The sequence below is a fragment of the Lytechinus variegatus genome, chromosome 10, assembly GCF_018143015.1.
Source record: "Lytechinus variegatus isolate NC3 chromosome 10, Lvar_3.0, whole genome shotgun sequence".
NCBI lineage: Eukaryota > Metazoa > Echinodermata > Echinoidea > Temnopleuroida > Toxopneustidae > Lytechinus > Lytechinus variegatus.
Genome location: NC_054749.1, coordinates 6,623,100 through 6,744,643, shown reverse-complemented (window position 1 = coordinate 6,744,643; position 121,544 = coordinate 6,623,100). Strand labels below are relative to the sequence as shown.

Below are 121,544 nucleotides of genomic sequence, written 5' to 3'. Positions count from 1 at the left end.
CGCGGCCCCTGGATTCCAGCATTCCAGTTCATTCCAAATCTAGTATGTGCAGGGTTTCAAGCCTATCCACAAAATGGTTTCAAATTCAATTGTTGAATATACATTATTATTATTATACATAATTACTCTGATCATACTGCTCATTATTTTCCCTTCAGACTGGGGAATAAATCAACCGGATAGTGGACCAGCTGAGAACTGCTTAATGACGGAATCTCATCTATTCAGGCTGCACGATGCACCGTGCCTTTTGAACACGTCCACGGTTTGTCAATTAGTACTTGATCCATAGTACAGTACCAGTCAATAAAGAGTAGTGGAAAGTGGGGGATAAGATGGACCCCTATAACTTCCGAGCCGCGCCATTCTTACCTCAGAGTCCTGAGGAAGTTGTTCTTTGAAGTATATGTTGTGGCCGATATTGAGCAAAATTCATTATTATCTGGGGAAAAAATCCAATATTGTTTTGTCTCACTACTTGTAGGCGGGGCCGTTTTACCCAAGGCTGATTGTAAGACGGGTCATATAATACGACATACTCGCGTGTTAAGACTTCGCAAGATGTACGTGATCAGTTAAGTCCTCCTAATCCGTCATGATCGAATTAAACAATTAGTCTAGATTAGTTTTCAGCCCCACTTTTTTCCAAAACGTTTACAAAAATGTAATGATTTGTTGTGATTTTTTGCATTGTCAGTCCCCTCCCAATTTTAAAACCGTTCTGCGGCCCCAGAGATTAAATTATTGGCTTTCGGTCTCTTCAATCAGACGGCTATAAAGATTGGTAAAATTAACGAATATGTTGACGAATATGTGTCAGGCGATTAAACATGATCATCATCAACCAAAATTCTGGTAGATTTTAACCGATAAATTGGTTGATTTTGACCATTTTTGTAGGTCGGACACAGTATTCATGAACATATTTGATACATTTCTCAGTTTATTTCAAGAGTGTAAAAGCTCGCAGAAATTGGTTTGCACAAGAATGCTGATTTTCCTGATCTTTCATGCTGTTTGTACATTCAAAATTACTTTGCCTTAATTCCATCAAGCTGCAATTAACAACTGAGGACATAAGATGAAGGAAATGAGTGTAAATAAAAATTATTTTGAAACATCTCCAACGTTTTCTTTATTAAGCTGCAAACCTATTCCCTAGATGAAAAAAAAATCATTATTTGGGCAGTCACCCCCTGCCCTCCCCTATTTTGCATCGACCTTGATAACTGGTCAGGCCATCTTATTCCACTTCTGCATGTATGTTCCACTGAAATTTCGTGGAGAGGGCAAAATGTTTGACATAATTCTACACAATATCCTTCGTGCAAAGTTTCCGGTACAAATGGAAAATAATAAAACTGGGTGGAATCAGACTTAACCGGAGAAAAATTGTTCTTGCTGTGGAGCGTTGTGGCCCAGTGGATTAGTCGTCGGACTTTGAAACAGAGGGTCGTGGGTTCGAATCCCAGCCATGGCGTAATTTCCTTCGGCAAGAAATTTGTCCATATTGTGCTGCACTCGGCCCAGGTGAGGTAAATGGGTACCTGGTAGGAATTTATTCCTTGAAACGCCACCGCGCTGTAAAAGGCTGCGGGGCTAAAGCCAGGGTAATAATATCCAATGAAGCGCAGAGGGACGCATTTGGCAGTGATATGCGCTATATAAGCATGTTGGTATTATTATTATTATTATTAATGCTGATTGTTTCTATCGTGATTTTTTTAATATAAAATCAGGCGTATCGCAAGGATCTATATTGGGAGCGTGATATTTAGTCTTTTAATCAATATCATGTGCAACGTAAATTTACATCTCATTTTCTAACTGCATCTTTAAGCTGGTGATGCAGCCATTTTGATCATAAAAAACAAAGCATGAAGTAAAGAATGATGGTTACAGGCGTATTCTAAGTGGTTGATTAAATTTAACAGATGCGCATGGGCCCGTCAGAAACTCGGAATTACGTCGTTTCGTAATACGGATGAACACAAACCGGTGGCGTAATGAGTTAAACATTCCGAGGGGGCCAGCAATGGCGCATGTAACAATTTTGTTCTTCTTTTCATAAACAGGTGAACTCCGCTGGCAATCTCGCCTATATACAGTGCGCGATTCAATATATAATTCTGTATTTCAATAATTCTATATTTCAACAGTGCTGACTTTAAAAGCTATCATTCACAGAAACATCCGTTCATATCATAATAAAATACTATGTATATCGACCCTAAATGGCCATTGACCTTGATCATGTGACCTAAGACTCGTAGAAGACGATGAGTGATACTTGACTACCCTACTCCTGTGTCCATATGCTTTCCAAAAAATGATGAAAATTACAAACCTTAACCTAGGTTAATTTCATTGTTGAAGACGCCGCCACGGCCGCCGGTAAAGCCTATAATATACAGTGCGTCCCAGAATAAACGAAACCGAGATTTAGCGATCATTTATCATAACTTAATCATAAATAGAATATACAAATGACCTACCAATTTAAAGCTTAGAATCTCCTCTTTCATCTAATATTACTTAGGTTATTTCTTATTCACGCATGAGTGAGCAAAAACAATTTGAAGAAAGGATACCAAAAACTCATTTGGCGGGGGGTATCTGGGTTTCAAAAAGAAAACCACATTTCTGAAAAGTTCAATATCTGCTCTTTAATTTGGTACCTCAATTACAGAATTTGGTCAAGAAATAAAAAAGTTCTGGTCATTTGAAATAAGGCTTGTATTTCCATAATTTTATGAGATAAACGTGTTTTCACCGGTTTCCCACAGAAGCTTTCGCATGGTGAACAAAAGATTTAATGCATGGCTGATCGTCAACAAAACGGAGTGTCGAGTGAGTTAGAAAGCCAGCCTGGAGAACCTCTTCATTTTATGAAATTATTGAAATTAAAGCCTTATTTCAAATGACCAGAACTTTGTTATTTCTTGACCATTTTCTGTAATTTAGGTACCAAATTAAAGAGCAGATATTGAACTTTTCAGAAATGTGGTTTTCTTTTTGAAACCCAGATACCCCCCGCCAAATGAGTTTTTGGTATCCTTTCTTCAAATTGTTTTTGCTCACTCATGCGTGAATAAGAAATAATCTAAGTAATATCAGATGAAAGAGGGGATTCTAAGCTTTAAATTGGTAGGTCATTTGTCTATTTTATTTATGATTAAGTTATGATAAATGATCGCTAAATCTCGGTTTCGTTTTTTCTGGGACGCACTGTATAATCTCTCTCTGCTATGCAGGCGAGGCCAATTTTTGTTTTATTTGTGTGATCGATTTTAACACCATGTAAAAAAAATAATATTATCTTTTATCCCTTCCCTTTACTTTACTTTCTCCTTCTTTTCTTGGTCGGGGGGGGGGGGTCATGCGTGTCCACTGAGTCTCCATTTTTGTGCAGGATCTAAACAATAACGTCGCATCCTTCAAAATGACATTCTTCCTTAGTATAGACATTATTTCGTCGCGTAGTAAATTATCATAAAAGCGTAATACAGAATTACTGCCCAAATATTTAACGTCTCTAGATAATTGGTTGCATAAAAATTAAGGTTGTGTAGTAATTCAGATTAGAACATAATAATTACGCCGTGAAGTTATTCGAAGTAAGACACGTCGTGATTATTTAGGTCGTGTGGCAATTCTAATTAAGACACGACGTAATCATTTAGGTCGTGTGTCATTTCGCATTATAGGAAACGATTTAATTCCATGTATTTCCTAATTCTTCTTCGTCGTCTTGTTTTTTACACGTCAATCATACGACCTTTTTTTCAAAGATCAGGACACCGTCATACGGCTTTGGCACAGGGATTGGGTAATAAAAAGATCCATCATTTCCGTACTCCATTCATCACAATAGCATTAAGACGTTTTCTTTTTTAGGTTTTATTTTTCTTCTCGTTCTTGCATTTATACTTATTCCTACAAATCTGCCTTTTAACTTATTCTTTGAGGAATCCACACTCAACAAGCCCTGCTTTTTAGTGGGTCCCTTATTTCCTCAACAAATAAGTAGTGAAGATGAATAAAAGAAGTTATATGCAAAATGCTTTATCATGAATATTCTACAGTTAGTATTATCGTGATTATCTTGTTCATTTTAAATATCATTATTAGTATGATTATTCTATTGTTTAGTGTCTATTGTAAATATTTATTTAGCTAGGTCATTCTATATATATTTGTATATTTATTTATATCTTTGTAATGATTTCTTTTACTGTTAAATTGACTTGAGTTGAAATGACAATAAACCAAATATTTCTTTCCACTCCCTTATCAATATCATCGATCAGCTTCAAACATCACAACACTCTTCAGTTTGTGATTGAAGGTCGCCATCTACTGACTACTTCACAAGAGTGCACAGCAAAAACTGTGGTGTTAATCGGTGTACATAGAGGACCACATCAATTATTTTACACCGGTGTTAAATTGGTGGTGTTAGTTTTACACCTCTAGGTGTTATTACAACACCTATGGTTGTTACATTTACACTCTTTGGTGTTATGTTCAATCTCTAAGGTTTTATTTTAACACCCCAGGGTGTGGTCCTCTATTAACACCAATTGGTGTCAGTTTTAACACCACAGTTTTTTCAGTGTGCCAATGAAGAGCATCATGATCGTCATCATTTATGTAATTTTGATTTCCAGTTTTGTAATCAAATATGTTTTAAGCACAAGTTCAAATTAAATTCATTTCCAACTACTAACAAACTGACAGAAACCTGTGTAATGTCATTCATGTTTCACGTCCAAATATTCGTTTCATATTACCATCCTCTTTTCTATTAATGGTCGAAAAGATTTAAAGGAGTGTGAAGTGCACTGCAAAAACGCCAGTGTTAAATTTAACACCAGCCTGGTATCTATATCGGAAAACACAAGAGAGATGTTGAAAAAAAACGATTAGGTGTTAGGCTAACACCAGAAAGGTGTTTAAGCAACACCGATTAGTGTTAAAACAATATCGGTTTGATTCTAAACTGGTGTTTGTTTCAACACTTCTCTGGTGTTTTTCCGATGTAGATACAGGCTGGTGTTAAATTAACACCGGCGTTTTTGCAGTGTGCGAAACAGAGAATCATATAATGAGGGATTGAGAGAGGGAGAGAGAGAGAGGGGGGGGGGAAGAATGGGGAGAGGAGATGAGACAAAGAAATGAAGAGAACTAGAGGAAAAAGGAGAGATCATTAAACATGTTAAAGAAAATTGCTTTTTTTCATCTTTTAATTTAATTCCCTTACTAATCATGATTTTGTATTATTAGGACTATTTCGGAATGATTTGTTCTTTCTCCCATGTTTTTCTTTCTTTCCTTTACCCTCTTCCCTTCCGGTTTCCATTTTTATGTGTGTGTTTTTTCTTACACTGTAAAAAATGAAGTGCTAATTTAGCACTTACTGTGCTTGTATAGTGACTGCGCTACGAGTGTTGATTATTTAGTTCAAATTTAAACTATAAAATCAGCACTCGTAGTGCAGTGACTATACAAGCACTTTAAGTGCTAAATTAGCACTTAATTTTGTTTACAGTTTAACAATTCTCCCCCCAAGCCTGTTACGCCACTGCCAATTTCCTGATGATCAGGTTGGAAAATGAGAAAAAGTGTTCTATCAAATGTATTAATTTCTTTGCACCAACAGATTCAGATGCTTATAACACAACAGATATTGACAAGTATAAAGACAATGTACGGCGGGATAGAGGATGATGGTGATGATTAACAACATCTATTTGCGCCATATTTCTGTTAAAAACATTCATACCTTATAGACGCAGGCTCATCCAATTAAGTTAATTATCACACATCTGCTAAAATAAGTGAGTTTTGAGAGACGATTTGAAGAGATTATAAAATGAATTACATATGATTATGAAATGAAATGTGCATTTTCTAAATGGTTAAGAGAGAAATATATACATAAGAAGAGAGAGAGAAAGGGGAGGGCCCCGGCGGGGAATGTACCCTTTGACTTTGTAAAAGGAAAATGAAACTTTTGGAACAAGATAGCTTGTGTGAAAGCCAAAAAAAAATCAAAGTAAAAGATCAAAGAAATTTTGAGAAAAATTGAATTAATAAAAAGAAAGCAAAGATGTGTGATATCACTTATCACATGTGAACAACTTTCCATTACTTTCACATAAATTTCACTTCAACTGCCTCTTTATCACATCTATCAGTAGATCATGTAATCTTTCTATAGGAGGGCATGCAATACAGATTTCAAAGAACAAATTATGGATAAAGAGTTTGTATCAACATTAGGGAGGATCTCCGTACTAGCATTAGTGATCGCAATATTCAAACGTTCATATCTTTCTCATTATTTGTGTATGAGTTTTGTCAAACTTTATTTGATCTTATTCTCTGATTTTTCTCTTTCCACACAAGCCTACTTGTTCCAAAGCTTTCATTCCTCCCCTTCAAGTAAGTGAACACGTCAGTACAGACGTTAAGCCCCCCCCCATCACACTTATTCGGAATCAGCAGGAATCAAGCTTAGCTAGAACGAAAAGAAAAATATTTATAAAATAAAATCTAGAAATTTTTGGGAGGAACTTATGAATTCACCAAACTGGAGTTGAAATTAAGTAAATTGATCAGGGGATGATCATACACTAGTCAAAATGAACCACAGTGGAGTCGGATTGATAATTTGTGCTACATTATTGGACATTTGGCTAGGCGCATTCTAAATATTCTGACTGCATTCGAAATATTTCTGTAATTTCTTTTGGACGTCCCGAAGGTTTTGGTCATGTTCAAAATATTCGAGGGGTATAGTATTTTCGAACGGTGTTCGAGGTAGATTTAAATGACCAACTGTTGGTCGAACAGTAGGGGAAGGCGGGGTAAGTTGAGCCACCACCCCAGGCCAATAATGAATGAGTCAGACATTGTGGTGGTGTCATGTATTGATGACCCATTACATAACCCTTTACCCGACCATATTGTTTTCAACATTGAAACAAGAAGTACTTTTTTATATGGAAAATACAAATTTCTGCAAAAAAAGTAAAAAGGGTATAAAATAAAGGAGTGGTTTTTTTACCCGCACACGTCTTTAAATATAATAAAGAAATGAGAACAATATTGTTAGTCTAGGTATGGATCTGCATTCTTGTCATAGTCTTTTGATTGATGGATGCATAAGAAATGTGTGGATGTGAAAATATCGTCTTAAGCCATTGATATGTAGGCACAAAGATATAAATTCATATGACATTTTTTTTCACTTTCTAGGGATGTTAGTATTTATAGAGAATTAGCAAGTGAAAAGACTTGAAATAAAAAAAATGACATGCTGCTTCTTCCCGCATACATTTTGTATATAGTTTTAGTGGCTCAACTTACCCCAGAAGGTGGCACAACTTACCCCACATATGGGGCAAGTTGAGCAATTTGACATCGTTTTTTTTTCACAATGAATTTCAGTGTGGGGGTAGAAAGTTATATTTAGGTGAAAAATATTTCCCAAGAATCAGATTTAAAGGCAAGGTACTTATTTCTAAAATATTATTAGTCATATCAGTTCTAACATGCAAAAATGCAAAAAAGTGTCACAACTTATACCCCGCCTTCCCCTAGTCTTTTCATTCCGGCAAATTCTGCTTGATTCGGAATAGGTGTGATTGGGGGGGGGGGGGGTTACAGCGTTCAATTCATGCCTCACAATGAACATGATAACACAGTTTGTTAATGAAGCTTAACAGTTTTGTACTCTTTTTCTGTATAAGCCTTTGTGTACGCCTATACACAAAGATGACAGTACTGGTAAGAAGATACACCCCCATGAACTTGTCTAAGTGTGCAGAGGTTAAGTAGATAATCTTGCTCAAATGATCGCATTGCTGGCTCTCTTAGTGAATTTCTTCTTAGATGTAATTTGCAAGTTCATGTAGTCCCTACATTATAAATCGGTGAGTAATTACTATATGATATAGTTCTACAATCAGACTAAGGGGGTGTTGCAAGAAAATATTTGCAATCAACTGCAAATATTCTGTTCCAATATTACAACTAGTAGATCAACGTTAGCTGTACACTGTAACAAAAAATTAAGTGCTAATTTAGCACTTACAGTGCTTGTATAGTGACTGCACTGCGAGTGCTGATTTCCTAGTTCAAATTTAAACTAGAAAATCAGCATTCGTAGTGCAGTCACTATACAAGCACTGTAAGTTCTAAATTAGAACATCATTTTTTACAGTGCATAAGACACATATGACTGGTTTGTTTGAATATATTGATGTATGCATTTGTGAAAATAATATAAAAAAAATAACAACAAAAACCGAACAAACAATAGTTGAGCAATGAACATGGGAAAGTGTTCAATGAAATTAGCAATGAATTTCGGATTCTGTACTAATACTGCCCCCCGAACGACAATAATTCTTTATAATCATACAGAATCAAAACTTATCGGGAAATAGACACTTTTAATAGACTTATGCCATCTTAACCATGCGAGCAGCTCCCCTATATAGGCCTATTATGTAATTGTTATATTCTTTTTAATAGATTGTGATTAATATTTTTTTCATTTTAGAATATGGTTCAATAAATTGTATACAGTTAATATTACAAGAATACTAATATTTCTAGATGTACTCACCCACACCAACGATCCAAAATAGAAACTTGTGTTCAGAATGTAAAAAGGGCTCGGTGATAGTTTCGGAGCAATTTCCAATGATTTCCAGAAATCATAACTGAGCGAAGGAGACGGTGAGGGCGTACGACGCGTCGCGAGTAGACCTCTGGTTATCACTGCCAAAGTAAAGTCCAAAGGTAGTGCACAGTCCCAACAATGAAATCAAAATTGTCGCGTTGACTTGTCCGTGAAAAAATAAGATTTTTATGAAACACAGTAAAAGCGAATAGATTAATCTACAGGTGTGTCAACAGTTGATAATCCAAGGGATAAAACATCCAAAGTATAATTGTCTCCAAATATAAAAATCCAAGTTCCATGAGTAGTTATTACACCACTAAGGTACCACGAGGTTGAGCGACTTTCTCCTAAGCCTAAGGTGATTCTACGGAAAATCTTCCCGACCAAACCACGCCTTGAAATAAAATGATTGGTTAAACGAAAGCGTGTTGATCATAAAACAAAAGCTGCCATTCGTCAGTATAGTGTGCAAACAAAAGCCTGATCATGCTGATTGGTTGTTCAGTAAATCGATAAGGCGTGAAAGGTTTGGAATGCGCGTAAATGCAAAGTACCACAAACAGATGTCTATATGCTTGAAGATATGCGAAAGATGGATGTACTTTACAAAAATGAAGTTCTGCATGATATATCTGGAGTAGCTACATCGGGTATGATGTATCAGGTGATTATCCGCCGCACAAATACATCTCATAGCTTGCGGAGTCAGTGGAGCAGTCGCTCGTCTGTGACGTCATAAACGAAATTCATCACTTCGTGAAGCCTTATTATTTCTTTGACGGATTTACATGACACCTTCATTTTTTCTTCTAGTTTAAATCATGGGGAAGAACTTCCCCGTTTACTAAATGTAAGTGTCTTCTTATTGCATAAGTATTTTACACTATAAAAACTGTGGTGTGAAAACTGACACCAATTGGTCTTAATAGAGGACCACACCCTGAGGTGTTAAAATTACACCCTAGAGATTGAACATAACACCAAAGAGTGTAAATGTAACAACCAAAGGTGTTGAAGTAACACCTATAGGTGTAAAACTAACACCACCAATTTAACACCGGTGTAAAATTACTGATGTGGTCCTCTATGTACACCGGTTAGCACCACAGTTTTTGCTGTGTAGTCATTTTATTCCTAGTTGCATTTGACAAGAATAATGTCATTATAGTCAGTTGTTGAAATCTAACCTGCTCCCAGTCGCTTTATTTATTTTGCTTGTTCTGTATGCCTTCCAACATTCACGTTTAGAAACTCCTGCGACATTTACTCCAGTCTCAATATCTCAGAGCGCTCAGGCTAGGGTTGGAATTAGGATTGTAAAAGACTTCAGAATGATGAAAAGAACCAAATTTTCAAACCAACCTTCACAATACAGCGCGTCCCAAAAAAAATGTCCCTCTGATATGCGGCTTAATAACTTCCAAAAATAAAAATTATTCTCAATGAAATGTATGGATATAGGAAGCCCATCTCATGTCCTAACTTCTATAAAAATTTCATTGGTCTTGCTTCAGTGGTTTTGAATACACAGCCTATTATGTAACAGTGGTGCTTTTCAACCCATTCCAAGTTTATATGCATGTAACACTGCTTTGTGTTCTGCACTTTCTTGCATATCAACCACCTTTGACCATTCTGACCAAGGAGATTTCACCTCTATCTCCTTGTTCTGACCAAGGAATTCCCTGATCTGACCAGGGAAATCTCCATGATCTAACCAGGCTCATCAAATCACAACCTTGAGCATGTTCAGAAGGGCAAAAACAGTATTGACAGTTCATTTCATGTTTGATAAACGGGAGATGCACAATGATTGAGACAACGGGTCATGTCTGTTTCATGCATAATTCCAACAATACTGCATTTTTGTTTTCATTACTTTTTTTATAGTTAATTTGCTACTGAGGTCAAGTTCAATAATGCAGTGTAACTTTTTAAAAGAAAAAAGTCAAAATTTTCTTTGGTATAGTTCCTTTTTGCAAAGGGTGATTAACTTGTTGATTCCCCCTTTTTCAGCTTATTGTACTCATCCATCATTCACATTTTCTTTCAAGTTGGTGCACTGATTCCCCTTATCAATCATCAAACAAACTTAATTTTTACGTTTCTTGTCCCTCTGAACATGCTCAAGTTTATGATTTGATGAGCCTAGATATGATTAGGGAATTATCCCTGCTCAGATCCTGGATGTAAGATAGACAATGGAGAAATGCATCAATGCTGCAAACTTGGAATGAGCTAAAATGCACCACTGTTACGTAACAGAGTGTGTATTCAAAACCGCTGAAGCGTGACCAATGAAATTTTCATAAAAGTTAGAACATGAAATGAGCTTTCTACTCATGAACATTTATTTGAGAATCCTACCACATTTTAGAATTAATTCAGTCCTATGTCAGAGGCACATTTTTTTGGGGACGCGCTGTATTTTTGTAAAACAAAAAATGATCAAAGGAATATACTTCAGGACCAATCGACAACACAGTAGTCTATTACGACTCACCTGTCACGTGACTGCCTTCCTAGGGGTACCTTCCCAACTCCCTTGACCCCCCCCCCCCCGGCCTGTTACAGAGAGATAAGCGTTCTTAAACGTCAAGTGCAAGTCCTTATAATATTCGTGTTTCATTGATTGAAAATTAAGAGGCAATTTTTTTTGGGGGGGAGTTCCGTTTGATCGCCACTCTTTCTGAAACGGACCCCTGACTTCCTCAAAATACTTTGCGAGTACGGGCACCATCTTAATTCACGACTGTAACGCTTTACAGTCGCACCAACGAAGAGGACCCTCTGTATGGGCTCCGTTTCACAAATAATTGTTTTACACCAACAAATGCACAATTTCTATATCAAATATATTACGAGCCAATGCGATTGAAAGAATTTTAGTAGTTTTTCACTATTATTGCAAATAACAAGTTTTATGAATAGGGCCACTGAAGTCGGTATAGTCGATGTGTCTTGAATTATGATTTCATTTGTAGCCACTATTGTACAGATGGGGTGCTTAGGGGCAAAGGACTCCCAAAATTCATCATGACCAAGAAAAAAAAATAAGAGAAAGGGAAAGAATAGGAAAGAAAGAATGGTCAAATATAATTTCCTTTTCTGAATATTATATCAAATTCTATCACAAAACTTAATTTTGTAATAAAAAGTGAATTTTTTTCTTTGCTCTCTTCGCTCGCTCTAAACTTTAAGAAATAAATTAAAAACAAATTTACATTATATCTGGCCTCTCAAACGTTTTGACTCTTTACTCCAATGTTTATTAAACGAGAATACTGTTTCTGGTTTCCAAAGTGGTTAAGATGGTGTTGATTTATCTTACGCTAAATAACAGACGAAGCTTCCTTCATCAATCGATTTTTTTTTATTCCAAATGCATTACCAAGATCTCCGACTATCCATTAAGTCACCCAGTGTTTGCTTTATATCGCAGATTATTCTGCATCCCGCATTAACTTCTTACTCAATACAAGTTTCGATCCTGGGTTATAGGAAGTGGATGAACTTAATCCTTATCATATTTGTTTTTACGATCAATAAATTCAACATGTACATTTAATTATATGCAGGAGGCGTGACTGTTCATACTAATTGTGCAAGAGTTCTAGATTCGGATTGACAAAGGGAACATGTATTATATCAAATCACGCTTGAAATAAAATAAAATTTTATTTGCGAGTGAATAATCAGTATCGCTGCATTTTTTTTTTTTTTGGTGGAGTCCAACAAGTGGCTCTGTAACTCGTATTGCTGATGCTGGATGAGCACAATAGCTTCTTTATCTTTTCTGTCGATATATATTTCCCAACAATGACTATCAAATATCATTTTAGTTGTGGTTTCACAGTAAGTTTTAATTGAAAACGGCTTCCCGGATCCTGAAAACTGATACCCTGTTAAGAGCAAAGACTCTACACAATGACCGTACGCAATTTTTTTTCCTGTGGGGGCAATTTTGAGAAAAAAAATCAACAGTGAGGGAGCAAACTGACTAAGCTCGTCGTGGGAACACTTTCGTATTTTCTAAAGTGAATGATTTTGTGAATACTTTTGGTGAATTTTGTAAGCTTTCAAAGTTTCTTGGGGGTAACTGCCCCTATGCTGCGTATGGCCATCATCGAATTGTTCATTCAAAGTCAAGAGACATGATACATGAGACATCGCAACTGACCAGGAAATAGACACTGTACACGGAAATATCATGCAGAAGTCATCAAACTTATACCCCAGTCAGATCGGTGAAAGCAATCCCAAACCGACAAAAGATACTGCCGCGTGATTACCAGTGCCAGACTATCGATCGATTTGGAGTAACTTCGTTGGTGGAACTGACATCTTAGTTAGATTTGCACTCTTAACCATGTTAACCATAAACAAACTTATGAGTGAACGCGGCAACTTGTTGCGGTAAGACAATGATTACAATAATTTATGCAAACCGACCCTCTTCTCCCCGAAAATTAGAATTGCACCCTAATATATGACCATGACGTACTTCACTGAGTTTCCAATAAGTTCTGGTGAACAGGATTTTACTTCTGGGGAAGACGAACTAACCGTCATTCATAAAAGAGACTTCTCCTTGACAGGACGTGCATGGAAGGAGAATCGCGGGCAGGAGAGAGAGAGAGAGAGAGAGGCAGGGGATCATATGCAATGATAGCATTGTGTTTTTCATTCAAAGCCTGACGAATTATAATACACAATTTCCTCATTGAAAATTCGCCATCACGTTAAGAGAGATATCTCTCATATTTGAATTTTAGTTTCGAATCTTCGATGGTAGTACAAAGCCACCTAGGTGGCACTACGGAGTCAGTTTCATCACGAGTATATCAATGATTTTTACGACGCCATCTGACATGGCATCCAACGCGACGTCGTTGGGCGGGCTCGAAGATGTCGAGAATGCTTCGATCCTGACATCGATGTCCGTCTCACCGACGCTGTACGATCGTAATCGTGGTCTGACGGTCGACCATTCCCCGTCATCGGCTGTGGCCATCATCGAAGGCATCACGATGGTTATCATCTTTGTTGGGGCGCTTTTTGCCAATCTCATGGCAATCGTCACCATTCTGACTGATAAGGTGAGTTTTTTGTTAAAGAAATATTTTTACTTTAAAACATATCAATACTTACAAATATAATTTTATTAAAGGAGAATGAAACCCTGTGAGTAAGCTATCTTGTGTGAAAAGAGAAAAAAATCAAAGAAGCAAATCGATAAAAGATTGAAGAAATAACCAAATAATAAGAAAATAATGAGCATTTGAATGTTGAGATCAGTGGCGTAATGAGCCAAAATCTCGGGGGGGGGGGGCTCGATATAGCATTTCGCGTAAAATTATTAAGAAGTTAAAAATATCAACATTTTTATAACAAAAACCCAAGTTTGTGATAGATTTTGACATAATATTCGGAAAATATCATATTTCAACCGTTTCCCTTTTTTGTACGCCCATGGTTGAGATCACCATTGGTGTTGACATCCCCTTATTAGCAATGCGACCAAGATGAGTGATGTCACACTTGTACAACTCATCTAGTTACTTTTATCTAGTATTTACTTAAATTGTCACCAGTTTCTTAGAATGAGTAAAATGTGTTCAAAGGGGAGAGGAGAAGTCTTGGCTGTGTTGTCAATAAGAGAACCTCCATGGCATTGGTAATTTCGACTTTCAAAAGCTAATTATTTTCGTATATTTGTCCAATTGTCCTCAGACTTCCACTGATCTTATTCTTTTCAAACAAGCCAACTCGTTCCAAGGGTTTCATTCTCCTATAGTATTTATTATTTTTGAAGAATTTGATATTCTTGATATAGAACATCCACTGCTTGATGGAGAGCTAGCACAAGACACACATGTGTTACAAATTTCTAACAAAATTGACAATTGGAAAAAAAATGGAAATTTCGTTGCATAAATATACTTTTCTCATTTTCATATTTACCACACTGGATTAAAAAAGAAAATATCAAACTAGTTGAACTCCGTGATACACTTAAACTGTAGGTTGTTTGACGGAGTGGTATGGTGTCAGGTTTAACACCCAAACTTTTACTATACTTGACTTGCAGGTTTTAAGAAAGAACTTTCACAATCTGCTTATTCTGAACCTTACCGTGGTTGACCTGGGCGTGACGATCACGAGCATGACCTTCTCTATCTGGTCCATCTATGACAACGGTTATCTTCTCGTGCACAGTGATATCCTATGCTCGGTAAGAAGAAGAAGCTTTTATTGTTTTGTAGCAAGTCGCCAAATGCAAATGGTAATTCTTTCATTTTTAAGTTTTAACTGACAAATATGGCTTAGCTGCAATTTTGTTGTGTTTTTATTGGGCATTGAAATACTAATAGGCCTTACTATGGGATCTAATGGACATGGAGGCAGAAGGACCATACCGTAAGGGACACTGTCCAACAGTGTGGAACACAATGTGAAATCCCCTTCACACTGTTAAATATTGAGCATTTCAACTGTGTGAATCACATATTCACATAGTCGACCATGTGAACACGCTGTGAACAGTCACACTGTCGAGGTGTCCACAGTGTGAAAATATCTTTACACTGTTGAATTTGAATATTTAAACAGTGTGAGCGATATTTTTACATAGTTCACAGTGTGAAAATATATTCACATCTTCTAATTTGAGCATTTTTACAGTGTGAATACTATTTTCACATAGTCCACTTTGTGAACACACTGTGATCGCTCTGTGTGACACATTGTTCTTTGAGGAACCGAATCATTTGTTAAAATGGGTCAATGGATGATAAGTACTTCGTAGCTCCAAAGGGCAGCTTGTTGTTTCGTAAAAACGAAATTTATTTCATTTTCTGCCTATCGAACATTCCGAACAATGAATTGAATTTTACCTACGGAACAACGACCGTTATGAATAATGATGCAAATCTAATGAACAAACCTTACTTCATTTTTGGACTATTCGACCTTCAAAATAACAAACCTTGGTTTATCGTCAGATTTACAAACTTTCGCAAGAACTAGAACAAACGCTATTTTCTCTTCAGATTAACAGACCTTCGAAAAATATCGCTAATTTTCAGATTAAAGAACCAATTTCATATAATTTTCGGGATAACGAACATCTTTGTATATCCGATTTTCGTGTTGCGGAATAATGATATTAACGAGAATACATTCCGCATTAAGGAAAGGGGAAACACCGACAGATTTTTTTCCTTCAATCCACGATGACATTTTACGTGGAAGTTATTGTGATTATGATATTAGCTTACATTTATGTTCAGATATGTATTCGTGTTCCGTATGTGCCAAATTCCTTTCAACCATAATCAGGTCTATCAAATTACAGCAGAAAGGATATTCGCCATTTTTTAAAATGTTTATGCTCGAGTTGCTATGAAAACATTCATGGAATTAAGCCATTAGTCATTACGGAAAGTACCTTGAAACAAGGACTTGCATTGAATTACGGGATACATGAGTTACCAAAAGACCGTAATTATGTACTCTACATGTAACATGATATACATGTAGTATAGGTACGGGTATCTTATCAAAATTATCATGACAAAGATAACGTCAAGAAATCATAATGGTTATGATGATGACAATAATGATAAAATAGCGTTATAGATGAAGACGATAATTAAACACTCTTTCAAACACATTTTTTAAAAAATTAAATATTCAATCATGACCAACCAACAACAACAACAAACGCCTTCATTGGAATCTATATTACTTGGTGTATTTTATGGTGGCGATGCGCGCACGATGTCACAAATTTAAAACTTTTGTCACTCTGTTATTTGATTGATTTCCCCAGACTTTAATGTGACTCTCCTTTCATATTTCATCCTAATAACATGTAATTCGTCGGCTTTTGTTCATCCTATAAAATTGAGGCCCTTCGCAGGGGCAGGGCACTAGACCAGGCTACAACTTCCGGTCTGCAAATCTTTATGTGAAGAACGTTTTGGGGGTGGGAGCATAACTTTTCTCATTGCTCTGCATCCCATTCACCTATTATAAACGTTTTTGCTTGTTTCCATGGAAGCAGCAACACATTGCAGACAACAACAATAGTTATAAAAGGAGGGAGAGAGATAGAAAAGAAAGAGGTAGAGAGGAGGGGGAACGGGAGAGAAAGACAAACAGAAAAGGGGTTTTACGGCGTAAACAAATAAAATTGACTAGTATTAACTTAACATCCACTAATGAATATTCCAAGTAGTATTAAATCAGCACGAAGTCTCAGGTACTGTCAGTATAATCCCAATAATAATATTTAAACAAATCAATGAATGAAAGAATTTTACTCCAAAACTACACAAAGCGCTGCTTTCCCCTTCCTCCGGTTGCCATGACAATATGTTTGATTTTTTTCTTGTTATTTTTACGTGCATGGCTCGTTTGAGAGTGGATTCTTGATTACCAATGCGGGTGGTACGGGGAGGGGGGTCCACAGAATAGTCATATAGATGTAGAAATATTGATCATCTTTATATATAAACGCACCATAGCTCAACGTGTTTGTTGGTGTGAGCATTGGTAGATGGTAAAATCAGACCTGTAATTATTATAGAAACTGAGGGGGGGGGTACATTCAGTTCTTTATATACAAGAGAACGAACTGAGACGGGAACCACCATTACATAACAGTGTATAGTATATACTACGGTGTAGATTTGGCATGAATTCAAACGGTATATGATATTCTGCCGTAGATTTGACATGGCTTCAGCAAAAAATTAATGGAATCTGATAAAAAAAAATTGTGGTGTCGAGCATGATATCAGAAAAAAAATCTTTGATTCATGGGAGAGGAAGTCTCCATACACACCAATTCCATTCAGTATACTTATGGATAGAAGAGCGTACACTGCAAAAACTCGGGTGTTGATTTAACACCAGTTTGGAATCAAACCGATGCTGTTTTAATACTAATTGATGTTGTATAAACACCTATCTGGTGTTAGACCAAAATCAAACTGGTGTTGTTTAACACTTCTCTGGTGTGGACATATATAGATTCCGGAATGGTGTCAAATCAACACCGGTGTTTTTGCAGTGTACCAGACACGAAAAGAAAAAGATAAGATAAGGTAACGAAAGATAAGATGTGGTATGATGAGATGAGATTAGATAGATAGAATATAGTAAGGTACTCTCTCAATGCGTAAGAGCTAATCTGGTACCTAATCACACTCCCCTCAGAGCGAGACAATGGAACAGTCGTTTTGGAGTGGGATTTACATCTTTTGAGAGTGCAGTTAACTCGTTCTGGAGCGAATAGTGTATATATTTAGCCAATTTTCACTCCAGAAGGAGTTATAATTCACAAATTCATGTTTTGTATGTATCGTGTCACCTCGACGTGTTTATATCATACTACATTTATCATCTAAATGACAACTTCATTTTTTTTTCAAATTGAGTTCAGTTCAATTCAGTTTCCTCCGCGGAATATGCATTATTAATTTTAGGAAGAATTGGGACCGTAAAGAGTGCGTATATTCTTCCAAATACGATATAATGATAATATAACATATCATATCCACCTCCCCTTTCTAAATGACTCTCGTGGTCTCAACGTGAATGGAGTACGTGCAATGCAAAAAAAAGAACAAGATTATAAACCACATGTTACATTGTCCTAGTTAAATAGACAATTAGCGCTTCCGTTACTAACCCAATGGTCATTAAGCTGTCAAAATTTACTTTCGTCATCATCGTTTAAGTAAAAAAAAAACTATGAAAGAAATATATCCATCTATTGTGGTAGCCTGATGCCTATACGAAAGTTTAGAATTGCAAACAACGCTTTCGGATGCCTGGATATTCACTAATGACAAATCAGATCCTTGATAATTGAATGATTTGTTTCAGCCGTAACTATGCTTCATATCTAAGCTTCATATAAATTTGTTTATATATTATAAACAAACATTTGTTCATTTTTAAATAATTCATTACTAGTACTCATTTATGTATTCATTTTTCATCATGGTAGCTTATTATACCTTTGGGCCATGAAAATAAATCACAAATATATAAAAACAAAATAAAAAATGAAAATACTGAAGAAGGGAAAGGGGGGGTGGAGGAATATATGCCTCATCGAGAAGTTTTTTTTATGGCTGCTATGATTCAAGCATTTCTGTTTTTATAGTTGGCCTCTGTACTTTGTAAAACTTAACTATATACTATACTTTGTATTTACAATATTTTACGTATGTTTAAACTTTGTTATATCCAATCTAAAATTGGTAGATTTTAATGTATTTCATTACGCCATATTATGTTCATGTGTTGTATATTCACATGTATTTTGATTACACAGTAAATGCAGAAACTCCAGCAAAAAAAGGTTGAGTAATGTATATACACACTATGTAAGTAATCATTTATAGTTATATGAAAAGACAAGTTTCAAGAAATTTTAATTGAACATTGATTGAGAAATAATCCAAATAAAATATTGAATACCTGTTTACATCTACAAATACATGGAACAGGGGCCGCGGTTTGGGAAAAAATTTGGGGGCTAAATTCCCCAGTCCCCCCCCCCTGGTTCTGCGGCCCCTGTGTAAAGGCAAGCGCCGAGTGATTTTAGATACACATCGAGGGTACAGTAAAACATTTATTACGTAGAAAAGATATTTGAAAAAAGATTAACCCTTGGAATTGAGAAGAGCTTCCCGAAAGTATGATAAAAAAGACCTTTCAATGGATAGAGGTAAATTAGTTCTTTAAGTACCAGTTCGAATTTAACTGTTGATATCTATTTTCTAAATATAAGATAATACGTTATAATGGTATGCCAATGAATCGCACCAGCGTATCATATTGCATAATGGTAGTATTATATTATTGTGTGTATATATATATATATATATATATAGGCCTATTATCAAGTTTGTTTTAAAAAAATTATGATTTTGAGCGAGAATGGAGTTGATGAGATATATTATTATTATTATTATTATTTGTTTGGCGTCACCTTTCCCTGTGAGGCGAAAAGCGAACTGAATCACTAAGACCCGCAGGTCTCTCCTCCTGATATAACTGATTGGGGGGAATGCAGGTGGACCACTACACCGGGGTTTCCCCCTACTCTTATACGAATAGTGCAATGGGTTCTTAACGTGCAAAGGTGGTGGCTCTTCTCTACACGGGGCCTGCATTTAACGTCCTATCCGAGGGACGGAGTGTTTTCCATTGTAACATAGCCTGCATCTATGAAACATGGGAGAGACGTTTACACACAACGCACTGGCTTCAGTCATCCGCCCATGCAGGGTGGACTCGAACCCACGACCTTTATACATAAGGATATATAGATATATATCATTCCGGAAATACCTAAAACTATGTAAAGCAGTCGAAAGTTACACAATAATATTCCAGGTTTAAAAGAAATACAGAATGGATGTCTTTAAATGATAAAATCACATTGACTCTCAAGACTACACTCCCCCCCATCCTTTGTGACGAGACGTCTCGAAAAAGGCCTTCTTCGACAACCAAATCACATCTAAAACATCAGACTGAAATTTATCTCAAAATTAAATTGAAACAAACCGGAAGTGTCGCGTATGGTGTATACAAGTTGCTCATAAATCAAACAAGGTTCGAAATATTTCTGGCAATTTCCCTTTTCCTCGGTAACAAAATAAAAGGGGAAATCAGAGCCGGTATACCACGTAGAAATGACCATGGGATGTAGGCCTATACATCCTTATTCTGAATACCAATGATTATTGAAGGATGTAGCCAGGATATTATTTTCAACTACGGATATTGTTTAAGGTCAGCCCTGAAATTTTCCGCCGAGGCGTACATAAGGGCACTAACTCTGTGTCATTTTTTCGTTTCGAGTCTACAAAAGTAGTCTGATTCCTTTCATATTCATTTTGTCTGTAAATGCAAGGGTAGGGGAAAATTGAATGATGGTAAGGTAGAGGGGCTGAACTTGAAGGAAATAATGGAAGCGGTGGGGAAAAAACAAAACAAAAGAGAGTGGGAGAAAGAGAGAGAAATAAAGAGAGGGAGGGAGAGGGTAAGAGGGAAGGGAAAAAGTAGGTACAAGAGAGGGAGAGGCTGAAAGAGATGGAAAGTATGAGGGGGAGAGAGATGGAAATGGGGGTGAATTGTTTACTATACAGGGAGGGCTGAAATTTCTTTCAAATTAATATAGCAGCTCCGTGGTTTCGGGACAATTTGAAATGTCCTCGTGAAAAGTATTCATGATCAATATGTCCAGGTTAAAGTTTGTGTGTGTGTGTTTATACCGTGAAATGATAAAAATTGAAGAAATTCAAATGTTTCATTATTTGTCAAAATCTCGTCCCTTTTTTTCCTCCCAATTAGGGCACAATGAAAAATGCTGTAGCAAAAATTGTGCGCCACCTTTGCGTGCAAATCTGCATAGAAAATTTTGCGTTTTGCTACCAGCGAGGCGAGATTCATCGCCCTCAATTTGTCGTATAGTTACAATTTCAGGAGAGAGAGGCAGAGATGGTGAATTGTTTAATGGCTGCTAGACTTAAATTTAATTCAAACTAGTGCAAATTATTAACAGCTCTGTACGCCATGGACAAATTAAAAAAATATATTTTTATTATGTCCTCGTTAAATGTATTCATGATCAATATGGCTCGTTTGAAGTGACGTGATTCGTGCCTCAATATTGTGAAATGATGGAAATTGAAATAAATTTTGTCAGTTTCGTCGATGATATCCCCGTGCAGTCATATTCTCGTCAGTGACTCTTTTAGGCATTTCTTTCAATTTCATATAATGATATAGGTACACATTACTGGCGACTCTCTTTATTAAGCGACCAAATTCAATATGAAAATGAACGAATCGTGCACGTGTATGCAGAAGTAATTGTTACTCCAGACACTATAGTCTCTCTCAGTTCATAATTATATCATATCGGCAAGCACATACTCATACAGCGAACTTTTGAGAGCAGGACCCCCCCCCCCTTATAGTAAAATGTATTTAATGTTCCTATTTATCTATTTTCAATCCAATTGAAAAATAATATCCAAAGACTGAAATGTGCAGAGATATTGATCTTATATTTGGTTGTATACAATTTTGTATTTTTTTTTAATTGAAAAAACCCCATTATAGTAGGAGAAAAAACAACAAACCACGACATTGAATACATTGATATTTACACACATTCAAGGGGCAAAAAGTTATTTTAAAAAAAAGAAGAGAAATCCGACAAAAGATGTCATAGGATTCCGTTTCAAAGAAAGACTGAAAAAATACCTACAGTTTTTGTCAAAAGAGTTATCCTATAGAATACAGTATGAAAATGAAATGCAATCACATTCAAAGAAAATTGGTCAAAGGATATAATTTCTCGAAAGGCATGATTCATTTTCCTGAACATGTAGCCATTTTTCAAATTGATAGTCTTGATGGTTCACAAATAACAATTTTTGCACAATAATTGTGATGATTAGAAATGTGATTACTGGGGGTATCCTTCTCACTGGAAAGAACACATTGTCCCACAGTGTGGAACACAATGTGAAATCACCTTCACACTGTGAAATTTAAGCATTACAACAATGGGAATTACATCTTCACATAGTCTACCGTATGAATACACATTGTAAACAGTCACACTGTCGATCTGTCCAGTGTGAAAGTATCTTTACAATGTTAAATTTGAGCATTTCAACAGTGTGATTCCCCCGGTGATTCCCATATTTACATAGTCGACCGTGTGAACACACTGAACAGTCACACCGTATATCTGTCCACAGTGTGAAAGTATCTTCACACCGTTTAATTTGAGCGTTTCAACGGTGTGGATCACATCTTCACATAGTCGACCATGTGAACACTCTGTGAACAGTCACACTGTCGAGGTTTCTACACAGCAAAAACTGTGGTGTTAACCGGTGTACATAGAGGACCACACCAGTTATTTTACACCGGTGTTAAATTGGTGGTGTTAGTTTTACACCTATAGGTGTTATTACAACACCTTTTGTTGTTCCATTTACACTCTTTGGTGTTATGTTTAATCTCTAGGGTGTAATTTTAACACCTCAGGGTGTGATCCTCTATTAACACCAATTGGTGTAAGTTTTAACACCGCAGTTTTTACAGAGTACTGTGGGAAATTATCTTCACACTGTTTTTTTTTTACCATTTTAACAGAGTGAATAATACCTACATATAGTCCACTATGTGAACACACTATGATCCCACTGTGTGACACTGTGTTCTTTCAAGCGGGGGTATGTCATGTCATTTTCATACCTTTTCTTTTTTTAACTGTTTGAAGAAGGATAATTATCCGGGATTATACCAGTCATGAAAATCAGCGACAAACTCAAAGCATCAGTTTAAATGGTTTGGATGGGGGAAGACCCTCTCTCTCTAATGTATTTATTATTATTATTGTTATCATTGAAATTTTAGATCAATGGTTTTGGCGCCGTTCTCTTCACCTTCGCCAACTTCACTACCATCCTCGCCATCTCTGTGGACCGCTACTTGACCGTGGTCTGGTCAAACAGGTTTCCCCCGACCAAATGCCGCGCCGTTGGTTTCATCGCCTTCTGCTGGTTCCTCCCGATCATCAACGTCCTTCCTCCGGCCTTCGAGTTCCTCTCCGATTTCAAGTTCCACCCAGATACTCACCACTGCTCGCCGAAGTGGGACGATTGTCTCTATTTCATCATCTGGTTCACCTTTATCTTTGGTGTGACGGTGCCCATCATGACGTTTTCGTACATCTCTGTCATATGGACGATCAGACGGCAGGAATTGCAGGTAAATGACGTATAGGTCACACTGACGATACCGACCTCAAGCCAATCGATCATGAAATCAATACGAATACTTTCTCCGACCAGGACTCCGTAACACAAAGGCTTGCCATGAATTGCAAATATGGAAGAACCGCACTGATTGGGCGCTGGCCAGTATTTTAAACCTAATGCGCGTGTAACATTTATATTGATTGGTGAGTTCATTTAGCGATTGATCGCTAATCTTTGTGTTACGGAACCCTGGAGTCGACTGTAAATAGTGTGATGTCCAGTGATGTTGCACCTTGTTAACCCCTCCACACACACCCTCACACACCATCTCACACACACTCGCACATTTTTTTTTTTTTTTTTAAATAATATTTTATTTTCTTCCTCTTTCAAAACAATAAGTTGACAATCACAATTCATATAAATAAAGATTCTTTGCATGTATACAAGCAATTAACAGTCAAACAAATAAATATATCAATATCAATTAAATTACAAATATTTTAAAAATGATTACAAATGAAATCAAACCGCCATATTTCTCTTCTATCATGTCTATAACAATATGAAACTTTTTTTTTGTAAGAGAAAAAAAATTACCTCAATATCATGTTAATATAAAAATTATGTCAAATCAAATAAGAAACTCTACAAGCCTTCAAGAGGAAGATTACATATATATGTTTCACTCACCCACGCACCCCACACTCCCTACTACACTCCCTACTGCACATCCTACTGCACACTCCCTACTACACACTCCCTACTGCACACTCCCTACTACACTCCCTACTGCACATCCTCACACACCCACCCTCGTACACACACTCTCACACACACACATTCGCTCGCACGTTTGTATTTCATAAAAAGCTATACATAATATACCATTCAAGATATGAATAGTGGAAGAAAGAAAGAGTTTTGTAGGGACCAAATGTTGGACACTTGGCACTGTTTAGAAAAAAAATGAGTGGCCGTAGCGAGCGATGAAAAATACTTATTTTGTGTGTAAATATCTATCAACTCGTCATGATTGTTACAGAAATACATAGAGCCAAGAGACATTGCAACATTTGATTTGTTCCAGTTGTCAAAGTGATTAATTGTCATGATTAAACAGAGAATACCTGTTGTGCAGAATTTCACATGATATTTTATTAATGCTAAATTTTATAAAAGTTACTTTTAAGAATCCAGCATCATGACATGTGATCAATTATTGTCCCTTTTAGCTAAGATCTCACGCTGCATTCAAGAAAGGCAAGAGCAGCAACAGCAAACAAACGAGTGATAGCGGCGTGGTCAACGTCTCAATGGACGTGGTCAGCAACGAAGGCTTGTCCTCGGCCGATTGGCCAAAGACTTCGGACGATCTCGGAACTACCGATTATGACGTCACAGAAGATGACGAGGTGACCGGAGGAGTCGGAATGAAAGAACACGTGATCGCTAAGCCCGAGAAAAAGAAGAAGAAGAGACAGCAACTTCTCTACAAATTGGATAAACTCAGTGCGGATAAACGGGTGGCCGTCACAGGTAGGTCCAATAGATTCTTTTCTTTCTTTCTTTAGGGCATTTTCCATTTAGCATTTGAATTACTTTTGAAATTATTTCATTTATGCTATCAAGATAAATTAGTAATTGGTCATGGACATGAATTTAATTAATTGAACACCGTTTCGTGGTCAAAAAATAACATTTTGTGTGTGTATATATATATATATATATATATATGTATATATACATTAAATCTATTTGAAACATAGATGAAATTCATTTTGTTTATAGGCCTAGATAGGACATACGTGAAATCAGTTTCTAATGGAACAATATATTGTTAATATAATGTACAAATGCATAATTCATTCAGATTTCCATTAAAGAAAACACCGTATACCTCAAGTAAAGATATGTCACATTCACTGGCGTATAGATTGGGCAAGGTGGGTGGGGGGTCTTGGGGGCAACTTGTCCACAAACCACCCACGACCAAGAAATAATATAAGATGAAGTAAGGAATAGATTAAGTGTGATATTAATTCATTTATATATGAAATCTTACAGGGAAAAGACAATTGGTGCATAAAATACCTCTTACATTTTGTCTGTATAATACCCATTATACCATAAGGAGGCATGCATTCGCATTATTCGTAGAGATCTTTAAATGTTCTGTATTAGACATTCCGTTTTAGGAAAAAAAATCCCTTTAAACATGTTAGGAAATATCTTGCTTTGAATAATGCACATTGTATTCGGATTAGCCTTCAGGCAGCAACAGCAACCTTATTTGTTTTGTAAACAAGTGTACACCGAGTTACCAATAATGCATATAACATTTCCATTTATTTGAATGCAGGATAAATGAACATTGTCGATTAAAATGCCTTGCTGACTGGCATAGGTGCCGCGGCCGAGGATCGAACCCCGGACTTTCCATGTATAGCCAGGCGCCTTTGACCACTCGGCCACGGCACATCCAGTATTTATTTAAATATTTGATACTCGTTCAAATACTGACAGTAGTGTTTAATTCAACTTCATTTCTTATTATATTTTCTTCCGGTCGTCAACTAATTTTATAGCCAGTGAAAATAGCGTTTTATCCCTGTCAGCGTTCATTGTCGTTACTCCCATGGTTTTGCACACCAGGAAAATTCTTTTATCGATTGCTCGTGTTTGCAATATGAAATCGAATGCCTACCCATGATCGCGTATTCATGTCGAATTAATCACATTCGAGTGCAGGGGTGGATCCATGATTTTCCAGGGGGGCACATTTTCCCCGAGGAAAATTTGACGACCAAAAAGAACAAAACAAAAGGTACTCGCTTTGAAGGGGGGCATTTGTGTTATAAAGATATATTAGCATTACAAATTTTGATTGTGCCTCTCGAAAGGGGAGGGCGGTTGTGACACCTCCCCCCCGTCCCCTGGATCCACCAGTGTTCGAGTGCAACTTTGAAAATACTAAGAGAATTATGGACATTAATTGATGAATATCAAGCATGACAGAAAATATTGCACGATATTAAACAAAAACATTTAAGAATTTTATTACAAGTATCACGATGTAATTGGAGTAAATAGGAGGGGGCTATACGCTCTATGATATATATCGCAAAAAATAGGTGTAGGGCCTAAATACTAGAGGGGGGTAATTGATATATCAATTTTTATAAATTGAGGTTTTTCTTCTTCATGCGTTTTTCTCTCTCCTCCTCTTTCTTCTCAATCTTCTTTCCCCCACCCTCTCTGTCTCTCACTACACCATCACTTCTTTTTAACTTTCTCTTCTACATAAGATTAGACGATGATTTGGGTTCGGGCTCTACCTCAAATTTTTTTTTGAATGATTTGTGTTCCTTCATGAACTTATTATATATGTCGATTTCTAAAATATCTCCGACGTAATCTGACTATCCATCCGCCCTTTCCAGTCTTCCAATTTTATACCATTTGATACCAGTGGCGAATCCAGCATTTTGGAATGGGCTTGCTCAATGAGCAAATCTTAACATGGGGGGGGGCGTACGTGGTGTAATCGTGTACCCCTTGTGCCCCGCCTGGATCAGCCTATGTTAATACTGTACGCATGCATTTCATGGGGTAACAAATATTACAGATTGCTCGTGAAGATTTTAACTTTGTATTGTTGATAATAATGATACAATGCACTAGCGTACCTGACGAGTCACAACACATGCAAGGAACCTTTCCCTGCCCCCCCCCCCCCCCACGAGTCACAAGTGATCCCTCCCTCTGAAGTTGAAGACCTTTTTTTTCTTTTTTCTTTTTTTTTGCTTGTCAAATTTTTGGGGAGAAGATTCCCCCCCCCCTGTGGAAAATTCTAGGTATACGCTACTGATACAATGCTTTTCGACCCTCCCCAGTCGTTCTATACAGATAACACTATACATGTATATCAACGCTTTTACACAGTATAAAGTTCGAACCTGGCATTTTCCATTGACAGGTCATGTACATGTAGGCCTATATGAGAATAGTACGAGGGATCGTTAATATAATTTTATTAGACTCTCTGCCCGCCTCGAATTTGATGTGTCCTTGGTTAATAATCTTGATTGCTAACATTTCAGTTTATTATGTTAGACCTCATTAAATGAGTACTTTAACCTCGTTTCATCACTCATAAATTTGCATTCATCGTTTTCTCCGTTGTATGTTTAAACTATACAAAGTATAACATTTTCACATTAGTTTAGCTCATGTGCACAATATTTATGTGCATTTTATTGATTATAAAATACATCTCCGACTATTTACGTTTCTCTTTTTTTCACCTTAATTGTAGTCAAGGATGTTTCAATTCATTTTAGCTCTCAAAAATTCTATACTATTCCCGACGCGACCTCGTTTTTTTTTTACCTATTCGGGTGAAAAAGAGAAATGCATTATTTATTTTGATCAAGCAAAAACATTTTCAATTTTACATTTACAAATTAACTTTATCTAATTATAAAAAGCGTGCAGTCTATTATTCAGTTGAGGACACATGTCGGCTAGTTGTTGCACTTTATTCATAAAAAGAACAAACTCATGGAATTTCATTCAGCATGTCCTAGTTTTTTTTTTCCTCGAAAATTCAGATATTTATTGAATTCTTTTTCATCTCTAGGTATTCTTCTGGTAATGACGACCGTTGTGTGCTGGACGCCATATTTCATCATCCATTCTTGCTTTATACCGATCGATCCATCTCATTGGCTGGGCGTGGTCAGTATGTGGCTTGGATACTCTAACTCCTTGCTCGATCCACTCGTTTATTCGTTCATGAACCGACGCGTGCGCGCTAGATACCGCTCGCTGATTGGTTGTCGGATTGATTGGAAGGCCTTGCGTACCCGATTGGCCAGTATTTTCCGGAGGGGGTGAGGACGATGCTACAGACTGAACTACATCAGATCATTCTGGTGTGGTTTGTTATGCGAGGTTTAGCGCCAAGTCTTTGCTATATCCGGTAGCCTTGTCTTGCTGTAGGTCCATGTCGGTGTATATAATAGAAGCTCAGTATTTTCCGGAGGGGGGGGACAGTGACAGCGATGTCATTCACGGTGAGAAAGCGCAGAAAAAAAGTATTTAGTAGTATTACATTATTCTAGTGCAGGGGCGTAGATAGCGGGGGGGATGGGGGGATGCATCCCCCCAGAATTTTAGGTGGGGGGATGGTGTGTACAATCATCCCCCCCCCAGGTTTCTGTGGGGGAAGAAGCAAAACTATACAGTAATAAAGCAATGAATGCTAGTTAAAATCAATCAATAATAATAGCAGTAATAATCATAACGTACAGCAATGACAAACATGATCAAAATTGGACTTTTATTCAGAGTCAATCATCTTATATGCATTTACAACTTGCAAGTTTTAAGTAATAACAACTGTCTTTCGTCGTCATATACATTTAAGGATCGTTATTCAGAGTTTCACCAAGTACATTTCCTTATAATAATTATGTATTTGCAAAGGAGATAAGTTCAAAATATTTCATTACAGATTTAAGAAAGTGTCGCTTAATCACTCCCTTTCAGAGCAATTGCTTTCATAACACATTAACACTGTTCAAACGAATTAATAAGAAATTACCTATACACATACTGCGCAGTCTTCTAGGTTTGAAGGTTATAAACTGTTACATTTCCTTACCTATGTTTTTATCATAATCATCATAACAAGGTACATAATAAGAAATGAATCGAAATTATAACAAGTTACTATCTATACAGTTTACTTCCGACAACCCGGTGAGGTTTATTTCATTTCCATACTTAATTCAATCAAGCCTTTGTAATCATGGTAATTTTAAACAGAGTGTGCTTATCATTTTAGTGTCCGCATATCTGCACGTGGATAAGAAATATAATGTTGAGCTTTTTTTATTTTACCCCTATTACTATAATTGTAATTGATATTTTTTTAGTTATTTGGCTGTTTATTTGTTTATTCCTTTAGTTGTTGATTCATTCGTTTGATCATTAACAATATCGCTACTTTTAAAAGAGTATACTACTATACTAGTAAAATAAGGAATACTAGTTATTCTAGATCATGTTTAGCAGGACTGTCATGACCAAGATGATAACTAGACATCCGACAAATGACATTCCTCTTATGATCATCTTTACTCATTGTCATTAATCAAACAAAAGATTACTGCCATGAAAAATGTGCAAGGAAGTTTGTTTATTACTGGATGCCCTGTTTATTGCTGAAAGCAAAGTGATTAAAAGACACACGAGAGGCAGATCGTGTTATTTTGTTATCTTTAACTCGTCTGCTTTGGCCCATGATATTATGTTTTTATCGAGTACGTTATCTCCTTCATTCTTTATATTATATTAATTATATATATATATATATATATATATATATATATAATATATATATATATATATCTATATATATATATATATATATATATATATATGAATATATATATATATATATATATATATATATATATATATGAATATATATATAAAGTATGACCCAGCTAGGGATTATCCCCCAGGTCTAAGGACCTGTCTACGCCACTGTTCTAGTGTGTTGGTTTTATACGGATTATATCATTTAATTTGATACCATGTATTGTATATGCTAGTCCCGTGTCTTATTGCAGGCTCGATGTCTATACTTGTTTTTTTTTTTTTTTTGGGGGGGGGGGTGGATGGGAATCATGATCGGTAATATAGGCGGGGTTATGCATTCTTTGACTTTAATTAACTCTAATTGCGGGCTATTTAATAAACTTGTAGGCCTATATGCGAGAAACCTCAGTGAGTGAGGCGTGTATAGGCCGAGGGGCAGTTCGTATTCCGTCACCCTCCATCGCAACTTAAAGAAAAAGATGTCTGATCTTTGATATTGAAATTCGTTACCAACAGCGCCCTCTACCCTTGAAGGGGGGGGGGGGTTGAGGACATTTAACGTGTAGTGATACGTTAGCCATAGCTAGCATGCAAAGCACGGAACAATGAATGTGGATGATGCTCGGGGGGGGGGGGGGGTTATTGGCATCCTTGCATGCAAGCTTTCACATATGAAATATCCACACATTTTTAGAAAAAAGGAATGTGTACGTTACAAGGCAGTAACAAAAAAGAAATTATGTACATACAAAATGTTTATGTATAAAAAAAGACACATTCTATGTTTATCATTTTATCCGAATGTAAGAAGTTAAACAGTACTTGGCTTGTGTAATATGTCATCTTGGTTTTTAAATGTTATATAATGTATATGAGGCTGATTTTCTAGTACTTCTCAATGTAAATGTGAATATTTATATTTGTGTCCTTACAACCATTTCCATTTTACACCTGGCGAGGAATTAGTGATGCACTGTAAAATAAAAACATTATTTCCTTTACTCAACTGTCACTTGTTTAAGCTTTACATGTACATCAATTGTATTCTTTGAAAAGGCGAATATCCTGATTGAAATATTTTGATGATAGTGATGATGGAGGTGGTGGTGATGCTCATGATGGTGGTGATGATCATAATGATGATTATGATGATTTTGATGATAATAATGATGATGATGATAATGATGATGATGATGATGATGGTGATGATGATGATGATGGTGATGATGGTAATGATGTTGATGATGATGGTGATGATGATAATGATGAGGATGATAATGATGATGATAATGATGATGATGGTGGTGCTGGTGGTGATGATGATGGTGCTGCTGCTGATGATGATGATAGTGGTGAAGGTGGTGGTGGTGATGATGATGGAGATGGTGGTGCTGGTGGTGATGCTCATGATGATGATGATGGTGATAATGAGTGATGATGGTGGTAGTATTGAAGGTAGTGGTGCTGATAATGATGATGTGGTGGTGGTGGTGATGATGATAATGATGATGTGGTGGTGGTGGTGATGATGATAATGATGATGTGGTGGTGGTGGTGATGATGATAATGATGATGTGGTGGTGGTGGTGATGATGATAATGATGATGTGGTGGTGGTGGTGATGATGATAATGATGATGTGGTGGTGGTGGTGATGATGATAATGATGGTCGTAGTGAAGGTGATAGTGCTGCTGATGATGATAATAACGTTGTAGCTTTTGCTCCGTGGTGTACAGAGAATTCAAGAACCAGCAAATGTATTGAAAATGCCTGTCATACGACAAAGGAAAGATTGGAAGTATTTATAGAAAATTGTTGATTCGGAACAGCTGACAAAAATTGCATTCAATTATGTCGTTTCCAGAGTCAAGGACTAAACTCCTATTTTAATTTACCTATTTTCGACAAAGGTTTTTTAGTTGACCCCAAAAAATTTAAATCTTAAATAAAATTTTAAAAAGTCCTAAAAAAACCTGCCGATTTTTTTCTTTATCATATCTCTGGGTATTTGCATTTATGCTGCACACGTTGCGAATCGCTAGTTTGCATGACTCCAGTCGTTATCGAATGTTATTATCATCATCATTGTCTCTTTATATTGATCATTGTTTACCTAGGGACATGCTAAAATAGATTTTCCTAGTTGATGGCATGATATTCAATCAACGGCTTAACCATGAACAAAGCAACAAGTGTTGGCCAGACTCGAATCGTGCCTCATTCACACTTGCACAACCGATCCCAGTCCGACCAAAGATATATAACGTTAATACCAATGACAAACAATCGGTCGGTTTTCGGTTCGGGTTTCGTTGGTGTGACTGTGGTATCAGGGACTTTTTCACATCCGCTACGCAGAGCCGTAGCCGTGGGGAGGGGAGGGGTGTTTCTTGGCTTCCGTAGAACCCCGCTGCTCGGCTACAGCAAAAAATAATAATGAATGATAAAAATTAAAGAAATAATGATGAATAAGGAGAAGAAAAAAGGAGAGTCGTTCATTTTAGCTTGGTGCATGGAAAGTTTCAGTCGAAATGTGTTTTCAGAAAAGGTTCACATTTTTCTCATTCAGAACCGCCCCCCCCCCCCACACACACACACACACTCCACAAGAATTCCTGACTATGACCCTGCTAATCAGACGCTTTCTTGAACGTTGAGGGTCTTTTTCGAAAATCGGTGAATCAAAATAGCAGTATATAGCGTCCATGAATGTGGACAAACGACATTAATTGCCATTTTTTGTCAGCTCCGAATCTTCTGTCCCGGTTCACCAATTTTCGACAAAGACCTCGCAGGTATTCATTGTGATTTGACGGACATTTTCAATAGATTGACTGTGTTGTAGAATGCGTCCCCGCTGCCATTGGGGAAAACTCGCTATTCACAATTAACACGAGGGAAGCAATTAGTAGTAGGCTATTCCATACGACACTGTGGGATCACATTAGCGGGCTTATTTTGATGGAATATTATCTAAATTCTGGTATTTAAATAACCATTGAATCATCGTCAATATGAATTTAGGGTAATGGTCATTTTTAGATTAAAGCGTACAGATATATCGGGAGACATAGATATGAGAGGCTTTCCCTTTTAATGAATTTAGGGTAATGGTCATTTTTAGATTAAAGCGTACAGATATATCGACAGGCATAGATATAAGAAGCTTTCCCTTCTAATGTATGGTACATTAATGCGATTTTATCAAACAGATAATTTGAATTGTGAGATATTCATGGATTATATTCCTGCAAATAACACTGGCAATTTTTCACAGAAATTGTCGTTTGTCCTCGAGGCGAAGCTACGGGAATGGGTGGTACAGGAATGCCTCCTGTTTATCGTAAAAACGATATATCAAGTTTTAAACAACGCTGTTAACTATGTATGTACTTTACAGTAGATTTTAACAGTCTAAACAACCATGCTTAGTTTATTGAAGATTAAAAAAACATCAATTGAACGCTGATGTTGTGTATCTTTTAAACACTTGTTTAAACAGTTAAACAACAACCGTAAAGTTCACATAAACAGGTTGTATAAACGCACCCTTACACACACACACCGTTTTCCAATAAATGTGTACAAAAAATAGTAGAAACTACCATCTTTTAATCTTTTGCATAGTCCGCCCCCACCCCCGACTTTCGAGACTGTGCCCCTGGTGAATATCAATGCTTCCAAAGGCAAACTATTCTAAAGTCAGTTTTTACTGAGACCATAGTTGTGTGCTAAAATATTAGAATTATGGAAAGCCAAACAAGGCAAAATTTTGTTTGCATTGCATGTTTCTCATGTTTACTGTGCTCGTTCATATTTTTTATTGGTGAAGGCAACTATCTTATTTATCGTTCCCAGACAGTTAAGAATGATTTGGGAGTCGAATGAGCTGATATATTGAACCTCTACTGTTAGAGATTAATACCACAACAGGCCATCCATAGTTAGACCCCAAATTTGGACCATAGTTTAAATTAGCCCGACTACAGAATACAAGCCCATGGGTTGACATTTAAACGTTTGTCTAATCAGAACTTTCCAGAGCAATGGACAACATCCTCTGTGAATACAGGTATTGTGTCATGATGGGTCATGATAAATTTTATTTCCCCTTTTTAATTTCTGAGTATATTAGCATGGTACATCCTACTACAATTTTTTTTATATATAACTATTTATATATGTATACTATTGTCAACAATACTACTAGTATTACTCTTGTTATATAACTGAGTAATAAATAGGGTCAACATGGCAAGTACAAAAACAAACAAAACAAAGCAAGACAGTAAGTCATTTATAACACTAAAATAAATGAAATGAATTTTATATTGTATCAAAATAACATACTACTGATTGAACAGGAAATAGCAGTTTGCATTCTCTAAAGCAGGGGTTCTCAAACTACGGCCCGCGGGCCGGATCCGGCCCGCAGAGCTTCTCAATCCGGCCCGCGAGACTCTGCTGGGATTTTTTTAATCACTTTTAAGTCACAATATGAAACATAGCTCAATATGATGTCATTGTGTATCCACGTAGACCTAACCGTAATAAAAGTAATGGCAGTCAAATTTGACTTTTAAACAAAGTTTAGTGGAGTCTTTACTGTCTGTTCGATCTACATTCTTATTAGATGACCAGCGCTATTGTCACCATGTTTGGATCTACATACAGGTGCAAAAGTACATTTTCCATAATGAACATTTTCAAAGAACTAACTCATACCGAAGTACCTTAGGGGCCAAATGGTTTTCAAATGGTGGTCTGGACATGCAAAAAATCACAATTATATGGTAAGTTTTACGTTTTTTGTACATGGTTTTGAAAAAAAAGTGGGGAGCTGTCAGCTCCCCCCCCCCCCCCTTCCACGGCCCTGCTTGCCCCATCCTTGTTATAGTCTACAGCAGACATGGTCTATTATTCATTCTACTTTGACTACAAAAAATATTGATACTTCAAGACATTATCTGTCTCCCCAATACCAGGTATGTATAGGTACAATCTAGATTCGTTTATATGTTTTAAAGTTCTACAATTTGTTATCATTAATATTGACTTTTGCTGTGTTTTGAAATCTTTTCTAATTTTGCCTGCGTTCCATATGAAACTGTTATAAATTTGTTAGATTAAATGTTCCCAAAATAAGGGCCAGATTGCAAAAGAGAGCATCTAGGACCCCGACCGCAAGGATCATTGCGCTTCGCGCACAATATTTTTTCTAAGTATCCACTTCACCCTGGCCCTTTCAGGTTTACTTGGAGTCTCATCAGGCCCTTCAAAGAAAAAGTTTGAGAACGCCTGTTCTAAAGGGTTCCGTTGTGTCAAAATATTACATGTAAGTACATTGACATTGGTAAAACAATGGAGGAATGTCAGATATTTGTTATTTATTAGCCATCTAATTTTTCTCTTGATCGCACACGAGGCTCATAAATTCATTCAATTTTCTATTGAAAATAGAAAGAGTTTTGCTTATTAATAAAAAAAATCTAACAATTACAGATCCAATTTACAAACTAAAAAAGTGTAGAAATAATTTTTTAACAAATGAATTTACACAACATTCTATTCATTTGATAGTTTAGGAACAAGAGTTCAGTAAAAAATAATGTTTCAATGCTCGTGCGATACCCGAATTGTACATGGGGCCGCAAAACGGTTTTAAATGTGGGAGGGCTGACCATGCCAAAAAGCACATTCAGATGGTCATTTTTACGTTTTTGTAGACAGTTTGGGAGAAGAGAAGGGGAGGACTGAAGCCCCCCCCCCCCTTCTGCTCCCAGGTTCTGCGGCCCCATGAACATGTACATATAGGATTATGTTAAGTAGCCTAAACAAATCAATGCTGTATAAAGAGAGCAAAAATATTTCTAAATTTCACAAATGTAAAATTTGAGAATCAAGAACTCTATCACAGTATAATGACATACATGTACAACCTCTAATACGCACATCAAAACATAATTTGGCTGTTCATATGTCTGATCTCCCTATAACATAATTACATGTTCACATCTAAATGAGATGCATTAGGATTTTCTTAACAGCATAAATGAGAATATGTACATTACGGTTATGTGACATCTCCCTCAGGAAAGATCATTCCCTTGGGAATGGTATACACAGCAAAAAACTGTGGTGTTGATGGGTGTACATACACCAGTCATTTTACACCAGTGTTAAACATGTTAATGTTTGGTGCTTGTTCCACACCTACAGATTTTATTACAACACCTTTAGTTATTACTTTTACACTCTTTGGTGTTATGTTCAATCTCTATACTGTGTAATTTTAACACCTCAGGGTGTGGTGCTCAAGGTACACAAACTGGTGTCAGTATTAACACCCTGGTTTTTCAGTGATTTATTCTCTGTTTAGGCTTGCCCTTTTGAGGGTTCTTATCCAGGGGAGCTGTGTTCAATGGCATTTAAAAAAAATAGGAAATAACATCAAGAGGTCTGAGCTTCTTCGTACACTGGGAGATAAGTTTCTTCCATTAGGAGATTAGATAGTTAAAATTTTATTGGTTCACATGTGACCTGGGGAGCATTTCATGAAAGGAGTTGTCAGACATTTTACCTAACAAGTCCCATTTTATCCGCCAGTTACCATAGTAACACTACTTCATAGCCAATCAGCATTAAGGAAAGTCGTCAGGTCTGACAACATGTCGGACAATAAATGTTGAAGCAACGTTTCCCTGAAGTGAAAAACTGAAAATTGATTACTATAAATCATGGCTGTTACTACATATGGCCTGCCTACAATACCCTTCATCAAATTACCTTGCTTGCAGTAACCTTTCTAAGAGATTACTTTTTTCATGAATGATGATCAGTTTTTGCAAAAAAAGAAGATTCGAAATCAAAGCCTCATAAACTTAACCCACCTAGAATGGAGGCGCGATAGCTCAGTCAGTAGAGCGGGGGTTTCGGATTCCGGTCACCCGGATTCGATTCCCACGTGGTGCACTAGTGCCATTTGGTAAGGCATTCTTACCATTTATTACCAGGTCCCTCAGAGAGGACCTTAAGCCATCGACCTTCTGGTTGCTCACAAGCATTCATGCTTTCTTAGCAATTACGTAAAAAGCACCACCACCACAATATAGATATATAGTACAGATATATTGTGCAAAAATGTAAACCTTAATAATTAATATTTCAGCTAAAACTTTAAAAATAAACAAAATGCATTAAATTGCAGTACAGGAAATATAATATAAAAGACAATAATATTAAGATCATAGGTAGAGCTAATAATGGGTCAAAGGAGACGAGATGATACAGTGGTAGAGCACCAGCCTCACAGGTTCAAGTCCTGGTCAAAGACTTGTCACTAACGCTAAACTAGTTTAGAAAGTAAACTCCTCAGCCTAAATTAATTCACAAATAATTTAATAAAGCGTTGTGGCAAATCCTGCATGTGGAATTTAACAGTGATGCAGAGGGTTTGGGGTTCAAGCCACCGGGTACGTATTTTGGTTGTTGACGTGAATGTCACATCCAGGGTGACATTTTATGAAGCTGTTTGTAAAGATACGAAGGATTGTACGCACGACTGGAACATGATCTTAGGTGCTAAGTCAGCTGCATAGGGATATATCATCTAGCACAAGAAAGGGTCATCAGTAATATGTAAAGTCAGGCGCAATCTACGATGAGCTTTATGAAATGGCCCCCTTGGGGTGTTTCACAAAGATGTAAGTATGACTAAAGTCGCACTTAAATGCCGACGTGTACATGATATGCAACGCGCGATGTTATTGATTGAGATACGCAGCAGTGGGCGTCCTCATGACACGATCTGACCATTGCGGTCAAGCATTTTCATACCGTATGCAACTCGGTATTTAAGTGCGACTCTAAGTCATACTTAAATCTTTGTGAAACACCCCCTTGTCTTGTAACCTACATGATCATAATCATATGTGTCTGTAAAAACGCCAATACACAAACTTTTATTTGTTATACAGTGCGTCCCAGAAAAAACGAAACTGAGATTTAGTGATGATTTATCATAACTTAATCATAAATAAAATAGATAAATGACCTACCAACGTAAAGCTTAGAATCTCTTCTTTCATCTGATACTACTAAGATTATTCCTCATTCACGCATGAGTGAGCAAAAACAATTCAAAGAAAGGATGCCAAATACTCATTTGGCGGGGGGTATCTAAATTAAAAAAAAAAGTCACTTGACTAAAAAGTTCAATATCTGCTCTTTTATTTGATACCTTAATCACAAATAAGTGGAATGCCTCTGGCCGTCTCACCTGCATCACGCGATTCCACATAGCAGCATTGCTGACTTTGAAAACTTGGTTACTCTTATTTCCACATTTTATGAACTAGACCAATACAATTACAGAGATAGGATGGTAATTCAACAAATACCCCCAACGTGGCCAAAATTCATTGACCTCACATGACCTTTGACCTTGATCATGTGACCTGAAACTTGCACAGGATATTCAGTGATACTTGATTACTCTTATGTCCAAGTTCTATGAACTAGACCAACATACTTTCAAAGTTATGATGGCAATTCAACAAATACCCCCAATTCGGCCAAAGTTTATTGACCCTAAATGACCTTTGACCTTGATCATGTGACCTGAAACTTGCACAAGATGTTTAGTGATACTTGATTACTATTATGTTCAAGTTTCATGAATCAGATCCAAAAACTTTTAAAGTTTTGATCGTAATTCAATAGATACCCCCAAATCGGCCAAAGTTCATTGACCCCAAATGACCTTTGACCTTGGTCATGTGACGTGAAACTCAAGCAGAATGTTCAGTGATACTTGATTAACCTTATGTCCAAGTTAAAGACCTAGTTCCAAGTATTTCCTAAGTTATGATGACATTTCAAAAACTTAACCTCAGGTTAAGATTTTGATGTTGATTCCCCCAACATGGTCTAAGTTCATTGACCCTAAATGACCTTTGACCTTTGTCATGTGACATGAAACTCTGATAGGATGTTAAGTAATACTTGATTAACCTTATGGCCAAGTTTCATGAACTAGGTCTATATACTTTTTAAGTTATGTCATTTCAAAAACTTAACCTCAGGTTAAGATTTGATGTTGACGCCGCCGCCGCCATCAGAAAAGTGGCGCCTATAGTCTCACTCTGCTACGCAGATGAGACAAAATGGTCAAGAAGTAAAAAAGTTATGATCCCTCGAAACAATGCTTGTATTTCTATAATTTTATTGCATAAACGTGTTTTCACCAGTTTCCCATAGAAGCTATCGCACTGTAACAAAATAGTTAATGCATGGCTGATCGTCAAGAAAACGGAGCGTCGAGTGAGTTTGAACGCTAGCCTGTAAAACCTCTTCATTTTATTAAATTATTTAAATTCAAGCCTTATTTCAAATAAACAGAACTTTGTTATTCCTTGACCATTTTCTGTAATTGAGGTATCAAATTAAAGAGCAGATATTGAAACTTTATAAAAATGTGGTTTTATTTTAAAAACCCAGATACGGCCCGCCAAGTGACTTTTTGGAATCCCCTTTTCAAACTGTTTTTGCTCTCTCATGCGTGAATGAGAAATAATAAAAGTTATTTCAGATGAAAGAGGAGATTCTAAGCTTTAAAATGGTAGGTCATTTGTCTATTGTATTTGTGATTAAGTTATGATAAATCATCAATACATCTCGGTTTCGTTTTTTGTGGGACACACTGTAGTATACATGATAAGACAGGTATGATAATATAAATTATTGATAACTTATTGAATGTTTGGTCAATGCTTAATATCAAGGATATTTACATGCTGAAAAGGGAGTAGGACACATCCCCTGGTATTTCCATTACCAAACACTAAAAACAAATTGAAAGTCAAGCGATCTAAGCACTTAGTCTGACTTCTACCTAATTAGGCACTTGTCACCCCAGGATAGACTGTATCACACAGTGCCAGGGATGTCATCGAAGCTAGCCTCTTCCATTGGTACTTCATGAAATATAAATGGAAGTGAACCCCAATTCTTGCAGGTCTTGTTCTTAATTCCAGACCGAAGCCTTAGTGCGTCGATGGAAAATGCAAGCAGAGTCCGAGTTTTCCATTTCAAAATACTTCCAAGCTTGAAATCACATCGTTCATCAACACATCTGTATGAAAGAAAAAGGTGTGCTTTTAAAGTCATGTACATGTAGCTACGAAGAGTGCACCAAAAATGAACGTTCTGATCTTTAGAATGAAGTAAACTATAAAGAGTAATGGAGGAAAAGTACAAACTCTTGAATAAACCATTTAAATACCATTGTAACAATTTTCAGAAAATGAACACCATTAAGTGTTTTTCTAGTTTTCAGAAACCAGTGTAAAATATCCCCCAATCCGTACAATACACTTCGATATTTCACTCCTAAATTTTGCCCCTAAAACTAACTTTCAAGAATTCCCTTCCAAAGAAAAATAGTCGTCACAACGAAACAATATGTGATGTTGAATAAACTACCTCAGGTCTTAAGTAATTATCTTGACACAAGGGCAACAGAACTGACTGGGGTATGGCTAAGGGGGCTTTAGGCCCTACTTTTTTTCTGCGTACATGTACAAAAGCATAAAAAAAATTGCCCATCCCCTTCCGACTTACAAATTCGTTCTGGGAGACTCCAGATAAGGAACCAAAGTTTTCACAATCAATACGCAGATGCTTTGTGGAACGTTGAGAATCTACCACAACAGAAATTTAAGCGTGCTGCTAGCATGTGACTAGCAGGGCGCTCGCTTAATAAGCGAGTGCATGCTAGCGAACAGTTCCTGCTCGCTAAAAGATCGCTTAACTATCACTCTGCACGCATATTACACGCTTATTGAGCTAGCCGCACGCTAGTTACTAGCATGCCTCAAGCTTGCCAAAAGCTTGAAAATTTCTGTGAGGGTATTGTCAAAACCCCTTCATAGCAAAGCAGCCTTTGTAAACATCAATGTCATCTGGGTGGGTGTTTCATAAAGCTGTTTGTAAGTTAAGAAAGACTTATGATCCTTTCTTGCGGTAAATGGTATATTCATTGCCGATGGTTTAGTGCTCAAGAAAGGATCACCAGTCTTTCTTAAAGTTGCTCTTAACTTACGACCAGCTTTATGAAATGGCCCCTCTGGAAAAACGACATGTCATTTTTTCATCAGCCCCGAATCTTAGGACGATCTGCTGTTCTGGTTTACCAATTTTTGACAAACGCCTCTGAGATGTTCATCGTGATTTGACAGGCATTTTCAATGAATTTACTATGTTGTAGAATCCAATCTTTTACCTGATTTCTTTCTTGGCATGTTCAACAGATGACCACTGTCTTACATCTTCTTCATGCTCTTGATCTTGGGCGCCGGAAGCCACAATCCTGACCTTGCCGAAGATCTGGCGATCGACGACCACGTGATGTCCTCCAGGAACAACTCTGATGTCAGCCGAGAAGCAGACTTTGGCGTTACAACGTTTGCAATGGTAACTATGATTGTGCACATCTAACGGCTTGGGTCTCTGTCGATTGAAGATCTGCACGTCACGCTGCTTCTGGTATGGGCCAGTCTACGCAAAATCAATTAAAATATATAAGATTGTTAAAATCATCTATATATGAATTTGACTGGGTGTGAGATTACACTAATTGTGAGAGATTGGTGACTTATGATGAACCTTTCTTTTCCAGAATATTTTTTTTGTTTCATTTTTTGTTTGTAAATGTCAATCAGACATCTACCTTATATAAATGATAAAGAATCAAAGAAAGATAATTTCATAATTTATGGGGTTTGATGTGTGGAATCCAGTTTCGTTTAATCAGGCATTGCTATGCCAGGCAACCTCTGAGAATTTGATGTCAGTCTTTTCATCCAAATTGCCATTATCTGCACCTGGTTAGTATGTAAATTATGAATTAATTGGATGGGTGGTCTAGTAGTTAGAGCATTGGATCCATGATCATGACGTTGTCAGAATGAATCCTTGCTTGGCCATTACCTCATCCTTAACCCCTCTCCTATATGACTGATGAACTTGGACATAAAATGTTCCCATGTAATTGGTTATACCAGCTTAGCATTTATGCAGCAGAATACTGTGCAGCTGAGTTCCTACGGGATTGTTTCTGCAACACAAAGCCGATCCTAGATGTATTATATATATATATATATGACATATGCCATCTAGCATACATCTCTATGGTTAATACCAATTACCCCCTGTATCATCTGCTCAATGGAAAGTGATGACGTGGCAATTAGTAGCCTCTCGCATGATCTGTTCTTGTTCCTTACTAAGCTTATCCTTCCCTTCCAGGCCTATCTCCTAGATGTATTATATATGAACTACGCCAATATCTGTATCTCTATGGCCAATACCAACTTCACCCCTGTATCATCTACTCAATGGTAAGTGATGACAAGTTATCAATAGCTTCCTACTCTTGTTTCTTACTACGCCTAGATCCTAGGGCCCGTATTCTGAAGTCAGGTTTAACTTAACTCAGGTTTAAAGTTGTGGTTTAAGTATGGGAAGCCAAAAGTATCAAAATTGTTATATGTTGTATGATTCTTATGTTTACTGTGCTCTTTCCTGATTCATCGATGGTGAAGACAATCGTCTATTAATACTTCCAACACAATTATGAATGATTTGAGAGCCGAATGAGCTGAAATCTAATATCTCTACTGTTAGTAATTATGTAACAATTGGCTGTCCATACTTAAACCTCAACTTTAAACCTGAGTTTAAGTTAAACCCGACTTCAGAATACGGGCCTAGATGTATTATACGAAGTATGCCTTCTAGTGTCAATATATACATCTCTATGATCAATACCAACTTACCCCCTGTATCATCTGCTCAATAGTAAGTGATGACAAGGCATCAGTAGCTTCCTGCATGATCTGTTCTTGTTCCTTACTAAGCTTATCCTTCCCTTCCAGGCCTCTGAAATTGTGGACTACCAGATCAAAGCGCCCTCCTCGTTTCCGGGTTCGACCTTACCAATCAAGAGTGAAAAACTCCCAGTGAAACAGAGACATGGATGTATTCAGCACAAAAACAACAATGCAAGAGAGCGCAAATCAAACAAGGTATTAGCTACATTGGTATAGTAATTAATTCCTGACACTTAAACAAGTGGAGTGCAAGTGCCTCTGGCAGTCTCACCTGCATCACGCGATATAGCAGCAGTGCCGACTTTGAAAACTACTAAAAAATAATTATTCACAAGAAACACCATTCATATAATGATACAATACTACGTTCATTGACAATAAATGACATTTGACCTTGATCATGCAACCTAAGACTTGTCAGTGATACTTGATTACCCCTATATCCACATTTTATAAACTAAATCCATAAAATTTAAAAGTTATGACAGCAATCTAATAACCTCCAAAATGGCCAAAGTTCAATGACCTAAAATGATTTTTTACTTTGGTCATGTGACATGAAACTAACATGTTCAATTATACTTGATTACTCTATGTCCAAGTTCAAACTAGATCAATACACTTTCAGACTTATGATGGTTATTCAACAAATACCCCAACATGGCCAAAATACATTGACCTTTGAACTGGGTCATGTGACCTGAAACTCTCGCAGGATGTTCAGTGATACTTGATTACTCTTATGTCTAAGTTGTGTGAACTAGACCAATAAACTTTCTAAGTTATGATGGCAATTCAACAAAAAACCCAACTTGGCCAATGTTCATTGACCTTAAATGACCTTTTATCTTAATCATGTGACATGAAACTCACACATAATGTGTAGTGATACTTGATTACTCTGATGTCCAAGTTTCATGAATTAGATCCACAAACTTTTAAAGTTATGATGGTAATTCAACAAATACCCACTATTTGGCCAAAGTTCATTGACCCTACATGACCTTTGATCTTGGTCATGTGACTAAAAATTTAGGCAGGATGTTTAGCAATACTTCATTAACCTTATATCAAAGTTTCATGAACTAGGTCCATAAACCTTCAAAGTTATGAAGGTAATTCAAAAAATACCCCCAATTTGGCCAAAGTTCATTGTCCCTAAATGACCTTTGACCTTAGTCATTGACTCAAAACTCAGGCAGGATGTTCAGCAATACTTGATTAACCTTATTCCAAGTTTCAGGAACTAGGTCCATATATTTTCTAAGTTATGATGACAGTTCAAAAACTTAACCTTAGGTTAAGATTTTGATGTTGATTCCCCAACAGTCTAAGTTCATTTGCCCTAAATGACCTTTAACCTTGGTCATGTGACTCAAAACTCAGACAGGATGTTCAGTAATACTTGATTAACCTTATGCTTTCATTTCAAAAACTTAGCCTTAACATTATGATATGGTGTTGACGTCACCACCGTCGGAAAAGCGGCACCTATAGTCTCACTCTGCTTCGCAGGTGAGACAAAAACTTATGTAATGTTTCAAATGTCTAAGCATGGACTTACTCGTCAGAGTAATCCATGATCTAAGTTTGCATGGTAAGTTCTCGAAGGGCTATGTTTGAAGGAAATACTAAGATTACATACAAATATTTACTGACTCTTTAACAGCTTGAGACAGAATTCAACAAACACACCGCAGTTTTTAATGAAAAATCTCTGGAAAATATACCTCTGGCTTGGATACGGGCTACAGCATCAGTGATGTAGTTGTATCTGTATACAAAGTTGCAATCTGGGACATCAATGCCTTGCTGGATCACTGATGTTGCTATGAGAAGCCTGTGTACGCCATTGCGGAATTTGTCCAGGACTTCGGTCTGGTGACGTAAATTCATACCTTGAGGCAACGAAAATAAAATCAAATATAGAAAATTACATTTTTTAACCATGCTATAGTTGTGTTCAGTCCAAGGACATACTGGTAAATCAATCGAGCTAATGAAAATGAAGAGCTGGTCACTTTCTTTCCTTGAAGGGCTTGCGCTTGCCTACTTGAGCATTCTGAAACTCGACTATTGGTGCCTGACATATCAACAGTTTGTGACATGGATTTCCCCCAAATCGAGTCTTCCGCTAGGATAACAGACGGAGAGTCTGTGCGTACACAACAGTTGCGTAATGAGGGGGCTAGAATTTGCATATAGAGCAACATCTTTTTTTTTAAATCTGCAAGTGAACGAAGCCAGCAGGCAAAAAAGTTAACCCTTTTAATACAAAAATCTAATTTTGTGATAGTTTTTTTCCTTTTCTCCTTTTTTTCTTGGTCATCAAAGTTTTGGGGGCTCCATGGCCACCAAGCCCCAACCCCCCTTCTTCTATATTAGAGTGTTGCACATGCTACAACCCGAATTTGTATGCATATGGTCTACAATGAACATAATGTTGGCTATTGTGCTTTCATGTACGTCATCTCATCTAGTGGGCATACAAATTGAAAAGTCACCAGCTCCTGTCTTTACCCTTCTTTCCCAACACTTTCCCCAAATTTTCCCTTTGAAAGGAGTCTAATAATTAGTCACCTGGGTTTCTACAGCCAACCAAGACTTCCGGATGAAGATCTTTGAGGGCCTCCGTCTCCATGACCCAATTCTTGAGGGCCCAAGTAGAAGCGATGGTCTGGGTAAAGAGAATGGCTCGGAACGAACCACGAGTCACCTGATCCTGACACTTGGCGATGTCTCGCTCCATCAGGATCCTCAGCTCTATCAGGGCTGGGTTGTCTGGGGAGTTGGGACTCCTTGAGAGCCTTTCAAGCTTCTGCTGCTTCTCTGCTTAGAGCAATAACACATATAAATTGTCCTTAGTCAAATAAGGCCTATTTGCTTTTGAATGCTCCTTATATAACACATAAAGCAATGTATATCAATCCTTTCTTAGTAGAGAATAATTTACATCATTTTCAAGAACAAAATTACTTTTGTGACTTTTCACAAATATGATTATCAAATACATTACTCAAATCCATCAAATTTTGAAGTTGGGTTTTAAACAGTTCTTAAGTTATCATGAGAACAAGATGATTTCAGATATAACCAAGTGACCTTTGACCTCATGACCCCCAAATCTGATCATGTTATCTCTCCAACATGCGTATGAACCAAGTTTAACCCTTATTAATCTGTGGGGGTCAATTGGGGGGTGCTAACAATCCCCCCTAAATTACATTAGTCATTTTCATGTTGCTGTATACATTTACGGAAAAAGTGGAAGCCCAGCTCCCTTTCCCTGAACAAACATTTGCTCACCTGTGAACATTCTGAGGAGAATTTTCTCTGCATCTATGAACTTAGTTTTTTTATTCTTCGTGTTAATGAAGTCTCGAAGATAATTCAAAGCATCTTTGGTTCGTACGGTTTCATGGATGGCCAGCCCACTGCTGAATTCCTTTTAAACAAGTTTAAAATACCCGAAATCAAGAAAAATTCATATAACCTATAAACAATGACTGGGAAAAAAATCAGTTGAATAAATTGCTCCTCAGTCGGACTGAATAAAATGTCACTAGAATTATGAGAGACTTTCACTTGACATGGTAAATTGCCAATTTGTCGACTAACATCTTGTCCACTCATCACAAGGTCTACCTTCATTTAGTCTGATGCCATTATGTCCATCAACATGTCATCCTAAAACCAACCATTTGGTCCAATCATCACTTTGTCTAAATCACCAGTGTGTCTATGACCATTTCGTCTCGTAACCAGTTGGTCTTATATCAATTTTATTTTCATTCAATGTGCCCAATTAACACTTAGTCCAATTATACCAAATGGTACATAGACTAAATGGTTATTGGATCAACTGGTTATTAGATGAAATAATGAGCGGACAAAATGGAAATTAGACCATGTGGATAGTAGACGAACTGACGATGGACCAAAATGATAGTAGACGAGTTGGTAATTGGACATATTGGCATTGGACCAATTGAAAATAAACCAACTTAATTACCAAGGGACTTGTAAAAGAGAGGGAGTATCATAAGTAAAATAGTAAAAATCACTAATATGTGATATTACAACAGAGTGTTGCATTTAAACTCACCTTAAGTCTTAAAGGTAATTCAAATTCTTAATATTCCGACAATCAAGTTTGTACCATGTCAATGCACTGTGAAAGGCTTGTTAAAGTTAGGGTAATAATATCCAGTCATTTTGGAAGCTCACAGAAATGTTAAATGTTATGTAATATCCTCTTTACAAGTCATTATTACTATAATTATAATTATCATTATCAGGCCTCACCCGGCGTATCTGAGAAAACAATTAGGTGATTCTTTTAAATGTACACAATTTTATATATTTTTGTTACTAAGTCTGACAATCGTAAGCAATGTGATACTTTTGTGTATAGCACATATATAAATAACCATTACTATTATTATCGTAATTATTATCATTATAATGATTATTATTATCATTATAGTTATTATTATTATAATTATTATCATTATAATTATTATTACTACATACATTATCAATATTGATATTACTATTATTATATCATATAAAGTGACTACATGTACCTTGAGGTATTCTGCACAAATCATGAGACTGAGATGCAAATCATTTGATTGAGAATTATTGGCAATCTCCTTCTGTAACTTGCATAGGACATGGCTGAAGTTCTCTCTGGAATGGTTACTGCTTCTGAGGCTAGAGAGCTTGTCGACTGTCTTTTTAAGAACAGTGCTTCCTGTAAGCGATAAAGCATTCCAACTTTTGATCCATCGTGAGACAGCCAATGAATTACTTCAACCCCTACCCATCAAAATTATGAACCTCTTACACATTAAGAGATAAACTATTACAACATGACAAGGTTCTTGGTCTCACCATGTAAGTTGCCATTATGGTAACTTACTTGTATGGAATCCTTGATTTTTATTTGCGTTACTATATTAATTACCATCAGATGGTTAAGTTAATATTGAAAACAACTTTTATGCAACGAGCCCCTGTTCTTTTAAGAGTTATGTTAAGAAAGCTAAACAAACAGTCATTTCAAGTATTCCATTCAAAATGCAAACATATAAATACATGTACAATTTTCATAAGCTGAACCACCTCAAGAAGATAAGGATCGACATCGTCTAAATGAAGTAAAATTGTAAACTTCATAGCATATCAATATGCATGTTATAAAAAATGTACTACCAGGTGATCAAACTCACACCAATTCACGATTTATTTACTATTAGTCACTAACATTTGAATCCCCTACCTGTACTTGAGTTGATAAATGTGAAAACATTAAACATGAGGTCCTGTATTTCTTCAGCAAAAGGATCATCAGTTCTTCCCGTCACAATGTGTATTCCTGGGAAAAAATGAATATTTATAACATGACCAACAACTACAGCGTTCAAGTAATATATTCATTGTATATGTCAAATAAGTTCATCTACTTTCTATATTCAAGTAACTTCATCTGCTATCAATGTCAAGCAACTTCATCTACTGTAAATGTCAAGTAGCTTCATCTAATGTGGATGTCAAACAACTGCATCTACTGTAGATGTCAAGTAACTTCATCTACTGTGGATGTCAAGTAACTTCATCTACTGTAGATGTCAAGTAACTTCATCTACTGTAGATGTCAAGTAACTCCATCTACAGTAGATGTCAAGTAACTTCATCTACTGTAGATGTCAAGTAACTCCATGTACTGTAGATGTCAAGTAACTCCATCTACTGTGGATGTCAAGTAACTCCATCTACTGTAGATGTCAAGTAACTCCATCTACATCTTGACATCTACAGTAGATGTCAAGTAACTTCATCTACTGTAGATGTCAAGTAACTCCATCTACAGTAGATGTCAAGTAACTTCATCTACATGTTGACATCTACAGTAGATGTCAAGTAACTCCATCTACTGTAGATGTCAAGTAACTCCATCTACATCTTGACATCTACAGTAGATGTCAAGTAACTTCATCTACTGTAGATGTCAAGTAACTCCATCTACAGTAGATGTCAAGTAACTTCATCTGCTATCAATGTCAAGCAACTTCATCTACTGTAAATGTCAAGTAGCTTCATCTAATGTGGATGTCAAACAACTTCATCTACTGTAGATGTCAAGTAACTTCATCTACTGTGGATGTCAAGTAACTTCATCTACTGTAGATGTCAAGCAACTTCATCTACTGTAGATGTCAAGTAACTTCATCTACTGTAGATGTCAAGTAACTCCATCTACAGTAGATGTCAAGTAACTTCATCTACTGTAGATGTCAAGTAACTCCATCTACTGTAGATGTCAAGTAACTCCATCTACAGTAGATGTCAAGTAACTTCATCTACTGTAGATGTCAAGTAACTTCATCTACTGTAGATGTCAAGTAGCTTCATCTACTGTAGATGTCAAGTAACTCCATCTACAGTAGATGTCAAGTAGCTTCATCTACTGTAGATGTCAAGTAACTCCATCTACAGTAGATGTCAAGTAACTTCATCTACTGTAGATGTTAAGTAACTCCATCTACAGTAGATGTCAAGTAACTTCATCTACTGTAGATGTCAAATAACTTCATCTACTGTAGATGTCAAGTAACTCCATCTACAGTTGATGTCAAGTAACTCCATCTACTGTAGATGTCAAGCAACTTCATCTACTGTAAATGTCAAGTAACTTCAACTACTGTAGATGTCAAATAACTTCATCTACAGTTAATGTCAAGTAACTTCATTTACTGTAAATTTCAAATAATTCCATCTACCTCCGATATTAAGCAACTCTATCGACTGGTAGTGTCAAGTAACTTCATCTACTATAGATGTCAAGTAACATGATTTGGTGTTTTCCTACTGTAGATTTCATGTAGTAGATTTCTCCTGTGTATTTTGAGTAACCTTCTTGTGGTCTTCCATTGATATCAGGTAATTTTCCCATCACATTTCAAGTCTCTTTTACAGTGGTATACAATAAGTGGAGGGGATGGAGCGACAAGCGAGATTTATTCTCACCTTCATCTGGCTTTGTGACAACCTGTTCCAAACTTTCTTTATGTTTCTTCACGGTGGATAGCTTCACAACATCCATGTTGGCACAGATCTTGAGCATGTACTCAATGGCATTCTTGTGAGTACGGGCATTACCTACCCCCAAAGATGCTGTCATGCCAAGGATCTGGCGTAAAAAAAGTTGGGAATGTTAAGAATGCAGTAACCAAGAATGCATATAGCATTTTGAATGACTAAATACCTTGCTTAATGGCAGAGGTGCCATGGCAGGGGAATTGAACCCCAGACCTTAAAAGGTCTAGTCAGGCATCTTAGGACACTCGACCATGGCACCACCCACAGCAGCTTTAGTAGAAATAAATTTATCAATCTGATTTACAGATCAGGTCAAAGTGACTGATATTGAAGCCACATCATAAAACTTGATGTAAATAGTTGTTTGCAAATTAATCTTATTCCATGAAGAAGTGAAAAATGTGAATTAAAGGGCTCTGATCTTCATTATAATTTGCCCCTGCCTAAAATTTGCTTCAGTTTATCAGACATACATTTCAAAACAATTGCATCTGTCCAACCCTCAGCTAGCTTTTTGCCTCACAGTCACATCGCAAATGACACAAAAGCCATCACAAAACAAAGGAAATTGAGGTTATAAACTTCCGTTCCATGAATCCCTTGCATTTTCTAAGTTAAATAAATGAGATCAAGAAGAAGGTAAATGTTAGAAGAATGTTTAAAATCACATGTTGTGTCTTTTGTCATTTGGGCCTCATTCAATTGTGCCTAATTAGAAAACTTTTGTGCTGTCCAAATTTGAACAAGATGCGGCGCAACTGATCATTGACATTCATAAAAGATTGAGCCTTCAACCTTCCAAACTATTCCTTCCTAATGTTGATTTAGGCCAAGTAAGAAAGTTCACAAACTGTGTGTTTTTATGTGAAATAAACCCCAAAATATCTATCAAAAAGAATTTATTACTTGAACCATAGAAGCACGTAATAGGACTAACAGCTACTCTGCTAAAGTCAGGGCGACTGCTTATGCTGCATTAGACATTAGTGTCTAATGGGGTGTTACAAGAAACTTGCCATCAACTGCAAGTATATTTTTGTTCTCGAAATCAAGCAAATGCTGTGCAATTGCAAATTTGCGATTGATTGCTATTCTGCTCCATTAAGCAATGAGTGTGATCTGATTTGATAGTTAAAAGTGATCAACCAATTGTAAAACTGCAACAGAATATTTACGATTGATTGCGATATTTCTTTTTACAACACCCCCTAAGTGATAAGTGGGATACTGTAGACTTACCTGGGGGAGGGGTTTCACTTTATTCAGTTTCTGCTGCTTGTACTGTGCCATGATAGCATTGTATTGACTCTTTTTCTGAAATAAAAATGAAATAACCTTATCATTGACGCCGGTATATTGTTCATTATCATAACAATAAAAAGAATCATAACATGAATGCTTGCGAAATTTTAAGATTTATGTTTTCCTTGCTCTGTACGTAAAGCTTTGCAATTGATCATGCAGCTGATTATTACAACTGATCATATATCAGTCGCGAAGCTTTATGCAAAGGGGTCCAATCAAGTAACAATGAGCCATTCTCCATTAGTAAATGGGGTTCAGCAATCCCATCATGGCGAAGCGTCCTTTGGCAAGGCGGCAATCTACAATTTGCCACTCAGGTGTTAAATGGGTACCTGGTAGGATGCGAAAGCCTATGTGGTATGCCTAGCTAATGAGTCTTGAAACTCTCGTTGGAATGTATATATCTGTAAAGCACTTAGAGACGTTGTTCCAATGTGTTAAGCGCTATATAAATGCGGAATATTTTTATTATTATTAAATTAACTTTTGCATCCTGTAGGCATGAAGCATTCTAAAGCAATGTATCCAAACTAGATTTCAAGTAATGTACTTCATTATTTAAGTATTAATGGAATTGAATTAGGGCTTAAAGACCTAAATATCTATAAGTAAATGAATGTGAAATTACTGTGGCAGGATGAAAATCATTGCCCCTTAGGTAGACCAAGCGTTAACATGCTTCCTACTGGAACTAGGTGATACCTATTTAAAACCCTATGAGGGAAATATTCTTTTCAACATTCCATTGTTTCATGTGGCATAGTTCAAATTGTAGCTTTGGGCCCCGTCTTACAAAGACTTACAATTGATCCAATCAATAGTAACTCCATGGAAATCCATCAGCGGCATATTTTTTCTACTGGAAATTTGCACATGTCCTTCATAAATAAAAATAAATATGGTGATTTTTTTTAGAAAACAATGAATCCATGAATATACATCATATCTAGATTTTTTTTTGAACAAACATGCATTTTATGCTGGCTTTCCATAGTTGTGATTGATCGGATCAATCACAAGTCTTTGTATGATGGGCCCCTGTAATGAATAAATTAACAAGTGGAATGCCTCTGGCCGTCTCACCTGCATCACGCAGTTCAATATAGTAGCAGTGCTGACTTTGCATACTACTCTAACTCGCACAAGATGTTCAGTGATACATGGTTACTCTTATGTCCTCTTTTTATGAACTAGACCAATAAACTTACAGAGATATGATGGTTATTCAACAAAAAACCCCAACATGGCCAAAGTTCATTGACCTTACATGACCTTTGACCTTGATCATGTGACCTGAAACTGGAACAGGATGTTCAGTGATACTTGATTACTCTTATGTACAAGTTTCATGAATCAGATCCATAAACTTTCAAAGTTATGATGGTAATTCAACAGATACACCCAATTCGGCTAAAGTTCATTGACCTTTGACCTTGGACATGTGACCTGAAACAAGCACAGGATGTTCAGTGATACTTGGTTACTCTAATGTCCAAGTTTAACGAACTAGACCAATAAACTTTCAAAGTTATGATGGTAATTCAACAGATACCCGATTCGGCCAAAGTTCATTGACCCTAAATGACCTTTGACCTTAATCATGAGACCTGAAACTTGCACAAAATGTTCAGTGATGCTTGATTACTATTATGTCCAAGTTTCATGAATAAGATCCATAAACTTTCAAAGTTATGATGGGAATTCAACAGATATCCCCAATTCGGCCAAAGTTCATTGACCCTAAATGACCTTTGACCTTGATCATGTGACCTGAAACTTGCACAAAATGTTCAGTGATGCTTGATTACTATTATGTCCAAGTTTCATGAATCAGATTCATAAACTTTCAAAGTTATGATGGGAATTCAACAGATATCCCCAATTCGTCCAAAGTTCATTGACCCTAAATGACCTTTGACCTTGGTCATGTGACGTGAAACTCATGCAGGATGTTCATTGATACTTGATTAACCTTATGTCCAAGTTTCATGAACTAGGTCCATATATTTTCTAAGTTATGATGACATTCCAAAAACTTAACCTCAGGTTAAGATTTCGATGTTGATTCCTCCAACATGGTCTAAGTTCATTGACCCTAAATGACCTTTGACCTTGGTCATGTGACATGAAACTCTAATAGGATGTTCAGTAATACTTGATTAACCTTATGGCCAAGTTTTATTAACTAGGTCCATATACTTTCTAAGTTATGATGTCATTTCAAAAACTTAACCTCAGGTTAAGATTTGATGTTGACGCCGCCGCCGCCGCCGTCGCCGTCGCCGTCGGAAAAGCGGCGCCTATAGTCTCACTTTGCTTCGCAGGTGAGACAATAAAATCACCTTTGTCTCATGGCACTCGTCAAGGACAATCAGTCCAATTGTTTTTAGAGAAACCTGTCCCTTAGCCAAGGCATCCACAAGTATCTGAGCCGTTAGTACCACCACGTCATTCTTCTTCAAGACCTGGTCTATGGGAAGACGTGTATCCTGGGACTGGCCATGATCGCCACAGATGTACGCAACATCTTTGATGTATTTCTTGAAGACGGTACTCTGCTGGTATACAAGAGGTACCTATATAAAAAGAGAACCAATACGTATATGGATCAGACAGTTGATTGTAGAATGTTTTTCTGTTTATACAAGGGAGGACTACACTCTAAATTGGACAAATCCAAAATTAGTTTGTAATTTTCAATCTAAAAATAATTAAAAGTCCATCTCATTCTCATTCGGGGCTACTACACATGTATTAAGGCCTAGAAGAGCTGGCTGAGCAATTCCATCTTGATAATCCTCAAGCTTCGAGATTTCAATGTGACCTAAATGTAAAGAATACAACTTGGTGAATGGCTCCATTGATGAATGAGTGGTTGATCTCCACATCCCCTCCTGTGTTATAGAACTGATTACATGAAAAAATGATTAATTAAAAAATCATGAATATTATAGATAACATTCAGAATATACATACGATATTTTTATATACTGCCATAAACAAATAATGTCTTTAGAAAAAGATATTTTTCTGTAAATAGTGTAAATACATTCTTTAAGGATGACTGCCATCATCTATATCAGAAATAGAATGTATACGGAATTTGATGAATAAATATTGTGATTTAGCTTAATTTATTAAATAATAAATATTATTTAGGGCTTACGACAATTAGCATTTTGTATTATACGGCTCCAGTTACCAAATGTTTTTTTTTGCTCTTATTTTTGATTGATAGATTGATTGGTGGGAATTTTTTAACTGATTTCTAAGAAAGCATGAATGCTTATAAACAAGCAACCAGAGGACCTCTCCGAAGGACCTGGTAATGAGGATTAATGTCTTAAGAAAGGGCACTAGTGCACCAAGTGGGAAATGAACCTGGATCACCGGAATACGAATCCTCCGCTCTACCGACTGAGCTATTGCGCCTCCACAATTATGTGATGTACTGTTGCATGTATTGTAGATGGATTTGACAATGTGATTTTGTAATAACTTCACTTGAAAGTATTCAAACATTCAAATGCACTTTGTTGATGATATCAATCTAAGCACTGCTATGAGAATTTCCTCACATATGTTGAAGAATACTTTAAAAGTAGAATCCTACATTAGCATTCCCATTACCAACCACTTTCAATTTTGTTATCAGAAAGCATAGGCCTAATTCGTCAAGTTCATCCAGAGTCTGAAGAGATAAGCATTGATTCCTACTGTGGGATATAATACAATCTTTGTCAGAAAGCTATTAGAATAAGGTTATTTGTAAAAAAAAAATGATAGCTCAAAATGAAAGCCCATCTGTGGCCTGTTGCAGAAGGACTTGCGGTTAAGTGCAAGTTCCAAATATGGGTGATTTTTTGACTTGCATTTGATCGCAACTTTTTTCTCTCCCCTGATATCATTACCTGGTTTACAACAAAGATAACCTTTTTCTCCGGTGCTCTCCTAAGGACTTCCTGAGCCACGGCAACAGCAACATATGTTTTCCCTGAACCGGTCGGGGCTACTACACATGTATTAAGGCCTCGAAGAGCAGGCTCAGCAAGTTCTACTTGATAATCTTCAAGCTTCAAGGTTTCAAGGTGACCAATTGATACTTGAATACCTGAAAATGAATCATGAACAATTATAAAAACAATCTTGGCACTGTTTACTGAAAGTCGTAATCACTGAAGACTGAAGAAATTATCAGTTCTGACAATTTGCATTGCAATCTCTGGTCTAAATAGAACATTTAAATCTATTTCTTCTTCTTTTACAGGACTGGTATACCACCACTCCTTTGAACTGGGGAAAAATGATGACCACCTTAAAGGGATCTGGGATTGATTCCCTACCGATATACTAATGCATCAAACTGATTTTCACACTAGCTGATCAGATAACCTGGGGAGGGCAAAATTTTAATACCAACCCCTCTTATCTTTTCTGATTTTTGTGGGGGGAAGCTTCTGGAAATGGTTGTGAAAAATCAGGATATTTTTGAAGAGAAAGTAATTTGTAATGATTATGAGATATGACCTCTATTTTTACTTGTCAGAAATTCAATGTTTCTCTTGATAAGATTTGCAAGATATGCTACTATGAAGCCTGAGCAGGCAAATATACAGTATATATATATGTTTTTAATATTTGGGGCAACTTTTCACACCTTACTCATAGCCTAAACCGGCAACAATGAATAAGCTTTAAAACTGGGGTGAATTGGAATTTTCAGGGCTCTTATTTTTTTAGTTTCCAGGGCCCCGTTGCATAAAAATTACTATTATGGTACCTCTGTACTTCAATGGTAATTATCATGGTAACATGGCTCAATAGCCAATCAAAATCAAGGGTAACATGAAACATACCAATGGATGGCAAATTTAATATGATATCAACTTTTGTGCAATGGGGCCCAGGGCTCTATTGAGTATTTCGTGTGCTAAATCTCTCCCCAGCACCAGCCCCAGCATAAGTGTAAATTTGTCCCCTGTGTCTAAGTGGGTATAATACATATCAACAGTTGTTCTTGAACAACCTGAGTAGAATTGAATGGTTATAACACTTAATTCCATTTGTCTCTATCTATCCCTATCCAAACCTTTGCCAAAAGGGATGTCCGTTATCCCATTATATGGTACAAAATCATTTCCTACACCCAAAACATGCAGCCTTGTTGCAGCGATTACCATTACTTCTCACAAAGTTTGATGCTAGCTAATTGCAATCCATTTTCCATAAGATTACAAGATAAACTGGCTTTGACAGTGTGCCCTGGAAAACTGTTATCAGACAAAGGTATAGGAGGGGCAATTTTTTTTTTCGTTTACACTCCAGTACAATGCATGGAAAAGAAAGTCATGTGACACCTTCTGACCAATCACGATGCTTAAATAACACTTTTTTTTTAAAAGTGTGTTAACAAGAGTGTGACCCCAACTCTTTGTCGAGAAAAATTACATTGATGGATTTTCATTTTCCATACAGTTGAGGCTGATCAGATCAATCGTAATTTTTGTAAGATAGGTCCCAGACGGTTCGTAAACCACCTTACTTTAAGATTTACCTGGAAGCCTATCAGCTCCAGGAGCTCCTCTTATCTCTGGTAAACCATGTCCTTTTTTGACCCAATCTGCAACACGTCCATCATTACCTGTATCTGAATCAAAACATTGATTGATTTTAATGCAGATATACATGGGAAACAACTTGTTTTCTGAGCAAAGCTTAATTCATTTACTTTTTTCTTATGCCCTGAAAAAAGGTCCATGTAGTGATAACAGCAAATCTTTTCAAAATGATCAAATTTTTGTTCATTATTTCTTTAAAAAGTCACCCTTAATATTGAGCCATATGGATGAGTATAAGTAACGCTCACTGCGATTTACTAGTATGCAGTATGATATCCAGTATATCATGATATAAATAATATCAGAATACAGTTTATTAATGGTCATCAAAGCCCCCCCCCCCCACACACACACAAATATTTACTGTATTTCAGCCCACATACATACACACACACACCAATGTTTATTGTATTTCATACCAGCACACACACACACACACATACCTCAGACAATCACCCCACCCCTTCTCTCTCCAGTCACAATCTCACAAACACACAAATATTTACTGCATTTCATCTACACACACACCCACACTTATACCTCACACAATCACCCCCCCCCCCCTCTCTCTCTCCACAGCCACACACACAAATATTAACTTATTTCATCCCACACATATACACACACAATTATACCTCACACAATCACCTCCCCCTCTCTCTCCTAAGTCACACACACACACACATATTTACTGTATTCCATCCTACACAAATACACACACACACACATATTTACTGCATTTCATCCCCACACACACTTATACCTCACACAATCACCCACCCCCTCTCTCTCCACACACAGTCACAATCTCACACACACATACACAAATATTTACTGCATTTAATCCCCACCCACACACACACTTATACCTCACACAATCACCTCCCCCTCTCTCTCCACAGTCACACACACAAATATTTACTGTATTTCATCTCCACATACATACACACACACACACTTATACCTCACACAATCACCTCCTCCCTCTCTCTCCTCAGTCACACCTTCACACACACAAATATTTACTGTATTTCATCCCACACACACACACATTTACCTAATTCATCCTCACACACTCGCACACCTATACCTCACACAATCACCCCTCCCTCTCTCTCTCCACAGTCACACCCTCTCACTCACTCACACACACACCCCCACACATGCATATAGGTTGAATATTTTATTATAATAAATGTATGACTTAATATATTACTAACTTCAATTCAGTATGTCTTTTTGTTTTTCTTGTTGAAAGTTATATATAACTTCTTTAGCAGCTGTATGAACATATTATTCACATTTTCTACTGGAATAACGATTCATTAATAGTAAACAAAAGGTTTCATGATTTTCTAAAACCTTTTTAAATTCTGAAGCCATACTAGCTATCCTCAAATAAGAAGAAAAAAAAGAAAAAATGGAAATTAACAAACTCTCTTACTTGGTATGACATCTAGTTGTCTAAAAGTATGTGTTAATCCAGTACTACTTGATTCACTTGGAACTGCATTCAAGTAGAAGCAAACAAAGTTATTGGAAATATATTCTGAAGTACTTAATTAGACAAAGTGAGTCAAACAATAATTTAACAAATGAGTTTTTTCTGAACATTGATATGAGATGAGAAAAAAGTCATCCAAGCCAACTTTCCATAGAACCACATTCAATTCAAATCAACATCTCTTTTCTTTAAATCATGTTACCTTCATAATTTGTCTTCAGGCATGTATGAAAATAAAGCTTTACCCATCATAATTGATTTCATTTTTTAATATTGATTCGACATATATACCGCTAATCTTGATCAAACTCTTTGTATAGAAAACTATATTTGCTTACAAACAAGGAATTGCTATAATAAGATGAAATATTTGAAGAAAAAAATCATTTTACTGAGGTCAGGCAGGATTCAATCGATTTTTATTTACCAATGTAGGCATTATCTATATTTTTGAAAGCCTATTTGTAATTAAGCATATGATGCACTGTTGTTACCATGGTTGCCGACACAGGCTGACAAAACCAGCACAGACCACTAAAGGCCCACTGCCAGCCATCACTATTATCTGCCAATTAAATGTTATTTTAAACTCCATCTATCAAACAATTACATAAAGGCTTGACAGCTTGTAAACATTTGTAATACCCATTCACCTCACCTGGGTTGAGTGCAGCACAATATGGGTAAATTTTTTGCTGAAGGGAAACACTCCACGGTCTGGAACCTAACCGATGTCTCGAAGATTAAATGAGGAGAGTCTTAACCACAAGATCACAACGCCACCACATAAAGATATTTGTTTTGTTTTTTACATATTAGTGATATTGTTAAAAGAATTATAACATCTTTTAATCAATGAATGCATGCCATGTATTTTTTTTTACTCATCAGTTTTTTTTTTTTTTACATTTTGAGTAACAAGCAAGATGGTATATGATATGATACTTACATTCTGATCCTCTGTGAGAAGAAACACTTGGAGAGCTCATACCCTTTCCATCGAATTTGCTGTCTTTCTTGACCGAAAAGGAATAATCAGATGATGACATGGCTGATGTGACCATGCTGATATCATCCCCATCACTCTCGAATGTAACACTTCTCTTCGTAATACTTGCTGAACTCTCAGATGGTGCATAGGCCCCAAGAATCTGGTTATCAGAAGCACTATCACCTTTAATAAACAAAGTCAAGAAGAAAAAAAATAGTCATTTAAAAATGGTAAATGGAGTAAATGGGTACCAGCAGGAAGTATCCCTCAAGATGCTGTGAGCACCAGATTCGGTAGACTAGCTTAGCACCTAAAAAGGTGGATACGTGTGCTATACAAATCCTATATCATTACTAAAAATCTCTGCTTGTGGATTACAGACACTTCAACCTCAAGGTTTAATCCAACCTCAACCTTAATGACTCAGTCACATTTCCCCTATGGCCACCTTACGGCGAGTTTAAAGCAGCTGTTTTATCTCATAGTATTCAAACCACCCATATATAGCTGGTACAAAAAATGTTAAAACTCATGTTTTCGACTCGCGGTACGGCTGCTGTAGGGGAAATGTGACTGAGTGAGGTATAAGGATAAAGGTGAAATGCTGGGCAATCAAAATGGAGGTGCAGAATGAGGAGAAATCTAAGATAAAATGATGGATGACCAAATAACAGTAATATAAATAAAAATGATGACAATAGAAATAATGATAATAACAATTGTGATGATAATGATAACAATAACAATTATAATAATACAAGTAATAATAATTATTTTTCATTTTATTATCATTATTATTATCATTATTATCATCATAATTATTATCATTATTATTTTGTATTATTATTATAACTATACTAGGTGTACTACTTCTACTATTAATAATAACAAAGAAAAGGGAATGGAAGACAAACGAAAGGATGCAGTGGAGGAGGAACAGTACTTGATGATGAGGAAGAGTGGAATAAGAATTGGGAAGATGGAGGTTGAACTGATAGCCTGGGTTTCAAGTGGATTGAGAGCAGGACTCACCTGAGAGCAGCACATTAGCAGCAGTGTCAAATCCTTGTTGCTTCAAGATTGCAAAAAGTCTGGTCTTCGTGCCATCTCCTTCGCTTTTATGATCCCTCCATTGTTGAAGAGTAACTAAAGTTGCTGTGAACACATCAGCGTACACTTGAATGGAATAAATCAGTGTAGAAATCTCACATTTCAACCCAACTCCAAGTTTGAAGAAATCTTCCCGACGAGTAAACTTATTCGCAATGGAGACAAGTTCGACATCAGACAGTACACTTCTCGACGCCATGGCATCAAATCTGTTAGAAAAATCATATGACATTATTCTTTCAGTATCATGATTTACAAAATTAGAAAGCATCTTAGGAAGCTGCATTATCAAATTTCCAATGTTCATCAGTATCATTATTAATATTAAGAGTTATTATCATTATTATTGTCATTATAATAATTGTTATTACTATTATTATCACTGTTATCATCATTATCAAGTTTTTCATCAATATTCACGATTATCTCTTTGACCATTAAAACATACAAACTGTACAATATCCGAAATACAGAAATTACACCATGAATGATTAGGTATAAATGAGTAAAATGACAGAAAAGAAGAAAATAGTAAAAATGGACATCCATGGGCCAGGACTTGCAAACATAACATTCAATACTGTTGCCCAGAGGCATGTAAGCCTTACAGAAAACCATTGAGAAAATATTGCACATTTACTGGCTATGCAATTAATTCAAAATTCAGTTTAAAAACATTCCACAAACATTATTAAGATAATTTCCAATAGTCATCAGTATCATTTTTAGTATTAGAGTTATTATCACTATTATTGTCCTTATAATTATTATTGTTATTACTATTATCATCAATGTTATCATCATCGTTTTTTTCACTAATAATCACTATCATTTATTTGGCCATAAAAACATACAAACTGTGCAATAGCGGAAATACAGAAATTACACCATGAATGATTAGGTATAAATCAGTAAAATGACATAAATGAAGAAAAGAGTAAAAATGAACATCCATGGGCCAGGACTCGCAAATATAACATTCAATGTTGTTGCCCAGAGGCATGCAAGCCTTACAGAAAACCATTGAGAAAATATTGCACATTTACTGGCTATGCAATTAATTTAAAATTCAGTTAAAACCATTATCAAGAGTGCAAGTCTGTATACAGCCAGGCATGGTAATAACGAGAAGTTATTTGTTAAATGTTAAAATGCAAAAGAAAGGAGGAACAAAATAATTAGAAAGAATTTGCAGACCCATGCAATTCACTTAAAGGGCAAGTCCACCCCAACAAAAACTTGATTTGAATAAAAAGAGAAAAATTCAACAAGCATAACACTGAAAATTTCATCAAAAGCGGATGTAAAATAAGAAATTTATGGCATGAAGTTTCACTTCATTTCACAAAACAGTTATATATATGCACATCTCGGTCGGTATGCAAATGAGGAACTGATGACATCACTCACTATTTTTTTTTATATTTTATTATATGAAATATGAAATATTTTCATTTCTCGTCATTGTCATATGAAATGAAGTTTCATTCCTCCCTGAACACGTGGAATTCCATTATTTTAACATTTTGTGTTTCAGGCAAGGAGGTCCTCATCGTCAAATTCGTAAAAATTGAAATATTGTATAAATCAAACAATGAAAAAAAAGAAATAGTGAGTGAGTGACATCATCGACTCTCTCATTTAGAGAGAGTCGACTGGCTCGTTCAAATAACTATTTTCATAAAAATAAGCGAAACTTTGAAATGTCATAACTTTCTTATTTTACATCCGATTTTGATGAAATTTTCAGCATTGTGCTTGTCTAATTTTCCTCTATTGATTCAAATCAACATTTTTCTGTAGTGGACTTGACTTTTAAGAGAATACATTGCTTAACGTACCATATGTGGCATTAAAAAATAGATGCTGGAGCCTGATAAGGAACAATAAGCTTGAGAGGAATGCTCTTATTCAAAAGTAGGAGCATGCCTCCAACAATCATGTGTACTAATCAGGCTACGTACAGCACCCACTAATTTACAAAAAAATTTAAATAGAATTTACGTAAGACCTATGTAAACTTGACCTGATGAAAGAAAACTAAACTACAATAAAGAAAAAAATATATTAAGCCTCTATATATTACTTTCAAATGCCCCCATCCTTAGTATGTTATGAAAAGTATATTTGACAGAGAAGACATATTCATCAAGGCAAACTTTTATTTTCTACCCATACTAAAAGAGTAAACATAAAGAAATAATAAAAATATGTCGGTTTCCCATGAATATATGGCAAGCCATCTTTGAATTAAATTGAGACCAATCTAAAATCAAAGGCAAATCTCACATTTACTACTAATTTCCAACACATTTTTAATAATTTAATAATATTTTTTAATAATTGTGATATATATTATTTTCAATAATTGTGATATATATTCTTCAGCATTTACTAAACCATTTGTGATTATTTATATATATATCTCCCCCCCCCCCTCTCTCTCTCTCTCTCTCTCTATATATATATATATATACGTACGTATGTATGCAGGTATGTATGTATGTGTGTATGTATGTATGTATGCGTGTATGTAGGTGAGGGTGTATGTATGTATCGGAACAGTTTTCAAAGTGGAGGGGGGGGGCTGACCATGCAAAAAATCACTATCATATGGTCATTTTTAGATTTTTTACAAGGTTTTCGAAAAAAAGTGGGGGCTGAACCCCCCCCCCCCTGCTTCCGCAGCCCCCGTGTATGTAAGTGTGTATCTCCAAAGAAGGGTTTCCTTTTTTCTGGGATAGGCCTACCCAAGTCATTGACATTTATTGCTGAATGAATGTTGTTTATGTAGACCATAACAATTTGGCCTCACCCCCCCCCCCCCTGTCATCTCTGTCAAAGGAATGGGAAAAAGGTAAATTGATAGACAAATTAATTTATCTATCTAAATTATGATTTGGGAATGACAAAGAGTAGGCCTATCAGTTCCAAAATAGTTAGCTTCAGTCTCCATGCAGAAAACAGCCAAGTTACACTTATTTTGGCTTAAATTGATGTAAAGATATTCAGTCCTGGAACACAAAATATGAAAAGTCTTGGCATATATTATTTGCCAATACCAATAAACTTTTATGTGCAGACCTTAAACAATTAAATATTTATTTTCATATTCAAATAGTCAAGACAACCTTTCTGGCATAATTATGCATGGATTACAAGTAGAAGCTCTATCAGACAAAAATATATAATTGATGACACGTACTGTTCATGGTTTCCTATTGTAATAAGTCCATAAACTAAGCAACAGTCATGATTTAGCAGAATAGATTTACTGTCGAGTTTAACCATGGAGGTTCTACCTGTATGGTTAAACCAACCTATAGGTCAGTAGAACTACACCAACTGCATACAGATTGAAGCCTTTTTGTCTAGATCGATTTAGGATAAAAGAGCGCAACAACATAGATCTAGTTGTAGTGAAATTAACTTACCAAACGGTGTCTTGATATGAATTGAAATGACCGAAATTATATAAAGATCCCCGTGAAGATCGATCCTGCTCAACCATGTCAACAGCAATACATTGTCATTACTGTGAAAGTGTGAGTACTGAAATGAAAAAAGGAATTGAAGAATATCTTTTTATTGATTCGCGTTGACTTGTCTTACTATGGTCCTTGAAGTTGAACTATGACTAATATTAATAAGACGCACCTCCGGAGTCCTGCTTGGTTTGATCAGGGAGAGGAGATCTTCCTAATTTCAGATTGTTTGGTTAGTTCAAAAGAAGGCAGCGTATAAAAGTGTAGCCTGTTGACATGTACATATATATCGGTGGATCCCGATCTGTATACAGCTCCCTTCCGGGTTCCCTTGAGCCTAGCCCTATATATATAGCTTTCGAGTCTTCTGACAGCGCACGAATCGAGCAGACTAGCAGACTGGGGAATCCCCAGATACAGCGGCCAACTTGGGATTTCCCGCATCTGGGATTTCCCCCCACCGACATCGCTTTATTGCGTGCGCTGGCCAGAGTCAGCCGCCAAGCGGGGTTTTTTTTTGCCCCGTATACCCCCTTATTTTTTTTATGTCAATCTAGACTTTTGCATTAACCTTGTTGAATTATTTTCTTTGATATTATAGGCGGATCCAGGGGGCCCTCTTGGCGGAGCAAAAGAAAAACGGAGGAAAAAAGAGAGAGGAGAAAGAAAGGAGAGTGAAATAACGAAGAAAACCAGTGGGGAAAAAAAGAAGAGGGAAGACTTGAAATAAAAAATGTCACTATATAAAAATTTTGCTGACATTTCGCGCTCGCATTGCCCGTCAGGTGATTTACATATCTTGCTCAATCAAGTTTTGAAGTCAATTATACAAAACTTATTTCAGCTCGGAAATCGATCGAACTTTCATTATTTTGTTTGATTTACAAATAAGTTGATTCTCATAAAGTGCTCTGTAAAAAAGTCGGTTTTATGGTCTGAATATTAACATTCGAATGCAGGTACCTATTATTTACATTTATTCATGTCTGATTGTCAAGAAGTACCAGAGAGCGCTGCACGCTCGCATATTGATTAGTGAGTTATATTATATCCCAATATCGATTCTATACTTTCTCTACAAATTACTTTAAATCCCCATTTATCAAAAATTTCGGCTCGCGATTTGCGCTCGCATTAATTGTTTAAAATATGCATCCTATTTATGTTATTACAAAAGTGCTTGAAATTCCAGTTTTCAGGCTATAATATCAACAGATTTCGTCATTCGCGCTCTCATTTGGCTTACTAATAACTATTAATTCAATGATTAAATTGTCCTTTTTTCAGAATGGAATATCGACAAGTTTTATCTAGCGGTTAGGAAGAGGAATAGGAAGATAGTCATCACTTTCATATGATGACATAATGTCCTTAGAAAGTTCCGGTCCTATGTCAAAACTCAAAGTAATAATAATAAAAAAATATACCAGTTTCATAAATAATACAGGTAACCTTGATTTTGATTGGCTGCTGAGCCCTGTTGCCATGGGAATCTATTTATGTCAATGTTACAACAGTTGCAAGTCTTTATGAAACGAGCCCTTTTTTTATCAATTGCGATCCATATCCATAGGTGGATCTAGGGGCCGCCCCCTATTGGCGGAGCAACAAAATGAAAAAGGGAGGAAAAAGAAGAGGAATGCATTAAAAGGAGGGAGACGAGCGAATAAAATAAGGTCAGGGGAAGTCTTAGAAAATGATTTTTTAAATATTTCATGTCACTATATCAAATTTTCGCTCACGCTTCGCGCTCGCATTGCCTGTTCGATGAGATACACATCTTGCTCAATAGGCTGATATGTAGCTTTAAAATGTCAAGTTTTGAAGTCAATATACAAAGCATATTTAAGCTCGGACATCGAGCTTTCATTATTTTGTTTGATTTTCAAATTGTTTTTTTTAAGTGCTCTGTAAAATGTCCGTTTATGTTGTGATATCATTTGCAGCTTTTTGCGCCAGGCGCGTACGAAAGGGGGGGTTTAGGGGGTTCAACCCCCCCCCCCCCTTTCGTTTCCTTTTTTTTTCTTGTCTCCCCAGAGGTCGGTCTGGTCAAGGAGTTATCGGGCAAGCGCCTGATAACTCCTTGGTCTGGTTACGGACAGTTCCCCTACCCAATAATGTATATGACAGCAATAATGAAAAGAATCTCATGTTTCCGACGAAAAACACAGAAAAAATTTCCGCTCGCTTCGCTCGCTCCATTTTATTATATCTTTTATTTCCGCATGTCGCCGACATGATCACGGTATCGCCATTAGCAAGGCCATACATGATTATCATGATGTATACTTATGAATACAAGTGAACCAAGACAAAGACTAACGTTTTCTTACAAAATATGTTTTACCAATATGAAAACCAAAATGACGGAAAACGCTAAAATGTCGGTTAGCTCGCTCCGCTCGCTCGTAATAATTTATGAAATTCCATAAGTATCTAGTCTCCTGTTCAAGGCCGTATTATGAGTGTTACGAATAGAAGGACATGTATCATCAACTAATATGTAATCATTACCAACAAGCTATTGAGAAGAATTGTATGTTTTGACGGAAAAAAGCAAACATTTCGGCTCGCTCGCTCCGCTTGCTCGTAATTATTCATGACATTTCTCAAGTTTCTAGTGTTCTGATCAAGGCCATATCATGAGTGCTACGATCCGAAGGACATGTAGCATCGACTCTGATACCAACAAACTATTGACAAAAAGGTTATGTTTTCAACGCAAAAACGAGAACATTTCTGCTCGCTCGCGGGTCATGACCGCCATGTTACATACCGCATCCCCACTTAAATGTTATTGTCTTATTTGCAGCGCTGAAAAAAAAGACAAAAAATCATCACCCCCCCCCCCCCGCTCATCACTTTTTAGAGACTGGGCGGGAGATTTAAAAAAAATCAGCTCGAAAACCCCTCCCCCTTTCAAAAATCCTGCGTACGCCCCTGTTTTGCGCTATGCGCTCGCATTTTTTATTTGCCAAGTAGGCCTACATATTGTCATTGTTTATTCCATAAGATTCTTTATATATTAATTTTATAACAAACTAGATAAAATCCCCCTTTTATGACAGTTTATCAAAAATTCCGTCTCGCGATTTGCACTCGCATTAATTTTTACAAATATATCAACTCGTGAATCCTGTTGATGATTACAAATGTGCTTAAATTATTAGTTTTTCAGGCCTCAATGTCAACAAATTTCACTCATTAGGCTTATCACATTAATAAATGGAATAAATTTTCATGAATTCCTATTTACTAAACTCTCCCTTTTCAGAAATGGATGTCGACAGCTTTCACATCGCGCTTAGTAAGATGAATAGGTTGATAATCATCATTTTCATATGATTACAAAATAAATGCCCAGGTCAAAATGATAATAAAAATATCAGCTCGCGCTTCGTACTCGCCTCATTTATTAAGTGCTATCCACATCCACTTCACAATTCCCCTACATAGTGCTTAACATAGTGCTTAAATTCACGCTCGCATTATTGATTTTCATGATAAAAAATGAAATGGATTCAGAATGCCCAGATTCTGTCTAACTCTAAAGCACGCGCACACAATGTTGATTAAAATACGCAGCTTGATCTTTATTTAAAACGTATCCAGTTTCAGATCAGAACATAAAAAGTTTTCTGCTCGCGCTTTGCGCTCGCATTATTAATGTAAGAAGATATTAAATTACCCATCCCTTTACGTGATTTACAAAACATGAATGGGTTTCCCATTTTTAGGTCTGAAATCTCATTTTTTCTCCGCTCGCGCTCCGCGCTCACATATTTTTTTTTGTTATTTCCCTATACCGTTAATGATTACAGAAAGTGTTTAGAATGTCATTTTTTTTTTAGGTCGGAATGTCAAACATTTTCAACTCGCGCTCGCATTATTTAACAGTTAAAATATGCATCGTCTTAATGGCTAACTGCAAACGTCCTTAACAGGTCCCTTTTCGAGGCCAGAACCCATATTAAAAAGTATCTAGTTACATACACATCCTCTTCAGGTTTAAAAACATTGCCCAGAATGTTCAATTTTCAGGACAATATACATGAAACTCCCATAATGTTTAGCTCGCGCTTCGGGTTTATAAGATTATTACAATTTTATGTTGTTTAATAAGAATACGGCTAAGAAATGAATTTTAGGACATGGGCGTTTTTCGCCCCCCCCCACCCAATTTTTCACGACCAAGAAAAAAAAGAGAGAAAAGGAAAGGGATAAGAAAGAAATAAAGGACTATGTACGTCTTCATGGATTACCACAAGCAGTCCTTATAAAAGGTCCCTCCTTCGATCAGATCAAAACGTATATTCAGAATTCGCGCTCGCAGTGATTATTTAGTTGCATACTCATCTTGCTTAGTGTCACAAACATTGCCCAGAATGTTTTTTCTACAAAATACATACAATATCAAAAAAAATAGCATGAGTTTCGCGTTTGCATTTTATTTAAATAAGGCTTATGAGATTATTATGTATGTTGATTTATAAGAATAAAGCTAAGAAATGACTACTAGGACTGCCCCTTCAAAGAAAAAAAACCACTTCGAGCAGCCGATCGGGGAAAACATGGCTGAAAAAAATTCTGCCCCCCCCCCCCCATTGATTGGCGAAGGCTGGATCCGCCTCTAGATATAATTCATCTATCACAAAAAAAAGATTTTCATTTTTAAAAGGCCAAATTTTTCTCCCTCGCTTCTGTCACTCGAATTTCTTATAGAAATTTTCCAACATTTGCCATGTTATGTCCTTTCAAAAGTTGATTATTACCCCCACTGCGTTGAAATAATGTGCTGTGTAAAACTATCCCGTGCAGGGCCTGTCTGCGCAACGTATATAGGCCCCAATTGCGGAGACCTCTTTGTGTTACTGAACTTAAAGGTCAAGTCCACCCAAGGAAAATGTTGATTTGAATGAATAGAGAAAAAACTATAGCATAATGCTGAAATTTTTATCAAAATCGTATGTAAAATAAGAAAGTTATAGCATTTTAGATTTCGCTTGGTTTTCACAAAACAGTGATATGCACAACTCAGTGACATGCAAATGAGTCAGTCGATGATGTCCATCACTCATTATTTCTTTTGTTTTTATTGTTTGAATTATACAATACTTCCTTTTTGTATAATATACAAATTTGACAATAAGGACCAACTTGACTGACCCATATAGCATGCTAAAATTCCACATTTTCAGGGAGGAATCAATCACTGTTTCACTCGACAATGAGGGGAAAATTATAAAATTTCATATTTAATATAATAAAATAAAAAAGAAATAATGAGTGGATGACGTTATTCGTCTCTTCATTTGCACTGAGACCCGGATGTGCATATAACTGTTTAAGTGAAATTTTAAAATAACTTTCTTATTTTACTTCCGATTTTGATGAAATTTTCAGTGTTATGCTTGTATCTTTTTATTCAAATCAACTTTTTGTTGGGGTGGACTTGTCCTCTAAGTCTGATCCTCACGATTTTAATTTCCTCCTCTTTCCCCCTTTTCTTATTGCAATATGTATCGCTAATTAAGAACCCAATTATTTTTATATTTTGAAGGGGGCCCACGCTTTACAAGCATTTTCATATGCTTTATTTTGTACTTCTTTTCTTGAAAATTTCGATTCTCAAATTTTTATCTAAGTTATATTACTATAATGTTTGAATGAAAATGAAATAAAGAATTAAATTGAACTGAACACTAAATAGCGGCTATTTATAAAGGGGTACTCCCGGCTGAAGATATTAATATCTAAATAGAGTAAAATTCAGAAAGCAAAATGATGGAAATTTCATCGAAATTTGATAACGAATAACGAAGTTCTAGAATTTTAAAGTTATGCAATATTTTGTGAAAACGGATATCTGCACGTTCTAGTGATTATTCATTTTGTTGGCTGATGATGTCACATCCCAACTTTCCTTTTTTCATGTTTAACTTGTTATATGAATCATAATCATTTCATCTTTTATACATGTGTGAAGATAAGTAGTGGGTAAATACGGGGTGCACGTGCCCCCCCCCCATTGGCTGGCAAAAACCGGGGGGGAAGGAGAAAGAAAGAGAAACGTAGTGGGGGAAATAAATTATGGTATATTATTTTATGTAATATTATTTCAAGTAAATATACACCAAATATATTTCCTCGCATTTCGAGTTATTATTGTGTATTATGTAGTGACATATGCCAACCAGTGGCGTAGCTAGGATTTTTTCCCGGGGGGCACTGGGGGGTCCTTGCTTTTTCGGGGGGGCACCGGCCATTTTTCCGGTGTGTGTGTATGTGTCCACAAGGGCGGATCCGACTTTCGCTAATAGGGGACGGGGCCCGAAATTATCTTCACCTATATCAGTCACTTCTTAGTTTTATTCTTATAAAACAACATAAACATAAAATAATCTCATAAGCCTTATAAAAAGCGCGAACAGAAATTTTTATCAACTGTTTTAGCATTATCGAAAAGGGACCTGTTAAGGACTGCTTAAAGTTACCCACGAAGACTGAATATATTTCAATAATGCGAGCGCGAAGCGCGAGCAAAATTTTTTGACATTCCGACCTAAAAAAGGGTCATTCTAAGCACTTTTTGTTTTAATTACTGGGATAGGTATGTAACTAAACAATTGATGCGAGGGCGAAGCGCGAGAGGAAGAAAATTGAGATTTTAGACCTAAAAGCGGGACACTCTATTCATATTTTGTAATTCATAAATAGGATATAGTCAATTGGGTATCAATAATAATGCGATCGTGGAGCGTGAGCAGACAATTTTTGATATTCTGATGTAAAACTGGATAATTTAAGTACATTTTAAATAAAGATTATGCACGCTATCGCGCATGTTTTATATTTAGACCTAAAATCTGGGCATTCTGAATACATTTGTTTAATGGAACATTATGGAATACACGTAGACAATATGAACTTGGCAAATCAAACAATGTGACCACGCAGCGTGAGCTTAAAATGCTGATATGTAGACCATAAAACGGACATTTTACAGAGCACTTACATCCCGGGGGGGGGGGGCACTTACATTGACGAGTGGATACCATGCGCGACCAAAAAAAAACACGTAAAAAGGATGTCCTTTTCACGATAGGGCACGTTACGTACGTAACGTGAAAAGGGTGTCAAAAACACAAAAATAATGAAAAAAGGGTATCTATTTCGCTAGGAAAATTACATGTTTAGGGTTGAATTTGCGGGGATGATAAAACAAAATTAAAATGTTTTATAAAGGATGTCCTTTTTGCCCCAACACTACGTGTTTAGAGTCCTATTTGCGCGAGGTGTAAAAGGTGGGGTCGTACTAAACCAAATAAGGTAAAGCCGACAACCAAAGGACCAGTAACAATAAATCATTCCTGTCCTTGTTTAGGGGTTCATTTCAGGGAATATTTGCCAAGAGTACCGGTATCGTTTTGTTTCCAATACACTTGTTAAGGGTAGGGTTTCACTCGCCAATACTTGTTAAGGGGTGCATTTTCAAAATATGGAAATTACGTGTTAAGGGTGCTTTTCGAGACCCCATGGTCGCACATGGTATCCACTCGTGAATGGAAGTGGCCCCCCGGGACTTACATTTGTAAATGAAAAAAAATAGTGAAAGCTCGATGTCCGAGCTAAAAATATGTTTTGCATATTGACTTCAAAACTTGCTCCACGTCAGCCTATTGAGCAAGATATGATTCCCATCGAACAGGCAATTATGGCGCGAAGCGCCAGCAAAAATTTTATATAGTAACATGAAAAGATTTTTTTTTAATTGCAAGTCTTCCCCTCACATTATTTCATTCACTCGTCTCCCTCTTATTTTCCTCTTCTTTTTTCTTCAGTCTTTCTTCTTTTCCTTTTTCTTTCTTCTTTCTCCCTTTTTTCTTTTCTTTTTTTTGCACTGCCAATTTTTTTTTTTTTTTTTTTTGGGGGGGGGCACCTGGGGGCACACCAAATCTCAGGGGGGGGCACGTGCCCCCCCAGGCCCCCCCCGTAGCTACGCCACTGATGCTAACTGACAACTTAAAATGATTGCCCCTTTCAAGATCCGACTATACAACATTTCTAGTCCGTGCTTATACGTTCGCATGAGTGGATTGGTGAGATATGCCTGCTCTTCATGAATTCCTAAAACCCTTTTCTGGTCTAAATAGGTTTTCAGCTCGCGCTTCACGCTCGCATCATTTGGTGAGTGAGGTATGTATCATGTTCATTATTACAATAATTACAAAAAAGTGCTTAATGTATTTAGGTGTAATTCAAAAAAAAATCAGCAAGCGCCTGGCTTAGATGACTATAGTGAAATATAATTTTGTATGCTCTTTATGAATTTCCCCTATATACAAAACTTTCAGCTCGTGCTTCGCACTCGCATTGTTTGTTATTTAGACAGGTACGTATCATGATTACAACAAATTGCTATAATGTCCCTTTTCAGGTCTGAATATAAAAAAAATCAACTCGCACTTCGCGCCTTCATTATTTGATCAGTGACATAAACATCCGTTTAATGACAGTCCTTAAAATGTTCCTATTAGTTCAGTATACCAGGCAATTTAGTGACTAATTTGTTTGCTGATGCCCCCCCCCCCCCACCATGTAGTGACCCACGGTTCGCCACTGAAGATAAGTCCTCCCCATAATAAAATCATTTGATTAATCTCATGGATTAATCAGTTACCAATCTAATTTATTATTATTAAGTAGTTATATAAAAAGTAATGTATAAAAAGGGGAACCTAAGCATTCTGCTTCTAAGGTTTCCGCCACTTTTCCGTTTTATGTACTTAAACATGTATTGATATGAATTGATTTAGAATGCTTGCTATTTATACTTATATAGTCTACATGTGTAATGGTTGCTCAGCTTAGTTATGTAAGTTATCAAAGTTTTGTAACATAACGGATTTGTGGAAATAAAACCTAAATGAAATGAAATTTAAGTCCTTGGAGGAAAGAAAATAATACATGTTTTCATATGGTGAAATATAAAAGAACAAGTGGGGATATGACATCAGTTTGATCATTATACATTCATGAAGGCATGCCTGTGGTGGTGGGAATAATGCAAATATTTAATATGGCATAACTTTGTTTTTCCTTGTCCGATTTTGATTAAATTTTCATTGTTTTGCTTTTCTGATTTTTAATTCTCTTTATCCGTCTACATTATAACCTTTTCAGCCTGGAGTACCTCTTTAAGGTTTGATATTGCTGAATCTCAGTACATAGCACTGGCGTAAGTGGAAGGGCTTGGGGCCATTGCCCTAAAAGGTTCCACGACTATTAAAAAAAGGAAAGAAGAATTTAAAGGAAAGAAAAAGGTGTAAGATATTTTTTGAATATCATGTCAAAACTATCACAGAGATAAATTTTCATTTCAGTTGAAAAAGGTCAGATTTTTGCTCGCTTCACCCGATCGCTCAGGAGTTACTCTTGCCACACGTTTTGCTTTGCATGTCTTCTCATTTTGCTCGACTTCACGAGCTGCCGCATAATTAAAAAAAATCCTGTTCACATACAACTGGGAAATTTTCGGTTCTATATTTTCCCTCCCCCCGGACACTGACCCCTATCATAGCCTACATGTATTCAACCCATGCTATTCATATTTTCAGACAAACTTTTAATTTGAAATGTAGGACTCAACGACTTCGACAAAGTGCCATCCTTTACCTTATTCTATGTAACTGAAAATTCTCATAATTTTTGTGAAGATTTTGTTTAATTTGCCTTTAAATAATTACTTTTCCAACACCAAACTGAGCTTAGATTTTTTTTCTCTCTCTGTCGTTTAAATCTTTTTCATTTTCATAACAACTGCATTATAGCACGTTTGCTAATCGCTCTATATATCAATTATTTTTTTTAATTGCCAAGTCTTCCGGAATTCAAATACATCTGTTAGCCGTCCTACACAATTATAGCCTTACTTTTCAAGTTACTATGACATATAACTACTCACATCGTAACGATATAAGCCAGTGGTAAACTATGAACGAACATCTTTTTTTTTTTGAGTGTAATACAAAGTGTCTATGTTTCTCTATGTGCAATACTCATTTTTTATGATGATAATAACGGTGAATAATAAAAGGATAGTTAAATATGATATTAATAGTAATAATAAAATAGTAATAATCAAATCTTAGATTTATCATGATAATGAAACAAATATAGTAAATGGTTATAAAATGATTGTATTACAATGATGACAGATTTGGCAATAACGTATGTATGTATTTACCCCAGGCATGTGATTTTTTTTTTCACAAAATTATGTTGTAATTTTCATGTATATTTTTGTATTTGTCTGAAAATCTGTAATTCGGCCTTTGGGCCGCGAATTATTACTTGTGTTCAAATAAACCATTTCTATTCTATTCTATTCTAATTGCAAATTATCTATTACAGAGAACTCACTCGCTTATAGACCCGGACCCGTCTAACAAAGCTCCCGGCCGGCTTCCAAAAGAGGCGGGAGGGACAGGGCATTAATTGGGCCGGGGCCTTGGGAAATGGTTTTAAAACCATTAATTCTGAATGATTATTACCAACAGTATAATTAATTACGAAATAATCCAAAGGTTGTGAGGTCCGGGGACAATGTTTAGGATGAATTGAATTTAAAAAGAGGAGAAAATACTGATTTCAAACTTCATCAGATTGATCGCCCTGTTTCTCTGCCTTTATTTGTGTTGCTCCCTTTTTCTTGGTCTTAAGTTCTCCCAATTGGGTTTCATATCGAGGGACCGATCAAAGATAATTACTCCCCCCCCAAAAAAAAAAATGATAATAATGATAATGAAAAACAATGATAATAAATAAAAAAATAAATAAGTAAATTAAATGAAATAATAAGAATATCACTCAGGCTGGTAAGTCTATCATTCGGTTAGGGGAGGGATGTCGAATACAGTAGTTCGGCGTAAAATAAAACAAGGCAGAATAAAAAAAAGGGTAAAATGACAGAGGAAAGCCTAAGTTGAGGCATTTCAAAGCCAAAAAGTGCAGGATCGATCCTCTCCCTACGCCTATTACCATTCAGGTGGACCCCTCATTAAAGCAAACCGTTTGCTTTAATTAGTATCATAATAATGATAATTAATGCCAATGCCGATTAAAAAGCAGATGATTATTTGCCCCTCTTTATCTTCTGCCTTCCGCCACTTCCCCCTCCTGGCATGGTCATTGGCCATGCATGACCCCGGTCGATATTTCTTTCATCTCTTTTCTTCTCTCTAATTAAATCTCATAACTTATAGCCAAGATTTGCTCTGGCTTTGGCAGTTGCACCAAAAGAAAATGTAAAAGAAAGAATATTTTGAAAGAAATATTTCTGTATTTCTATTCTAGAAGACACCATAGCCAAATTGTCAACATTTCGACATGTCGTCTGGTAAGAATTTTTTTATAGATTTTATAGATTAAATCTAAATTTCAAGAAAAGTTAATATTAATTAATTAGATAACTCTAATTTTGTTAAGTGTGGTTCTCCTTAACATAAATTTTGTGAAGTAGGTAGTACATATGTGAGAGATTGATTTATGGCTGATCGAGTGAAGTGCAGTGTCATGCATGGACGTGAGAAAACACTGAACAGTTCATTGCGTCGTGACCATTACCGTACCATTGCGTGCTATTATTCTGCACACATGTCCAATTAAGATTACACAATTCTGTGCAAGATTAGTAGTTATGGATGGGGGGTCGGGTGTCCGGACACTTTATCTTTTTGAAGCCTTCTTTTTTGTCTGTGGATTACACTAAAAATATGAATCCATTACTTGTAATCATTTTCTATTTTGTTCTTTATAATATTTCCTAACATTTTGTACTAAAAATTGATGAAACTTCGCTGGTAACTTTTTCCAAATGACATTCTAAAATTGATCGTCCGGACACACAACCCGTCCGGATACACAACAACTGGGTATACAATGTTTTTGGCCCTCACTTCAGCTGCATGATGCAGCAGGGATCACTCCTAGTACCAATGAGGTCCAAACATTACATGTATGGACCTCATAGGCGACATCAGTGCTAAAATTGGGTTAGAGATTTATGTGGATCTAAATTTATTGTAATTTCAACAAAAGTACTAGCTAAATTTGAGGCTTTTGTTGAAATTTTGCTTTAATGATACATTAATGCTTCAATAAGTAACAAAAAATTGAAAGAAATGAAGGGGAACTTACATTTTGACGACTTTTTCCTGATTTTCTTGGCAGTTGTCCTTCACTTCTGACTCTCGATCGGACCTGATATGCAGATCACGTATACGCGTTCTCGTCAGGTGATCGGTCGGTTATTCTTTTCGCCAGATGTTGATAATTATATATTTCATAACGCAGCGTTCATCGCAAATTTAGCTGAAAGAGATTGAAGTTGAACAGCGCAAGCTTTAATTTATTCAGAAATAACGTTTGATTGCACAAGTTTCGCCTCGGACATTTAGGATCATTTGGTCCCATATTGGCGTAACTACGGGGGGGGGGGGGGTGTCCCTACCACCGTCCACACCGGGCGTCCACAAGCCAGCAATTATCTTTTTTCTCTCTTTTTTTAACCAAAATGCTTCCCCCAGAAAAAAAGAACCAGGGTTAAAGAGAAAGACAATTATGATAGAGGAACACAAAATACTTTATTTTTTCAGCTTTTAATGCATCGACTTATAATCAAATATTAAATGGGGCTTAGAACATTTTTTTAAAAAGTCAATTAATAAAAATATTCCGCTCTTCGGGATTTGAGCTTTCATGAAATATCCGATCTTTTTCATGATTACCGAAAATACTTCAAATGTCAAAAAAAAAATTATCGGTGTAGTAGCTGATACCTTGCGCCCGCCTTAATTATTTTAATGTTGAGATACTTTGCTTTAATTTAATGAATTCCTAAAAGCATTAATTCTCAGATCATTTGTCGCAGTCAAATGATTCGATTGGTAAGCTAGTTGTATAATTATTATGATTCATGAATTGTTTAAAATGTGTCTCTCTATCAGTTTTGAATATTTAAAAAAATGTCAGCTCGTGCTTTTTGCTCGCAATATTTTGATTAGTAAGAAATTCTTGTGTATGCGAGTTTGATACATAAATAACTAGAGAGAGAGGGGGGTGTCCCTCAGCTACTTGTCCTTGCTTATTCCAATTTTTTTTTATTATGCTCGTGTTGTGAGTATTTCAAAGTCTTTTCTTTTTCTCACCCTTTTTATTGTCTCGGAGCTTCCCTCTATTTCTTTGCTACGATGTATAGCCCATCTTACTTGTTTCATTTTTTTATGTTCTCATTTCATTGAAAACATAATTATTAAACTGACGTAGAAGACTTTACAACAAAATTTTGATATTGTTTTTTCTTGTTTGTTTGGCTTTCTTTTTTCTTCTCCTCAGTCCTTTTTCTAATTAGTTTCCCTTTCCTTATTTTATATTATTTCATTTCATGAGGCATCCGCCAACTTATATACAACAACAAACGTTAGAGGCGGATATCCAGTAAGGGGGCGTGGTGGTGTGCCCTCTAAAAAGAGGAAAATAGGAAGGAAAAAAAGCAGGATTTATCTTGGTGAAGATGATAGTGGTGGTGATGGTGGCGGTGATGATGATGATGATGATGATAATAATGATGGTGGTAGTGGTGATAAAGATGAGAATGAAGTTGGTGACGATGATATGATGATGATGTAATTTTGTCTTTAAAAAATAATAGTGCAAAGGCGAAATCATTTAAAGTTTATTATGAAAATAGCAGAAAAAAATAATTTGAAAAATTGTACGTATGCGTATGGAAAATCTATCCCCCACCAAAAAAGAAAAAAAGTGAGATTTTGTTTTGTTATTTGTGACGGCGTAGGCCTATGCGAACAGCTGTGTGATATAATTATGGTAAAAAAAGTAAATGAAATGCCAAGAAATACATGATAATGACTTTTATTGTACATTCAGTATATCAGTAGATAAATTCATACTCGTTCCAAAAAAAGAAGAAAGTGGGTATATTATGGACCATTAAAAATGGGCAGTTGCTCTATATATTATATTACATAGAATATATAGAGCAACTGCTCGTGTGTAGCGGTAAGTTATTCACCTGATCTACATAATTCATGCGGCGCACGGCGCGTGCGCATTTAATTATTGTTGTGAATACAATGAATGTCATCAAAAACATAATAACACAGATCAAATAGTGCCAGCTCGACGCGCAAAATGAGAAAAAAAATATATATTTTCTGCCCTGATAATTTGATAACCCTAACCTAACCCAATTTCTAAGTATTTTTATCATAAACAGGATAACTATATACAATGATTGAAATTAACTTTATATTCTTTTGCGAACAAAATGAATATGAAAGACAGCTTTTTGATAAAGAACACAGTTTTAGAGCGTTAGAGCGCGATTTATACCTACAACCGCTAACATAGGCGGATCCAGGGGGGCCGAGGGGCCCGGGCCCCCCTATTGGCGGAGCAAAAAAAGAAAAAAAAGAAAGGAAAAAAGAAAAGGAAGGGAAAAGAGAGGAAAAAAGAAGAAAGGCAAACATAAGAGGAGGAACATGATTAAATGAAATAACATTAGGGGAAGACTCTGAAAATAATTTTTTTTAAAATCTATTTGTTAGGATAAAAAATTTTCGCTCGCGCTTCGCGCCTTATTGTCTTTTAGGGTATTTGCATATCTTGCTCAATATGGAGCTTGAAAAATCAAACTTTGAAGTCATTATACAAAACATATTTCAGCTGGGAAATCGAACTTTCATTATTTTGTTTCATTTACAAATTGATTTTTAAAAAGTGCTCTGTAAAAATGTCTGTGATATCATCTGAACATTATCATTTTCTACTTGCGCTGCGCGCTCGCAAAATTTGAATTTTCAGGTACGTATTATTTTCCTGTATTCCATAAAGTTCTCAAAAAGTTCCCTATTCAGGTCAGATTGTTAAAACGTATCAGCTAGCGCCGCACGCTATAGCGTTTGGATTAGTCGGTTATGTATATCCCAATATTAATTCTAAATCAAACTAATTTGATGACAGTTTATCAAAAACTTCGACTCGCGATTTCTGCTCGCATTGATAGATATATAATGCCTCTTATGCATAATTACAAAGTGCTTTAAATGTCCAGTTTTCAGGCCATAAAATTAACACATTTCGCGCTCCCATGCGAGAGAAATAGGAAGATGGTCATCAATTTCATATGATGACATAATGCCCTCATAGCATGTTCCGGTCCTATGTAAAAACTCAAAGTAATAAAAATAAAATACATCAGCTCTTTTTTAACTGTGATCCATCACAATTCACAATTTTCCCACAAAGTGTTTGCATTACAGAGCTTAAATTCACCCTTTGTTATATCATATATTTTTAGCTCGCGCTTTGCGCTCTCTTTATTGATTTTCATGATAAGAAAGTTACTTAGAATACCCAAATTCTAGGTCGAAATCTAAAACACACGTTAATTCAGATACGCAGATTGTTCTCTATTTAAATCATTATCCAGTTTCAGATCACAATATCAAAAAGTGTCTGCTCGCGGATAAATAACTTATCCTTTTCATGATAAAACATGAATAGTGCGTCCAGAATCTTTCCCCATAATTTTGTTTACCCATCACATTTCTCCTATTTTCTCCTCCCTTTTATTTTCCATTAATTTTTCTTTCGTTCACTTTTTTTCTGTCCTCTTTTCCCATAATTTATTTTACCCATCACATTTCTCCCTATTTACTCTTCCCTTTTATTTTCCATTAATTTTTCTTTCGTTCACTTTTTTTCTGTCGCCTTTTCCCTTCTAAGTTCTATTTTTTTTTCTCGTCTCACCGCTTTTCCTCATCCCCAGCCCTCGATCGACGCCCGTGCAGATTCGCAAACAATATCAAGAGTATATGTCTACTTGCAAGGGCGGAAATCTCTCCCCAAAGGTAGGGGGACCAGGGGCTGGAAAATTTGACAAGCAAAAAACAAACAAAAAAAGAAGGTTTATCACCCTCTAAAGAAGGTCATCTTGACCAAAAGAAATTTGACAAGCAAACAAGCAAAAAAAAGGGGGCATGCCAAAAGTAAGATCGTCTCTTCCAAAATACATTTCGAATTTGAACGACATGACCAAAAATAGTAGGGGGACATTTCATAATGTGCCCCCTACTATTTTGGGTGAGGGGACATGTCCCCCGGCCCTGGGGTTTGCGCCCATGTGGGTGGGGGTGTTGCGCCTCCCTATCGGGATCATATCACAGCGAGTATACACTCTTCCATATTGGAAGAGTGTTTACTCGCTGAGATTTCGATCTCACACATAATTTTATAAAAAAAATAGAACAGCTACGCCTTGAACACAGGCCAAAATGCCTAACGATTTCTCCGCGGCATTAACAACTCTCGTAAAGGGCGCTCCATTTATAAATAACGTTGCATGAACAGCTCTCTATGGCGACGAAATTTACCGCGGAATTGCAGCCAGCAGCGTGGGAAATTGGCAGAAAATTCAAGAAGAGAACCGGTGAGTACCGATTTAACAGTATTCATGTATTAATTAATATTTATTTAATCATAAGAATAATTTTTTTTTACGGAAAGAAAGCTTAGTTCTAAGCTAGGGCGGCCCAAATGCGCGTGAGTGGAGTCCCAGTTTCTTAACACGGGTAAGTATTGCGGTGTCGCCTAGAGTGGCAGGGATCAAGTTTTACACCAGGCCCAGGGCATGCAGGGGGGGGGATTGGGAGTCATGATTAAAAAAAAAATCGAAAGCCATTTTCAATTTTCACAAAATTCAAATTCAATCAGTGAGTGATCAGGATTCAATCATTCAGTTCATGGTTTGCATACTCTTAGACAGGAATAACCGTCGTTTCTGGGGATTTATTTAACAATATCTGACATTTTACTATCATCCCCATTCACCGACGGTACTACGTTAGTGCGAGCCTGCATGTGTAATCATATCGCCCAATTCGGGCCTGTAATCATGGTAATGTACATGTATGTAATTTAGTGTTTTGTCTAGATCTAGATTTTTGTTTTAGGTCTAGTTCTAAATGACAAACTATCTTGAGCGATGGCCCACTCTTTTTGTTAGACTAATCTTTCTTTTGATACTGCCCATATTCCAAGAAAATATTGAAATTACACGTTACCAATGATTTATTCCTTTTTACAATTTATTGTCGGCGAGGAAAAAACTTGCAGCCGTGTGTTGCTGCCCTCCCATTCGTTCATTTCTTGTATTTATTTGGTAATAAAGTCATGATTGACTATTTTTGCCACACACTGTATGAAAAGTAGGGTAACAACTTTCTTTAGTGTTATATTTCCTCTTATGTGATTTTCATTTTATATTCATTCCCTTTTTTAGCTCATCCGGCCCGAAGGGCCAGATGAGCTTATGCCGTGGTGTGGCGTTCGTCGTCTGCCGTCCGTCCACAATTTCAAAATGCTTCTTTTTCATTATTTCAAGTCTGATTTCAATTCTGTTTGCTTTACATGATAACACATGGTGGGGATTCAAAACTTATACACAGAATTTTAAAACTCATTAAATATTCTGATTTATGCGCATTTTTTCAAAATTCACAAAAAATGCTTCTTTATTTGTAGACCGATTTTGAATTTTTTGCTTCCATCTGGTAGAGCTTCACGAGGTCCACCAAATTTGGAAATTTTGACTAGAACAATTTTTTATGCTAATTTATGCAAAATTGATTTATGAATATTTTTAACAATTCACATAAAATACTTCTTCTTTATTGTTGACCGATTGTGATTTTTTTTCTTCCATCTGGTAGAGTTTCATGAGATTCACCAAACTTTCATACAGAATCTTGACATTTTTAGTAGAAAATTATTTCTGCAAATTTATTCATAAATCACAGAAAATGCATCTTCTTCTTTAATTTTTGACCGATTTGATTTTTTTCTTCCATTTGGTAGAACTTCATGAGGTTCACCAAACTTCTACACAGAATTTTGACATTTTCAGTAGAAATTTATTAAGGGCAATTCCACAGGTTGGTGGACATGAGCTTAAAAATTCAAATTCAATATTTTCTTGAATTTTTTAATACTTTAAGTCCTTCATGCATGATAGTTTCAGGAACAAGAAATAAAAAGTTTATTTTCATATGTATACTTTGGAAAAAAATGGTAAAAAGTTGTGTCTTCCATTCTGTACCAAAATACAAGAAAAATATTGAAAAATGAAATATGCCTTATTACCATTTTGTTATTGCAACGACATACCACTTTATAAATTTCTGAAGTTTAGAAGAGTCAAATTACCTAAAATACACAACAGCTTTTCAAGTAAATTTGTAGTACTCATTCAAAAATGAATATTGCAACCTGCTCAGGTGATGTAACGTGAGTAACCAAAAAAACTGACTTTGTTTTCTGAGAGAAAAATTCTTCACAGTTAATTGGTGGGATTTTAAATTCTCTTCCTTCAAACAATCTTTGACACAGTGATGACTATCAAAATCATTAGAAAGTACAAGTTTTTAATAAAAATGATGAAGAAAAACTGTAACGTGAGTAACTATGTAACGTGAGTAACCATCATGTAACGTGAGTAACCAGTAAAAATTATGCAGTTAGGTAACATTTTCTGTGGGATGTCAAGTTTTAAGTCTCATGGCGAGTTGTAAAGTTATTTTTGATTAATTAAAAGCAAAATGAGGGTACACCTCTTTGATGTGACTCTTTGTTCATCAAAATATCAGTGGTCATACAATCACACAAAAAATTGAATATTAGTAGAAGTATTCACAATGTGAGAGTGCATTAGTAAGACTTGGTTTTGATTAACCAAACTTTAAAGAGTGTATGAACAACACATTGAATATCCTTACCTGTAACCTTATCTAGGCTGGGGTATTTTGGGAGTTAATATGGCCGGGAGGGGGGGGGTTGGGTGGGGCATCCCAGGCCCCACTTGAGATCTCGGCCATTGGCCGCATGATCACGCCGAAAATTTGCACGCAGGTTGTCTTGGACATAATCTACAATACTATACAGTAATTTATTTCATGCAAATTGGTATTAAGCGATTATGCTAATTTATGCATAATTAGTAAGCAAATTCATACTTTTCCCTCTTACTCCCTAATAAAGCTCCAATTGTTCAATTTTTTTGGTATAAAATTTCTTTTCGATGTTCCTAGCAATGAATTTTACACACATTATTGAATTTTTAATGATATTTGTGTTGTTAACCATACATGGACAAAATGTAACGTGAGTAACCGTAACGTGAGTAACCATATTATCTGCACCCCAAGTAAAAACCATGTGTTCTTTATTTTTTTAATTATGTACAAAGTTTGTCTCCCTAATATACTTCTTTGAAATGGATATAATCAACTTTCATAAAAGCCTTGTATGAGGAAACTTTTCACTTATGTCGACTTTTCATTTTATGCATGTCCATATCAGGTAACGTGAGTAACCGACACATTCCAAAGATTTGCCAGGAGCATAATAAAATTTACCAAGTTTTGTTTCTATACAAAGGATAGTCAGACTGTGTACTTTATTATAATAAGGAAATGTTTAGTTCCTATCAATAATAATGGAGTTACAGCTCCAAGTATGAGTCAAGGTGTCTCCAAATGTAACGTGAGTAACCGTGGAATAGCCCTTAGCATGCAAATTTATGCAAAATTTATTCATAAATCACAGAAAATGCCCCTTCTTTATTTGTTGACCGATTTTGATGTTTTTTTCTTCCATCTGGTAGAGCTGCATGTGGTTCACCAAACTTGTACACACAATTTCAAAATTTTGTCTAGAAAATTATTTATGCTAATTTATGCAAAATTTATTCATAAATCACAAAAAATATTTTTCTTCATTTGTTGATCAATTTCAATTTTGTTTGCTTTATATGATAGCTCGAGGTGGGGATACAAAATTACGACACAGAATTTTGAAACTCATTAAATATGCAAATTTATTTATATATTTTCAAAACTCACAAAACTACTTTATTTGTTGATTGATTTTGATTATTTTTTTCCATCTGAGAGCTACACGAGGTTCACCAAGGTTCTATACAGAGTGTAGAAATTTCAACTCGCAAATTATTTATGCTTAATTTATATGAAATTTATTCATAGATCACAAAAAACGTTTCTCTGTCATTTCTTCTGTAATTTCAATTTTATATCCTCAATTTATGTCACCAATTAATTCACTACATTGTCAACTGGGCTGAAATTAAAATTGTGTTAAATTTTGTTGCGAGATGCTGTCCAGCAGATGAGTTCCACATCATTGATGTGCTAGTTGCTTTAAAAGAAAAAAACAAAAAACATTTAAATACATACGTAACAAAAAACTGAGGAATGAGATATCAGCAAACAATAGGGGATTACTTCCCGAAAGCGATAAGGTTGTTGATCGAAGATCTATGAGATATATAAAAGAAAAACATTCTAACAAAAGGGATAACGTTTTAAGTTTTTAACAAGTCTTGGGGTACTTTGAATTCTCAGTGTACCGAGCATCATTTATGATAAATTTAGCATTTTTGTCTCACCTGCGAAGCAAAGTGAGACTATAGGCGCCGCTTTTCCGACGGCGGCGGCGGCGTCAACATCAAATCTTAACCTGAGGTTAAGTTTTTGAAATGACGTCATAACTTAGAAAGTATATGGACCTAGTTAATAAAACTTGGCCATAAGGTTAATAAAGTATTACTTAACATCCTATTAGAGTTTCATGTCACATGACCAAGGTCAAAGGTCATTTAGGGTCAATGAACTTAGACCATGTTGGAGGAATCAACATCGAAATCTTAACCTGAGGTTAAGTTTTTGAAATGTCATCATAACTTAGAAAATATATGGACCTAGTTCATGAAACTTGGACATAAGGTTAATCAAGTATCACTGAACATCCTGCATGAGTTTCATGTCACATGACCAAGGTCAAAGGTCATTTAGGGTCAATGAACTTTGGCCGAATTGGGGATATCTGTTGAATTCCCATCATAACTTTGAAAGTTTATGGATCTGATTCATGAAACTTGGACATAATAGTAATCAAGCATCACTGAAAATTTTGTGCAAGTTTCAGGTCTAATGATTAAGGTCAAAGGTCATTTAGGGTCAATGAACTTTGGCCCAATCGGGGGTATCTGTTGAATTACCATCATAACTTTGAAAGTTTATTGGTCTAGTTCATTAAACTTGGACATTAGAGTAATCAAGTATCACTGAACATCCTGTGCACGTTTCAGGTCACATGACCAAGGTCAAAGGTCAATGAACTTTGGGCGAATTGGGTGTATCTGTTGAATTACCATCATAATTTTGAAAGTTTATGGATCTGATTCATGAAACTTGTACATAAGAGTAATCAAGTATCACTGAACATCCTGTTCGAGTTTCAGGTCACATGATCAAGGTCAAAGGTCATGTAAGGTCAATGAACTTTGGCCATGTTGGGGTTTTTTGTTGAATAACCATCATATCTCTGTAAGTTTATTGGTCTAGTTCATAAAAAGTGGACATAAGAGTAACCATGTATCACTGAACATCTTGTGCGAGTTAGAGTAGTATTCAAAGTCAGCACTGCTGCTATATTGAACCGCGTGATGCAGGTGAGACGGCCAGAGGCATTCCACTTGTTTACAATTTACAATTCCAATAATCTCAGTAGCCTAAGATAGATTTTCTGGGGTTATATTGACCCATAAAGTAAAGACAGAGACAGAGAGAGGATTTATATGATCAAGAAGTGATAAAATAGAAAAAACTTATTTGAAATGATTGAGGGACAGGCAAAGAACGAAGAGCCCCTCCCACACCCGTACCAGAGTTACTTGGTTACGACTGTCCTGTTGGTGGATTCAGATCCATCAACATCTTGAGGTTTGATCTTTCAAGGGAACCTACCTTTAATCTACCTCTACGTTCCTTGCGTTAGGCTTTTATGAAGGCTTTCCGATTAGAATTTTCGATATCCTGGCCAATCAATGCGAGCGACTAGTTCTGAACGCACACAGACAAGCGCAAGCGACAACTCAGAGGCATGAATCGCGATATATGGTGACTCGTAAAGACGTAATGATGATTTACGTCCTCCAAGATGGCAACTTACAATGACCAATGAAAGGATCGAAGATGACTATTTTTTAATCATCATTTGAAAGGAAATAGCGGTAACTGCGATCTAAGGTATTCTTAATTTTATATATTTTCTTGTAAATTTGGATGTAATTTCTTTTTTGTAATGTGACATTTTATGTACAAAAAAAAATCAGAAAATCGGGTTTCCGCCAAATGTTAAGATGTAACGTTACTGCTTAATAATACATTGTCTTTACGTACAGGTCAACAACTCTTCAGTCTATGTATTTGTGAGTGGAGCCAACGCAGTTCGGCAGAATAACAAGGACTTCTGCAGTCCTTGTAAACGTGATAACTTCAGTTTAACTTAATCTAGGCTCATATAATTTTGTGTGTAGGATAATAGCATGGGTCCCAGGAAGCCTATTGATTTTGAGGTCCAAAGGTCAAGGTCACAGTGACATGTTTTCTTAATACCCTTCTGCAGTCCTTGTAAATGCAATAACTTCAGTTTGACTTAACCTAGGCTCATATAATTTGGTGGGTATGATACTAGCATGGATCCCAGGAAACCTAAAGATTTTGAGGTCAAAGGTCAAGGTCACACTGACATGTTTCCATCTTACCCTTCTACAGTCCTTGTAAACGCGATAGCTTCAATTATAATACAGCTGAATGCACATTTACAATCTTAATTCCTGCATTTGACAGATCCTGGATCATGAAATTTCTTCGTATTTTGCCGGGTCCATTTCAAATGAATCTGAAAAACGCCCTCTCTATCTTTTTAAGAAACCCCTCTGGTAAAAGTACGGATGAAAGTAAAAAGACAAACAGGGTATGACGTTCTGAGTTCACTCAAACATGAGGTGTGCACACTGTACAGTCTCGGTGAAACTTCCTAGTAATAAGAAATATGATGGACTATCAGAGACACTTAGGGGCAAGTCCAAGAATGCCCACACATTGTGTATTGGACAATGTTCAGGGACTATTATTACCCTCTTTAAAATCTTGGTTAAGATTATGGATTCATTTCCCAAAGAAGAACAAACTGGGAAATTATGAGTGACCTTTGACCTTGGCTGTACAAAAGTTCCTGTGTTACGTATGCAAAGTTCTACAAAAATTGCATTTTTTCATTCATGCAAAAAACAAACTCTGAAAGTATTTTTACAATCATAATGATAATAAATGATAATAGGCATTTATATAGCGCCATCTATCTAGAAATAATCTATTCTGAGGCGCATTGTTATTATCATAAACCCAGCTTTATCTTGAGCTACCTTTCAGTGCTCAGTTCATTCAAGGAATAATTCCTGCCGGGTACCCATTCACCTCACCTGGGTCGAGAGCAGCACAGTGTGTTTAAATTTCTTGCTGAAGGAAAGCATGCCATGGCTAGGATTCAAACCCACAACCCTATGTTTGAAAGATGAGCGTCAGAACCACTAGACCACGACGTGCTCGCAATTATGTTACAGTTTGGTGTTAGGAAAGGTTTATTACTGAAGTATACTTCTGTAACGTTTTGTGTCATAGTGGATCAGAATTTCATCTTTCAATGAATAAAGTATTCTGTCCATTGCACAAATGAAAAAATATTCATTATTTGGTTTATATGACACCTAAAAATTGATTTTTTTTTTCATATGAAATTTATTAATTTTGATGCAAAACATGCTCATGCAGTACGAATTCGGTCTGTTGATTGTAATGCCATTACAACATTAGTACTGCTGGTGCCTGTAGCTATCGTCTCAGTGTGCGTGTGTAATGGACAAAATTGTATGGATCCAATATTGCACGGTTGATGACGTCATTGCAAAATTGGCTGAATGAACGTTATCAAACAACCAGTCAAATAACAAGGATCTATCTAGGTGTCATATAATGTGTGATTGATACCAATGAATAGATCATTTAAAGAAAAAAAAGAACAGTGACTTTCAATATTGTGCCATTTTGCAACTTTGAATTTTGACCTTGCCCCACATTTCAAGGCACTGCACCTTCCTGTGAACCATAATCATATCATGCCGGGTACCAATTTAAAGAAAATAAATGATCTTTGAATGATATGAAATATGCATTGTGTGAAATTGGGAGTTGGGAGATATTAATTGCCAAACTCAGATTTCCAAACTCTTTTTGAGGAGTTTAAATGATTAATCAAGGAAATTACCTAAAAGCAATGTTGAAAATTTTAAAATTCAAGACTGCCTTGTGTTCATGTACCGGTATTCTGTGTCTATATTGAAAGGATATGAGAATCAATAAGGACCCTGTAACACAAAGGTTAGTGATTAATCACTAATTTGAGAGAATAATTCTGATTGGTTTTGGTTCATAGTCAGTCTACTGAACAAAATGCGCATACACTAATGATCTTGATAGGCTATTTCATTTAGCAACTAAATGGTATGGTATGACAGGTCCCAGGGGGGTGTTTCATAAAGCTGTTCGTAAGCTAAGAGCAACTTTAAGAATGAATGGTAAACCTTTTTTAAGCGCTAACCATACACGCCATTTACCTCAAGAAAGGATTGGTCTTAAAGTCGCTCTTAACTTTATATGATCAACTTTATCAGTTTATGAAACACCAACCAGGGGACCGTTTCATCAACATTTTTGTCTGACAAGTTGTCAGATCTGACATCTTTCCGTGATTCTGATTGGCTGAGAGGCACGGTTACTATAGTAACTGTCGGATAAAATGGGACTTGTCAGATAACACGTCCGACAAGTCCTTTCATGAAACGCTCCCCAGGACTGTTTATCATCAATTCTTTACAGGTACATGTATGTTACAGCTCACTGTGAATTAGCTGGAACAAATTGAAACCTATTTTCCCTTCCTCTCCCTTTCTTTGTACAGACAATAAACGTGAATCAGAGGAATCCCCAATGGAGCAGTCAGCGGATGATTCAAGCTCCAAGACATCCCAAGACAACCCTGGAAGCAACGAGACGCTAAAATGTCACACGTCCGAAAGCAAGGAATCGACAGCAGCAGCAGCGGCGATGAAATCATCCAGCACGCACGGAGATCAGTGTGAAAGTAGAACTGAGAATAACTCATCAGCTATTAACACCACAGACAATAAGATGGAAATAGAGAATAAAGACTCGTCTGCGAGTAGTAATGGCAGTGTGGTTGGGGCGGGTGGTGACCCGACGGAGGCCAGCGGTGATGCGGCTTGTCCTGTTGATAAAGGTGAAGTGGTGGAGGTGAAGGTCATGTATAATAAGAAGAAGTATGATGTCAGGATCGGTGTGGAGTCAACTGTGGCTGAGCTTAAGACAGAAATTCAAACAGCAACAGGTAAGGGTCTTTAAAAGAATCTGTGTTTGTCTAGGAAATAAGCCAGTTCGTAGTTCCTTTCTGCGCATGATCAAAAGATTCTATGCATGATCAGAAGAAGGTCATTTGTACTAAAGTGACATGGTGCTTTAAAATCTAATGAGATAAGCACCAACTTTGATGTCTTGATTATTCATATATTCTTTTGAATTGTCGTTTTCATTTACATCTACAAAAAAAACAACAATGCTTCCACGAACGACTGGTATTTCACAGTTTGCAAAGTACATGTACATTGTGCAACATGCTAAGATATGCATTTAAAGTAGGAATGCAACAAATGCCTTCATTAAGTGTTTATTTGTGTGCTATGTCAGTCACCTGGTCTATTCAATTTCTTCATCCTGCTATGTAAGGCAAGCTTACGTAATATCTTGCTTTGAAATCTGCCTATCATGATGAAAGAAATGAAAGGTCATTTGACCAAAATTGTCCATGAAGTAACTACGAACTGGTCTATATAATTGGGAAAGGCACCAAATTGTTTGATATTAATCTTAAGTAATTGTACAAAACATGCATGATTAGCACTAGTATTTTGGGGGGGCGGTAAAATAATTCCGTAGTAAGGTAAATTACCTATTACATGCATGCATCAGACTACTGTTGAATTAAGACATGTTTGTGGAAGCTATCAATGAAAGACATCTCTGTTAGTCATCTCTGAATCTATGGCTCTGGTTGGTGGAAAGTTTATTTGTCATTTGAAAATGCTGATGAGATTGAGTGACATCACTTAATAATCATTGATTCTGATTGGTGGAAAGGAAAACTCATGATTGAAAATAGTGATGAAATACATTGCTGCATCAATGATTCTGCTTGCTGGATAGTTCATTGTAAAAGACTTGTACCGGTATCTGAATCAATAACTTTGATTGTTGGAAAGTTCTCGCGATTTGAGATTTAAAGGATATCTAAACTTAATTATGAAAGCAGAAAATGCAGTATTTTACATAATGAAAATGTGGGATGAAACAAGAAGTTGTAAAGTATATATCATATAAACATGATAGCATCCAGTTTTAGTGCCTGGTAAATTCAGTATATTGAAATTTCTTGATAAATATCATGCAAATTGTGCTATATTTTGCAAATACTGAAAGTCCTGTCTGTCATTTATGATAATAGTAAGAGTAAACAATATTCTTAACACAGAATTCTTTGATTTTAGATTTTTGATGAAATGTCTTATCCTTTCACAAATAAAGCTGAAATTTTTGTTGATTAACCTCACACTCCAGCTTATAAAAAAGGAGTGGCTTATAGTTATACAGTACATTTAAACAAAAAAAATGTTTTATTTGATCCAGTGCTGTGCTCAAACCAGCTTTGTCAGGTTTGTGAGGTGTTTTTTTTTGTATGTTCATGTTATCATGTACATTATTTTAATTTCTGGCTTTCGATCATGTCTTTATTTCTCCAGAGTGTATTAATGGAAACAGATGTGTAGGGATAACAGATGTTTAGGGATAACTTTGGAAAGGAAATGAAAAACAGTTTCCTGCAATTTGGCATGAGTACATGACACCAGCAGTGTAGAAGTGATGAGTCAAGGCCTCTGTCACATGATACTTTTGAATGTCACATGACCTTGTAACAAATTATCCTACTTTCTGAAGGTATGATGGTTTTGGAAAGACATCCCTTGATATCGCTTGGCAGGAAAACTCATGTGTGTCATGGTCTACTTCTATGGTTTGGCAAATTCTGTCTCCTCGTGCTATTAAACTATCGTCTTTGTAGATCACTTGTTATATTTGAAATTTAAAGGTAGTGCTTGACATTCAAAAGAATTGTTTAAGGCATACCGGGTACATGTAATTGCAGAGGATAATTTTTTTACACTACACGGTACATAAAGAGCAGTCAAAGTCTTGGGTAACCTTCATATTTTGTTAATGAGTACCTTAAAGTTGATGATTCAGCAAAACTCTAGGTCTATCATCAACTTTATATTGGCACTGATAAATTAGATAATCTATACAAGGCATGATATCCGGGCAAACTTTTTTTCATTTTTTTAATGACTAAAGTACATACATGTACAATGGAAATTATATCATTCATTGTATTTTTGTTTGTATTTTGTATTTTAATTGACCTGTGTTTTGAATTTAAATTTCCTGAGCTACATAGTGGTTTGATAATATGTAATGAAATGTTAGAAGGATGAGCTGCCATAAAGACTGAGCACACAAAGCTCAATGATTGAACGAAAGGCTAATTACACAATCAGTTGTTGGCTTTATGTTATGGTGTCCTGTAATGTGAACATGTTTAAATGTAGTGTGACTACTTTATTCCTGTTTATATTTAAGGATTTTAAGGGCTTAAAGGGGAAGTTCATCCTGAAGAAAAGTTTATCGTAAAAATAGCAGAAAAAATAAAAAAAATATTGGTGAAGGTTTGAGGAAAATCCGTTAAAGATTAAAAAAGTTATTAGAATTCAAAGTTTTGGATTTGTGACGTCATATGCGAGCAGCATTCCTACATAGCGAATGGTAAAAAATCAATGAAATGTCATTTTCTCAGAAAATTGAAAATGGTTTTCACTCTACCTTTTGTACATCAATAGACAAATCATTTCACACCCGATCATAACTAGAAAACAAAATAAAGTCATCAGGAACCATACAAAATTTGAAATTCATTGATTTTTTACCATTCGCTTATGTAGGAATGCTGCTCGCATATGACGTCACAAATCCAAAACTTTGAATTCTAATAACTTTTTTAATCTTTAACGGATTTTCCTCAAACCTTCACCAATATTTTTTATTATTTTTTCTGCTATTTTTACAACAAACTGTTCTTCAGGGTGAAATTTCCCTTTAATCAAGATAATAAAGAGGGACACCTATACCATGCAGTCCCTGTTTATGTTCATGGGCAATGATTCATAAACTAAATGCGATACTTGCATTGTAAGCATGAATTATCCAAAGGCCAATGAAGGCCATGGTTTTGGATGCTCTGTTTATCTGCCGTGATGCACATGTACATGTATCTCATTGACCTTAAGATCATTTTGTGCCCATTCCCTATCTGTTCTTTGATATATAAAAGTAGATGTGTGCCCTCAAAAAAAAAAAGTGGCCTTGCTATTAAAGTATAAAAATTTGAAGGCCCTGTGGCATTGTTCTGTCAAGCCTTGCATGTGACATGCAGTTGACACTTTTGCGACCCGCAGCTAGCCCATATGGACAGTTGCCCACAGGAGTGCGGGCAAGTCTGATGTGCCTGCGCCCTGCAGAGCAGTTTAGAGCATGCTCAAAACTTGTTACAGGTGAGAGTTGTGGGTGATCGCCTACAAGGCTGGTAAGGCCTTGTATTTGGGATGAAATTTAATCTCATGCCATTCAAGAAATACATATCTTCATGTAAATTAATTTTCATAATGCCATTCAATCATTAGGCCCAAACTATATTTACTGTACCTGTTCTTTTTTTGTACTTTGTATTGATATTGTAAATTGACCCTTTCAGCCCTGCTGCTGGTCAGTATTGACCAGCAGCAGGGCTGAAAGGGTGCATCAAATCAATATAACCAATAAATTAATAATAATAATAATAAATAATAAATAAATTCAATTTATTCTTTCATTCTTTTCTCTATGCCTCTGATCAGGGGTTCCACCTGCAATGCAGAAATTAATGTTCAAAGGCCTGATGAAGGACGAGAAGACCTTGAAAGAATTGAAGGTCACCGGTGGTTCTAAACTCATGCTGATTGGATCTACGCCCAAAGCTGTCATGGAGGTCACAAAGCCTGTACCTTCAGGTGGATCGGCTGATAAAGATGAAAAAGGTTAGAATACTGTTTGGATTCTACTTGTATGTGACGTACATGCGTCATTTATGATGCGGGAGAGAGAGTAACTTTGTGAACAGGGGGAAGGTTTTGGAGGTCTAGCATAGTTTTTGTTTGATTTATTGAATTATTGGTTTAATTACAGTGTAAATTTTTATAGTCATGTGGGGATTCTTTTGGGAATATTGAGCAATTTTTCAAATTCAAACCTCCCATCCCAAAATATATACACTAGATATCATTTGAACATATTACCTTTATTAGGCGTGATTCTAATAGATTTTGTTTCTCATGCATAGCAGAGAACGACTATAAGCACCGCTTTTCTGTCAGCGACGGCAGCGCTGTCAACTTCAAATTTTAAGCAAAGGTTAAGTTATTGAAATGTCATCATAAATTAGAAAGTATGGGCCTAGTTCATTAAGCATAAACAAAATGGTGATCAAGTATTACTGAACATCCTGCCGTAGTTGGACGTCACACGACAAAGGTCAAAGGTCATTTAGTGTCAGTAAACTTAGAGCATATTTTTAATCAACATCAAAATCTTCTAATTTTTTGCTGGAAGTACATTTATATATTACCCTCTTGGGATGAGGAGTGAAGAAACCCAGAATGCAACAATTTCATAAAATAAAAAGCAGATAATAGCAAGAATATTGTGAAGTCATGCGTGATAATCTTATTTTCATTGTCCCATTTGCTTCAGTATAAAAAAATCAGGAAATTTCAGTTCTTGAACTTATTTTCAAAGTCTATGACTTTGTGAAGTTATTTGTTATCATTGGTTCAAAGGTCTGCATAAAATTGCACTCTGTGACTGGCAGCAATTGTCAGGCTCAGTTGGACAAATGCTTCAACTCGGGCCTAGTTACATACATTAGCGTTTAATATTATTTCTTGTTTAAAAGACAAAAATCATCGAAGAGGTAGATACACATACTGATTAGCCTGTGGAAATGCATTCACATGTACAGCATAATGCTTTTTTTGTAATTCAGCGTATAATCTATTAGAGGTCAACAAGCTTCTATGAGCAATTACTTTAGTTTATTATCTTGGTAATTTGTGTTTAATGGTTTTACTTTCTGCATGGGTATATTGTAATGTGCGGTTGAGTATAATATCCATACTGATGTAGAGATTGTACATTATGAATTCTAGTTATCACAACTCTTTATTTTCTTTTAATCTGCAGCAAGCGCCGCTAAGGAGCCACTATGTAAACAGAAGATGCATAAAAAGGTCTTGGACAAAGGCAAACCAGATGATGCTATGATCGGTATCAAGAACCAACATGTAAGTAGTTATACCTTGGTCACATTTGTTATACGGTGGCCGTATGGCGAGTCAAAAACAGCCGTTTTATTAAAGGTCAAATCCACCTCAGAAAAATGTTGATTTGAATCAATAGAGAAAAATTAGACAAGCACAATGCTTAAGATTTCATCAATATCGGATGTAAAATAAAAAAGTTATGACATTTCAAAGTCTCGCTTATTTTTAACGAAGTAGTTATATGAAAGAGCCAGTTACATCCAAAATGAGAGAGTCGATGATGTCACTCACTCACTATTTCATTTGTTTTTTATTGTTTGAATTATACAATATTTCAATTTTTGCGAATTTGATGATTAGGACCTCCTTGCCTGAAGCAAAAAATGTTAAAATAATGGAATTCCACGTGTTCGGGGAGGAATGAAACTTCATTTCACATGACAATGATGAGAAAATCAAAATATTTCCTATTTCAAACAATAAAAAACAAAAGAAATAGTGAGTGAGTGACATCATCAACTCTCATTTTGGATGTAACTGGCTCATTTATATAACTGTTTTGTGAAATGAAGCGAAACTTTAAAATGTCATAACTTTCTTATTTTACATCCGATTTTGATGAAATTTTCAGTGTTTTGCTTGTTGAATTTTCCTCTTTTGATTCAAATCAAATTTCTGTTGGGGTGGACTTGTCCTTTAATTTCAATTCAAGCCACCTATATACAGTTGGGCAAAAAATATTAAAACAGCTGTTCTCGACTCGCCGTACGGCCGCCGTAGAACAAATGTGACCAAGGTATTACTCACTGAGGATGCTTAAGGCGCCTTGTCAAAAGTCATGAGTCCTGCACCTTTGTTGCAGAAACCCTGTGAGCAGGTTTGCATTATACAGGAGCAAATGGGAGGCTGAATGTCCAACAAACATACCGTTGCACACAAGACGTACCATCCAAAATGTACCATTGCACGACTTTAGGAGATGACATCACAATACAATTTAATTCATTGCGCTCAGTAAAAATGAAGGTGTAATACCCGTATAAGCCTGCTGGCTAAAAATGCGCAATGCTGCCCAAGGTCATGTGTGCTTGTGTGTGATTTCGCTTTTTGCTTTCAGTATTTTTGTTCCCTTTTCATAGATTACTACAGGGAAAAACTCTTTTGTGTTTTCATATTTTCGCTATATTCTGAGGCGTTGTACAACACAAATAGCGAAATAGATGCTCTATTCAACGAGGCGTTGGCCTAGTTGAGCATCTTTCTTTCACTTCATGCGAAATCTTGCACCATCGCAATCATGCCTATTCGCTAATATTTGTCTATCCTATTGGTCTAATCATTCATGATCTACCAGAAGATGATGAGTAATTATTCAAAGGATTCTAAATTGCCACTTGGTGTACATCTGAGGAGCATTTCATGAACATTTGTTGTCTGACAAGTTGTCAGATCTGACGACTTTCCTTGATTTTGATTGGCTGAGAGGCCGAGTTCCTTTGGTAACTGTTGGATAAATCATCCGACTAGTCATTTCTTGAAACGCTTCCCTGTTATGTCTACTTTCCATTTGGTCTTTCATCCCACCTTGTCTAATCTACTAACCATGTGGTCTAATCGCCAGTTTAGCATTCTTACTATTTTATGTCCTTGCCTGTTGATTACATCTTCAGTTCAAAATATGATACAAAACAAATTCGTTAACCCCATCTAGGCCGGGGTATTTTGGGAGTTCATATGGCCAGGGGGGCCTCCCAGGCCCCCTCCCCCCAAGATCTCGGCCGTCGATCGCACGATCGCGCCAAAAATTGGCATACGGGTTGCCTGGGACATAATCTACAAGATTGTATAGTAATTTATTTCATGCGACTCACTAAGTGATTATGCGTAATTAGTATGCGAAATCATACTTTTTCCTCTAACTCCCTAAACAAAGTTCCAAATGTACTAATTTTTGGTATAGAAACTTTTTGTGGTGTTCTTAGCAAGTGTACATGAAAAAAATTGCGATATCAAATCATTTTCTTATGTATTATATTGTTTTTTGGCAATTTCATATGTATTTCTCGGTTTTTTTTTACCTTTTGTTTTCCATTGTTTTTTCAAAGAAATTTGTTTGGGACACTTCTGTGATCATAAAAAGCATCAAATAAATACATTTAGACCCGCAAAACTAAAAATAATCTACATCTCTGAATTTTGGTTGAAAACACTATTAGCATTGACTTTGTACACAAAATCATGTTTTTGAGCAATTTCTGGTCTGACATGCACTTCCATAATGTTGCGTAATTTCAGAACCATGTACCCGGGTGATGCAAAATTGGTCTCAAAAGTTGCGCAAGACTTGAAAGTAAAAAGTCAGCGAGCAGCGCGGTCAGAAAATTTTGTGCGGCGAAAATATCGCGCGATTCATTGAGGGGGGGCCTCCGAGGCCCCCCCCCCCGGCCTATATAGGGTTAAAGGGAGAGTGAACTGTGTGTGGTATCTCATTGACTGTGTGTTATAGTCTTAAAATATATGTTTTCAGATATCTACTATCATACTACAGAGAATAAATTGACCTATAATTGTACTTGTATAGATAAACTAAAATGTTTTGAGAGGAAAAGTACTTGTTTTGCTACTTCATAATATAATTATTGCGGTATGAATGTATTGAGTAGTTAATTAGCATGTTATCATTCAAGTGGGTCTATATTACTAGACTACACTGGCATCATGAGTCAGGAAACTGGCCAGTTATGAATAGTTGAGGACTTGAGATGGCGCTATTGGTTTGTATCTGCTTTAAGACAGATAAATTCTACACATGAACTTTTATTTACGCCATATTTTACACAACTTTATATAATAATAGATATAAATAAATATGAGTATTATATAATCTCATAATAACGACAACAGTGTATGACACAACATCAAATTACCGATCGATTACTTAAAACTGGTTTGTTTTTCAGGACCCACTTCCAAATGTTCCAATATCTGGCATGCTGAACAAAGCTGGAGGAAAAGTACGACTCACTTTCAAACTAGAAATGGATCAAGTGTGGCTTGGTACGAAAGGTAAGATCGTTTCCATCTTGAAGACAATTATCAGTACTGGAGATCTACTGGACACACTGTAGGGTGATTACCTATGTGTCGTAGGGAAATTTTTGTAGTCTTTTAGCTGATTGCTTGAGCAATGAAAAATTATTTTTTTGTCATTAATAAAGTTATTGTGGGTAGCCATGTGAAAATATGATTACCAACAAAAAATATTTGATTATGGCTGAATTATGGGCAAAAATGTGTGTCCGACATGCAACATTTTCACCCATGGACTGCATTTTTTTGTTGGTTGTCAATTTGTCATATGTCTACCCAGTAGTACTCTATTATTACCACAAAACAAATTGTAGTTCTTTATTTGTTTGGACAATAGGTTGAAAAATATTGCGAAAATAGCTGATTTTTCTATCATGGAATCGCCCTGTACATGATTCCTATCCCTATGAATTCCCTGTTCTTTTTACCTTGATGTCTCTGTTTTGTGCAATGTGGAAAACAGACCAATTTTAAATGGAATTCAGAAAGAACACAGAATTCTTTGACTTTCAAGGAAAACACACATTTTCAGGCCTCTATGATAGTCAGGGTTCCCAGCCCATCAGGGGAAACAGGAAAATTATTTTACTTTTTTCCAGTCAAGGAAGAATCAGGGAATTTGATGAAAAAAAATCCTCAAATCAGGGAAAAATCCCTCACATGAGGCAAAAATCAGGGAATTCGATCTGCCCAAAATTTGAAAGCACGGTAGTCAGTCAGACTCGGTTATATCTTGTAGCATATCAAGCAACATCCATTTAATGACTGGTGGTACAAATTAGTTTTACATTATTGTTTTTATACTGAAAATACATGTAATTCACTGCAACAACTTGGAAAACATGCGAAACTGGCAATGGGTTTGAATAATTATCAGGGAATTTTTAAAACTACATCAGTGAAAATTCAGGGAATTTTGTTTTCTTGAAAAGCTGGGAACTCTGGTAGTGGAACTATTTAAGTTTTAGTACACTCTATTATAAAGTGCACAGCTTATCCACTGCTGGTAGTATATTATCCCAGCCAACTTGCAGCAGTACTTGCTGCTTACATTGTATATAGAATAAAGACTTTATATATTTAATTTTCATCTTTTTTCCAATAGAGAGAACAGAGAAGATCCCCATGAATTCTATTAGGAATGTTATAAGTGAACCTATTGAAGGTCATGAAGACTATCATATCATGGTGAGTATTGCACTCTCAGTGGTTAATATATTCAGGGTTTATTTTAAAACTAAAGAACAATGATACACATACAGTAGCCAGTTGCTGAAGTATCTGTTTATACAATACTATTACAATAACATTACGATATGGGTTCATTAATAAAAAGAAATATATACATTTTATGTAGAAAAAAGGAGCAAAATATACAGATTCACAAGTTGCCATTTACAACTACTTTGGTGACCTTAAATTTCTGAAAATTTCATCTTTGTCCCACCTGCACAGCAGAGTGAGACTATAGGCGCCGCTTTTCCGACGGCAATCGCGTCGTCAACATCAAATCTTAACCTAAGGTTATGTTTTTGAAATGATATCATAACTTAGAAAGTATATGGGCCTAGTTCATTAAACTTGGCCATAAGGTTAATCAAGTATTACTGAAAATCCTGCCTGAGTTTCATGTCACAAGACAAAGGTCAAAGGCCATTTAGGGTCAATGAACTTAGACCATGTTGGGGGAATCAACATCAAAATCTTGACCTAAGGTTAAGTTTTTGAAATGTCATCATTACTTAGAAAATATATGAACCTAGTTCGTGAAACTTAATCATAAGATTTATCAAGTATCACTGAACATCCTGCATCAGTTTCACGTCACATCATTAAGGTCAAAGGTCTTTTCGGGTCAATGAACTTTGGCCGAATTGGGGGTATCTGTTGAATTACCATCATAACTTTGAAAGTTTATGGATCTGATTCATGAAACTTGGACAAGATAGTAATCAAGTGTCACTGAACATCCTGTCCAAGTTTCAGGTCACATGATCAAGGTCAAAGGTCATTTAGGGTCAATGGACTTTGGCCATGTTGGGGGTATTTGTTGAATTACCATCATAACTTTGTAAGTTTATGGATCTGACTCATGAAACTTGGACATAAGAGTAATCAAGTATCACTGAACATCCTGTTCGCATTTTAGGTCACATGACCAAGGTCAAAGGTCAATGAACTTTGGCTATAATGGGGGTATCTGTTGAATTACCATCATAACTTTGTAAGTTTATGGATCTGACTCATGAAACTTGGACATAAGGGTAATCAAGTATCACTGAACATCCTGTGCGAGTTTCAGATCACATGATCAAGGTCAAAGGTCATGTATGGTCAATGAACTTTGGCCATGTTGGTGGTATTTGTTGAATTACCATCATATTTCTGTAAGTGTATTGGTCTAGTTCATAAAACATGGAAATAAGAGTAACCAAGTATCACTAAACATCTTGTGCGAGTTATAGTTGTTTTCAAAGTCAGCACTGCTGCTATATTGCATCGCGTGATGCAGGTGAGACCGCCAGAGGCATTCCACTTGTTATTGCATTTAAAGCTTGAAATTGAAGGTGGAATTGCTCCCATGCACCACCCTTAAGTCCTCTCCAAAGTCCCCTCTCTCATTTTCCCCATATTTTTCATACACAGTCGCGTTCCGATATGCGAAGGTTTACTTACTCAGCGCTATAGGCGTCCTCCATGAGCATTAATCGAGCATTTCAAAAAATTACCAAAGTGTCTGATCTTCCCCTTGTAGTATCTAAGGTCATGCTCAGTCCTGACCTACATGTGATATGAAACAAGCAATCTTATTGATTAATACACAGTAGCGCGCATCCTCTTAGCATGATCTGACCAGTGCGGTGATGCTTTTTATTGGGCATGCATCTTTGACATTGAAGTGCGACTCTTAATAACCCTAACTAGGCCGGGCTTTTTTGGCTGTCCTGCACACTGCACGCTGGAAGTGTGATTCAAACCCCCCTGTAGGTTAAGGGATAAGTCATACGTATCTCTTTGTGAAACACCCCCTGTTTATTAAAACATCCTTTATCCACCGCTGAGTGTGACATTTGAATTGTTATATGACACCTAGATAGAACCTTGTCATGTGATTGGTTGTTTGATATCGATCATTCAGTCCATCTTCCAATGACGTGATCAACCGTGCAATTCATTTGAATCCATACGATTTTGTCCATTGCATGCGCGCAACTCCTGCAGGCACTACAAGTAAATTGTTTGCAGTGTGCATGTTGTATATACAGGCCATTAACTGACGTGCATATTTTACATAGTAATTAATTTTAAGAAATTCATATGAAAAATTTATTTTTAGGTGTCATGTTAACCAATTAATGAATGTTCTTTTCATTTGTGCAATGGACAGAATACTTCATTTGGTGAAAAATGAAATGTATGCTCCATTCAACTCAGCAACGCCTCGTTAAATGGATCGTTTCATCTTTCACCTCATGAAGTATTCTGTCCATTGCACTCATAAACATTCATTATTTGTATAATGGAATTTCCCATCATCACTATTCACTGTGTTCTGTATCCAGGCAATTCAGCTTGGTCCAACGGAAGCTTCAAGGTACTGGATCTACTGGGTTCCTGCTCAATATGCGAAGGGCATCAAAGACACAATTCTTGGAAAGTGGGTGTACTTTTGATCAGACTCTTTACATAGTAATAACCATCATCAACTCGACTGAAGATTGGAGAGGAATTATTCCATCCCGAACTTTACGCAAAGATTGACATCGAAAGGAAGGATCGGATGTAGCGATGTGATGATTTATCTTAACTCAAAATCTTTCTGCAGTGCTTCTTCCAGCTTGCTGATGTCGTTGGAGCTGTTTAATGTTGATGACCCGAATGAACAACGCAGCTGCCTGTCTCTCAACATATGCTGTACAGAAAAGCATGTAATGTAGCTTAACCTATGCCTGAGTCATAATGGTAATATTTTTTAACCTGTGTCAGCTTGTGAATCTTTGGCAGAGACTTGGTGATCAGTGAAATAAAGAAATACACATTGAAGAATTCCAGTGCCACCAAAGACTGGAAAAAAATGCTAGTTTGAGAAACAAATTTCCTTATCCAGACCATGTATTGGATTTCACACTTTTAATCAACTAAGTACAGAACTATAGATGTAAGATTTGTTAACAAATTTTTTGGCATTACTCCTATGTGTTTGAGATCGCATGCTCTATCTGTAATGAAAATCAGAGAAAATTGGAACCAGTGGGATTTGAACCTGCCATCTACTGCTTTCCGGGCAGCGACTTAACCACCAGGCTATTCTGGTTCACGGCTAAGCCACGATGAACTGGAATTCAAATACCCTTGATCCTATTCTTTCTGACTCATTAATATGCAAATGCAGTCCTCCGTGGGCAATAGATAGTAAATAAAGAGGCTTTAATTATAATTTGTAAACAAAAGATGTAAGATTATTGAGCAGGGTTTATTGGCCTATAACACTGGTGTATATCCTTGCGTCACACCTATTATGCAGGGGGGTGATCTATTGTTCCATCCCGCCTTGAACAATAGATGTGATGCAAGGATTTACGCCAGTGGCCTGTAATGTTATGACATCATTTTGTTGTGTATGGATGTGGCTGTATTCATTCCGTTTGTTTCTAAACCGTCAGTGGGGGACCGTGACCCGGCGAAGACAATGATTGGAGGGGCACTCTATTGTTTGTGAACAATGCTTTGCCCCTCCAATGCTTTGTCTCCTTCGGGTCACGGTCCGCCACTGTAAACCGTAATTACTATGCTGGACTGCTGGAGTCATTGCGCCATCTTAAGGTGAGAAGCAAATAATGATAGCGGTTGTAACCAAATTTGCAGTGCAAATGCAACAATTCAAAATCTTATTTCATTGTCCCACTTGGTTGATAGATGTATATGATAATAATATCATATGACATTCTAGTGAAATTTAGTCTTTAAATTGGCTAATTGTCTTTGACACTGAATTTCTTAGGAATATCTTTATTTCATTGGTGCACCAGTCTGCAGGATACTGCACGGGTCACCAGCAGCATCGGTTGGGCACCAGTGGAGCGCTCGGTCTGACTCGGCCCGAAGTATAATCACGCATTCTGTTACAAAGTTATATGTACATGCGTTCAGTGGATTTGCAATAAGAGGTGCACATCGTATTAGTGACTAAATGTATCTTGTCCGTTTGCTGTCATGTTGTTTGACTAAATGGGATGATGCTAAAGAAACTGGGGGGGGGAGTTGGGGGGAACAACTTGATAATTTCAGGTATCTCTGTAATATGAAACCATGGATTATTTGTATTTTTGTTTAAATGTTCATCCATTCAAACTAGTTATATTTTCATTGCTTCGTTATATTTCATTCCCACTGTCACATGATCTGTTACAAACGCCACGATTGGCTTATCTGCTGATGGCGAAAAAATTTGAATCGTCCAAAAAGTTTGATATGATGACTAGTTCACTACGATTACTCCACAATTAAGGCCACAGTCTCCATCATGACAGTGGGAACTACGTATAGGTATTACATGTAGGTGTGTCTAAATGTGGTTTTGAATTATTGGTCTTAGCCCATATAGATTTCATGCATTAAGAATGCATAGTTCAGTTTCAGTTACTGTATCTATGCCTTTGTTGTCACAGGTTGCTATTAAGTTCATGCCCGTTACTGCGGATTCAGTGTACGTGAGCTCATGAAAGGGGAAGTTCACCCCGACATTGAGTTGGTTTGATGAGAAAAAAAATAGAGAAAAAATATGGTGAAGGTGTGATGAAGATTTTAATTTGTGAAATAAGCAAGCAGCTCTCCCAGCATGTAGTATGAAATCCATAAATTCCATTTTTTTTATTGTTCATATAAATGAATATATTTGGTAGTGTGATTCAAACCCCCCTGTAGGTTAAGGGATAAGTCATACGTATCTCTTTGTGAAACACCCCCTGTTTATTAAAACATCCTTTATCCACCGCTGAGTGTGACATTTGAATTGTTATATGACACCTATATCATATAAATATAAATGAATATATTTTTTTTAAAGGAGGGGGTTTGAGATGATGTGTCTAACATATCCAGTGAATGAAGAAAATCTCTTTCAATTTTTGAGAAAGTGGCATATTTTGTAATATATATGCATAGTGAAAAGCTGCTCCTACTTGACAACCTTGGGTGGTTTTCTGAAAATTGTCTTAACTTTTCTTGTAAATATAAAGGAAACTCAGCAAGATAACAGCTCGCTAAAATTCTCTTTAATTTAAACTGAAAATTGTCTTATCTCTGTAAGGACGTCCCCTATATATTATCTCTGACACGCCCAATAATTAATCATCAACCAATTATTAAACTTTTCATATGCTTAGGTCAATCAATAGAGTTGTTTCCTCTTAAAAATAATGAAGCGCATTGTTGGTATGAGGTGTATACTCTTGCGCCCTTGATGCGTATGCTTGTGCGCTACTGCGCTAGAAATACACGAGGCTGTTCTCCCAGTCCTAATTTCTTGAAAAGATTCATCATCTCGAATACCAATTATTAATTGCTGAGAAGTCTACCAATCCGTCTCTGTAATGTTTTTCGGAATGTCTCCTGCAGTAAAACAAGATGTTCTTGCAGGATGCAGCAAGAAATCATTATTTTTGACCGACAATATCGCATGCGCCATAAAGTTATAATAGCCCCCTACCTCTTGTAAATTTTCTTGTATTTTACAAGGAAGTTAACAGAATGCAAAGATAAGAGAATTTTCAGAATACCTTTTATCTCAATATGTTATCTTGCACACAGAGATATATATGCACCGTTATTAACTTTACGCATCATAGCTCTGACATCATACATGCTCAGTGAAAGTTACAAGAAAAGATACATGAATATTTCTCTTAAAAGACAATTTTCAGAATACAGCCCATTGTCTTTATAAATACTTTGCTCTGTTTTTCTTTGACAGATAATCACCAAACCTTCACCAACGCTTTTCTCCTATTTCCTGCTTTTATTGAAACCCCTTAACTTTGTAGTGAGCTTTGCCATTAAAGCAGTTACTTCAATAACAAGCAGGAATTTGTATTACCCTTTGACAACAGTGCGCTTTCAAGTATTGGATTCTTTCTGAATTTATGCATTAGATGAAATCTGCATGGACCACGGTTTCAGATCCACCATGAATCCAAAACCACCATTTGAATTCTGGCCAAGCCTTTTAAGTATTATGAAGTATTCACTAAGATTAATTTCCTGGGCTGTTGGACAGTCATGAAATTTTCAAGTTGACTCCCTTATTTACATGTATACAGTCTTTACAAACACTAAGTATGCCTATACCCTTTTTATATCGATGAGAAACTGCGGCTGCCTCCATTCAAATCATATCACACTACTGGAAATGTTGGCAATATATCACAATCTTGAAGTGAATTATGTTTTCATGAAATAACAATGAATGTTGTTAAAAAAAAACAATCAACCATAATGATGATCAGTATGGTTTTTATGTTATTGATGGTGGACGTGAAGGATATTTTTATTAAAATGTGTTGAAGTTGTTCATTGCATTCAAATCCCTGCAACAGGAATTTTTCCACAGTAATTTAGCCACCGTTCTCATTACGCTTTCTAAAATACTGGAAACAGGTTCAGGAAACCAGTTTGGAAGATTGCGTTGCTAGCGTTCCCATTTGATCACACGAAAGTGGTTTTCAAAATCACTTCCCGTAAAGCTATCTTGTTGCTATGGGAGCGCTCTCTCTGGGGTGTCACATTTTGCGCGAAATTCGAAACCGCAGCGTAGGCATTCTACACACAGTGCTTCCCGAAGAACGGTTGTGTCCTCACTTATGCTTAAACCAGTTTATCGAGGCAAAGCAATCTTGAAAACTTCATCGCAAGATGGTTTTATGAACCGGTTTGGAGGATCGCTTCCAAGTTCACCTCGACCATTCTCATTACACATTAATCTAGTTTCCACTAAATAAGTTTCCAGTAAACTAGTTTTAGGAAGGTGGTGAGAACAGAGAACGGTGTCTTACTTCACCTGCTATTTGGACTTTCCCCTCAACCTGCCTCAGATGATGGTTTGTTTATGCTGCACTACACTGCATTTCCACAAATCGTCAAATTGATCAAAATAGATACAATTGATGCCAAAAATGAACTTATCAGGCATCTATGAGATTTACGTGAATGGTAAGCAGCTTGTTCATCTGTGTACCAGGGTTCTTTCTGTCTCCAAGTCATTGATTCATACTTGTTTCCTGAATCTTTATTAAAATTTACTGCTGATTCCAAAAGATCGCAATCACAATATTGCATGCACATGGTTGCGGTCATGATTCATAAATATTCATAGCTTTGAGGGTAATAATAAATAAGCAAGTTTAAAAAGTTCATCACTTTCCTATCATTAGTCTGATACTGTTAATGATATGTTTATCTACCAGTATGATAATAAAAATAGGCATTTATACAGCACCATCTTTCTAGAAATAATCTTTTCCGAGGCACATTGCTTTAGCTCGAGCTGCCTTCCAGTGCTCAGTACATTTAAGGATTTATTCCTGCCGGGTACCCATTCACCTCACACGGGTTGAGTGCAGTGCAATGTGTGGGTAAATTTCTAGCAGAAGGAAAACCCGCCATGGCTGGGATTGGAACCCACGTCCCTCTGAAAGACGAGTCCTAACCACCAGACCACAAATGCCTTGCTGGAAATGGAATGTTGTCCCATAAAATGTACATAGTCTTTGTTCCAAGCATTGTTACAGACTAGTTGTTTGTTGAGAACAAAAAAACACTTCGGACAATGAATCTTTGATCCCAGATGATGGTTGATTGAAACATATTGATAAAAAAACAGGATGTTACTGGTATTGAAACAACTCGGGGGGTATTATTAGACATTTGTTAGCAGTAGGGTTCCAGAAAAAAAGGGGTAATTAATAGTCATTTCAGTCAACCAGGATGTCATTGTTAACAATATCCAGGATGTGAGAACATTGGCTAGTCATGAATAAAAACAATGAGCTAACCACAGGATCTTGCATTTATGTGAAGCATAGAGAAAAGAATGTATCGCTAGCAATCAGATCTTGGGAGAAATAATAATGGGTAATAGTCTTGCCCATTGTGATACAGGGGGTGGGGGTATAAAGCTTTTTCCTCTGATAAAGGTACCATTATTTTTGTCTATGCAGAATTTAGAGAATTGGAAGGGAAAAATGATGAGTTGAATTCCTGACAAAAGCCACTGCTGAATGTGAGGTTGAAGAACCAATTTAATTTGCATGGAAATTTATGGGTATGAACAATCTCTTAAAGTCAAAAAGTTTGATTCCTAGCGGGGTATTAAGAAAAATATAAACAAAAGTCGAAAAGGAAATGTACAGCGTAAAGACCTCTGCAAAGAGCAATGTTACATGTGGCTTCAATATCTATCTTGCAATACATTGATAATGATCATGATTTATATAGTGTTGCCACAAAAAAATGTAGTTTACTATTATTTTATGAGAAAATCCTATTATACATGGACTACAAATATTAAAACAATCTCTACACATATGAGTCTTCAAGAGTGATTTTTGAAAGATAAGAGTACTATGAGTGTAGGCGTGCCAGCTGTTGGGAGTTTCAAGGCAAAGATGGTATTATAGCAAGTTCATTTAATATTGGATTATCACATCGATCGATCTGAATTATTCTATAATGATCATTTGAAGATTTATTTAATGTATTTGGTTTTTCCTCATGGTTCAGATCTAATGATATATAACATGGCCAGTGTTTAAACTTGTTTATAATGTAGCCCTGCTAGTGAACACAGTTTGATAAATGCAAGTTTGATGGAAGCTCTTAAAATCAGAAATTGTTCCTAATCACCCTTACATTATGGGATGTTTAATTGATTCTATTTTCTATTTTTTATGTATATGGAAAAAGTAATCCCAAAGATTCCTTGTTCTGGGCATCGGTGTCATCTGGGGGGGGGGGGGGACAGGTTGATGACCTTTTTTTTGCTTGTCAATTTTGTTTCCTGCGTCCCCCCTAAATTCAGGTTGACCCCCCCCCCTAAAATGTCTCTGGTCCCTTCCTAACATTTAGGTTGCAGAGCTGCCAAGTAGTACTGATTTTCAGTATTTAGTACTGAAAAGTGAGAAGAATACTGCTAGTTTCATGTAAAATACTGATTTCTAAAGTTTCAGTTGTATGTGTGGTCCTATGGTATTTTTTGAAAATACTGATTTCCTCACCGAAATACTGATTTTCAGCTTCAAAAATACTGAAATGTTCCTTTTCAGGTTGGCAGCTCTGAGGTTGATGACCTTTTTTTTTTTTTTGCTTGTAAATTTTTTTACCTGCGTCCATCACAAAACTTCAGGTGGACCCCCCCCCCTAATTTTGGGGGCTTCCGCCGCCAATGGTTCTGGGGGCTTTTTCATAAAGCCGGTTGTATTTGTTAAGAATGTCTTTATTTTTTACTGGTGACCATTTCTTGTGCTAAACTTTGTTGGGGGCATCATGGTCTAGTGATTTATAAGATTCCTCTTTCAGTCTGAGGGAGGTGGGTTTGATTCCCAGCCATGACATGTCTTTCTTCAGCAAGAAATTTACCCACATTGTGCTGCAGTCGTCCCAGGTGAGGTAAATGGGTACCAACAGGAAGAAATTTCTCAAAAAGTTGTGAGCAGCGGAATTGGTAGCCAGGGTAATATAAGAGCGCCTTGAACACCTAACAAGGTGGATACATGCGCTATGCAAACCCTACACTATTTTGTTAGATGATATACCCCTTTAAATAAGTACCGAGCTGAGAACATATTCCAGTATTGCGCACAGTTGTGCTTGAAGGACAAGTCCACCCCAACGAAAAGTTGATTTGAATAAAAAGCAAAAAAAAAATCAACAAAATCGGATGTAAAATAAAGTTATGACAGTTTAAAATTTTGCTTAATTTTACAAAACAGTTATATGCTGGTCAGTATGCATAAGAGGTGACCGATGATGTCATCCACTCGATATTCCAGTATTTTATTAAATGAAAAATGAAATGTTCTAATTTTCTCTTCATTTTCTAGTGAAACAGATAAGTTTCTCACTGAACATGTGGAATTAGCATTACTTAAAAACTATGATTCAGCCAAGTTGGACTTGTTGCAAAATCTGTAAAAAAATGAAAAATTCTCAAATTCAAACATTATGAAAGAAAAGAAATAGTGAAGGACATCATCGACTGTCTCATTTGCACGTCACTGAGTTGGGCATATAACTATTTTGTGAAAAATAATTGAAATTTTGAAATGCCATAACTTTCTTATTTTACAGTTTGATTTTGATGAAATTTTCAGCATTATGCTCGTTTGATTTTTCTCTATTCAAATCAACATTTTCGGGGAGACTCTACCCTTAACTTTACAAACACCCACCTATCTGCAAACACAGATTCCAATTCAAATTCAAACTCTCTGTGTCAAATCCATATGTCAGATAAGAAGAGCCAGCCATAGTACAGAGTGAATCTAGTCTCACTACTTCAGACTCTGCATTGTGCACTTTCCAAATTGGGAAAAATCAAGGGTCTGTGCCTGCAGACTACCTGTAGTCTTGGGTATTGTAACCCTTATAGGGGAAGTTCACCTTGAAGAAATCTTTCTTGTAAATATAGCAGAAAAAATAGTAAAAAAAATTGGTGAAGGTTTGAGGAAAATCCGTTAAAGAGTAAGAAAGTTATTAAAGTTCAAAATTTTGGTTTTGTGACGTCATTAACGAGCAGCTGCCCCATGTGTTATGCAATATAAAATGCATGAATTTCAAATTTTGTATGGTTCCCGATGACTTAATTTTGTTTTCTTATCATGATCGGGTGTGAAATGATTTGTCTATTGAAATACAAAAGTTACAGTGAAAACCATTTTCAATTTTCTGAGAAAATGACATTTCATTGATTTTTTACCATTCGCTATGTAGGAATGCTGCTCGCATATGACGTCACAAATCAAATAATTGAAATTCTAATAACTTTAATTATTTGATGATTTTTTCTTGAACTTTCGGCAATATTTTTTATTATTTTTTCTGCTATTTTTACAATAAACTTTTTGTCAGGCTGAACTTCCCCTTTAATGGCCTAAATTCACTAAAGAGGGTTTGAATCTGCAGGTGGGTGTTTCATAAAGCTGTTCGTAAAGTAACGCACGACTGGAACATGTTCTTAGGTCATAAATCAATTATATAGGGATATCACATAGCACAAGAAAAGATCACCAGTCTTGCGTAAAGTCATTAATTTGTATCTTACGAACAGCTTTATGAAACACCCACCAGTTTGTAACCATGATTTTATGCAGATTTCATTGCACTGATTATTCTGAATTTAGTGACGTATTGAGGAAGTGTACTATTTGTCACTAAGGCTACTGCATTATTGAACCTACTGTGTGTGCAAATTACTTAACATTAAGCAACGGGGACTCTAACTATATCAGTGGTTCCGGAGACCCTGTTTTTCACACCGCTCGGTATATATTTAGTTCCCAAGACCCCGTATTTTACCCTTTTAGTCAGTTCCTTAGACCCCCATTTCAGAGTTTCGTGAGGCACGCCCCCATCAAAAAATAATTTGAGTGCCCCCCCCCCCCCCCGGGGTGAATATTGATTAATAAGACATGTTACAATAATCCACATTCTGTTATGCAATATTTGTTTCCACTTTAAATACATTGCCTGGGCATTCCTTCTTTGAACCCGATAAATTCAATTCTGGTTTTGAATTTGAATAATGATTTATTTAATAGCTCACAAAAATCTTTCCCCAAAATTCCTCTCTTTTAAGCTCATGCGGCAGCATCATAATAGGTTCTGAGCCCTGTTTTTATCTAACGTGTTATCAACGTCAACTTAGTTACAGGTTGTCACGTTGTTTCAGCTTCTGAAATACTGTTACTTGATTGGCCAAGGGCAAATGTGTCATAGATTTCTAGAATTTGTTATTGAAAAAGTTGTTTGTATGCTTCCACCCACCATACACTGTAACTTTAAAATTTTAAGCATGTTGTTTAAAGAGAAATGCCAGTAGTTGCAGTAAACACCGAATTCGCCATGAAAACGTCTATAAAACCAAGCTTAATTGTCATAATCGAGAATCTAGATCTGCTAAAGTGAACTTTGTGAAATCTTAAAATCTATGCTGAAAAATGTTAAGACTGAAGATTACCAACTCAGATAGGCACACGTGGGACAGTGTATTAATATTGCTGGAATAAAGACCCGACGGAAGTGACAGAATCCGCGCTTATTTTGCTTATTTCTCAGCAATTACACAATTTCTTCCAGAATCCTTTGGCACATATTTTTTATTCATACAAACAGACACTTGGGTGGTCATTATATTAGATTCTGTCAAAAGTCATTTTGAGATCATTACCAAAACTGGAATTTATCTTCAAGCCCGTCACTCCATCTAACAACTATTTAAAACTAAACAGCTGTTAAACCTTTTTAGGCAAGTTGTTTAAAAAGTTTAAACAATTACAAACAAAGTTTGAACAACTTGTTGTTAGAGTGACAGGCTTAAACAATGTGCTATTTTTTTCTTAATGTGTACTTAGTTGGCCAGAGGCAGTATGTTTTTAGGGTTGCTGTCCGTCCATCCGTCCCATTTTTATTCTTGCGATAACTAAAGAATCACAAGACGGTTAGCTTGACCCAAAAAATGGGGTCAAGTATGCATATCGGTTTATTGAATTTATTAGTTTCAGGTTATCAAAGTCAAATGTCACAGAGGTCATTATAAAAAAATTGAAATGTCTCTTTCTCATGGTACTTAAAAAATGTTTGAAGGATCAACTTCAAATCTAATTTCATGTATGCAGTTAGGAAGAAGATCTGATTACATTATGTCATGCAATGTATCAAAATAATGTCAAAGGTCATCCAACAAGTCATTATATGATTGAAGTATATTGTTCTCGTGATAACTGAAAAAAACTTGTGAGGAATCTGATTTCAAAATTGATTCATGTAGGTATAGGGACAAATACTCTGATCAGATTTTGGGGCCATGAATTCAAAGGTCACAATGGTCATGTACTTTATATCTTCATGATAACCAATTACCTTGATGGATCGAACTCTCCCTTCAGGCTCACATATCACTGAATGACAGTGATCTAAATCGGGTTGAGAGGACAAAGGACACAGAGTGGGGACAAGGTATATGAGGTGACTCCACTGTTATGGGGGGGGGGGGGGGCAGGGTAAAAACATAATAAATCATTTGATATGTAAATGTTCATATTACCAAAAAGATTCAAAACATGCTCGTATGAAGTCCATGTTTCCAAGAATTAACATTCTTCAATTTATTTTATTTTTTATGTTATACACTTGTTTATGGTTTAGAAGGAGTTATGATGCTCTTTTTCATTCATTTCATTTATTATTCATTTCCTATTTCCCCCCTTTTGTTAAATAGGGAGTCAATAGTTTGTGTCCAGTAACAATCAGATTAATTATATGTTTACCACGAGTTTCTTATAAAATTCTGTTTCATGTCTGTTCAGATTTTTTCTGATATGTATACATGTACCTTAACGGATTCTAATAGAGTCAGAGCATATGCTGTAAAATCCAATTGCTGGGAAATAAAAAAAATGTTCTGAAAGATAAATGAAAACAAAGTTTATTAATATGATACATTCAATGTATTGTGATTTTTTTTTCCTTCAATGTTGCATTAATTTATCTCATTTTATTATTGTGGAACCTCAAAAGTTTCATGTATATGAATGATCTACGAGTCTAATGATTTTTATTACATTAAAGAGCATGTAATTTTTTTTCTTTTTTTTAGTATAAAGGCTATCTAAATGGTCTGGAATAGACAAGACTGGTAACTGGATGTACCTGTGCAGTGCTGAGTGAGTTATGATGATGATGATGATACAGAGTCTGTGTGCAATTTAATCCTACCCCCACAAAAAGAATTAATTTAATATATAGGGTATCAGTCACAATTTTGACGTTAACGGTACCACATCCATGGGTACCACGTTTGGATTTGACTATTAGGACCTCCAGCTGTACAATAAGTATAAAATGTCTGGCGCGGATCCAGAATTGACATTTTACGGGATGAGCACTACAGGATCCAGGATTTTTTTTGAAAGGGGTGCCCTATTTTACCCCGGGATTTTACCCGTTGAAATTTGACAAGCAAAAAAAATAAACTTTTTAAGCTCATGCAATAATTCGTCCTCCAAAGGAAAAATATTGTTTTCACCTATATGTATATCAAGTTGAAAAAAAGTTGAGGCATAAAGATGCCATCCCATGCAGTCGCACGCTCTTTTCCGACATGTTTTTAGATTTTATTTTGATTGGCTGATAAGCAATGTTACTATGGTAACAGTCAGATAATTGAAATGGGGCTTGACATCCCATTTGATGACATTTTTGTCGCTTACCTCGGTTGATTCCCCCCCCCCCCCCCTATTTATTCAACTCAACACTTTTGTTGGGATGAACTTCCCCTAGCCCTTAAAGGAATAGATCACGACGAGTTGTAAAACATGGGCAGGCCCCTCATTGGTCCTCCCTCCCCCATTCATCGTGGGATGGGAACGAGCTGCACGCTGCAGTTTTCCCGCTGTTTTGTCACATGACAGTATCCGTAATGTGACGTCATATCCAGGCTACGTCATTTTGTTTCGAGCGTGTCGCGTCGATCTCTTCAAGCCAGCTGTTCCTGTATTTTTGGAAGCGGAAAATCAGACAAGATCTTAAATATCTGGCGCAATCCTTTATTTGTATCTACGTTTAGAACCTAAAACTGTATCAAAATGTCACATGGATCACGAATGCCACCCGATATTGAAGGGATGACTTCACTGAAAGTGGACAATTTAACATATCGTACATCGCCTGAAGAGCTACGACGCTGCTTTGAAAGATATGGCGATGTTGGCGATATTTACATTCCACGCGACAAATTCTCAAGAGAGAGCAGAGGATTTGCCTTTGTACGATATCTCGACAAGAGGGATGCTGAAGATGCAATGGATTCGATGGACGGTAACCTTTTTGATGGCCGAAAATTGAGGGTACAGATGGCAAGATACGGCCGACCTCACGAATCGCGGGGAAGATACGGAGGAGGCGGACGCCGAGACTACGGCGACCGTTTTGGTGGAAGATATGGTGGCAGAAGAAGGTGATGACTCCGCTCAGAATATTGTAATGTTACTGTTAGCATATTTTTCATCAGACATTAACCATGGCTGCAGTGTAGTTAACTAGGCAGAGCTCAGTCAGGGGGCCCAAGGGGGGGGGGTTAACCAAGGGCCGGGGCCCAGGACTCGTCCTTGTAGGATGGGGGGTGTCCGGACACTTTATATTTTTGAAGCCTTCTTTTTTGTCTTTGGATTACAGTAAGAATATTAATTCAATCTTTGTAGTCATTTTGTTCTTTGTAATATTTCCTAACGTTTTGTACTAAAAATTGCTAAAACTTAGCTTGTAAATTTTTCCAAATGACTTTCTAAAATTGATCGTCCGGACACACAACCCGTCCGGATACACAACAACTGGGTATACTACTAGGCCTAATCATGACAGGCAGAGAGCATACTCTCCAAAATAGAAATGAGGTTGCAACAAAAAGGAAAGGGGAAAATAAATTATGCGCTTACGTCGATTTGTACAATATGGATGAAGCTATACAAGGAGCTTGAATCCTGATATTTCAAAATTGGAAACAAAATGACCAATCGATACCAAGAATGCGCTTGAAAGTGATAGATCTAGAGTAGCAAGGCCCTAGTCCTAGAGGTCTAACTTTTGCTTTTTGAGGGTCCAGTTTGTGCCATGCCTCGATGTCAGCATTCTGTGTCATGATAGACCTTCATTTTCTGCACCTTTTTGGTGAATTATGTGACATTTTTTGTGAGAATATGTTTTCAAGCTGCCCCCAGCTGCATATGGTTATGGTACATGTAAAATGGCAGAGTCAGATGGGGTGTGAAGTTCAAAAAATTTGACAAGCAAAAATGTAATTGGTACAAAAAAGGATATCCTGAATTGATAGCTTGACAAAAAAAATGGGTTGGTCTAGTTGCTCCAAAAATCAAAATAAAAAATGAAGACCAGGGGCCGATTGCATGAAAGGGTCTTTCCAAGGACCGTCTTTCGTGTCGCCCAGTGGGGGTGTTTCTTAAATTTATGTTAAAGAATAAGATTCGTTAGCTTGCTTTTAAATCAAATCATAATTTCATGATATATCACATCATGTTATAAACAAATATTTTGTTTATTTTAACGGACGAATGAAATATGTTTGCAGATGATTTATTTAAAATGCGTTTCACATGGTGCATCATAAAAGATGGGCGACACGAAAGACGGTCCTTGCAAAGACCCTTTCGTGCAATCGGCCCCAGGGGGGCGTTTCATCAATATTTTGTCCGACAAGTTGTCAGATCTGACAACTTTCCTGGATTCTGATTGGTTGAGAAGAACTGATCCTATAGCAACTGTCAAAACAGGACTTGTCGGATAAAACGTCTGACAAGTCCTTTCATGAAATGCTCCCCTGGGCTTGGTAACACAAAGGTTTGTGATGAATAGCAAATATGAAAGAACACTTCTGATTCCTAGTCAGTATTTTGCGACAAATGTGCGTGTAACATTGATCTTGATTGGTCAATTCATTTAGCGATTGATCGCTAAATCTTTGTGTTAGGGAACCCTGAGATGCTCAATAAACACATTCTACGACTTTTTATGGGTTCTAACTTTGTTAATATTCAAATTAAAATTATTTTACCCCCCCCCCCCCCTGGATCCTTGAATTCTGCACTCTAACGTTTTTTTTAAATCTGTCGGTTGGTATTATAGTAAAGTCAATACAATTTATGCACCACTGGAGCATGCTAGTTGCTACTATAGAAGTACATGTACATCATTAGCAAAAGAAAGGGTCACTGTACTGGTCATGTGTTGAGTCACTCGTAATGTACAATAATACACCCACCAGCCATCACTGGTGGCATTAAGTAGCATTTTGACATGTTGGCGAGTATAAACTAAGATTTTCACAGACACAAAGGAAATCAAAGCCCCTTTCCAAGCATGCCAAGACACCTTGGACTTTTTCATATCATGGTACCATGAACCCTCTAAAAGCTTTATATGCTCATCCCCAAAATACTGTAGGGTTTCACTTAAAGCAATTATGAAAATCTGACCTGTTTGTGTAATAAAATTCAAATCTTGTAAAATCAAGTGTTGATACAGCGAGGGAGAAAGTTGAGCCAGCAACTTGGCTTTTTCAGGGAAACCAGTTGCGTAATCGTTAAGCTGGTCACTCGGCCAGAAAATTGAAACTGGTGTTTCGGTTGTCTGATTATAGAGATCTGCCCATTGACCACTCATTCAATGAACAAGGTTATGATATACTGTAACCTTGTTCTATGTTACTACACTGCACTCCCTGTGTGGTGAAATAAGGTTGGCAATGTTTTTTTCGCCTATTTTCTTGTGCTTTGGGACAAATGCTTGATTTTTTTATGCTGTCATTTTCCATTACTGCTATTCACTGTATAACTTGGCTGAGTTGGCTCTTAAAGAAATTGAATTCTTATATTTTTTTCTACATTAAAAACCGATTGGAAAATGAAAATTTTCTCACAATTTCCACCAAAAAAGAGCGTATACAAAAATATGACCAAAATGTTTAAGTTTTTAAGCTCCTGGTGAGCTAATGAGGCATGAGCTAGATTTCATCCCAGTACATGATCATCTCATCAATACTATCGACCGCGATATATCGCTATCTCTGAAGAGTGGAAGATCAAAACAGGTGAATACAGAAATGATTCCCAGATTGCTAATGAAAAATTATTTGCAACTGTATGGAAATTAGTATTTTTGGTCACAAAAGTGATATTTTAATGATTTTTTTAGTGGGAGCTGTATACTGCATTGGCATACCATAGATCTGCTTTTCCCAAACTTCCCCAAAGACAGGGTGGTTGCAGTGAACAAGTGCCATTGACATTGCACAACTACTTTTAATACAATGCCAAAAGACAAGGTAACTAATTTTTGGCAAATTTTTCTTTTTGGTTCCTTAAATGATCGCAAGTTTCTTTCAACGCTCCTAGTTTATTTTGCTTCTGGATGTACCATGCTACCATTATTTTATTTTTCTCTGTTAATCTTTACCAAATATAGCCAAAATCATTTTCATTGTGTTTCAAATTCAAAGTATTTCCCCTAGGCCTTATAATGTGCCTGGGTACTCTTTTTTTAGAAAGAACTTGTGATTCACTCGCATTTCATCCATTCTGAGTAAATGTATTTCATGCTTATCTTGCAAAAAAAGTTTGTATCCTACATGTAGCTGTTTGCAGTCTCTCGAGGTGTATCAAAGTGGCGTTTCGGAGATTCATCTTCAGACATCAATTAACTGCTAGCTTGGCTAACCTATTCCTCCTATTGTTTATATTACAGGTCAAGATCAAGATCACGTGGAAGATACAGGTAATGCTGTTGTCTGAACCCTGGTCTACTGCAAACATTGAAAGATTGTACATTGATATTTCTGACCTACATACAGTGCATAAATTATGTTTGCTTTTGCCTACAACTTCCATAATTACCTAACCCTATCAAGAGTTTTGGTTGAGTTGGAAGTGGTGAAAATTCATTTGAAACAACAAAGTTATGGAAATTAGGATTTATAATATTAGATTTTTTAGTGCATTTTTTTGTATTGTGTGTTTTTCCCCCAAATAGTCATTTGTCATTGGTCACATGTGTGACGTGTCTATTCATTATCATTAGTTCATTGACATTGTCACCCTGCATTAAAGGGTGGGGGGGGTAGGCTTGTTGATGATTGAGAGAATATTTGGTTTTAAAAAACTCACTTCATGAATAATGTTTCAGTTTGACTATATTATATAGAGTCAGTTTCCAGGTTCGTCATGAAAATTCTGGAATTATGTAGCATTACTTGCAAATATTAAACTTGATGTTTACTTGATTTTGAAGTCTTCCATTCCATGTACATTTTCCTTCTTGTTGCAGGTCTCGTTCCCGATCTCCACGCAGACGTAAACGCTCTTATTCGCGCTCCCGCTCCCATAGCCGATCTCTCTCCAGGAGTCCTTCTCCTCGCAGGGGTCGCAGCAGGTCTCACAGCCGGTCCAGGTCCCCTCGCCACTCACACTCCAACTCTCCGCCGATGAGACGTGATAGGGACGATTCTCGCTCCAGGTCTAGATCACCTGATGAAGAGGAGTAGACTATCTTTGGCTCATAGTGGAAGAAGACATCCTTCGCTCTTTGATGCCAAGATAAAGGCGATTGACTATCTAGAAGATCCTAATGCAGTATCTTCCAGAATAGATGCAGTTTATGAATGGTAAATGTCTGTTTGGACTCATGTTATTTCAATTTTTGATCTGTATGTTTGTATTGATATTCTGCAGGTGTTATGATAAAAGTGGACCTACGTGTCATCTGCTGTTTCCTCTTTCCTTACTTACATTGCATTATCATTTCACCCATCTCCAGTCGTGCCTAGCCCTCAACTAAATTTGTTTTCTTCCCGAGATCATGGAAATATCATTTTCTTTCAGTCAGGGATCTATTTGAAAATGTTTGAATACTAATTTTATAACTAGCATTAAATATATGTAGGTAAACAATACTGAATTTAATTAAGGGAATTGCACCTTTTTTCTTTTTTCCTGTGGGGGTACTTGTTTCATTAGACTTGACCCACTCACACTAGTGCAAGGTTAGTATTAGAATACTAACCTCGCACAAAGAATGTGTTTGGCAGTGGATTTCTAACTAGTGGGTCACGTGTGCTTCGACGCCACTTCTGGTGTCCACAACATTCAACCTCTATGGCTTGATTTTTCTGTGCGCGGCGGCATGTAATGAACCCTTGAGTGGACTTGACCCTAGTTAATGGTTGTATGGAAGTGATTTACATACATGTATCTAAGTTTGATGCTTGTGCTTAAAATGCACCTACAACCAAAGTGTTTCCCAAATTCAAGCTAGTATGCACATCAACATACTGTAATAAAAGTAAAGAATAAAAAAAATACAATCAGAAATTCCATAATTCAAGTTTTATTCTTTTAGCGACATTTCAATAATTAGTGAGCCTAATAAGGTGATCATGGTATGTTGGTTTCCAAGAGCACTTTTTTAGAATTCTTTTATTAATGGCAACAGTATTGTTGACACATCAGTCCCTAGCAGATAGAATTGCACTGTGTGGCCTAAATTGTAAACGCCATTGTTTATCATTGATTATTAAAATGATCATGTTGACTGCTGGGACGAGATCTGAAACAATAAAGGCAGGCACTGCAGCTTTGCCGTTACGTGAATCCAAAGTGATGTCTGATGTGGCGAGACTATAAACTGGTGCTGTGCAGCCATTGCCTACATCCAGTTGTCATGCTCATGCCTTGGTTGTATTCTCATCGGCCATGATTTGTGAGGATTTTTTAACAAAAAAAGTACCATGGTCCGACAACAGCTAAAGCAAGACAAGATTTAACAGTAGGCAGTGGCTGCAGCCACTTTATTCCCACTGCAGCAGACATGCATCATTTACGTTTAGCGTAACAGGAAAGATATAATTAGCTACAGCCTCCAACTATCGTAGTCGAAGTTATTACAGATAATGCAAATCGAGATGCTTGTTGCACTTGATGGGTACTGCAGAAGAAGCACATGTATGTAGTTCAATGATCAGACATTTGTAACATAAAGTAATGGGGGGCAAGCATAGTATTTTTCAAAGGAAATACTTCGAAATGAACATTAATTGTTGCATGGCCAATTTCATTTGTCTGCTCTTTGCATTTGTTATCAACTTTTGATGGTATCTGTACATGTTCAGTTTTTAAAATGTTTCCTTTTAATTCAGTGGTAACTACTGTATGCATGTAAAACAAAACAAAAAATTTTATATCAAATTGCATGTTTTTGGCTTTTTGTGAAATGTATTACAGTAGTACATGTACAGGGAATAATTTTCCTGGTATCGCATCATTATTTGCTGTACTTTTTTTAAAGACTGCTTCGCATAAAGTCTTTTGTATAGCATATTTTTACATGTAGGACTGTACATAGCTGAGTCTTGAGAGCTTTTCTCTTATGACCAAAAATGCTATTCAAATTTGTTAAGCAAAATTATTCCCTCATGTACATAAACTTTCTCAAGTGATAACATTGATACATTATTTTAGAATAGTGATCTCATTTTTGGATGGCATAAAGTAAATTTAAAAATATGGCTGCCTACACTATACCATAGATCACTAAGATTTGTATTGAAAGAAACCACAAACACTTTGATTTAATGTTCTTGATTGTTTGATTTAGACTTAATGCATATAGCAGCTCTTGTGTTTAATCCATCTTGTAAATAGTAAAAAAAAAACATTGCAGCAGAGGGGCAATATTAACTTGTCTAGTCATTAAAGTTTAATGTGTAATGGATTGCTTACTGTAGTTACGGACTGTCCCTTGTGTGTCTTTGGGAGTCCAGGGATGGGGGAAGAAGAGCCCCGTGTTGTGTACAATCCTGCTTCACACTGTGTAATAACATTACTGGATGTTGATAGACATATCATTGTATGATTTATTAGGTACAGGTCAAGTGCATGTTGATACAAAGCTTTCTCTAACCAATTGGACATTTGAGGGCTACTTTCCATCATAATTATTGCAGGCCTTTTTATGTGTTACCACTTTATTATATTCAGTATACTGTAGTGTCCACCTCTTTGCTTTATTTACATGTAGCTTGGGAGGGATGGGGGTACCGTGGCAACTTAAAGACAAATTTCCTTTTATAGGAGTCCACAAAGGACTCGTTTCTTTTTTCTTTTAAATTGAGAGCTTGATAAATATGAATTGCCCTTAATTGTGTATATCCCTTGTGACTTTGTAGGAAAATTAAAACATGTTATCCCATTTTTTTATGCTAACACACGATTCCTTTTGTTTTCTTCTTACATAGGCACCAGTTATTGCCTGAAAGTAAAGCAGTTGTTGGTGCGGTTGTAAAGGGGGTGTTAGATTATGCAGTAAAAGATCATGGAGAGGCAAAGCTGTTTGCAGTCAGTAGTCAGTTTGTGCAGTCCCGTCTGCCTGCCTGCCTGCCCGCATCCAGTGTGTGTTATGGTGTACCGGTGGTAGAAAGCTGTGTAGCAGCTGCAGAGCCCTGGGTTGCTGTGTGTACCAGTTGAAAGAAAAGCTGTGTAACCGGCCGTGTTGCAGAGCTCTTGTGTTGTACACCGCAGTGGGAGGAGAAAGAAGTTGGTGGTGTTGGCGGCGAAGAAAATCCAGAGCAAAATTGGCAGAAAAATCGACATGCTGTCTTGTTTCCTGTGCAGATCGGCACTAGAGCAGAAAAGCTGGGCGCCACCAATTTCGGGCTCTTGGGAGGAGAGGAGGTGAATTCGAAGGGCAAAGTCTGTAAAGGAGGGGTAAAAGGCAGATATTGTTTTTGGACCTATTTTTGGATAAATGTAAGAAATCACAAAGCAACACAATGTGCCCTGGGAGAAGTTTATTTGAAACCTGGGGGATCCAAGAAGAAATTTCCAAAAAAATGTTGGGCCCCCCCCCCCTTTTTTTTTGTTCCATAATAGATATCAAAAATGGGGACAGAATGTTCAAGAGAAGAGCAAATATGTGTTATTTTCACATTTTGGGGGTAAGCCATCTAGTCTTCAAATGAGCTAAATGCTGCAGTCACAATTCCCCTACGACAGGTTGAAAACGGCTGTATTCAATTTTATTCAAACCACCTATATGAAGCTGGTACAAAAAATGTTTACCCCATACACTGCTGTTTTCAGCTCGCCATACGGCTGCCATAGAAATGTGACTGCTGCATAAATCATGTTAACTGCTATAAGATGCAAAGGTGCAAGATGATGGTGACATGGTCATCAGA

At 36.4% G+C, this 121,544-nt stretch overlaps 4 protein-coding genes across 7 annotated transcripts; 3 read left to right on the top strand and 1 right to left on the bottom strand.

Moving 5' to 3' along the window:
* Positions 1–12,779: 12,779 nt before the first annotated feature.
* LOC121422218 (5-hydroxytryptamine receptor 7-like) lies at positions 12,780–28,630 on the top strand. The gene is made up of 5 exons (XM_041617125.1): positions 12,780–13,797; positions 14,790–14,933; positions 23,165–23,518; positions 24,744–25,047; positions 28,151–28,630. The coding sequence occupies exons 1-5, from the start codon at positions 13,546–13,548 to the stop codon at positions 28,405–28,407; spliced, it is 1,311 nt and encodes a 436-aa protein (XP_041473059.1). The 5' UTR covers positions 12,780–13,545; the 3' UTR covers positions 28,408–28,630.
* A 10,969-nt stretch (positions 28,631–39,599) lies between these two features.
* LOC121423318 (antiviral innate immune response receptor RIG-I-like) lies at positions 39,600–64,278 on the bottom strand. Of its 3 annotated transcripts, XM_041618673.1 has the most exons (18): positions 64,079–64,278; positions 63,856–63,973; positions 60,344–60,630; positions 59,270–59,494; positions 58,261–58,323; positions 56,753–56,845; positions 55,110–55,309; positions 53,541–53,774; positions 51,133–51,207; positions 49,822–49,984; positions 48,074–48,169; positions 47,376–47,545; positions 46,096–46,234; positions 45,370–45,618; positions 44,520–44,687; positions 42,736–42,890; positions 41,181–41,455; positions 39,600–40,031 (listed from the first exon to the last, which is right to left on the bottom strand). In XM_041618673.1, exons 3-18 carry the CDS (start codon positions 60,618–60,620, stop codon positions 39,827–39,829), a joined length of 2,787 nt encoding a protein of 928 aa, XP_041474607.1. In that variant the 5' UTR covers positions 60,621–60,630; positions 63,856–63,973; positions 64,079–64,278; the 3' UTR covers positions 39,600–39,826. The 3 variants fall into 3 exon arrangements, with proteins under 3 accessions (XP_041474607.1, XP_041474606.1, XP_041474608.1); XM_041618672.1 differs by having other exon boundaries at positions 63,856–64,278; XM_041618674.1 differs by lacking the exon at positions 63,856–63,973.
* Positions 64,279–75,266: 10,988 nt separating this feature from the next.
* On the top strand, positions 75,267–101,771 carry LOC121423151 (ubiquitin domain-containing protein UBFD1-like). The gene is made up of 7 exons (XM_041618455.1): positions 75,267–75,304; positions 88,864–89,310; positions 92,981–93,160; positions 94,362–94,462; positions 97,402–97,507; positions 98,637–98,719; positions 101,095–101,771. The coding sequence occupies exons 1-7, from the start codon at positions 75,295–75,297 to the stop codon at positions 101,203–101,205; spliced, it is 1,038 nt and encodes a 345-aa protein (XP_041474389.1). The 5' UTR covers positions 75,267–75,294; the 3' UTR covers positions 101,206–101,771.
* Positions 101,772–113,246: 11,475 nt separating this feature from the next.
* Positions 113,247–120,570, top strand: LOC121423036 (serine/arginine-rich splicing factor 2-like). 2 transcript variants are annotated; one of them, XM_041618315.1, is made up of 3 exons: positions 113,247–113,759; positions 117,059–117,088; positions 117,638–120,570. In XM_041618315.1, exons 1-3 carry the CDS (start codon positions 113,389–113,391, stop codon positions 117,852–117,854), a joined length of 618 nt encoding a protein of 205 aa, XP_041474249.1. In that variant the 5' UTR covers positions 113,247–113,388; the 3' UTR covers positions 117,855–120,570. The 2 variants fall into 2 exon arrangements, with proteins under 2 accessions (XP_041474249.1, XP_041474250.1); XM_041618316.1 differs by lacking the exon at positions 117,059–117,088.
* The last annotated feature ends 974 nt before the right edge of the window (positions 120,571–121,544 follow it).

Excerpts from the sequence above, each read along its gene's own strand:
- LOC121423036 (XM_041618315.1), top strand. The coding sequence starts at position 113,389 with ATGTCACATGGATCACGAATGCCACCCGATATTGAAGGGATGACTTCA. Across the intron at positions 113,760-117,058 it reads AGATATGGTGGCAGAAGAAG|GTCAAGATCAAGATCACGTG; the intron begins GTGATGACTCCG and ends TTTATATTACAG. Across the intron at positions 117,089-117,637 it reads AGATCACGTGGAAGATACAG|GTCTCGTTCCCGATCTCCAC; the intron begins GTAATGCTGTTG and ends TTCTTGTTGCAG.
- LOC121422218 (XM_041617125.1), top strand. The coding sequence starts at position 13,546 with ATGATTTTTACGACGCCATCTGACATGGCATCCAACGCGACGTCGTTG. Across the intron at positions 14,934-23,164 it reads ACAGTGATATCCTATGCTCG|ATCAATGGTTTTGGCGCCGT; the intron begins GTAAGAAGAAGA and ends TTGAAATTTTAG. Across the intron at positions 23,519-24,743 it reads TCAGACGGCAGGAATTGCAG|CTAAGATCTCACGCTGCATT; the intron begins GTAAATGACGTA and ends TGTCCCTTTTAG.
- LOC121423318 (XM_041618672.1), bottom strand. The coding sequence starts at position 60,620 with ATGGCGTCGAGAAGTGTACTGTCTGATGTCGAACTTGTCTCCATTGCG. Across the intron at positions 58,324-59,269 it reads TTCTCACAGAGGATCAGAAT|TTCCAAGTGAATCAAGTAGT; the intron begins GTAAGTATCATA and ends ACTTGAATGCAG. Across the intron at positions 46,235-47,375 it reads TTTGTGCAGAATACCTCAAG|GAATTCAGCAGTGGGCTGGC; the intron begins GTACATGTAGTC and ends CTTGTTTAAAAG.
- LOC121423151 (XM_041618455.1), top strand. Across the intron at positions 93,161-94,361 it reads GGCTGATAAAGATGAAAAAG|CAAGCGCCGCTAAGGAGCCA; the intron begins GTTAGAATACTG and ends TTTAATCTGCAG. Across the intron at positions 97,508-98,636 it reads AGTGTGGCTTGGTACGAAAG|AGAGAACAGAGAAGATCCCC; the intron begins GTAAGATCGTTT and ends TTTTTCCAATAG.